At 37.3% G+C, this 107,476-nt stretch overlaps 16 protein-coding genes, 3 long non-coding RNA genes and 1 other non-coding gene across 24 annotated transcripts; 7 read left to right on the top strand and 13 right to left on the bottom strand.

Moving 5' to 3' along the window:
* Window positions 1-7,754: 7,754 nt before the first annotated feature.
* TRNAS-AGA (transfer RNA serine (anticodon AGA)) lies at window positions 7,755-7,836 on the bottom strand. The gene has a single exon. It is a non-coding gene; the product is annotated as a tRNA-Ser (tRNA).
* Window positions 7,837-9,076: 1,240 nt separating this feature from the next.
* Window positions 9,077-10,117, bottom strand: LOC137729112 (fasciclin-like arabinogalactan protein 9). Its single transcript, XM_068467946.2, has one exon. It carries the CDS (start codon window positions 10,112-10,114, stop codon window positions 9,278-9,280), a length of 837 nt encoding a protein of 278 aa, XP_068324047.2. The 5' UTR covers window positions 10,115-10,117; the 3' UTR covers window positions 9,077-9,277.
* A 4,077-nt stretch (window positions 10,118-14,194) lies between these two features.
* On the top strand, window positions 14,195-16,753 carry LOC137718776 (Pentatricopeptide repeat (PPR) superfamily protein). The gene has a single exon (XM_068458313.2). The coding sequence runs from the start codon at window positions 14,330-14,332 to the stop codon at window positions 16,679-16,681; it is 2,352 nt and encodes a 783-aa protein (XP_068314414.1). The 5' UTR covers window positions 14,195-14,329; the 3' UTR covers window positions 16,682-16,753.
* Window positions 16,754-17,638: 885 nt separating this feature from the next.
* LOC137735793 (uncharacterized) lies at window positions 17,639-19,526 on the bottom strand. Its single transcript, XM_068475216.2, has 5 exons — window positions 19,387-19,526; window positions 19,165-19,285; window positions 18,960-19,063; window positions 18,025-18,156; window positions 17,639-17,947 (listed from the first exon to the last, which is right to left on the bottom strand). The coding sequence occupies exons 1-5, from the start codon at window positions 19,387-19,389 to the stop codon at window positions 17,921-17,923; spliced, it is 387 nt and encodes a 128-aa protein (XP_068331317.1). The 5' UTR covers window positions 19,390-19,526; the 3' UTR covers window positions 17,639-17,920.
* Window positions 19,527-22,003: 2,477 nt separating this feature from the next.
* Window positions 22,004-24,167, top strand: LOC137743059 (uncharacterized). The gene is made up of 6 exons (XM_068483003.2): window positions 22,004-22,069; window positions 22,707-22,778; window positions 23,204-23,239; window positions 23,379-23,424; window positions 23,687-23,774; window positions 24,007-24,167. The coding sequence occupies exons 1-6, from the start codon at window positions 22,004-22,006 to the stop codon at window positions 24,122-24,124; spliced, it is 426 nt and encodes a 141-aa protein (XP_068339104.2). The 3' UTR covers window positions 24,125-24,167.
* Window positions 24,168-24,579: 412 nt separating this feature from the next.
* On the bottom strand, window positions 24,580-27,269 carry LOC137735125 (chaperone protein dnaJ 49). 2 transcript variants are annotated; one of them, XM_068474517.2, is made up of 3 exons: window positions 27,064-27,269; window positions 25,781-26,901; window positions 24,580-24,929 (listed from the first exon to the last, which is right to left on the bottom strand). In XM_068474517.2, the coding sequence occupies exon 2, from the start codon at window positions 26,891-26,893 to the stop codon at window positions 25,796-25,798; it is 1,098 nt and encodes a 365-aa protein (XP_068330618.1). In that variant the 5' UTR covers window positions 26,894-26,901; window positions 27,064-27,269; the 3' UTR covers window positions 24,580-24,929; window positions 25,781-25,795. The 2 variants fall into 2 exon arrangements, with proteins under 2 accessions (XP_068330618.1, XP_068330610.1); XM_068474509.2 differs by having other exon boundaries at window positions 25,781-27,269.
* Window positions 27,270-27,992: 723 nt separating this feature from the next.
* LOC137743557 (ribosome biogenesis regulatory protein homolog) lies at window positions 27,993-30,487 on the top strand. Its single transcript, XM_068483476.2, has 8 exons — window positions 27,993-28,154; window positions 28,390-28,540; window positions 28,897-28,948; window positions 29,156-29,284; window positions 29,409-29,526; window positions 29,740-29,923; window positions 30,019-30,132; window positions 30,219-30,487. The coding sequence occupies exons 1-8, from the start codon at window positions 28,063-28,065 to the stop codon at window positions 30,357-30,359; spliced, it is 981 nt and encodes a 326-aa protein (XP_068339577.1). The 5' UTR covers window positions 27,993-28,062; the 3' UTR covers window positions 30,360-30,487.
* Window positions 30,488-31,642: 1,155 nt separating this feature from the next.
* Window positions 31,643-33,737, top strand: LOC137729320 (adenine nucleotide transporter BT1, chloroplastic/mitochondrial). Its single transcript, XM_068468599.2, has 3 exons — window positions 31,643-32,446; window positions 32,683-32,841; window positions 32,938-33,737. The coding sequence occupies exons 1-3, from the start codon at window positions 31,847-31,849 to the stop codon at window positions 33,406-33,408; spliced, it is 1,230 nt and encodes a 409-aa protein (XP_068324700.1). The 5' UTR covers window positions 31,643-31,846; the 3' UTR covers window positions 33,409-33,737.
* A 323-nt stretch (window positions 33,738-34,060) lies between these two features.
* LOC137720111 (DEAD-box ATP-dependent RNA helicase 37-like) lies at window positions 34,061-37,631 on the bottom strand. Its single transcript, XM_068459126.2, has 6 exons — window positions 36,654-37,631; window positions 36,446-36,529; window positions 35,842-36,084; window positions 35,489-35,656; window positions 35,184-35,297; window positions 34,061-34,889 (listed from the first exon to the last, which is right to left on the bottom strand). Exons 1-6 carry the CDS (start codon window positions 37,341-37,343, stop codon window positions 34,359-34,361), a joined length of 1,830 nt encoding a protein of 609 aa, XP_068315227.2. The 5' UTR covers window positions 37,344-37,631; the 3' UTR covers window positions 34,061-34,358.
* Window positions 37,632-39,906: 2,275 nt separating this feature from the next.
* LOC137707992 (uncharacterized) lies at window positions 39,907-42,859 on the bottom strand. 3 transcript variants are annotated; one of them, XR_011064755.2, is made up of 9 exons: window positions 42,593-42,809; window positions 42,360-42,488; window positions 42,022-42,137; window positions 41,735-41,816; window positions 41,490-41,549; window positions 41,301-41,408; window positions 40,814-40,859; window positions 40,147-40,475; window positions 39,907-40,016 (listed from the first exon to the last, which is right to left on the bottom strand). XR_011064755.2 is itself a non-coding variant. In XM_068446955.2 (8 exons), the coding sequence occupies exons 1-8, from the start codon at window positions 42,659-42,661 to the stop codon at window positions 40,264-40,266; spliced, it is 822 nt and encodes a 273-aa protein (XP_068303056.1). In that variant the 5' UTR covers window positions 42,662-42,859; the 3' UTR covers window positions 40,059-40,263. The 3 variants fall into 3 exon arrangements, 1 of the variants encoding a protein (XP_068303056.1); XR_015956682.1 differs by having other exon boundaries at window positions 42,589-42,762; XM_068446955.2 differs by lacking the exon at window positions 39,907-40,016 and having other exon boundaries at window positions 40,059-40,475; window positions 42,593-42,859.
* LOC137714851 (putative ethanolamine kinase) lies at window positions 42,766-48,428 on the top strand. Its single transcript, XM_068453983.2, has 11 exons — window positions 42,766-44,966; window positions 45,239-45,330; window positions 45,509-45,615; window positions 45,939-46,044; window positions 46,412-46,534; window positions 46,712-46,803; window positions 47,052-47,136; window positions 47,511-47,616; window positions 47,716-47,782; window positions 47,892-47,984; window positions 48,066-48,428. The coding sequence occupies exons 1-11, from the start codon at window positions 44,830-44,832 to the stop codon at window positions 48,210-48,212; spliced, it is 1,155 nt and encodes a 384-aa protein (XP_068310084.1). The 5' UTR covers window positions 42,766-44,829; the 3' UTR covers window positions 48,213-48,428.
* A 118-nt stretch (window positions 48,429-48,546) lies between these two features.
* LOC137736169 (F-box/kelch-repeat protein At1g55270-like) lies at window positions 48,547-51,708 on the bottom strand. Of its 2 annotated transcripts, XM_088685714.1 has the most exons (3): window positions 51,276-51,679; window positions 50,967-51,172; window positions 48,547-50,044 (listed from the first exon to the last, which is right to left on the bottom strand). In XM_088685714.1, exons 2-3 carry the CDS (start codon window positions 50,991-50,993, stop codon window positions 48,785-48,787), a joined length of 1,287 nt encoding a protein of 428 aa, XP_088541840.1. In that variant the 5' UTR covers window positions 50,994-51,172; window positions 51,276-51,679; the 3' UTR covers window positions 48,547-48,784. The 2 variants fall into 2 exon arrangements, with proteins under 2 accessions (XP_088541840.1, XP_068331598.1); XM_068475497.2 differs by having other exon boundaries at window positions 50,967-51,708.
* Window positions 51,709-59,330: 7,622 nt separating this feature from the next.
* LOC137744601 (uncharacterized) lies at window positions 59,331-60,333 on the bottom strand. Its single transcript, XR_015957300.1, has 3 exons — window positions 60,234-60,333; window positions 60,068-60,148; window positions 59,331-59,963 (listed from the first exon to the last, which is right to left on the bottom strand). It is a non-coding gene; the product is annotated as an uncharacterized LOC137744601 (long non-coding RNA).
* Window positions 60,334-60,389: 56 nt separating this feature from the next.
* On the bottom strand, window positions 60,390-63,679 carry LOC137730728 (uncharacterized). The gene is made up of 6 exons (XR_011068208.2): window positions 63,462-63,679; window positions 63,152-63,198; window positions 62,541-62,600; window positions 61,258-61,538; window positions 60,811-61,031; window positions 60,390-60,665 (listed from the first exon to the last, which is right to left on the bottom strand). It is a non-coding gene; the product is annotated as an uncharacterized LOC137730728 (long non-coding RNA).
* Window positions 63,680-67,365: 3,686 nt separating this feature from the next.
* On the bottom strand, window positions 67,366-67,741 carry LOC148690866 (uncharacterized). Its single transcript, XR_015956644.1, has 3 exons — window positions 67,704-67,741; window positions 67,510-67,584; window positions 67,366-67,431 (listed from the first exon to the last, which is right to left on the bottom strand). It is a non-coding gene; the product is annotated as an uncharacterized LOC148690866 (long non-coding RNA).
* Window positions 67,742-71,469: 3,728 nt separating this feature from the next.
* LOC137743217 (uncharacterized) lies at window positions 71,470-73,787 on the bottom strand. The gene is made up of 3 exons (XM_068483120.1): window positions 73,438-73,787; window positions 71,857-73,185; window positions 71,470-71,698 (listed from the first exon to the last, which is right to left on the bottom strand). Exons 1-3 carry the CDS (start codon window positions 73,785-73,787, stop codon window positions 71,470-71,472), a joined length of 1,908 nt encoding a protein of 635 aa, XP_068339221.1.
* Window positions 73,788-82,144: 8,357 nt separating this feature from the next.
* Window positions 82,145-84,760, bottom strand: LOC137715526 (uncharacterized). The gene is made up of 4 exons (XM_068454880.2): window positions 83,664-84,760; window positions 82,900-83,064; window positions 82,755-82,806; window positions 82,145-82,661 (listed from the first exon to the last, which is right to left on the bottom strand). Exons 1-4 carry the CDS (start codon window positions 83,918-83,920, stop codon window positions 82,542-82,544), a joined length of 594 nt encoding a protein of 197 aa, XP_068310981.1. The 5' UTR covers window positions 83,921-84,760; the 3' UTR covers window positions 82,145-82,541.
* A 675-nt stretch (window positions 84,761-85,435) lies between these two features.
* On the bottom strand, window positions 85,436-88,633 carry LOC137743172 (RNA polymerase II transcription mediator). The gene is made up of 8 exons (XM_068483066.2): window positions 88,426-88,633; window positions 88,114-88,312; window positions 87,900-88,013; window positions 87,726-87,811; window positions 87,060-87,432; window positions 86,508-86,972; window positions 86,105-86,422; window positions 85,436-85,920 (listed from the first exon to the last, which is right to left on the bottom strand). The coding sequence occupies exons 1-8, from the start codon at window positions 88,512-88,514 to the stop codon at window positions 85,597-85,599; spliced, it is 1,968 nt and encodes a 655-aa protein (XP_068339167.1). The 5' UTR covers window positions 88,515-88,633; the 3' UTR covers window positions 85,436-85,596.
* Window positions 88,634-94,133: 5,500 nt separating this feature from the next.
* Window positions 94,134-95,650, top strand: LOC137718442 (glyoxylase I 4-like). The gene is made up of 3 exons (XM_068457997.2): window positions 94,134-94,446; window positions 94,758-94,863; window positions 95,155-95,650. Exons 1-3 carry the CDS (start codon window positions 94,292-94,294, stop codon window positions 95,407-95,409), a joined length of 516 nt encoding a protein of 171 aa, XP_068314098.1. The 5' UTR covers window positions 94,134-94,291; the 3' UTR covers window positions 95,410-95,650.
* A 9,150-nt stretch (window positions 95,651-104,800) lies between these two features.
* LOC148690865 (uncharacterized) lies at window positions 104,801-106,681 on the top strand. The gene is made up of 2 exons (XM_088686680.1): window positions 104,801-105,436; window positions 106,409-106,681. The coding sequence occupies exons 1-2, from the start codon at window positions 104,939-104,941 to the stop codon at window positions 106,562-106,564; spliced, it is 654 nt and encodes a 217-aa protein (XP_088542806.1). The 5' UTR covers window positions 104,801-104,938; the 3' UTR covers window positions 106,565-106,681.
* The last annotated feature ends 795 nt before the right edge of the window (window positions 106,682-107,476 follow it).

Genomic DNA, 107,476 nt, shown 5'->3' with positions numbered 1-107,476 from the left:
CGCCTAAAGATGAATACCTTATGCCCATGGCTGATCTATCCACAGATGCAGTTGCAAAACATAAAGTTTCATCTTTCATGGATGGAAATGCTGGTTATATTCAGATAAAAATGCCCAAAACATGTTGGAGCATATGAGTACTTAGTACTGTCAATCGAGCTCAAGAATGCTGGTGTAACCTATCAAAGAGCAATGAATGCCATTTTTCATTACTTGATTGGCCATAGCATGGAAGTATACATTGATGACATCGTGCTGAAGTCTAAAACTGAAGAACAACACCTAGTAGACCTCAGGCAAGCCCTAACAAGAATGAGGATCCATAAGCTAAAAATAAATCCTAAGGAATGTGTTTTTGGGGGTGAGGTCAGGCAACTTTTTGGGATTCCTTGTTCATTGAAGAAGGCTGGAAGTCAACAAAAATAAAACTCAGTCAATAATGGAATCACTTCCTTCCACCAACAAAGTGCAATTGCAAAGGTTGCTGGGAAAAATTAACTTCTTAAGAAGATTAATTGCTGACTTCGCGGATAAGATTCAGCCGTTAATTCCTCTGCTAAGATTGAAAGACAAAGAAGAGTTTGAGTAGGGGCCACCACACCAAGAAACCTTTGACAGAATAAAGGCTTACTTAACTTCTCCACCAATGCTCATGCCACCTTAGAGAGGGAAGCCTTTAAAGCTTTATATTTTTGCCTCTGAAAAATCAATGGGAAGCTTGCGGGCTCAAAACAATGAAGGTGGGAAGGAACAAGCAATTTGCTACCTCAGTAGAATCCTTACTGAGGTAGAAACAAGGTATACTCCAATAGAAAGGTTGTGTTTGACTTTATACTTCATTGCCTGCAAGTTAAGGCATTACATGTTACCTTGCCACATCCACATTATTGTTAAGATTGATATGATCAAGTATATACTATCAAAACCAATATTAACTTGGAGGATTGGAAAATGGATTCTAGCATTATCAAAGTTTAGCTTTCAATATATGCCTCAAAAAGCGATCAAGGGACAAGCAATTGCAGACTTCTTGGTTAAGCACCAAGAGTCTCAAGATAAGATTATCAACTTCCCAGGAACTTTGGAAGTGGCCAGTGTGTGGATCTCATCAAGCAAAGCCTTCTCGGGTATAGAAGAATAGATCCAGCAAGAGATAAAAAGAATAGCTAGTTTCTGGATCATTTCTTGGATACTGTATTTTGATGGTTCTTGCACTCAAAATGATGCTGGAGCTGAGACTGTTATCATTGATCCCAAGGGTGTTCACCATTATTATTCATTCCTCCTATACTATCAAGAGACTACCAACAATCAGGCAAAGTATAAGGCGCTGATAATTGGCCTAGAAATCTTGATAAAGTTGGGGGCAACTAAAGTTGAAATGTTTGGTGATTCAGAGTTGGTGATCAATCAAGTAAATGGGGAGTACAAGTGCAGACACATCACAATGGTTGGTTATTACTTGGCAGCCACTCAATTGTTGGTTTATTGGGGTACTGAAATATCAGTCAGCCATATCCCCAGAGAATCAAATTCAATTGCCAATGAAATGGCACAAATGGCCTCTGGAGCACAGATCTAAGAAAGGAAGTTTGAGGTAAATATAGAAGTACAAAAAAGGAATCTCCTATCCATCTTTGATAGAGGATTCAACATAGATGTGATGACTAAAGAGCCAGAAATAGAAGATTAGAGATCACCTATTACTCAGTACTTGAAAGATCATTTTTTCCCCCATAAGTAAGAGAAATAGACAGCAAGTAACTAAGTATATCATGTGGGAAGAGAACCTACTAAGAAAGTCTCCAGATAGATTGTTGTTAAAATGCTTAGGCCAAGAATAATTTGTGAGAGTCATGGCTGAAGTACATGAAGGAATCTGTGGAGCACATCAAGTTGAAACCAAGATGAGGTGGTTACTTAAAAGATATGGTTACTTTTGGCCTGACATGGAGAAAGACTGTAAGGCCTATGCCTGAGGATGTGAAAAATGTCAAAGGCATGGGCTTCTCCAACATGTACCCTCAGTACCCTTGAACCCTGTGGTCAAACCTTGGCCCCTCAGAGGATGGGCAATGGACTCGGGCATATCTACCCAACTTCTAGCAAAGGACATACACTCCTAATCGTGGCAACAAATTACTTCACTAAGTAGGTGTAAGCTTCAGCTGTTAAAACTATCACCTTAACTGCAGTTAAGAAGTTCATTGAAACCAAGATCCTACATAGATTTAGAGTGCCCGAGACAATTATCACAGACCAAGGGCCATCTTTTATTTCAAAGGAAGTAGAAAAATTTGCAAGTTCAAGATAAAGATGGTTCAATCTAGTCCTTACTACCTTCAGTCAAATGGTCAAGCAGAAGCTAGCAACAAGATCTTGGTAAATATTACTAAAAGAATGGTGGCAGATAATTCAAAGAAGTGGCACGAGAAGTTGGGAGACACTTTATGGGCTTAAAGAACCTCCAAGATGGCAAGAACTAGAACTACTCCTTACGCCCTAACCTTCAGGGAAGACCTTATGCTCTTCATAGAGATAAATGTGAGTTCTGTTAGGATTCAAAACCAATTTAGGCTACACAGTGAAGAATATCTTCAGGCTATGTGTCAAGGAGTTGAAGATCTGGATATAGCCCGAATTGAAGCTTTAAATAAAATTCAAGAAAGGAATAGAGCCGTTGGCCAAGCATACAATAAGAAGGTAAGGTTGAAAAACTTCAAGGAATGAGAATTAGTTTGGAAAGCAGTTTTGGAGCTCAAGTAAGAGGCTTTGGGAAATAAAGTTCTACTTGGGAAAGTCCTTTTATTATTCATTAAGCACTGGATAAGGGAGGATATTACTTCACAGATCTTGAGGGAAACTTGCAAAAACATCCAATTAATGCTAAGTTTTTAAAGAAATACCATCCAACTTTAAGGGACGTAAGATATTGTTATATTGAGGAAGCCTAAGCAAGTTGAGAGGGGTTAGTTAGATTACTATTGGTAAAACTTCAATGTAAAGCAAGAATTCAGATAAGTGAAGATGAAGAAGAAGTACATTTCATTTCATGTAAAAAGAATTACAAGAGATCCTAGCCTAACAACTTTGCATCCTCATCCAAGGCAACTATTCTAGAATAATAAGTTTGCATAATGGTGAAAATTTGGCTTGGTTCTTCTAGATACATCTTGCTATTGGTAAGTTGGGCCTTTAAATCCTCCACTTCTCGAGAAATCTTTTCCATTTCTTCTACTTTCTGTAAGAGGTAAGTAGCAAGGGTTATCTTCTCAGCCTTCAAAGAAAAAAGTTGCTCTTCCAGTTTTGAATCTTGGCGTCAGCCACTGTAATCTTATCTTCCATAACTGATTATTCATCCACCAGCTGCTGGAAAGTGGTTGAGGTCTTCACATGTTTCTCTTGAAAGCACTTCACTATGTTGGATGCCCACTCCACTTTTTGATACTGGTCCCTTAGTGCCCACAGATTCTCAAAGAAACTAACAAATGACTCGTATTGAGCCTTTAACAGTAACTGGGCTTTGTATAGCTCGATAAGGGCCTTCTTAGCATCATGAAGAACCTTAAGGTTGAAGGAAACTGTGAAATCCCTCTTCATCCAATCCTTGAAAATTTGACGAGCATTTTAGAGAAGGGGAGACTTGGCTGAAGGTGGAAGAGATTACAGCTTGGTCTTGATTTGCCCGAACTTCTTGACAAGTTCGGGTAATGATACTGCTGATGGGGTTAGGGGCATCTCTTCAGTAGTAGAAGAATAGACAGTTCCAATTGACGGAGGAAGAAAAATCCCAAGAGTAAGAGCAAAAAAGGAAGTAGTGGCAGCAACTTTGATAACTTGTCTAAACCCCAACTGCCTAGCGTCGAAGTTAGGTTGGTAGGCCTTTAGCCCGCGCTCATAGTGGTTGCTCCTTACTCCCCAAGCCAGATCCATTGGCTGGATGCAGATGATGAATCTCTCTCTGCAGAAAGGGCTGGCATCCTCTATAAAGGCATATTGGAAGGCGTAGCCAGAAAACCAGGGGTATATCCTCAACACTGAAGTTCCCCACTTCATATATGCCCGAGTCCTGCAAACTCTGAAGAAGTAAAGACAAGAGAAGGTGGAGTGGTAGGTAGGTGAGGCCTCGGCTAAGATTCGGGTAGGAGTAATGCCTTCAGGAAATTCGAGATTAGATGTTCAAAGCTTAAGGAAATACCATTGCAACCATAATTAAACCATCTAGGTTGGCCCATTGAGGTTGGTTTCAAATGGTTCTTCCCGAGTCATCTCGAAGAGAAGATGGTAGAGATGATAGAGAAGGAATGGGCTCGTGGCCACATCATTGAAGTTGTGTAGCGCTTCCACTAAAGGGATCCATTCAACTTTCACTCCCTTGGACTTGTTTGGGAAAACGTGTTTATTAAGCCAGTACAGTAGGAAATACATATGTTATTGGTCTTTGTTAGCATTGGAGAATTATAATCTAGTTGGATCATAGGACCAGGGCTGCCTGAGCTCTCAACGGTCTGGCAAGAAAAAAGTGCCCAGTTATGGGTAACGTCTACGACCTTGCCCGAGGGCATTAGCCTGAAGACTTGCGCCACATCTAAGATAGTCGGAGACATTAGACCCATCTTGAAGTCAGATACACAAAGGAATGAATGGTATTAATGCCCGAGTTCCAGAAGAGAATGGTCGTGGTGAGTAGCTCGGGCTTAACGATCACAGTGGTTTTAGTGAGCATTATCAGCTTATAGATGTCATTGTTCATCCACTTTTGCTTAAAGGTAGCCTCGAGCTCGTTGATCCATTGCATACATCCCTCGTCCTTCATCAAAGGGAAGCCACGACGGTGGTCTGACCATTTGGAGGAGGAGATGCCTGGGCTAAGAATAGGTTCAGGGTAAACCAATTCTCATTGGGCATATTGTTCTCTACAGTTACAGGGACTGGAGAGGTCCATGCAGGCCCTAAGGAGTGCACTTCTCCCTCCTCAAAGAAAAGTTCAGTGTGCAGGCTTGCCCCAGGGCGATGTAGACTATTGAGTAAACGGCGCATGGTAGTAATCCCTTCACCAGTCTTGCAGTAAATTTGAGTGCTAACGACTTTGGGTGCCATTGAGTAGAGTTGAAGAAAAATGAAGAGAATATTGAAGATTAAGGAGTAAGAACTGAGAAAGCAAAAGCGTACTGGGAAGGTTCTGAGAATAATGAGAGTTCTGGAAATTCGAAGGTTTGAAATTGCTAAGGTATTTGGCTGAAGAGTTTATGTAGGGATTATATAGTAAGTGGTTCGTTAACATTGGAATTCGTGGGTTAGTGCAAAGGTTTTGTTAAACAATTGTTATTTTAAATGGCACAAGTCCCGAGTGAAGGTGTGTGGCGACTGTTTAATCATTATTAACGCCTCGATTTGCAGACTCAACAATGATTAAAGGGGGCACTATTTGGGTTAATATTTGAACATTGGACTTAGATGGAGGAAAGCCTAAGGGTGCCAAATCAAAAGGGGACTTATTCGAAGCACAGCATCAAGCCCAAAGGTAAATTGAGGTCTTCTGCCAAATCAAAAGGGGACTTATTCGAAGCACAGCATCAAGCCCAAAGGTAAATTAAGGTCTTCTCAGCCAAGATACAAACCACGTGCTTACCATTGAAGTGACAAGTGATGGAGACTAACCTATTACCAGCTAAATAACACTTTCTAGTGGCATTCCAAGTAAAAAGTTGACGACTCACTACCCTCTAAATGCTTTTGGGTAAGAACAAAGTCACAGCAATCGCGCTAATTTGTCTATAAAATGAGGAAGAGGCCCCAGAGACAAGGACACTCAACTAATCAAACAAACAAACATACAAACTCTGCTCTTAAGCCAGATTTGCATCTAGAAGTTGTAATCAGCCCAAATCTCAAATCTTTTACCAATAGTTTTCCTTAGAAAGCCTATCTTTCTCTAGTTTAAAGCTCTGCTACCTTCTAACATCGTAGTATCCATTCCCTCGTGTAAACTTATTTACCACCCATCCCTTTTTAGTATATAACCCCTGTAAACTCAAAGCGAAGTGACTGCAAGAAGTTTAACCTTGCCAGACAAGGTGAAATCTTGCCCGAAGCTCTTTGTTTGTGTTCTAAATTAGTAGATCTATTGCTTAAATGTATTCTCCAGCATGTATTCAAGTTATTTCCATCTGTTTTCCTATTTTAAGAGTCCCATTTACATCTGGATCCCTTTAGTTTAATGGATACGTTTTCATTAAAAGCAATTTAGGACCAAACAAATGATTTAAGGGGATCTAGACTCCCTTCATTCGAACATACAAGATAATGAATTAAAAGTCCTTATTTACAAGGCAAGAAAAAGAACTTGATGTGGACTTAACCCATCCACGACAATCCTTTGATAACAAGAAGTCCAAGTAACTTAGGGCGCAAGTAATCGACTTAAAACACACTTGTTCTACATCTGCTATACTGAGATAGCAGTGGCACGCCTAGCAATTAGTTAGTTTTGATTACGAGCCTCAAGGTCTGCACCTCAGGCTCCATAAATGCACCTTTCAGAACTAACTTTGTCCTCTTCTTGTAACACATCAACAAGCAAGAGCCAAATTACACATCCAAAATGCCAATCCCTTAGGGAGCTGTGCTAAGGTCCGAGGAGTCTTCCCCAGAAAAATCTTTGCCTGAACAAAATGAATAACTTTTGTCCAGCTTAAAAGTAGATGATGAATTACTTATGAAAGAGATTTATCTCGTCAACACGGATCAATATCTAACCATTAAATTGTAGAATTAAAAGGAATAAGCATTCTTCATGTATAATTTGAAGATTTTATAACTTGAACATCTGAAAGGAGATTTTCTCAAATTCTTTATGGTGTAGAAATGTACATTTGGATGGTTTTGGTACCTGAAGCCTTTCTAGACATAGTTGCAAGCTTTTCCTCCAATTCTTGCTTTACAGATGTAAGGGTGGATGCCCGGGCTTGCTCCTCTACTAATTGTTGTCTCTCTTGCTGCCCCAAGTGTGACTCTCGCTACAAGAAATTTACCACTGTTTAAACGAAGAGGCGTGGGAGACTGTAAGTGCTCTGGAAGTCGGTGAAGAAAAGATGGGGATGAGAGGATGGTAGGGGGAAAAGATAAAGTTTGTAAAGATAAATTTAATTTTATATAGATAAACTTAATTTTCAATAATTATAGTATAAAAATAAATTATTTTCAACAAGGACATTTTAGTAATCAACCTACTTTTAATTCCGATTCCAGTGAACTAGTAAACAATATATACGGAACCAATATCATTTGTATTTCGATTCCAGTTTAGTTTAGTAAACAACTTTAACAGTAATCTATTTCTGTTTCCTCCTCAATTCAATTTCCTTCAATCTAATTACGGATTAGTAAACGAGCCCTTTGGTTCCCTTAAACGAGTCATTAATTAACCTAACCAGTTAAAATAATAATTTTCATTTAGAAACGAGAGTTAAGAAACCCATGTCCTAAAAACTCATCATTCTTTTAAGAGGTCAGCATTAATCGTCCAAATGGTAAAAAAAACAATCTGATTACGGATTAATAAACGAACCATTTGGTTCCCTTAAACGAAAAGAGTCATTAATTAACCTAAACAGTCAAAATAATAATTTTCATTTAGAAACGAGAGTTAAGAAACCCATGTCCTAAAAACTCATCATTCTTTTAAGAGGTCAGCATTAATCGTCCAAATGGAAAAAAAAATTAAAAAATTAAAAAAATAAGATTAACAAAAACGTGGTCGGCAGGATTCGAACCTGCGCGGGCAAAGCCCACATGATTTCTAGTCATGCCCGATAACCACTCCGGCACGACCACAGGATGGAAGTTAGGTTACGAGTTAATTAAATAAAGAAATATGAGCTCTTAATTAATTCTATATATATTTTCAATTAATGGTGCCATTAAGAAAAGAGATCTGGTGATGATCAATATTTTAACAGTTATATTTATTTAACCAATTATTTTTTTTAACAGTTCTATTTGGAAAACAGCACAACAAGAAATAAATTTCTACTTGTTTGTTCATTTGTATGAAATTTATAGGCTTTCATGAGTTCATCTATGAATTTTCAGTGACTCTTCACATATTTAGTTTAAGTTGATTAATATTTTCATATCAAATTAAGTTGATTAATGTTAATTTCGTCTCTTTTTCAGTGAATTCGGTATAGTTTATCAATTGTTTTAAGGATGGTCCTTCCCCAGTTCTACCTAATTAAAGAATTTAGCACTAATTTCATCAAGTAGCTATGGAATTAGGAAGTTCAAATCTTCTGTACTCATTTATGTGCGGTCTCTATTACTAATTGACACGTGTTAATAAGCTTAACGATCCCCAACTTTATTTTTATAAACTTAGCACATGTCAATAATGATATCGGCCGCAGAAAAGCCATTGTACCTGATCCAGTTTCATGATTGCGAAGTTCAATTTTTTACATGTCACGGTATTGAATGCATTCATGCAACTTATATTTTTGTGTTCATTCCAGCTGTATTAAGTCTGAAGGACATAATTAGCCAAAGTTGATATAGAATTCAGTTGCTTCTATTGGAAGCCAACACCACCACAATCACGTTTTGTTTTCGAGATTTATAATTTTTATATAAATTTGAATATGACAATGATTTTTAAGTTATAAAATTTTGTTATATAATAATGGCAACTAGATCATTGTTCAAACTAATTATTTAGCCATGCATGTGACTACTAGTGCAATCTTTCTTAAATCATCCAAAGTCCAAACCAAATGCTATGCACTTCATCTTCTTCTTTTTTAGTACAACTGGCTAAACACATCTTTATTAATTGCATTGAAGATTTGCATACGTAAATTAGATCAGTTCATTATCATAGCGTGTTTATATTATTATTTTTTTAGACCAATCATATTACTCAGTATGTTAGAGTAACTTAACATATCTTTGTGTTAAAAAAAACCTACATTTTAGATCTTAATATTAATTTTGCAAATGCATCTTACGAACATGAATACATAATGTATGGAATTCTCTTTCTTTAGGGGACCCCAATCAAACAATCCGATTCAAAGAATTTCAAAACAAAGAACCAAAAACAGAGACGGATATATATAGAATTAATACAAATTACATGAATGTTGGTAGGTCTAGATCGTAACACAAACCACACAAAGCACTGCACAAATTGTGTTTCTCACAGAGCTCCCAAAATCTCAAAGACAAACTTAACAAACACTAGGATCAATCCCCATCATCAAACTCAAACTCTTCTTAGTTACAAGAAAGCTCCCATGAAAAGATACCCAAGAGCCAAACCCATGAATCCCACATTGCTCACAACTGAACCGGCACCCGAATTATCCGGTGAAGAGGCAGGCTTTATTGTCGTCTCGTTAGCGCTGCCGCTGCCCGAATGGGCCTTTGATGGTGGAGGAGCGGAAGCAGGTGCCTTGGCACCAAACAAGTCATAAGGCAAAAGCACTTTGTCCACTTGGTACACAGCAAGGGGAAACTGCTGTCTGAGTGCATTGTTGATCTGAGTCTCCACGATCCCGGTCGAAACGTTGACTTGGTTTCCGGACCCGGTGAAGTTAAGTCCGTAGGCTCCTCCGTCTTGTCCGGTGGCTTGAGTCCTAACGGGGTTTGACACCGTTAAGAGGCTGGCCAACGTGTAGTATTTGGGGAGGACATGGTAGAGGACGAGGGAGACTTGCTGTTGCGTGTCGAGGTTGTTCACGGTGCCGGCTTTGAGGTTGTCGAAGGCGTTGTCGGTGGGGGCGAAGACGGTGAGGCCCTCGGTGGAGCTGTTGAGCTGGTTGGTGATTTGGTTGGCTACTTGGGTTGAGATGAGGAGGCGGATGAAGGTGGAGTACTGGCCGTTTTTGTCGAGGAGGCCGGTTAAGTTGAGGGGGCCGGCGGGGCTTGGGGCAGGGGCGGTTTGGGCTTGGGTGTGGGAAATGAGGAGGAGGAGGACGGTGGCTGCCGTGAGGAGGAGGGAGGAGGAAGGTGTGGAAGCCATGATAGGTGTGAGGATATGGGGTGCTGCGTAGTGTAGTGGGATAAGCTTATAAGGTATGGGATCGGGTGTGAGTGAGAGAGCCTTCGTTGGCATGAGCTGGCGTGGCTCTGGTAGGAGACTAAATAAATCAAAACAAGCAACGGCTCCTAACTCAGCTAGTTAGAAAATCAGATAATTTTATTCCAATCTTTGAAAAAAAATTACTTTTAGCATAAAACCGGGCACAAGATTAAAAATTAACTCTAATCTTTGACATTTATTATTTGAATACTAATTAGGTTGTATTAATCATTGAGCTTTTTGTGTTTAGGTTATATATTGATTTTTATAAACAACAAAAATGTTATTTATCATTGATAATTATTATTAGTTTTCTCATAAAAAGAAAAGTCATATATTATCATTTATTTTTTATTGTGCGTGAATTTCTTCATATATATGTATATATGCATATTACGTACCTATGTATGTACTATAGTTACGTACCAAGACACTTGTATCAAAATTTATGTATTCGTACCGATATTTCCATACCTATGAGTTTTTTAAATAATTTTTATCTATTAATATGATTGGAGAAAACGAAATAAATTAATTTAATTATATGTATTGTTGTTGACTTTTATTTAATTATAAGAATTTCAATTTTGAATAATTTTTATCTATTAATATGATTGGAGAAAATAATTTCTTTCTTTTTTGTCAAAGATGAGGAGAGAATTTCTGATTGTGAGTTTACAAATAATAAATGTGCTATAAATACTTAAATGTGGTGAGTTTCAATAATAGGGACTTGAATTAGATTTAGAAACCATTCAGATTAAAATATAAAAAGAATATTAGTTAAACCTTAAAATCTAAAAGCCCTTATTAATATGATTGTAAATGAGAGGTCTTAGGTTCAATTCTCGCCAAATACGAATTTGAACCACATTATTGTTAGCCCCATCATAAGGCTAAGCTCAACCCCCCCCCCCCTTAGGCCATCTCCAACCGAGGGCTGGCCAGAAAGCTCGTTTTAACTCTCTGGCCCTCTAAGAAATTAATATTTTAATGAACAGTATATAGCCATATTTGCCTCCGTCTCCAACGGAGGGCCATAGAGTCAAACATAATTTATTATTTAAATCTGAAAACTACAACAACTTAAATTTAAAAACTACAACGGTAACTGGTCCAAAAAACCAAAAAAACTAGAACTTAAATTTAATGAATGGTTTAGGTATTTATAGGGAAAAAAAATTAGAATTTTCAAGAATTTAAAAAAAAAAATTGGCCCAAAAAACCAAAAAACAAAAAAAAAATTTGAATACAACGGCTAGCTGACTAGCCGTCGTATTCAAATTTTTTTTTTAAGCAATCATGTCGGTTATAACCGATAGGATTGCTCTATATTCTGGCCAGCCCTTTCCAATTCCGTGGGCTCTCTCGAATTTCACAGCCCTCTGGCCTAACCCTCAGTTGGAGACAGTTTTCGGGCTATTTCGGCCCTCTGGACCCTTCGGTTGGAGATGGTCTTAGTCCTTCTTAGTGTAGATAATATCGTTTATTAAATTATGAGTTCGATTTCTCTTTGTCACGTTATTTGTATAAAAGAAAAATTAAGACAAACATAAACGAAATTATGTTTGGACTCTTTGGAGATGAGCAAGTAATTTTCACTCTTTTTTTTTCATCGCCTTTGTTTATATTTGCTTATTAATTCTCGTTTGACTTGTATCATCTAGATGATAGGAATAAACATAACAATGGGAATGAGACAAAATAGGTGTGTAGAAATTACTTCACGGGAAAACGAGATAAATCTTTCTCTTAAAAAATCAAATTGAAGTCACTTAGTACTACAGTCTAGTGATATTCCTCTTTATTTGTAAGTGAGAGGTTTTAGGTTCGATTCTCGTCAAATGAGAATCTGAACCACATTATTGCTAGCCTATTGTGAGACTAAGTTCATCCCTCTCTCTTAGTATATATAATATCGTTTGCTAAAAAAAAAATCAAATTGAAGATATAAATTAAGCAAATAGATTAGCGTATTGCCATATTGAATTCACCGAACAGCCCAACTAACACTTATTTGCTGAGTCTGATTTGGTGCCTTCGGATGGAGAGAGTTGACTAATTGAAATCCTGAAATCCTACTCAGCCAGAATAAGTTGAGGGAGGCACATCAGTATGTGTGATATGACCAAAGTCTCTCTTGTGTTTGAACAATTTGCACTCAATTTTCAAAAAGATGGACTGATACGGTGTCAATAATTTGTCGTTAAAATTAAAAGAAAACTCACGAAAAGTTAAAAAAATTTAGTTTTAATGAAAAAAATGATAAATAAAGGTGTAGTAAATAGTACCAAAAAAAATTAAAAATATGATTTTTCGTTAAAAATGAATAGTACTAGAAGTATTTCGTTAAAATTCTCTAAAATTAATAGATAACATAAAAGTATTCAAATATGTTGACGTGTATTGATACATTATCAATATTATTAGGGTATTACAAATATCAATCTTACCTATTGAAAACCCGACATTTAATAAATATTTACTACACCCAGTGTATACCAGATTTGAATAAAAAAACAAAATGAAGTCCTTTTTTAACAGTAACAGGTGCTGGTCGATGATCACTAAATACTACAATCTAGTAATATTATTTTTTATTTATAAATAAGAGATTTTAGGTTTGATTCTCGTCAAATAAGAGTTTAAATCATATTATTGTTAGTCTATTATGAGGCTAAACACATTTTCTCTTCATTACAGTACATAATATTATTTGTTCAAAAAAAAAAAAAAAAACCCGAATTAAGAAAAAATAAAACTCGATTGAGTCAACAAAGTACTGTAATTGAGTTTGTCTGCATTCTTTCATATATTAGTCAAAACTAAAGAGACGAAAAGGTATAATCATACATGTGATCGGTTTGTCAGCCTGGCGTTGAACATGGCATGTGGCAATGTGGGATTCCACTAATTAATAACAACTGTTTGAATCTGGTTTCACCATACAGCCCACCTAACAATTTGGAGAGGAAGAGGAAATATAATGCATGATTTGTATGATTTTACGAGGATGATTTTTAAATTTGTAATTAAAAAAAAAAGTGACTGGTTAGCATCTTATTAAGCTACTGATTGGTTAGCGCTTAAACACACTTATATACATATATTCAATATGATGGTTGTACTTTGGCATCAAGATGATCCCAGGACCACCTAGAGGCCAGGAAACAAGCATGTGAAGATCATCCAATGGCTCTCCGAATGTTTGGTACATATATCTTTTTGTGCTCACTAAGCGTTTGATGTAATATCTGCTAAGCATATATTGGCAAGTTGCATCAACAAACGCTCTCTATAACACTCATCGTATTGTTTCAGCAAATGTCAATATTTGTTGACATATAGACAATAGATATCGACATTTGTACACTTTTTACTAAGTTTCTATCTAAAAACTTGAACCTTTAACATTAGGACCCCAAAAAATTCAAATCCTAAATCTGCCGGTGTGTATATATGTATACTATGTACAACTTTCAAGTAGTCCCATCAATTATGCATTCATTCATATAAATATTTTTGTAGCATTGTACCAACTCTGCCTTCATATTCTAGAATTGTGTAGCTGCTGCCCTTTCATGTTCTATACAGGTAGAGAGGATCATACTCAATCATAACAGACATATAATAACAAACATATTTCTGTCTCAATCCATAAAATCAATGGTCAAATTACATTTCACCTCCTACATGCTGACTCAAAATTAGATTTATTGCAATGTTAACTTCCGTCACGTAATGTGTTACTTAGATTTTCGCTGATCTAGAAGCCAAGAGTACGTCACGTGGATGAAAAGCCAATATAAAAGAAATAGTGTTATTTAGACATAAAAAAGAATAATCACATTACTATCGGAATGAGTCCCATATATGCGAGACATTTGTATTAGAGCGGGAGCCAGCAATGTTGCCAGTTTTACATCTTGAAAAATTCATACAAATATATTGGAAAATGATTTCCGCATACACCGTATTTATTTATGTCCATAGATTGTTGGATCATTATTCATCTTGGATTAGGGCTTGAATGGTTATGGGCGTGGGCAAGCTAAAACCCAATGGGCTACCAAATCATTTATAAAAGCCCGTTTTATTACATCTTACCAAAAACAAAAGGCCCATTTCATATTATAAGACAAGAAAGTGAAACACAGGGTTTTAGGCTTGGACAAGGTTTAAGGATCTGCCCTCTGTTCTCTGCCAAATGCTAGTTTCCGATTACAATCGGCGGTTTGTCAGTTTCCCATGATTACCCGCCAACTGAATTTCAAAGCCCTCCATCGAATACCTAACCAACGGTTTCCGACATGCTCTAACTTCCACTCATTCAAACATGAGCACCAACTGTTCGACCAAAATCGCCAACCAAACGCAGCAGCATCGGTTAACCACGCTATGCTCAACAACTTACACAGAAACCTTCCACGTCGAGCCCTCGGCGTCTTCAGAGAGCAGTTTCAGTTATGTTCGTCACAGAATATCGATGAAGTTACCCTTACCCTTGCTGTCAAGGCTTGTCAAGGGGACCTCAAACCCGGGTGCCAAATTCACGGGTTTGCGGTTTCTTCTGGGTTTGCTTCTTATGTTACGGTTTTGAATTCCTTGATGAGTATGTACACTAAAGCTGGAGAGTTTGATAGTGCGTTATTTATCTTTGAGAGGATGTGTTTTAAGGATATAGTTTCTTGGAATACAATTCTTTCGGGGTTCAGGTCGAGTGAGGGTGCATTGAGTTTTGCTCTTAGGATGAACTTGAATGGAGTTGTTTTTGATCCGGTGACTTATACAACCGTACTTTCCTTTTGTGCGGAGCATGAGGACTTTCTGTTTGGATGGCAGCTTCATTCTCTCATATTTAAGTCTGGTTTGGATTGTGAAGTTTTTGTTGGGAATGCACTCATAAGTATGTATTCAAGGCAGAGACATCTAATAGAAGCTAGGAGCGTGTTTGATGAAATGCGGAATAAGGATCTGGTTTCATGGAATGCAATACTATCAGGTTATTCGCAAGAAGGAAATCACGGGCTTGAAGCGGTTTTGGCCTTTATTGAGATGATGAGAGAAGGGGTGGAGTTAGATCATGTCTCATTTACTAGTGCTGTTTCAGCTTGCGGTCATGAACAGAGTTTAGGACTCGGGAAACAGATACATGGCGTGACTATAAAATCAGGATACGGAAAGCATGTTTCAGTTTGTAATGTATTGATCTCGACATATTCAAAGTGTGAGGATACTGAAGATGCAAAATTGGTGTTTCAGTACACAAACGATCGCAATGTAGTTTCTTGGACGACTATGATTTCTATAGACGAAGAAGATGCCATCTCTCTGTTTAATGAAATGAGACTGGATGGAGTATATCCAAATGATGTTACATATGTTGGGCTAATCCATGCTGTAACGATTGGGAAGCAGGTGGAAGAAGGCCGAATGATTCACGGATTTTGCATAAAGACTGGATTTTTGTCTAAGGATAATGTTTGCAACAGCTTTATCACAATGTATGCTAAGTTTGAGTCCATGCAGGACTCCATCAAAGTTTTCGAGGAGTTGGAATGCAGAGAAATCATATCGTGGAACGCTTTGATTTCAGGGTATGCTCAGAACCGGCTGTGCCAGGATGCTCTCAAAACATTCTTGGTAGCAACTATGGAGGCGACGCCAAACAATTACACATTTGGCAGTGTCTTGAGCGCAATCGGCGATGCTCACGATATATCTCTGAAGTATGGCCAACGATGCCACTCATTTTTAATCAAACTTGGATCAGTCACTGACCCGATCATCGCAGGTGCTCTTCTTGACATGTATGCAAAGCGAGGAAGTATTAGTGAGTCCGAAAGAGTTTTCAGCGAAACGCCTCACAAAAGTCAGTTTGCTTGGACTGCAATAATATCTGCATATGCTGCGCATGGAGACTGTGACTCAGTAATAGAATTGTTCGAGGAGATGGTAAGAGAAGGGGTGAAACCCGATTCAATCACGTTTCTTTCTGTACTAGCTGCCTGCAGCAGAAAGGGAATGGTTGAGACCGGGCGTCATCTCTTTCACTCAATGATCAAAGAGTATCAGATTGAGCCATCTCCTCAGCATTATTCAAGCATGGTGGACATGTTGGGGCGGGCAGGGAAACTGGAGGAAGCGGAGGAGTTGATCAGTCAGATGCCAGGACAGCCAGGGTTTTCACTGCTGCAAAGCCTGCTCGGGGCATGCAGGATACACGGGAATGTGGAGATGGGTGAGAGAGTATCCAGCGCGCTGATGGGATTGGAACCGACGGAGTCAGGTGCTTACGTGCAGATGTCAAACTTGTATGCTGAGAAAGGGGACTGGGAAATGGTGGCGAAAGTACGGAAAGGGATGAGAGATAGGGGAGTGAGAAAGGAAGTTGGGTTTAGCTGGGTGGACACTGGTGGTGGTGATGCTGCTGATGGTTCCTTGTCTTTGCATCCGTTTTCATCGGGCGATACGTCTCACCCGCTTTCCGAAGAGATTTGGAGAATGGCGAAATGCTTAGGATTGGAGATGAAAGTTTTGAGGGAGAATGTGTGGGAGATGAACTCACTGACTGTGAGGGCTTTGAATATGTACATGTGAAACATTTGAGGCCAAAGCAACTCATGATTGTGTACTCTAATTATTCTTTTGTAGCAAAAGTTTAAAGAAAAAGGAGAGGGAAATTCATCTTTAAGATAACATATATCTTGGACAGTCTTTGAAGCATTTTAGCGGTGCCAATTGCTCGTGTTCACTTTTATTTATTTATATCTAGGTCGTGTTCGTATCAATGCATAGATAAATCAATACGAAAGACAATATAATTAATATTAAAATATATAATAATTCATAGTACTAATCTGATTAAGATTTTTTTTTCTTTTTTTTTGTGTGAATGATTATGCAATCTACTCTTTCCGAGTATATCACCAACTGCGCCTGCGAAGGCCACATGATTTCCACATGTAGGTGTTTTCTCTCGAATTGTAGCAAGGATTCTTGAAATTTTCAACTTTGATTACTTGAAATTACTAATTTAACACCTACATTTTTTACAATGATTGTGTACAAGATCGCGAAAAACTTTGATAGGACTACCTAGCTAAAACAGCAAGAGAGACCAGCGTGTGGTCACATAAGAACATTAAGGAAGCACCCTACTTTTATGATAAGTGGCCTACTAGATGACGCTGTTTGATACCGCTACCCGAAGTTTTCACAGAAGTTTTTTTTTTTTTTTTTTTTTTTTTTTTGGGTAAAATTGCTAGTTTTCACAGAAGTTTTAGTGCTTCTTTGAACCAAATTACAGCACTGACTCTGATAAGCGACCTTCAACAAGTTGTAATTGTGTTCACGAGTCCACAAGCATTAGGTAAAATTTTGGGAAATTCAATTGCCCTAAACCCAAGACCTTTGATAGGGAGTGTTCTTACTTGAGCTCTATTTGAACCCAGAAATGTTCGGCAACAACGGTTTTTAACTAAAAATAGCCTCTAGCGAGGGAGCTCATTCAGCCGAAAGAGCCCGACAATCAACTACCAAATAAACACAGAAGAGTAAAGCATTACTAATGATCTCTCTGAAATAGCAACCGAAGAACAAGGCAATCACTCAACGCAAGTTGTTACATAAGCTTGTACTTAACAGCAACACTCATCTCGAATTCATCCAAGTATATTTCAGATTCAAGCTTGCCTAGCAGTTCATTAAAAACAAAACTTTTAGTACAAAGTCAACATTAAAGGATTTCCTAGTACACAACAACTCCAGTCAAAGCCTCTGAAGGCTCTCGCTACAGTCCGAGAGGCCCATCACACCGAGTATGCACTCCGAAATGGTTTAGATAAGGAGCTTCTCGATGGCATCCTGAATTTTTACATATACGATGTTCAGAATACAGAACCAAATCCAAAATTGTAGATTAAAACTAGACTGAAGAGTACCTTGAGTTGTTGTATTTGTGACTTCAATTGACTTCCCTCGTTTGTTGTCACAGAGGCGGCAATGACAGGTCTTGTGACACCGCATGCTCGTCCAAGTGCTTGCTTCGAAGGAACAAACACATAGGGCACATTCTGCACAAATTCAAGTAGACTGTTTATAACATGTTGTGTACTAGTTCATCATACCTGAGTCTCTAGGGGAGAAGCAGCAAATAAAAGGGTTTTAAATTTCCAGTACAAAATGAAACAGACACAATATTTAGAGTGCGCTACTGTCTCGAGGCATGGTGTTACGTTTCTATAACCACGTGATGCTTATTAATAACAGTGTTGCATATGAAATGTGTACAATCTAAAACAAAACAGACATAAGATTTTAGTGCATCAATTCAAAGCCGTAGAACACAGCCACAAGCACCAACCAAACGTATATAGTAAATGTGTCTGGTTTGGGTACAAATATCAACGCCTACTACAAAAATGGAACATCAAATAATTTGGAAACTACACGAACCACCTCAACTGACGAAAAGCCAACTATCAAGTCTTAAAAGGTTGTCGTACATGGGATGTGTACATTCTAAAACGAAACAGTCATATGATCTTTGGTGCCTCGATGTAAAGCCGTTGAACACAGCCCAACCAACAGATGTAAATAAAATCAGTGATGCCTACTAGAAAACTGGAAAATCAAACACTTCGGAAACTACACAAACCAACTCAACTGACAAATAATACGCCAACTATCGAACCAAAATAGAAACATTTTATCCAAAAAGTGTAGAAAAACAAACAACAAAGGCACTTGAATATGTCACTGAACTACCCCCATATGAGAATCAACACTATCCCAATCAACCAACCAAAAATTCCAACTCACAAACAAATAATAAAGCATTCAGAATACGAAAAACTCAGCCCCAGAGAAAGAGTACCTTATCCTCAGCCAACAGGGGAAGGTGAAGAAGAATCTCCAGAGGCTCAGTATCCGCCGCCATCACTATAAACTCCGAAATACCCCTGTTCAAGGTTTTAGTTGCTGAAAAGAATCACAACCCAAATATCAAATTCCAAGTCCCAAATTTGACACGAAAACAATAAAAAAAATGGATTAAAAAGAAGCAGCATTCGGGTGAGTACCTTCATTCGCGCCCTTTTTGAGCTGCTTGTAGTTAGCAGCTTGCTGAACCAGGTCGAGTATGGTGATCGTCAGCTGCGCGTCGGCCAACGGGTACGCCTTCGGGTTCACTGCCTCTCCGGTCTGCATTTACAGTCAAACACAAACAAATTAGCAATTCATAAACCCTAATCGATCGATCGAAAACCCTAAGAGAAGAACAGAGATGAAGAACGAGAGGGTACCATTGTGTGTCGTCGTCGATTCCGAGGTGCAGAGAGGCTAGGGTTTTTGTTGCGCACCAAATTAGGGTTTAAGGAGGAGAGCGTTTACGCCTACTGCGGGGATATTTATAGAGGAGATTTCTGGGCCGCCGTCGTTTATACCGAGCAAAATGCACTTGGGTTTGACGGCCCGTTATGAAACATTGGGCTAATCCCTTGTTGATTTTGGACCGGTCCATATTTTTAGGTCCATTTTAATTGTATTTTATAATAAATTAAGCGAATGAACACTTCGAGAACTGTAAGACTTGTTTGTAAATGTTTTTAAAATGACCAAAAGTACTAAGCTTTTTCCTGGAAGTACTTTAAGTGCTTTTCAGGATTCACTTGCGTTTTTACTAGGGATTGATTCTAAAAACATTTTCACCAAAACCGTTTCCAATATTTTTTACACTAAATGATGGGGGAGTCGGCTAAATTTTATAATGGATTAATAATAATGTGGTTTAAATTTATCTTTTACAAGAAACAATAATCAAATTAATCCATATAGAAAGAGCAATTGGTCGAGTATTTTTAAGGAAAAATGTTTCGACAAACTTACAAAGTAAGACAACTCTCACATAAAATAGATTAACGTGTGGTTGTGACTCCTATCAAACTCGAGAGAGGATTCTTGCTAGGTTCTCTTTGTGAGGATTCCAAAGATCCTCCAATCATATATGTTCACTGTACATCGTGCGGCCAATTTTCGTTAGGTATTGTTTATATTTAATTTTAAATAAAAAAATTTTACAATAATTTCTGATCACACAATGTACGATAACGGATGTGATTTGAGAATTCTGATATCCTCACAAAGAGAATCCAACGAGAATTCTCACTCATAAATCTCATGATGTTTCATGATTTTGTGAAATGTGTAATAAGGATAGAGAATGGGTTGAGTTATTGAATTTTTTTTTTTTTTTTCATTTTTCTTGGGAAAATTTTATTTAATCTTATCTAACCTATTTTTACACCCAACTTACTTTTTGCACCCATTTAATTTTTAACTAAACTATTAATATCTTTTTAAATCCAAATTTAATACATAATATACCTCTATAAACCCAATTCAATATGTGGATTTATTTTTACTTCCATTGGACATCAGTGATTGTCGGTCTTTGTCCCTGTTATGCTCTGCTCTGCAAAGCTAATAACTTTCCTCTGCATACAGCTAGCCAGCCTTGGTTTTTGGGGCAATGGCTGGGTAAAGTATCAATGTGTCGTCATGATTTGTTTCTACTAGGCTTGTTTGTGAGTTGCAAAACCTTAAGGGTTGAGGGTGTAATTTCCGTAATGCTTGCGTTATTAAAAGAACAAAAATTAAGCTTTCATAAGATCTATAATGCAGATTCATTTTGTTGCATTGCACAAGGAAATTAGATATGTACTGATTGGAACTGGAGCTGATCCTCGAGCATTGATGCCATCAGCTGGACGTTTTGTTCCTCATCTGCCAATTTGCTAGTAATGTTTTTTAACATTTACTTGCTCCAGAACATAGAATGTTTAACACAAACCCAGATAGGGAACAAGAATTTCTGAGTGAGTTACTACTGTGATATTTGGTAGCAATGAATAATGCCGTGGGGTGTGTTTGTAATGGTAATTCCCCAAGTAAAAGGGTAGTTATGCCCTGTTAGGCAAACTATTGTGATATTTGGTAGCAATGAAAATCAAATGAGATGTTATTTGTAAGAAAATTTGAATTGATACTTGTATTAACGAATGAGATTACAAAAATGAAGAACACAGATGCCAATTCATAAATTGCAGTCAAACGAACAAAAAATTCATAAATTGAGTCATACCTAGGTTGGACGATTCAAAACTTCAAAATCATCATCCATCATTAGAAAAAACTTATTTTTCTCTATGAGAACTATTAGGGTTTTAGCTAGAATGAACGTAGGATAAACAAAAAGTGATCGTAGAGTTTAATTATAGTATTTGGATTTATTGATAAATTTGAGTTTTATTATTAATTTCATTTTGTACTTAATAATAATTATGCAATAGAGTAAAATAGACAATTAATATTTAAAATTTATATTAAGTGTAAAAAAATGTTAAATGAGTTTACATAAAATTTCCCTTTTTCTTATTTCCTCTTTTTTTTTTTACCCAAAAAGAAAAATGTGATTTGGCTGTACGTGTCCAGGTGGCGAAAGATGATTTGATAGGTGGCAAACACCACAGTCATTGTCTGAATCCAACTACGAAATTCTAGTTCCTCTGCGAGCAGGCAACGGCATTGAATTTACAATTTACACCCCGTAATCTCTCTGTTTTCGTAGTTGTTCAGAAATCAGAAGCAATGGGGGTGGTTCGGGGAGACCCTGGACTCCATCAAGTCCATTCAGATCAGACAAGCTCTCTCCCAAGCCCTCACTATCGGTCCGTATATGTATACCACACATTTAAATATCTATGTGTGTGTCCATGCATATATGTTTCAGTGGTTTTTTTGGGGGTTTCAAGTGGCTTTTTTTGGGTGTCATTGAAAGATTGCAGCAGCTAAAGTGTTTGACGTAATGTTTCAGGCTTGATTGTGACGTCGGCATTGATTATTTGGAAGGGGTTGATATGTATGACTGGGAGTGAATCGCCTGTGGTGGTTGTACTATCTGAAAGCATGGAGCCTGGCTTTGCAAGGGTGAGTTGAGCTCACTTGCTTTGTAAAAGTTCTGTTTTTTTTTTTTCAATACCCATGATTTTTATGTGTTTTAAGCCTTTTATTTTAGTCCAGAAGTGTCAATCAATCATGTTTCAATAAAAAAGTTCAGGGATTTAAGTTAAATTTGGCATGTAGATTGTGCATTTTACTTGGTTTGAACAATTACTCACTGTGTTTTATAACTGAAAGTTTACAAGTGATACCACAGTAACATGGTTCTAGAAGGAAGAGTTGCATCAACTGGGGCAACAAGGACCATTCCTAAACCCTTCTTGATCTAGTAATGGTGCTTCATTAAACATGTCAATACTGAAACTTGAAACGACCCGAAATCAAGAAACATTCTCCCATTGAATGAATCAACATATCCGCTAGGCCTCGTAGCACCTCAATCTCAAGGGAAATACCACTATACTAGTACATTCGTATATATACTGTTTGATAGAATATTGTATACAGTTGCGCCTTTTAATTTAGTATGTGGCGTGCTTAACTGTTACACTGACCCATCTTGCTTTTCATTTAAGTTTTGGTGTATCTCATAGTACCATTGAATATGCACAAAAATTTCATTTGCTCTTTTTCACTTGTTTGCTGACATGATGATGTCTTTCAGGGTGACATTTTGTTCTTGCGTATGAGCAAGGATCCCATTCGGGCAGGAGAAATCGTGGTGTTTAATGTGGATGTATGTCCTCTTTTATGTTATTCCTCTTGTGGTTCATTCATTTTAAATTTTCTTACATGTCCAGTCCATGAATACGAGCATCATTTAGTATCACATGTTTGTTATTATTTTCATTTTTTTCTGAAATTTTTTGGACCAAGCTTTGGATGATTAGCGTTCACTGCTGGAAGTGGTGCGGCATCAATGGTAATTCTAAAAGTGTCAAGAAATTCTTTGGTTCATTGGTATAGAGCATCTGTTTTGACAGAGAAGAATGGCACTGGGCAGTATCGCAGCTCTGAAATTCAGTTTCTAATTATTGGGCTGCTTTTCAATTTAACAATGATTCCAAATGTACTTTTTTGGCCAGGCCACTGGCTTATGTATGTCTTTGGTTGTGTTTGTAGTTTGTACTGCTGCTTACATATCTTTTGCTTGTTCTCCAGGGACGTGATATTCGAATTGTTCATCGAGTAATTAAGGTAAGAAATAAGGATCATGGGTGAATATTAATATCTGGATGAAACTAACCGTCTGAGCAAAAGGGGTGCCCTGGGACATCATAGCATATCCTTTCATCTTGGTTGAATCTGTTTAATGCTAATGACCATTTTCTGTTAGGTTCATGAGCAGAAAGATACCGGAGAAGTATATGTCCTCACAAAAGGTACTATTTTGTTTATAAACAGATTGATTAGACCATTTTAATCTTTGTGTTGCTGTCGCTTGTTCCCAGTAAATTATTTAAAGTTCAGCTGTTCATATAACTTATAAAGAAGGGAAGTGAAGCAAAACCTTGAAGTCATTAGATGACGGCATAATTGCGCTTGCATGTGATAAAGTTAGAGGATTCAAATATGTTTTGATCACTTGTGATGCGTGCTTAAGATGTATGATTAGTAACAGTGGCTTCGTTTGCTATTTTGCAGGAGACAATAACGATGACGATGACAGAAGCCTGTATGCTCGGGGCCGGCGATGGTTGCACAGACGCCATAGCATGGGGAGAGCTGTTGGGTATTCTTCTTTCATATTTTCAAATTCTGTGATTGCTCGGTGATTGCCTCTTTGCCTCTTTGCCTTTACCATATTATCAAACCTTCTGTGATTGCTCGGTGTTGTCCTTGAAAAGAAAAGGTTTCACCATAAGCAGAATGTGGTCATTTTCTGCCATGTATACATATAAAAAATACGTACTCGTCAATATACATGCATTGCGTATTTACGCACATTTTTTGTTTCCCTGCAGGTTTTTGCCTGATGTTGGCTGGGTGACAATTATCATGACAGAAAAACCAATAATCAAGGTTTGCTTTTGTTATAATTCAGAACATGTGTCTCCTTGTGTGTATCTTACACATCCTTAACTTAAGTTGCAGACATTCTTCAGATATGCTTCTAATCGTGCATTGTTACTCACTCAGAAACGTAATTTTATATAACGCGTTGGCGGAATCTCTTGTTATTCGATTAGAACGTAAGCGTTGTTTTGCAGTAATATCGTGTGTTTCTTTCTTGCAGTACATTCTCATAGGGGCGCTGGGATTGCTGGTCATAACCTCCAAGGATTAGGGATAGCCAGATACTAGAGAGAGAGAGAGAGAGAGAGAGAGTATCGTAGTAAGGCATCACACCAATAATAAAACAATGTTGCAATCAATGGCTCAATGAACACCTTCTTCATTTTTTGAAATTAAACGAGAGGGAATGCGGAGTCAAATTCTTGTCACGAGTGAGGGGCGTTTGGGACCGCTTTGGTAAGAAGCACTTCCGCTCATAAGCACTTTTAGGTTTTGCATAAGTAAATCCCAAACCGGCTCCATTTCTACAACTGGGAAACCAAAAGTCCCCATTACTTGTTTTATTTCTTAAACTAGTAATGTAGTACAATAAAAATTGCAAGGATTTCTACGAAGCGTACGTATTTTTGTTGAGAAGAAACGAAGCGTATGTATTGAACATGATATGTAACACCGTGGTTACGCATGCGTAACAAGCACTAGTTAAATCACCGACAATTTTACACAAACTCATCGTGCATCATATATAGGACTAACGAATATAAAACGTGCGCAGGCCGCAGAAACTGTCAATTTCCATTGCGTAGAACTCCAAAATTTGCAGCTATGGTCCGCAACAAGTATACCGAAAGACTGGCGCCAAACAGGCAGCCTGCACCAGAAAACAAGAATCCAAAACACGTTATGATTTCGAAAACAAGGGGACATTTTTAGATTCTATCATGCAAAAGCCAAAGTCATACAGTACAAAAATGAACAATGAATCAACACAAACACCAGAGATTAGACCGGACTAGCCCCAAACTTCACACCAGCACGGAACAAAAGTAAAATTAAGCAAAAACTTTCCTTCGATTATGTGTATACGTCATACTATATTCAGTGTCACAAAGGTAACATGGAAATAAATATATTAAGAAAAGAAAGATAAACCATGAAGAGAACTATTATTTTTGTTTCAAAGTTCTACAATTGAAACCAAAGATTCAACCACGTAGTGTCTTCAACTAGCAAACAAAACTTTGTCGTCACCGGAGCAGTATATCACTGAAACAAGAATAGGTAAAAGGGTACTGAAATGAGGCATAAACTAAAACTCACGAAAACACCATGCATACGAGATGGCTTTTTTTGGTGATTCAACCTTTCAGAAACTTAGTTATCATATCACTCTAAAGTTCAAAGTCGGAGTTGTTTTAGAAAGAGAAAGTATCAACAATAACACATAGCTAGAGACAGGAGATCAACAGATACAGATCCATGACCTGATCACACATCGAATGTTAGCTTGCGCAATTATCAACGTAAACCGTAAAAACGTAACATCTGGTCAAGTATTACAGGGAGAAGCACGATGTTATATCATGTGTTTTAATGCTTATAATTTGTATCCAAAGAGAACAAAGGCATAGAATAACTTATTGCACAATTCCTCACTAGTTTTCCCTAGAAAGACAGAATTTTACATCATCTAAAATAAAAATATGGCAAGATAAAATGGACCTTTGGTTCAAGATTTTAAGCTGCATTCTGAAACTGCTGCAGCATGTCACAATGTGGTGTTTCGCGAATGAATCCCCACTGGCGGCGCTGCATCTCAAGCCGACAATTCTGGGAAAGAATGTTGAAGTATTCTCTCTCAACCTGGTGTTCTAGATTGACACGCTCCGAGGTACCTGGTGGGAACTCTTGCTCAAACTTGGTCGACTTGACATAAAAATTCACACCCTTCTCCGTAGTAAAGCGGTATTCGTAGGGATAGGACCTCGAAAGGGCATGTATAGGCTCAGAGGACGGCATGAAGTTGAGAAGCAGAATAAGCAACACAGGCAGCAACTGAATTAGAGTCCGAATATGGGAACCACCAGAGCCATGATCACCGCCCCTCTGCCCCATTCCATTGTGCCCAAAACTGAATCCCCGGAACTGGGTTGCCGGAGCCATTCCTCCAAAGAAATTTCTAAAGATCTCCTCAGCATCGACATCCGCATCATAGAAGCCATTAAATCCATTAAATCCATGCGCTCCATGGTTGGTAGCACGTCTCTCATACACCGGCTCATCCGAGCCCATAACATCATATTTTTTTCTGCTCTCTTGATTGCTGAGACACTGAAACGCCTTTGAAACGGACTTAAACGCTTCCTCAGCTCCCGGTGCCTTGTTCTTATCGGGATGAACCTTCAATGACAGTTTTCGATAAGCCTTTCGAACATCTTCAACAGTGCAACTCCTTTCCACCCCCAAAATCTCATAGTAATCCTTCTTCTTCTTCAGTTGTCTCACCATCGCAATCTGCTCCTCCGTGTACGACACACCAGCCGACGGTTTCGATGACGACGACCCAGTTGCCGTAGCCCTCTGGCGAAGCGATGGTTGGTCGAACGGCTTAGCTGAACCCAACCCAGATGGCCCATTGGCGGACCCACCAGCATCCGAACCCGATTGAGGATTGGAATTGCCGTCAATCGACGATAAGAGATCGTCGATGGGCAGCGCCGGATCGAGACGGCGAGCTTTCGTGAGGAATTTTACGGCACGGCTTCGATCCCCAGATTCTAAAGCATCTTTCCCAATCCTGAAGCATTTCAACGCGTCGTCTTTGTTTCCGTCCATCTCGAAATCTTCTCAGAAGACAAAAACAAAGAATTCTCAGCAAATATTTTCCGAGAAAACTAGTACCCCATAGAAAATTGAATTCGATCGATTTACAAAGAACCAAATTCCAGCAATTTGATTTGACTAATGAACAAAAGTTGAAATAATTTTGGGAAATTTTGACTTACAAGTGAGATGGATCTGAAGGAGATGTGTGCTGGTATAAATCAATTACTGGATATTGAAAATTTTGATCGAATTAGGGTTTCATGGTGCGGGGGATTTGGGGCAGAGTCCGACACAGTGGAGGATTTTGGGGAAAATTGATTTATTAGTGGGGGAGTGGAAGTTATTGTATTTTTATAGTTTGGTACTTTCATGTGGCTTTGAGGACGGTTGAAAAGTCGTTACTACTTCCCACGTATATTAAGCCCAAAAACGGTAGCAACAAAAGGCCCAGTTGTAGTTTATCCACAAAAACAAAAACAAAAAAGGCCCAGTTGTCTCAGTTGGCCCAGCTTCCCGCAGGAAGAGTTATATGAAACGCAGAAGTCAAGGTGACGGTAGTTTAAATTAATCATGCGACTCTTTGTGAAAAATGTAGAATATGAGGCGTCATTTCTTGTTCCGACATGACAAGGTCATGTTTAGTTTATGTAAAACCTTTTAATTATAGGTTCATATGACATACATTGTTGAATTCAATAAATGAATGTGCGTTAAAAATTTCTAAAGAACTTAATGAGTGGATTGAACTATTAAAAGTAGTATATGTTATACATCGATTTATGGTAGAAGGACTCCTAACATGAAATCGGGACATCAAGCTAATGATGTTCTAAATGAATCATGTAACGATATGGAAAAGTCCCAAGCCATGTGGCACCTTGTTATTGGTTGGATATGCCCAATCTAGTGTGTATTTGGAGTATACGGCAAACAGAGAAACGCCTAATGATGTTCTAAATGAATCATGTAACGATATGGAAAAGTCCCAAGCCATGTGGCACCTTGTTATTGGTTGGATATGCCCAATCTAGTGTGTATTTGGAGTATACGGCAAACAGAGAAACGCCGCGTTTTGTGTCGTTTCGTTTTTATACAAAAACCCTAAACCTGAAGTGATTAGCTTTTTTCTTTCTTCAGCTTTCAGGTCGCGAGCTGCAAAACCAAAAGAGGTCGCAGCAATGGAGACCCCGCAGCAGCAGATTCAAGTCGATCTGGGTAATCTCATGGCCTTCGACCCTCATCACAGCTTCCCCTCCATCCCCTCCTCCAGGTGATTTTTTTCTTTAATTATTCAATTTATCTCTATTTTGTGTTAATATTATACTTTTGGGCTTTTGTATTATTGCTGTCCAGAAACTAATTGAAAATTTAATTTTGGAAATTGGGACTTTTATTCGGAGAATTCCCAGCGGTAAAGTTGCAGTCTTGTGGAATAGTGAATTTTCTACCTGATAGGTTTTTGTTCCGTGGGTGAAAATCTGATTTGTTTTTTTCATTGTATTTAGGGAGGAATTAGTGAAGGAATGTATAACGAAAGGGACCGAGTTGGTTCAAGCTATTGCGAATAGCCTTTTCAACTTACCTTCAACTGAGGACATAGACGGTCCCATTGTGCAGTTGCCGCGTCCCGAAACTAAACTGCCTAGACAGAAGCATGTAAGTCATTCGTCTTAGTTTACGATCCTCCAACAACGTTCTTTAATACGTTTGATCATGTATATAAGCATTCGATAGTGAATACATGTATAGTGCTTCACAATCTATTGTTTTAAAAGAAGGTTTAAGGCGGTTTAGGTAATTGTCGAGATTTTTGTTGATCCCCCTTGTCGTGCTGCCAATTTACAGTTCCTCTCATGTAAATTGGTTGACTAGAATGTTAGCGTATGCAAACGGGCTGTTGACGCTGCTGGTTTTTTTTTTTTTTTTTTTTTCTGTAACCGAATTAAGAGTTGCTATTGTATTCTTAGCATAAACATCTGACTGCCGATGGCATATTCTTTTGTTTTCTACAGCTGCCAGTGCCTAAACCTCCAACAAAATGGGAAACTTTTGCCAAAACAAAAGGTTAGTCATTACTGTATGAGTCGAACAGTACCTTTCTTCTGTTTCTTTTTTTCTTTCTTCTTCCCCCCTTTAAGACTTTGTCTAGGTTTCTCATATGTAGGCATTTGGGCCTTGAGAAAGGTAGTTGGATTTAAGATTTTGAGAAAGTGGAATATCCTTAAGCTGAACTTATACGTGGTGGTTACATTCTTTTGATATGTATTGTAGGTATCAAGAACCGTAAAAGAGACAAGATTGCATATGATGAGCCAACTGAAACTTGGAAACGTCGCTTTGGATATGATCGTGCAAATGATGAGAATAGTGTACCTATCATTGAGGCGAAGGAGAATGATGGTAATTTTATTCAAAGCCTTAATGCTTTCAGAAGAGTTATTTTCTTTCGTAAGCACTGAAATGCATGCTTTGCTTTGCCAAGGTAACTCGAAATAATCTTGCTCATGCTTGTTACTTTTTTCAGTGCCAGGGGAGGATCCTTTTGCTAAAAGGCGAGAGGATAAGAAGAAAAGAGTTGAAAAGCAAGATAAGAATAGGTTGCAGAACTTGAAGCAAGCTGCGAAAGTCGGTGCTTTACCAAGGTTTGTCCTTATACTCCATGTTATTCAAAGCCTAGCTGCTTAGACATCCAATGGGGCAATCGATAACTACAAATCAATATAAGCTGAGCCTTAACCAGAATAATGAGATAAGCTAGCCTTTATGTTGGAAATCACTCTTTGGGAAAGTATTAGTGATCATTGAATGTATCTTTTGCATTGCACCGCAGAATCTAACTAAACTTTTTTCTACAGCCATGTTCAGCTAGCTGCCACACGGTTGCCCATAACGGGAACCCAGTCTGCAGCCAAGAAGTTTTCTAAAGATGAACTGGGTAATGTAGCTGGAATAGCAGCAACCGCAACGGCCAGCGGTGGTAAGTTTGACAAGAAATTGCCTGGTGAAAAGCCTCCTAAACATAAAGGAAAGTTCCGCAAGGTATGTAAATCTCATCCTAGCCATGCTCAACTAACTGCACATCACAATAAGCTGATAAAGTACCTGCCCCTTATTCTTTCGGCTTTTGCTTTCAGTTTTTGCCGGTTGTAGAAGGAAAAGGAAAACAATCACAAGAGAAGGAGCAAACAGATAAAGTACTGAACAAGCTAATCTCTAAGAATTCCCATGAGATATTTAACGTCGACAAGGTTCATCTCTTTCGCTGTCAAATGTTTTCTCCTGCCGTATTCATATGGTTTGAGTCCCACTTATTAATTGAATTTTTGTGACACAGGCTGTTAACATGTACAATGTCAAGAAGGACAAGAAGCGAAAGAACAAGCCGGGGATGTCCTCAAGCACGTTAAAACCGAAGAAGAACATCCAGAAGAAGCCATTAAAGAAGGGATCTTCATCGAAAGGAAAGGGAAAGTGACTTTGTTATTAGTCATGACATTTACAAGCTGTGGGAGTTTTGATGTAGGTTTTACAAGTTTAATCATTTGGAATCGAAGATTATTATGTAAGACTCCTTTATTTTTCAGGAGAAATATTTTCAATCTCTCTCTCTCTCTCTCTCTCTCTCTCTCTCTCTCTCTCTCTCTCTCAAGTGGGTCAATTTCTATTGTGCGTGCATGTTGCGTTCCTCGCAACCGGATATCTGTGTCCGGTCAACAGACTCGGAAATTTGGACCGTTCAAGAGAGAGATCAGGGCCGTTCGAGGGCTTGGTTTTGTATAAAGTGATCCAGTAGAATAGGCTAATGGGAGTTGCAAGATTTAAATTTAGTAGTCTGAATTTTTAGGTACGTTGGCTCTGGACAGAGAGAATCAGATAATCTCAATTACATACCTTTGCGATGAAATTTGTGGACGTGTGGTTTTTGGTATTAAACATAGCCACGTAGTTGATTAGGGTCTTCCAATCAAAATATAACTTTATTCTACTTAAGGCATATTTGAAACATCAACAACCAAATTCTATCTGAATCTCGTGGCCTCAAACTGCTAAGAAATCATCTTACAAAATTAAAAAAAAAAAAAAACAAATGTACCACGAAGATACACATTGACAGAAAGTGGATACGTTGTCCGAAATATGAAAATCTAACTCATTAAAATCAATGGTGTGCTCTGCTTATTTGATATGAGATAAGCCGTAATTCAAAAATTATTTTAAATGATAGAAATTATGAATGGAAATGACCTTAGTTGTTCGTATATAAAATAAATAATGTTCTCGTGAATTTCATACATGGTTGTTCAGGTATAACACGTGAATGACATCCATGCCTTGCATACCCTAATTGAAATGAGATACTGTAATTTTTTTCTTTTCATGTATTGGATTAAGAACTGTAATGTGTGTTTATGAAATAATTCATATCATGTGTAAGTAAAAGATAATGGTATGGAAATCAAAATTTTAAATTAAATTTGTAAGTCAAATGTTGTGTCATCAATATAAAAAAATAAAAATAAAAAAACGCGTTAATCAGTATTTAGTTAATAATTCAATTATCTATAATCATATCATTTGATTTGCAAATTTGGTTTAAAAAAATTTAGTCTTCCTAACATTACTAGTTAGTAAATGCAAACAAAGTTATAAATCTAAAAAAATTGAATATTTATATTTTAATAAGCGCAAAGTATAATTCCAAAGGAGTGTTGTACCCCAAAAGAATCAAATATACTTGGCTGTCCTTAGTTTTGGACTGTTGGTCGACAAAAAAAAAGTTGGGAGTGTTGGCAAACAAAACCCTACTCTTCTCACACCCACAAAGAAAACAGAGAGACAACAAATGCAGAAGTAGAAAGTGTTTCTCTCCTCTTCCTCCAAAAATATCAAATTTTATATCCACCCCAGCTCTTTTTTCTGCTGAAAGATTTGATCTTTATATAGTTTCAAGCTTTTGGATTAATGGGTGGAAGAAGATTGCAGGGTACTGGAAATACAAACGACGATGTAGTATTCTCTTGTTCTTCCGGGATTAGAATCCGACGCAGTCCTCTAAATAATCCTTCGCAGTCCGGTGGACTATTTGCCAGCGTTCAAGTTGCAAGAGGATTTGGTATCACACCGAGTCCTCAGAACTCCATAGACCAAACCACAAAGCTTCTAAGCTCCACGTACATGACATACATGTCGACGCCGGGTTCCGGGTTTCGGATTGGCAGGGTTGATGAGTTGGTGGAGGCAGAGGCATTGCTCGAGGTTGCAGAAGCAGAAGAGCTGTTGAAGATTCAGAAAATTAATGGTAATGGTGGGGGTTTGAGATTGAAAATAAAGGTTGGGAATGCTTCGCTGAGGCGGCTGCTGAGCGGAGCAGTGGCGGGAGTGGTGTCGCGGACGGCGGTTGCTCCGTTGGAGACGATACGGACGCATTTGATGGTGGGGGGCAGTCGCCACTCCAGTACTTCTCAAGTGTTTCATTCTATCATGGAAGCTGATGGATGGCAGGGCTTGTTTAGGGGTACTTTGGTCAATGTCATCAGGGTTGCTCCATGCAAGGCTATTGAGGTACGATCGCCAAGAATTGATACTAGTGAATTTTATGTGTAAATTTTGATACTCGACACGAAGAATTCATCTTGGTCTTGAAATTCTTTATGCAGAATGTTCGCTAATGTTTGTTCATTGATAACATCTCGATGGGTTTTGTCAACGATAATGATATTCTAACTTTATAAAGAACAAACATCCGTTCCATAACCCGACTAGTATAACTTCATGTTTCTGACTCTGGTCTTGGGTAGTTATTTGCTTATGACACGGTGAAGAAGCACTTAACTCGACCTGGTGAAGAGCTGAAAATCCCTATCCCCGCTTCATCAATCGCAGGCGCTGTTGCCGGATTCAGCTCAACCTTGTGTACATACCCTCTAGAGTTGTTAAAAACACGATTAACCATCCAGGTAAATCAGACCCCGAAATTCAGAAAGGACTATTGAATTCATTGGTTTGTTTTCTTGGTATCAGTACTCAAAGTCACATATTTTACTTGATTGCAGAGAGGAGTGTACAATAACTTTTTCGACGCAGTATCAAAAATTGTCCAACGGGAGGGACCTGCAGGGCTATACAGGGGCCTCACCCCGAGTTTAATTGGCGTAATTCCATACGCTGCCGCCAACTATTTTGCTTATGACGCCCTCTCAAAAGCTTACAAGAAAGCTTTCGAAAAGGAGGAAATCGGAAACATAACGACTCTCCTGATCGGATCAGCAGCTGCTGCAATTTCGAGCGGTGCAACTTTCCCGCTTGAGGTGGCTCGGAAGAGAATGCAGGTTGGGGCTCTCAGTGGGAGGCAGTACAAGCACATACTTGACGCTCTTTCGAGCATACTTGCAAGTGAAGGAATCAGTGGCCTGTACAAAGGGTTAGGGCCGAGCTACATGAAATTGGTCCCAGCTGCTGGGATTTCCTTCATGTGCTACGAAGCATGCAAACGAATACTGACTGAGAACGAGGAAGAAATCTAATACGCGCCCTTATGGACTCCGAATTTGCAATTTTGGATCATCCATCAAAAAGTAGCTAGGTGGTTTCTTTTTAGTCCATAAACTGAACCATATATACACAGGGCTTGGCTGGACAATCATCAAACTGAAAGTAATCTTTACTTCATCACGCTCTCAAACTCGTTTCTTGGGGGTCAAGAAAAGTTCAAGTTGTCTTCAGGGGAGGAAAATGAGTTTGATTGCTAGTTGTACATGGTGTGGACTACCAAGGGCACCTTGCTGACAAATACAAAACCGGCGGTTGGCTAGCCGTGGTCACACTTACAAATTTATAAAAACTGTGTTTCTTATATGTTCTTACTATGTACAATCTGAGTAGATGCGTCTTGGGGTTTTAACAGATTTTTCAAAGGGACGAGATACCAAGTTCGAATCTCCAATCTCCATTGACCAAAATAGAACCAGGACTAAACACCATTATCCCGCCATCCCTCACCACCTGGGCTACTTTGTCTAAAGTGCTCAATATTCATCAGTCATAACACAAAAACAAACAGCCTGAAGAAAAAAAAACGTCCTGCCCTAATCCAATCGATGAATTTTAAAACACGAACAGTATAACATATCAGCAAAAAAATCAACACCAAAATTTGAGATTTGTAGAGGGCGATACTAAAAAGCAAAAGACCACATTCATATAAAACTAGGGCATACTGATCCATTAAACTGGGATTCTGGATCACATACTTTTACAAAATGTGGTTGCTCTGTAAATCTGGGAGAGAATATTCCTAACTCAAAAGAAAAAAAGAAAACAAAAGAAAGAGCCATAATCCTCCAAAAGCAACCATTTGGTTAATCACTTAATATCCAACATGTAACCGAAGTCTTCAGCAACTATTTCTGCACCTTTTATCTATTAACATTACTACCCTCTATGTAAATATTACCCAAGGTGTTCCTGCAGATCTCTAATCCCACCCATCCGCAACAATAATTTCATAGCTTCCGTAGCCGTTTGGAACAGCAGCATCATTGTAGGTAGCAGCAGACGTGCCAGCGGAATAATCTCCATAGCCATATCTGCTTGGACCATAATAACTGTCATGCGCATATTGGGAGTCCCCACGAAAGTCATAGCCACCAAACTTACTGCCACCAGACCTATTGTTCCGACTGCCACCAATGCTATAAGTCTGTGATTCGCCCTCAGCATATTCGCTCAGCCAGCTTGGAACCTCCTGGTTTGATTCCTGCATCAGCTCCATGAGTCCCTTTGCAAGTGGCTGGTTCTTGGCATTGAAGAAAGCAGTTGCAAGACCAGAATTTCCAGCACGCCCTGTTCGTCCAATCCTGTGAACGTAGTCATCTATGCTTTTTGGCAGGTCAAAGTTGATGACATGGGAAACATGGGGGATGTCTAGCCCTCGCGAAGCGACATCAGTTGCAACCAATACTGGAGTTTTGCCACACTTGAACGATCTCAATGCTTGCTCCCTCTCCTTCAAAATTGGCAAGTCAAATAATACTTTAGATAGCATCAAGGGCAGACAATAAATTTTTTTTACCAGTCCAGAATAACATGTTTAACCTAAGTTTTGAAGACATTGAAACAAACCCCAAATGTCGACAATTGCAAGACAGCAAAAGAATCCATACAACTACAAAACCTCATTGTACTTGAAACAAATGCAGAAAACATTCGATAACTATACAGAATAAATGGTGCACACAACCACAAGAATTTCATATAAACAATAAGATATCTGGAATAAAGAACAAAATGTTAATCTAACCTTTTGCACTTTGTCACCATGTATTGCTATAGCTGGAAAACAATTCACGCGTAACCAGTTTTCTAAAGAATCTGCGCTTCTCTTGGTCTCCACAAACACCAAGGTTAAAGCAACCTGAAGCACGAACAATATTAACCTCAGCATCAGATCTTGAAAAGTATCAATTTCCAAAAACCATAAGATGGTTAAGAACATTCTTCGATAAAAAATATAAAATTAAAAAAAAAAAAAAAAAAAAAAAAACGATATCATTGCCAAATCAATGCTACAGTCACAGCTCGAGAATTCTCAAATTGTCATCATACCCTTCCATGAGCTCCATGAGCCTGGTGGCTATGAAGAAGCTTCATCAAATGGCTTCTTTTGTCCACATCCTCAATGAGTTCAACTTTTTGTGTGATGAGACCTGTGCTTGATCCAACTCTTCCAACAGCGAGAAATATGTAGTTTAACAGAAAATCTGCAGCAAGCCTCTGCAGAAGATGGTAATTATAAACACAAACAAATTAATGAATGCTTAGTAAATGCTTATCGCTAGCCACAAGATTTTGATTGATTATCGAACCTAAAAGAGAACAAGCATGCAATAGCAGCTAGAATAAACCAACACACCAAGCATAACATCTAATCACACGAAAGAGCAGTTTAATTGGTGCACCTGTATTTCATCTGGAAATGTAGCACTGAAAAGCAACGTTTGTCTTGCACCAGAGCAAGGCATGTCCATTTGTTCAACAATCCTCCTTATCTGAGGCTCAAAACCCATGTCCAACATCCTATCAGCCTCATCTAATGCCAAATATTTGACATTTCTCAGCGAAACTCGCGACCTCTCAATCATGTCCACTAAGCGCCCAGGAGTTGCAACAAGAATATCACAGCCTCTCTCCAGCATACGCAACTGCAGAGTCAAGGATTACCAAGCCATCATTACCAATGAACACAACACAAAAAACGATACCATAAGTCTTCCGAATCAACACATCTAAATACATTACAACAAAATAGAGCAGTACAATCGTAAAAACACAAAAAGAGAAAAGGCAATGACAAAACACCCTCACTACCCTACACTTCACTAATCTTAAACACAAAAATGTTTATATGATTCACGATATTTCTTTCAAGTGCACGGAAGCCCGAATGGAGTAAGCTAGCTTTATATCAGTAGCCAAGAAATGAATAAACACATCATACTTCTTGCAATGATAGCAAATCGACACAAACTTCAGAGCAGAAAATAACTTGAAATCGACACAGACCTGCTGAGAAATTGGAGCTCCACCATAAGCAACAACAATCTTCACCCCACTCTGATAACCAAACTTCTTAGCTTCATCATGAATCTGCCCAAAAATTTAAAAAACCAACCCAAAAAAGAGCAAACGCCAAACAAAATTAAGCTAAAATCACAAACCCATTAGCACATGAACTTCAAACATGGCCACAATGTAGCAAATATTTACATACCTGACCAGCCAGCTCTCTCGTCGGAGACAAAATGAGGGCGGTAGGGCACACAGCACGATCCCCGGCGCGAGCCGGCGACCACTCGACGCCATTCTTTAAGACCCCATTGATGATGGGGAAGCAAAACGCAGCCGTCTTGCCGGACCCGGTCTGAGCACAGGCCATCAAGTCGCGGCCAGCCATGGCTATCGGAATAGCGTGGCGCTGAACCGGCGTGGGCTTCACGTACTTGCACCGCTTGATGTTTTCGTTCAAACACTCGCCCAAATCGATCTCGAGAAACGTGTCCACGGGCGGCGGAATGTCCTCGCCGCTCGCCTCCACTGGGATGTCTTCGTAGGCTTCGGAATTGATACCGCCATTGCCACCGCTTTCTTCCTCAGTGACTTTGAGCTGATCAAATTTCTCAGAGACATTATCAAACGGGTTTGGGGGCGGTTGTGCCCAAAAGTGACCGCCACCTCGTCCTCCGCCGCCGCGACCCCGACCGTTCCGGTCGGCTTGCTTTCCGGGACGGCCAGTGTAGCTTTGCCTAAAGCCGTACTGGGTGGACTCGATTGGGGGCACGTAACCGTAACCATACGAGCCGCCGCCAGTGTTTCGGAGGTGCGGAGCTACGTAGCAGTTAAAGGGCTTGCGAGTCGGGTTCCGTTTTGACTCGGTTAAGGAATCGGAACAAGGCATTGTCATCTGTGATGGTTTTTTTCTGTAAAACAAATTCTCAGATGAAAAATGGAGATAAAACGAAAGATCTTATACAAATGTAGAGAGAGAGAGAGAGATTAAGGTTTCGGGGAGCCGTACGGACGGAGGTTTGGCTCGAATATCGAAAATGGTGTAGGTATTTTAGAGAGATAAAGCACGATGGAGACGATGAGAGAAAAGGATGCAGTGACAGTGTGTAGTAAAATCACTCTCTTTCTCTCTCTTGTTTCTCTTTCTCTCTCTGAAATACGTACACCATTTTCGCACGATGGCGCGATGGAGAGATGGATGGTTTTTTCGCACGTTCATTTAATGCGCGCATGCTGAGCCCGCGAATTTTTGTTCGCCGATTTTTATTCTTTTTTGTTTTTCTCAACGGCCCTGGTTTCGTGTGACGTGGAGGCCTTTTTAGGATCCCTTTTAATTGGGTATTACGTATTCAGAGAGGATCCTCCCGCACTTGGATTCTGTCATGAGTTAATAGAGAAGATTCTTCTTATCAATTATCCTAGATCGTTGAATTTTTATCCAACGGTTACAAATAGGGTATCTCTTTAAAGTTATAATAATTGTAGTCGTTGGATAAAAATTCAACGGTCCAGAATGATTGATGAAGAGGATCCTCTCCATTAGCTCAGGAGAGGATCCAAATCCGATCCTCCCGAATCATCTTTACATGATTTCAGAGATTCGTCAATCACATTCCTTCATTGTATATCATGCGATCAATTTTTTTCAGATACTGTTTATATTTAATTTTAAATAAAAAAATTTACAATGATTTATGACTGCACGATATACAATAAACGAATGTTATTTGAGGATCCTCTCTTTTTCGTATTGGAGAGAAATTTTTCAGTGTGATTGAAATACAAGATAGTACACCACCTGTCATTATACAAATGATGAGATATGTGTATTAAAAAGTTAATAATTTAAAAAATAAAAATTTTCCACTATTTACATAAAAACATGTAATGTACCACCGTGTTCCCAATAAAACAGTAACAAGGCCGATCGTTTCTCAAAAAAATATCTTTCAGGTGGTGATGTGGCTAGTTGCTATGCTGGGAATTGTAGGACGTTTTCGTGCTCTAACGCGCACTAAGAATGCGAAGTGAACTTCTGTATTGAGAAAACCAACCGCCATGAGCACTTCCAGCATGCTGGGTAGCCCCGTGGACAGGGAGCAAATCCAATCCAATTGCCTCCCAAACTAGCTCCAGCCCATTCGAGCAATTGGGTTAAGGGGGAGCCCATAGGAGAGGGTAGGCATGAGTTCAAGGCCCAAGTGCCTAAGGGCTTTGTGATGCAATGTTGATGTCAACATGGCGTCAGCCACGTTATAAAAAATTTTGCATCAGGTGAGTGCACCACACGCGTGCATGGGGGCGCATTACAGACAATATTTTAGGTGGTGGGGCATGCGCGTTATAGTCTGAAAGTGGTTGTTACTAGGTGCAACATGGCACCCTCTTAGCCGTTGGATTTCAATGGCTTTTTTTTCTGGACCGTTCAATTTCCAATGATAAAAAAAAAAAAAAAAAAAAAAAAAAAACAATAAAAATTTCAAAACTCCCCCAATAGCTAGATGACATGGCACAATCTGAGCTATTCGATTCCAGATCAAGAATCCACGTTTTTGAACTTAAATTTTTTTTATTTTAAAAATGATATGTTACCGTTATGCCACGTGGCACAATCTGAAGGGTTGGATTTCAAATTTTCTGTAATCTAATGGTAGAAATCCTAGTATAATAACACGTGGCATAACGAGACCGGTTAAAAATCCTATCCGAAATTACAAATAAAATTATTTTTTATTAATAAAAAATACTAATATTTTATTACCTATTGTCATGGTTATTCAGTTTAGGAGTGGAGATGTAAAAGACAATTATTGTTCATTAAAGCCAATTACTATTCAATAGAGGAGATTCAATTAACAATCGCCATAGAAGGCCTTCCTATAAGTGCTCTTACGTGCATGTTGTGACTTTTGGCTAAGTAGCTGTCCTAAACCCTATGTGGCCCCAATAATACTCTCTGAAGTTTCGTATTCCCTAAATGTTTTAACTGAATTCGAAATTTGACGATTAAAAAGTTTTGAGTATTTTATACTTTTAAAACATCTATAGACCTTTTTATAGAACAACTACATCATCACAAAATACGAATACAAATTACAAAGTCATATGGAGATAGAGTTTACAAGTTTGTTTGAAGTGCTTTTAAAATAGCTGAAAAAGTATTTAATAAAAATGTTTTTGAAACTAATACTTAGTAAAAATTCAAGTAAATCTTGAAAAAACACTTAAAAGTACTTCATGGAAGAAGCAAGTGTTTTTGAAATCCAAAAACATTTTCTAAAAGCGCTTTTGGTCATATTAAAAACACTTTCAAACGAGTCATACATATATCATTCCACCAGTTGTATGAAATACCACCAAATTCTGTATTCCGTTGCAAAAAGTTTGATGCTCGCTTTTGTGTACTCAAGTTCATCGATGTCACGAGCACTGTAGTTTGTATTCCTATCCACGGATGGTGACTCCATGAACGACGAGGTCAATACCTGTGATTGACTCATTGTGTGAATAAGCTAGATAGCCAGAGCAGTGTTCCACCCGCTTGCATGATAGTTCGAACTTAATCCCGCTGTATAATAGTTATGAATAGTTATTGACTCCCGGGAAAAGGTAGAAAAATGGAACCTACTATGGGGCATACATTAAATATGAAGAATGAATACAAAAGATTCAATCTTCATGCAGGGTAGAGATTTTACAGGATCGGATTGTGGCGTGGCATACTTTGATATGGACGCATATCAATTCCGTCTCGAGAAATCTTCGAAGAGTTCTATCCCGTCAGTAGAATGTCCGATTACCAGACATTTTCCTCATTAAGTTTGTTCGGCCATTTCAGATCCAGTCAATAGATGCTTCTCTTCCTCCTCAAGTCTTTCCAACCATTTCAGTCCTAGATCACACCCGGCTTTCGCAGCAATCTGGAATCGTTCTCTTGCCATCTCTATGGGATCTGTTATGCTTTCCTTTCTGGCCAAAGGACCCCTCTTTGAAGCAAACTTCGTCACAGATTCTGGGATTTCAGCACCTAAGACGTGCAATTTTATCATTAAGGGTAGAAAAATCATTACAAAATTGGCAAATGAAATGTAAATTCTTGGTGCTGCCGCACTGTCATCTCCTATGAGGGAATGCAGAAAAATAAAATATAGCCATGCCAATTGTTCGACAGTTAGTGATAATATCACTATCCAGAACCCCCTTTTTTTTTTATTTATAGAAAGATCGCAAAAAACTACCAGTAAAACTGTGAAACTCCCAAATCATCCTTCATAGTTACACATCCTTCATAGTTACACCAGCTATGAATATGAGTGGACACCAAGTTTCACGTAAAACAAAAGAAGCGTGGTTGGAAGAACAGACCTCTAAGAAGAAGAGATCCAAATGCTATAGCTGCAGCAGCATGTCCCTGCATATATTAAAAGGAATAAAAGCAAAATGGTGCACTAGTCCAACGCGAGAGAGAGAGAGAGAGAGAGTTGCTACAACTAATAAATTATTTGGAGAAACAAGGGTTTGGTATTACAAAGGCAAAATGCAACCATGTTTTGGATCATGAAACTTAAAACTCATTTTGGAAGTGGAAGAAAGTGTCTACTCAAGCCAAGAAATACGAAAGTGTTAATTTACTCGTCTATGTAAATGTCATAATAGCTCATCAAGTATTTCTAAGCCCGTTTCAAAGATCACCATTTTTACAAAACAAAAATCTACAACTACTAAAGCAATTTAAGTTTGTTTAAACAATGTCCATTTTTCCATCACCAGTACTTAGTTTCCACCCACATGCATATCCCTTGTCGATGATCCATTGTTGAAACTGAGTAGGGAGTAGTAGGAGCTCGTTTACCTTATCTGATGCCCTATAGAAACACCATAACGCGGAAGCCATATCTTTTTTCACGCAGTCTCCCGTCAGATACACAGAACCCAGAAGGTAAAGAGCACCTGGATGCAACTAGAACATAGCGAGCTCAAGTAAGGCTTTGAACCACATTTCAGAATCATTATAATTTGTATCTGCATTGTGAAAATATACCTGGTCAACAGCCTTCTCTATATAATGGAAAGCTTGCTGATCTGACTGGACGTATTCATTCTAACGGAAAACCAAAACAGTTGGAAAATCAGTAATAGGGGTGAACTCAAGAACGGAAATCACTAAACTTCATAGATTTTGAAAACATAAACTATCGTTAAGAAAGCTAAACTGATCCATACCAAAAATAAATAAATAAATACAAAACTTCTATACTTCAAGTACAAACTTCTTAGAATTCTTACATCAACTCTAAGACGACAACCGAGTTCGTACTGTGCATCCGGATCACCCATATCCGCTGCTTCAACTAACAAGGCAGCTCCTCTGTTATGACAAAAAAGACGAAAATATAACTTACATGACCTACTTTTCCTGTTCGTTTATTTTTTTTTTCTTATCAAATGCTTATCCAGGTGCTCTAAAATACAATACAGTGTAGTAATGTAGGGAATGCAGACCATCACCATCAGTGAAGCAACACGAAAAACACCTAAACGAATCGATTAAAACTCCGAGAAATCACACTTACATAGCTTTGCAGGCTCCCGGGACATGGTATTTCAAATGCAATTTGGACAACCAATACCTGGCATGGGTATTCGAATTGTCAGCCTCCAAAGCCAACTCAAAATTCTCCTTTGCTGCCTGATACAAATTCAAACAATAAAAACTTTAAAATAAAATTTAAAAAAAATAAATTCATAAACAAAAAAAAAAAAAAAAAAATTCACAAATGGGGTTTGAGAAAAATACATAATTTACGTCAAAAATTAAAAATTAAATCCAAATCCATAAACAAAAATACAAATTCACAGATGGGGTTAGAGCAAATACACAATTAACATCAGAAAATAAATTAAAAATTACCCGTAAGAGAGGGATGAGGCGGCGATCGTTGAGCTCGCAGTAATCGATGACTCGGTCGACTTCCTTAAGGGCACTCCAGCCTTTGGCTATCAACTCCATCGCCTTCTTGTTCCTGCTGTGCATCTCTCTCTGCAAAACAACCAAACCCATAAATGGTGATATAAGCAGATGGAACTATAAGTGAGAGATTCGGCCGGAATGTAAGCTTGGGAGAGTGAGAAATGTGTACGGACTCGTTGGTTGAATTGGGTGAGTCCATTGGGAGGTTTCAGTCTGAGCTTCTTCAGCAGTTGCCTCTGCATCGTCTGTGTACCGTGTGAGTTCTAGAGTGAGAGCGAGTGAGAGAGAGAGAGAGAGAGAGGAAGAAAAAATTAGAGTGAGAGAGGGTTGGTGGAGGCGATGGGACGGAGTAGCGGCGAAGGTTTTGGCGGAGGAGAAAGACGGTTGAGAGGGGAGAACAGGAGTGATTGATTCAAAGTAGTAATTTTCCTACCGAGTACGAAATCCGGGTCTTTCTGACCCGGATGTAATTAAAACTCAAGATTTATCTCATCCTTTCAGCCTAAAAGTAATTGGGCTTCGGTCCTTTTTGGCCTGTTACAAATCGAGGCCCGTGACCCATAAAGTCCCGCAGCGCAAACACGGCGATCAAAAGTTTTTTGGTTGAGAGGTGTTATCACACTCATTTTTACTTTTCTTATAGTCTATGTTAATTTTTATTTTTTGATATTCTTCAAATCATTTGATCCGACATCGAAAATTGAGAGAATTGTATGGGAGATAAAAAACGAGTATGTGGATAGTACCACTCTTTTAGTTATGTATGTGTTGGAGCAAGATTTCTCACAAGAAGAAATGCCTCTACAAATTCGTTGACCACAATCCTCACGTTCGCCGAATCCTTCGCTAGAGATGCCACCGAATAGTCTTCTTCAGTAGCTTGCCCGGGTGGTACCTGGAAGAGATACTCCGACGCTCAAGTCAATCGATTGATTTTCTATTCTCTGGATCTTCTCGGGTTCTGATTACGTACCTTGTTCTTTGGCTCCTCTCCCTATTTATAGGATTGCATGCTTGAGGATCAAGCACCACAACCAATCCTCCTTTCCCACTTCTTTAGTGGTCATCTGTCATATGACTGCATACTTTGGGAACAAGTACCACGACCTATCGCCCTCTCCCACTTCTCCTCCATAGTGGGGTAGTTATCTAAGCACGTTCCCTTATGTCCGTATATTTCTTGTGGGCTTTTTACCTTGCACAACACTTTCCCCTTTGATGATTGGTAGTGGCCCATGAGTCGAAACTAGATTTTATCCTCCCACAGTATGACACAAAAATATAAAAGCATTAAAGCGCCTAGGAGAAAACCACTTCAAAGTGTTTTTTCATAAATAACTTGAGTTTTTGATAAAACTTTTAACATGTTAATATTTCAAGTAAAAAAACGCTTATGAGGATAATATTTCATAGACAGTAAATCTATTAGCAAACTTTATTTTAACCGAGATAACTAAAATAGTATGTTTACAATTATACACTTGAATTCGAATATTTCACAACACTAAAATTATTTAAAATATTTTCGCATTACCAAATGTGATGAAACTTCTAAACACGAACTCTCTCGTTCACACTACCAATACTATGACATTTCTAAAATCATTTGCTTTCACATTACCTATTTGATGAAATTTCTCGTCGTCCACACCGCATACTTCCAAATTGCCAGTTCAACACCTATCGCTGACACATGTCATATTGAATAAACACTAGGCCAAATCGCAAACCGGAATTCAACACTTGGCAAACTATAAGTGGCTCACCTCACTTATAATTAATTATTCATATCAATAAATTTATATATTTCTGTTATTTATTTGGTTTCCTCTTTGTTGGGAACATCACATAAAGTCTAGGATGTGTTTACGAATTCCATATGTTCATACATATACATATTCCTAACTTTACAATATAATCTCTATAAATTTATTTTTTTAATTCGACTAATTCCTCATAAACGTAAGTATAGCGAACTTTCTCATCTTGTAATTAAGTTAAATCTCTATATTAAATTTAAATACGAGTTGTATAACCAATACGCGATTGATTCCTTCTAATACAAGTCATGGGTTCCCAATTTATACAAGTAATTTGAATATTAATTTTTTTATCGTTTGAACAAAATTATACAAGTCATCGACTAATTCCTCATAAAATATTGTTTTTCGGAGTCGACCACATAGGATCTTGCTTTTTCTTGATAGGACCACGTGTCGGTCTTCTAACATAACAGGACACACGTGGCAAAAGATAAATTGTCGGAAGCCCAAGTCGGTCATTCCACAATCCACATCACCCGGTTAAACAGGAGCTTTGGAAATTTCGGTTGTACATTCGGAAAGAGTAGTTGCGTTTGAAAATTAAAGCAAAAAATTCAGCCAAAAGAAAAAAAAAAAATCAGAGAGAAATGGGAGCGGTGAAGAACATCTGGAACGCCATGGAGGTAGCTGAGCAAGCTTCAGATTGCTCCACCTCTCAGATCCATTCTTCTTCCTTCTCCGTCGACCCCTCCCTCCCTCTCTCTCACATCTCACCCCTCATCATGTCAGTCTCCCTCTATCTCTTTCTCTATATATGTATATATGCTCAATTTCTACGGCCTTCAGTTTCGTTTTGTGCAACTTGTTTTAGCTCAGATAAATAATTGATATTTATATATACATTTTTTTGAAAATCCAGTTTGGTGGATGAGAAATTGCAGGAAACGAGAGGAAAATATGAAAAATGGATTCAATTTCGTTTTTTTTTTAATTAATTTGTCTACTTTATAAGGAGTAAATTTAATATTTTAATGTGTTATGTGATTGAATTTGCAGAGAATTGTGCAAGGATCTGTTTAAGAAATGGTCAAATTTGGAGAACTCTCTCTTCTCCGTGGAGACAGTTTCCGGCGGCATCACAAATCAATGTGAGTGCTGTTCTTCTTCTTGTTTGTTGTTTTTGGATTCTATGAGCTAAGAGAAGTTATCGTTTGTGAAAATTTGTTATCGAAAAACAAAACTTTGAGTTCGTTATTGTTCATTCGATTTTTCTGAGTGTTTTATGGTGTAGAGCTGAACTGAGTTAGTGATCGTTGATATATGCAGTGCTGAAGGTGACTGTGAAGGAAGAGAATGGAAATACCGTGTCTGTGACAGTGCGGTTGTACGGGCCTAATACCGATTATGTTATCAATAGGGAACGCGAACTGCAGGTAGTTTTGAGAAGTTTTGTAATGTTGTTTTGTAAGTCTCCGTTGTGGTCCGGTTGGCTGCTCATTTACTCAACTCTCACATTTCCTTTCTTTTAAAGTTGTGGTTAGTTTATTTTATAGGTAAAGCTGATCTGAGTACTTCTTCGTCTACTTGGATTATGCCCCATTTGCAATTTTTTTTAATGTAACTGCCATAAATTCGTGTTTCTGTTGATGTTTATATGAGATGTCTTTCTGACTATACTGATTGTTTATCTTTACTTATTGGTGATGTTTTAATTGTATGCTTTGCTTTGTAAATTCTCACTGCATATTGTCTTCAGGCAATCAAATACCTCTCCGCTGCCGGATTTGGTGCAAATTTGCTTGGAGTTTTTGCCAATGGGATGGTGCAATCTTTTATCAATGCACGTACACTAGTCCCATCAGGTAGCTTCGGTTATATGTTATTTTTAAAGTAAGGTTTTTTGTTAAAGAAGCTCGAAGGGAAAGCAGAAAATCAAGTAAACAATATAAAGAGTTCTCAGGTTTTATACAACGCTTAAAAAACAGATGGACTAATTCACCCCTTTACTCCACCACTTCCACCCTTCAAAATCTTTTCTCATTCGGTCAGTGGATAATCTCTTGGTCAACTCTCATTTTGAAATAAATGTCCTTTGAGGCAATTGAAACTGGCATACAAGTTCAGGGACAGGAGGTCACTTTCGTTGAAGTAAATCATATGCATTTTCAGGGTTCTTGCTGAACTGAATCTGTCCATTGACATGATTTTAACTTATTCCCTTCTTGGCAGACATGAGAAATCCAAAGCTGGCTGCCGATATTGCCAAGGAACTGCGCAGATTCCATCAAGTGGAAATTCCAGGTTCCAAGGAACCTCAGTTGTGGATTGACCTGTTCAAGTTCTTTGAGAAAGGTTATCTCTTAGTCTTACCTGCCTCATATATGTTATGTTCTAAGTCTTGTTAGCTAAATTGATATTAGGCGGCTGGAAGTGGCCTGATTTTCATGGGCGGGTTTACAGCTCATATAATTTTTAACATAAGTTCATACATGTAAGTTTTCTCATGATTGAGTCACCTTCTCATTGCAGCATCTGCTCTTGAATTTGACGACAATGAGAAGCAGAAAGTTTATAAGACCATTTCATTTAGTGAAGTTCACAATGAAATGATTGAGCTCAAGGTATCACCACCATCATTGTTTACTCGGCTATCCTTCTAATCAACTTAGAAAGTATGTAGAAATTGGCATAATAATGATGTGTGGAAGGCAAATGCAGAAGTGATTTAACAATGATATGTTGATGAAACGATAAAGGAATATATTTATTTGTATCAAAAAGTTTGTTTCCAACTGTCATTTTCTGTTTCTGTGTTGTTTAATGTACTTTGTGCATATTTACCTAGATGTTTCTCCTGATAATGGAACAGGAATTGACAGACCGTTTTAACGCTCCAGTCGTTTTCGCTCACAATGACTTGCTTTCTGGAAATATAATGGTTAATGACGAAGAAGGTATTCCACACTTATTTTCACCGTCTCTTATCATTGACTGCTAAAAAGAACTTTATCTTCCTATGATGTTAAAAGAATAGTCAGAATTCAATCCTGCTAAATATCTGTTCGTGATAGTTGCCTAGGGGCTAGGGTTATGATGTCTTCCTGTGCCCACCATCGTTATTGGATGTCCAAGGTGTTCAGAAATGAAACAGAATGAGATTTTCGTGATGGTAGTTTTGGTTCCTGGTGCTTGAAATAGAATTTGGACATGCATTGGGGGGAAAGCTAGAATAGATTCAATTTTTCGTTTCATAACTTTATAAAATGAAAGTAATATTGTTTTCACTTTTTTCCTTCCACTTACATTGATTTTTCTGATGAGTTTCCAGACAAACTCTACTTCATCGATTTTGAGTACGGATCATACAATTATAGAGGCTTCGACATTGGGAATCACTTCAATGAATATGCAGGCTATGAATGCGACTACAGTTCGTATGTTTTCTGTTTCTTGTTCTATCTTCTTTTCTTTTATTTCATACCATCACGATCTTATGGGATTACCTTTGATTGTTGAACACGGTGTCCATGCAGATGCCCGAATAAGGATGAACAATACTTCTTCTTGAGGCATTATTTACAACCTGAAAATCCACTTGAGGTAAACTGGTTTCAAATTAATAATTCTGGCGTTAATTGAAAGGCGGAGTTAATGTTAACGGATGATAATCTACTCCTTAAGTTTTCATTCATATTTTCCATACCAACAGGTATCAGACAAGGAACTTGAAGCTCTCTATGTTGAGACAAATACATATATGTTAGCTTCACACTTATATTGGGCTGTATGGGGAATAATCCAGGTATACCTCTTACTTATTTGTGCTTCTCCTCCCAAACCATCAAATTTATCGCCGACTATAATTCCGTTCAATCGTATACAGGCAAAGTTTTCTCCGATCAATTTCGACTATCTTGGTTATTTCTTCCTGCGATACAATGAATACAAAAAGCAGAAGGAAAGATGCTTCTCCATGGCAAGATCACATCTCGCGCAATGTGAGACCGGGTTAAACATGAAGGCGCAATAAGTAGGTGTTGGTATGTGATGAAATTGTAGGGAGATTATTATTTTTTTTTATACCAATTTTGGAAATGTTGTATTCTTTTGTAGCCAATTGTTAGATGAAAAATGAAAACAAACATGAACAAATAATTGGCATTCAGGAGCTTCCCGAAGCAGTGTAATGCAGAAACTTATGTATCTGATATGTGTAATGTTTTTCTGTCCTCGGATTCATGTACAACAGTTTTGAGTTTTCGTGATTAAATTTCTCGAATTTTAGATCACCGAGAGAGGTGGCAGATCTCATAATTGTTGTTCGTTTAAGCGCAGCGATATGAAAGAAAAGGAACAGTTGCACATAGCAACGAGCATGTGTATCGTATATGTGAGTAAGTAAGTTCACCAAAACAAACATTGTCGAACACCTAGCACATGGTACACAAGTATATATACCGATGGACTTTAGAATCCCTGTCGTCAGACAGGGCGAAGCCTCTAGGCTTCAACATTACATATGCAGTCCATCGAATCATGAAATTTTCAGAAACATACGAACCAGAAGAGTGAACCTTTGAATTTGATACAAATTTACAGTTTCTAAACTTGAAGAACCTGGCAGTGAACTATGTGACTTTTAAGGCGGTTCCTGCCGGCGAGGTTTGACCACAGATTCGTGACCAAGGTCCTGAACTGCCCTTTACCTGCTATAGTTTCCCACAGATATTCAGCACTTGCCTGGCCAACATCGCTGGATTTCGAAACATCAACCAGCGAGATGCTCATGTTATTCCGAATGATGCAAAGTTTACCATTGAGGGGAACAAGGGAAGCTGCCTCCAAAGCCTTAGAATTACCCAAATGCATCTTGCTGTCAATATGCTTGCTCCAAGAATCCGTCGCTTTGTCATAAACTCTAAGTTTGCAGCCATCTTTGCATTCCGAAGCATAGAGATGCCCGTTTAAAGCAACACTTGGATTCCTCCAGCCTGCAACCATTCCGTCATACACAGAGTACCAGCTGTCGTTTTCTGGTTGGTAGACCTCGCTCAAAACTTGTCGATGAGACCCTAACCCCTTCAAGAACCATTTGCCTTCGTAAATAACCCCAATGTAGGGAGCCATTGCGGTGCTCATCTCTGAAATGAAGGACCATCTATTCTTGTTGGGATCATAGACTTCAGCTGATTTCAGGGACCGATGCATTCCCTCATTCTCCCCACCGGCAACATACAAGCAGTTATTTATAACGCACGAGCCAAAGAAATGGCGCCGCCGAAGCATATCTGGGGCACGGTGCCATTTATTGGTCCTGGCATCATAAAAAATGACTCGCTTCATTGATCCCTTTAGCGGGTCTTTTCCTCCAAATAAATACAGGTGACAGCCACCGAGTACAGCACAACCAAACCCTAGGGCTGCAGAATATTCTTTAGGGACAGGAGGGAGGGGTTGCCAGAGCTGGTATACGGGATCAAAAGCATGCCAAGAGACTTTCCCTTCTCGATCTCTCTTAATTAAATATATCCATTCTTCTGCAATGCCAAGGTTCCTACGGAGGGAGTAAAAGAAGTTAGCAGCCAAAAGACGGTACCATCTTTTGCAAACCAGGCGGAGCTTACGATGCTCAACTCTTGGGACCCGAACTAGGCAAGCAACAGCAAGATCATCGGGGAGTCCAGGAAGCAGAGGGGATTGAATGCGGCTACTCTCACCACGCGAAGGCTTACTCCTAGTTGGATGAATGGATGATTTAATGTCGGGTTGAAGACAGAGCTTTGCCCCAGGGACATACTTTTTAGCTCCAGCAACAGTTTTAAGGCCAGCATCTACTCTACATAAGCAAGCTGTTGAATCAACCTGCAAAGCGAAATGTATATTACTTAAACAATCAACCAGGCCATTTTACTTTGGAAATACGGCAACTCCACAAATGCATTATGCAAACACAGTTTCCCAGATCTCGTGGTAAGTCGTTACCACGAGGGAGCAGGTGGCATGGATAATCTTCCATCATTTCTAATAATTTTCATGAACAACTAGCATGACGAACTCCTTTCAATATCACAAACGGGGGTACAACAGGTTTGCAGCCAATTAAACACATATGAAACTCATGCAAATGTAAATTATATATTTGAGCTATGACAAACTTAAAATCAGCACTCGGCAACAAGACAATCCTGGAAACAGAAACCAAAAGGATAAAAACAGAGTTGACAGGAGTATAGGTTTTGAATTAGCGAGAAGCCAAAATTTTCTTCTACAGGTACCAACAAGTAGGAAGATTGTCTGTGTTGCAACCTTGTTGTTCACATGTTTGTCCTCCCTTAGTGTTTTTCGTTGCCTCTTACACCTTAGAACAGGCATGAAGGATGTTTGCATTACTAGAGAAATTCCAAATTGGTTGGAAATGGAACCAATCCAACTGATATACGATTTCCGTTGAAGTTATTGGACAAAACATGCACTTTATGATACACAATTTCCAAGCTCACAAAATATAAACTTTTCATCAACAATTAACCATACAACCAGCATTCTCCCTGGATTCAATGAAAGCTGACACAGCTGAACTTCATCCACCATCCATTCACCTTCTTAATGTTTTTATTTTCCATAGTTACAACACTTATAACACACACACACACACACACATCAAAAGAAAAACCGGAGAATCGGACAATTCGAAATGTAAGAGTCAGAAAACGAAAGATCAGTAGGGCACAGTATAGGAAGCAAAACATGAAAAATGGTAGAATAAATGACAAGAGAAACTTACCAACGGAGGCTGTATCCTTCTGTCCATCTTTTCTTCCTTTGAGGAACTTCCCAATACCAGCTTTTGTAGCAAAATAACGACACCTCAGAAATCAAATTACCAATCTCTCAATCATAATGTCCTACTTTTGAACCTAACCAAAACTTCAACTTCAAAAACTCCACCTCAAAATTCAAATCTTCAACTTTCAGCAGAAGAATCACAATCTGAAAACATCACAGGAAGAGGAACCCCAATTGGAAAACAACACAAACCCAACATTGTTCACTTCATCTCTCATCAAAACCAATAAAAAATAAAAAAACTCACTTGGAAAAAGCCTCCAAATTTTCAAAAATCACAACCCAAAACCTCCAAAGATCTCATATTTTCAACAAAAAGACGAAAAGGAAGAGAACCCAAAACCTCCAAATGCGAGGCAGCACAAAGAGTAGGAGGCAAATAGAGCAGTGGAGGAATAGATTGAGACCCCTCTCGCAAAAATGTCTCAGTGGAGTTTAGGGCCCATTTTTCACCTCAGCCGCACAACCCACCAAGCACAAGTGTTGAAAAAGAGAGAGAGAGAGGAAAAGGAAGGGGCAAACCAAAACCATTATCAAACCAAGGATTGGAGGATTATGGAAAGAAAGAAAGAAAGAAAGAAAGAGAGAAAGAGAGGGTTTTGATTGAGAGTGATGACGATTTGGTGGTTGTTTTGTGAAAGAAATTGAAGTAATAATTAACAAACCAAAGATTGGAAGTTAGCTTTTGCTTTGAGACTTTGTGGAAAAGAGACTGGGAAATTTGAGGGTCAATTTTTTTTTTTTTTAATTATACATTTAAAACTTTTTGTTAATAATAATACACAATTCCATATAATTTAATTTCTTCAAAGAAAAAAAAAGCACGAATCTCAACTGTTAACATATAAATTTGATCTCTACTAATTAATGAAATCTTCTTTGTCAATCAAAAGAGGGTGAAAAGATAAATTAATCTTCTATCACACAAAAAAAATAATGGGCAATAATGTAATTTCACATATCTAAATTTTACTGTTTTTTATTGAAGTCTCACCTACATGTGATGTTAAAATACCTCTAATATAAAAAACTAAAAAATTAAAAAAAAAACCTCCCACTCTCCCATGTTCTCTCTCTCTCTCTCTCCCTCTCTCCTTCTCATTTTCTAAAAAAATATGTTCATACATACAAAGCGTGTAGGCAAATGCTAGTAAATTTTAAGAAACAAACAAAATTTATAAAACTACACAAATAACTAGGTAATAATTTTTTTTTTTTTTAACAAATGATATTATCTACCCTAAAGGAAAGAGAGTGGACTTAGCCTCACAATAGGCTAGCAATAATATGGTTCAAATTTGTGTTTGGCGAGAATTGAACCTAAGACCTCTCATTTACAAGTGATGAAAAATACTACTAAACTGTAGTACTAAGTGACAACTAGGTAACAATTAAGAGAGAAAATTAAAGCAGACGAAACTCATATAATATAAACTCATACCAAACTAGTGTCTTACCGTTTTTCATTGTTCACTTACAAACAATTGAGATTGTTTCTCAATTAAGTACTCAAGTAATGTTAAGGAGATTAAGTTTGTAAACAAAATTTACAAAACTAAATGATGTGTAACCAATAAAAAACAAGCATGTTTATCAATGCTTAGGTAATAGTCAAATCATCAATTTTCATGTTATATAGCTTACTAAATTTTGTCTATAAATTTAGTCTCTTTAGCATTACTCGGAGTATTCTTCTCATAAGCCTTTATTAAAAGTGTTCTCATTAAATATATGTTAAGTAAAAATACTTGAAAGTGTTATATGAAAAAGCATCGAATATGTATACCTTTAAAAATAACACATATGATACAAAAATACTTTTGATTTTTCGCCAATTAAAACTATAAACACGTTTAATTGTCAAAGAACATTTTCAACACAAAACAATCCAAATAGACCCTATAAAGTAGAAACCGAACTTCAACAAAATGTAGCTAGTGTTATTTATTTTCTATTATATTTTTGGTCATAAGCTAGTGTTATTTATTAGATGAAGAATAATAGGATATAGACAAAGATTCAAAAATAAAATAAGAGGTGCCCCACGAGCCCACCACAGCCTCACAAATCATAAAAGATTTTTGAGTGTAATCGGAATATGAAGTGGTACACCACGTGTTATTATACAAATGGTGAAATATGTGTGTTAAAAAGTTAATAAATTAAAAAATACAATTTCCCACCACTTGTGAAAAAACACGTGATGTACCACTCATGTTCAGGTCACAAGGAAAAATTTCTCCACAAATTAGAAAAAAAAATTTCAATGTATCGAGAATACGGTCTGGTACACCAAGTGTTATCTTACAAGTGGCTAAATTTTTTTATGCAATTACTTAATAACTTATATTATGACACTTAATATATCAAACCGTCTTTCCAACATAATAAATCTCTCCATAAATCACAAAACGCGGTTCCACCAAAAATCCGAAATGGTAACAACGACACAAGATTAATCCAAGCTACGTGTTTGCGTTGACCCACCGCACCACACTATCATGAGACTCGTACTCCACCAAGGGTATTTTAGTCACTACAAACAAATCCTAATATTAGTCATTGCTTGGTGTTGGTGATGATCAAATTAGTCCAGATGTTTATGAATCTGTGATTACCAACTTAATTAATTTGTGCTGCCGTATTTTATTGTTTCTATATATTTTCAATAATCTTTTATAAGTAGTGGAGAAAAGAAACAGAAACTTTTAAGCATAATAGTAACATTGTCACGTGATATTAATAATTTATGCATTACAAAAATGATAGCGAGGTCAAAGGATAAACTTTTGGGCGTGGCAATCACACTGTCGGATAATGTTGGTAATTAATATATTGTATTAGTGAAATTAAGTGATAGGATCAATGCCCGTGTGAATTTTATTGGATCTTTGAAATCAAATATACTTAAGGGATATCTAGTTGACCTACAAATGTGACCACATTTCTATAACTTCTTATGTTCTTTTTACCCGTGAAAATGGTGGTTTATTATCCTAAACTACTTTGTATACATAAGACTTGTTAACAATGACTCAACCATGATAACAGGGTTAATTAGATTCATATAAAATAATAAAAAATCGATACTCTCGAAATAACTAAATACACTTTTTACATGCGAGAAGAGATTCTAAATTACAACTAAAGTATTACTTCTAGTAACACACAAGAATGTCCCACGCAGGAGAGTAGAGGAATGTAAAAAACTAGAAGAGATTTTTGAAGTGCCAAAATATTTACAGAAGAAAGCTTTCAAAGTGAATTTTGGAGTGCTAAAATTATCAGCCCATAAAAATTGCAAAACATGTCATGGTGGTAGAATACTCAACATTGAACGTTAAGGTACCAAAATAGTTGGTATAATTTCCAATTCACACAACTTTTCAATCTTCAAACATTTCGAGAAGGAATTATGTGCCTAACACCGCACTTTGAAAAAAGAAAAGAAGACTGTTTTTACTTGAAAATCTATGCATAACATCCATTTGATGTCTATCATGCAATTATTCATTTTATAGTTTTAGTAGCATCATTCAATCATATGTGTTTAAAAATGAATAACTCACCCAATAAAAATTTGCTACGTGATAAAATAAGGGTTGAGTTTGGATAACTACTAATCTTTAGAACTGATTTCAAATTGGTCATAACATTTTAAAATATTCCAAATAACTACCCAAAGTTTTGAAAAATTAACATCTGTTATGTTCACTAGAGTTCAATGATGACATGGACAAATATTAAACATGTTTTTAACTCTCAAGTCATCTATATAGATTCAATTGACGCCATTTAGCTAAGAAAATTTATGGTTTAACTTGGCTAAAATAGGTCATTTGAAGAATTAGAACTCCAAAGACGTCGATTAGTGAAAACCAACTTTAGTATTTGTCCATCTTGTCATTTAATACTATTAATGTCATAAAAACATATTGTTAAAGTCCCCGGTAACATACCAAATATCTTATTTTTAAAATGTTAAGTAATTATTTAGAACATTTTATAAGATTGAGACTAATTTGAAATTACCAAAAAAAAAAAAAAAAAAAAAAAAAAAAAAAAAAAAAATCTCAGCTAGTCCTAATTCCTAACCATTTGTCTCCTAAGACCATCTCCAATGGTTGGGTCAAAAGTCAAACCCAAAAAATTTAGCTTTTAGCCCAAAAACAGCTTTTCTACTCCAACCGTTCTACTCTAAAATTTTAGTCAGGGATTATTAAAGAATGAACTTAGGCTATTTTTTTTTTGTTAAATTAAATTAAAAAAAAAATGTAGACTATCGTAAATTAATTTTATGAACATTTTAATCTAAAAAAATTTAAATTTCGATAAATATTGGATAGAGTCCACCCCGATTTCTGGGCTAAATTTCAGGGGGAATTTGGCATTGGTTTAACATTTAACATTTAGCTCAAAATTTCCCCTTGGGTTGGAGTGAGTTTGGGGGGAAATTTTGGGAGGTAATTTGGCTTTTAGCCCACCATTGGAGTTGGTCTAAAGATCATTTGGCTGATTTTTGACTTGATATTATAATTCAAGTGAATAAAAATAAAGCAAGATCATTAGCTCCTACTTCTTTTTGTTTTTTGCTTTATTAAACCCATGATTGGGAATAATCCAAATCATCCAAACAGGAAATCAATTAGTAAAATTCCCACTAACCAATACTTTTTTCACTGGTTTATTAAAGGTAATGTTAGGGAGACGAAATGTTGTAAACTAAATGACATGAAATTATGGAAGTTAGTTATTAGATTACGACTTAAGTGTTAATAAACGTGTTTATTCCTATTGATGACACATCATTTAGTTTGATAAAATTTTTCTAGCATTACCCGTTTATTAAAGTTTTAGGAAGATGGCAAAAGTGTGTATATATTTAGCTAATCTTTTTTTTTTTTTTTTTTTTTTTGTTAGTCTCTCAAAATATTCTGATGGGGAAACTTAGAAAGAATAAGAGTTTTCAATTGATTTTTTATACTTTACAACAAGAACTTAACAAGCGTTTAATCCAACTACTCCAATCGCATGACCTCAGACCCGAGACCTCAAACCCAAGAGAATCCGAACTCAAGAATTTGGAACACCAGTGCATTTTTCATTAATCCAATTCCTCATTCTTGTGTAGCACCAAACATCACACTAGAATAATGTTATCCTTTCCAATCCCACGTAAACTACTGCACTAATCCAATCCCAGTCACTTAATTAACATGGCCATGAGGAAAAGCTTTGTGTTGGAATTTGAGTGTGGTGTTTATTCATCATATGATGCAAACTCAAACCAGTTAATTATTCCGAGCACTAAGTAGAGAATGATCAGAGTCAGAGTGAGAGATTACTTTTCCTTTTAGAGGGGGATGGACGTTGAAACATGTCTTTCCCAACATGGGGGACAAGGTTCGGTGACTTGACTTCTTTCATTCTTTGTGGGGTTAATGACTTAATGGGATTTGAACCAACTCAGTTTCTGTTGCGAAAATTAGATTAATTAAAATTAACTTTAATAATTCTCGAATTTTAGGGTTTGTAAGTATATAAATCAGATGATGGTATAACAAATAAGTATAAATATTGTCCCACATAGTCACACATATCGAATTGATTCTAAAAGTTTTACTAAGCAAATTGAAACAATCATAGTTGATAAGCTTTAACATAAAAGTGAGAAGATTTGAATTAATTAAACTGAAAATTTAAATTAAGCTTGAAAATAAACACATTGAAATAATAATTTAAAAACAAAACCAGACCTAGGGCATACGAATTCACCGTAACTAATTCTACTTAATCCCCTTAATATGTTATGAACAAGTAATTACCCAATATATTGATAATCAATTTTCTCCAAGTTTATTTAATGGTCATGGCATCTGGTTGTATCAAAATTATCCTTACAAGCGTTATGGAAATAGTTGGAAAATCATATAAACCCTAAATGCATGACATCTCCAAATAAGAATTCATGGTATCGATTGCAAGAAGGTAAACACACACCCTTCCCTTTTAGTGTAGATAATATGGTGTTTTAAAAAAAAAAAATCAACTTAATTTAAACCTAGATGATGATCAAGCATCTAAATAAAAATCAAGTGCATTACAAATAGCAAAAGATACTCAATATGGATAAAAAAATTTTTTTTTTAAAAACAACTCTAATCTAGGTCTTCCAACTTTGCCTTTTGCCTCAAACCCCCTGTGAAATATGATGATATTTTGTTTTGGTGACGGATTAATCTCATAAATGCTAGAGATATTAAAATTTTAAATCATTTTTATAAAATATATGATGTGATAATTGATGGTTAAACTCATTTTTTAAATTATTAAAAAAGAGTTCAACTAATAACGGTCACCTTATGTGGTATATAAATCCTTAATTAAGAAGGAAAAATAAAATAATAGACTAATAATGAATTCCCTTAAAGCCTTTTTGTATTGCCAAAAACTGGTCCATGGAGGAATCATTGCACTGCTGCCGCATAAGCACTAGTTCATCATGGGATCAAACTCTATTTCGCGCCCATCCATTACTGCTTCTAGTAAATATGCACGTAAAACATTATTATAGGCACCCAAGTCTTCGTTTTATATTCTTCTTTTTTATGTAGCTCCACTATCGTATGCCTAAATATCAAAACAATATAATTCAGTGCATCTAATCCATTCAAATATACAAAATTCAAAATAATAAATGATAGAAATATATGAAAATATGAAAATATGAAGACATCAGTCCCCACATGAGCTTAGGTGGAGTATGAGAGTAGTATTCTCTTGAAATTCCTTTCCTACCATCTAAGTCCTAACCATAATGTTGGTTTTACTGCGTCCTTAATATAGGAACCAAGTCCTAACTCTAGAAAATTAATATTTGGTTCCCCAATCTATGTACCTTGAGAAAGCTTCTGTCATCCTCGGGATCGATCTTGTAAACAAAAAAAAAAATATTAGTCCTTGTTTGGGGACCTCTACGTTCTTTATGTGATCTATAAACTGATGGATCAACAAGATTTCAGTGTTGGTCGTATAACTTGAAATCATTTACACAGCACACGTAATGCCTAGAACCATTAAAACTATCAGGGCCAGTGGAAGGGAATAATTTTTCCTTGATCCTTCTTGTGTGTCATGAACCAACTCCAATTCCAACTCCTCACCATCTCCAAACCGTAACGTTCGAGTTATAACCCTTCCACTCGTAATCTCCTTGTTTTTAGGCTTATAACATTCTACATGACGAAAACAAGAGGCATAACGGGACTTTTTTTATCATCCAACACCCAAGAGATGCTCCAAACTTTTTTCCCCGGCCTGCACCCATCGATTTTCACAGAAGAAAAATCGCTGCCACCGTACATTCTGCAATATTTGAACTGGAAAGTACAACTCTTTTATAAAGTCACCGGTTTTTCGACCTCAAAATTTTTCGAACGGTGGGATATTTTGAAAGGAAGGAAGTTTGTGTTTGGCTCCGGAAATAGGGTTTAGTAAAAATACTAGAGAGGTTTTTTCCATTGACCATAACCAACCAACCTTTGCAGGAACTATGAACCGCCTTTGATTTTGCTTCGACAACCCTAACTTGATAACGTTGCATACCATAGGTTGGGCCTTGGTTTAGTGCCACCAAGAAACAAGGTTACAAATTAAAGATAATAGTACATAACTTAATTTAAGAATTGCAAAGCATAACACCGCACTAGTACAAAAAATACTTTGCGCGACGTAGGTCCTTCGTCGCGCAAAATCAAGAAAATGTCACGCAAATATTTGCCCGACGAACCTTCGTCGCGCGCCAATCGTTGCGCCAAGGCTGTGAAAGCAGGGTTTGCGGGACGAAGAAATGTCCTACGTCACGCAAACTAGTTTGCGTGACGTAGGTATGTGCGTCACGCAAACTAGTTTTGCGCGACGCATGTCTTAGGTCACGCAAACCCACTTTGCGTGATGTAGGGACCTACGTCACTCAAACCCACTTTGCGCCACGCATGTCTTAGGTCACGCAAACCCGCTTTGCGCGACGTATGTACCTACGTCACGCAAAGTGGCTAAGTGGGTTTGCGCGACGTAGGTCCCTACGTCACGCAAACCCACTTTGCGCCACGCATGTCTTAGGTCACGCAAACCCGCTTTGTGCGACGTATGTACCTACGTCACGCAAAGTGGGTAAGTGGGTTTGCGCGACGTCGTATGGTTCTTCGTCACGCAAACCATTATTATTTTTTTTTCATTTTTTTTGACAAAAATATTTTTATTTAATTTTTAATAAATATTGTAATTAAATTCTAAACAATAATTAATAAACAAAGAAAAAAGTATTTAATTTTAAAATATATGAAAATGTACGTACAAGATGTCCAAACAAAAGAAAAAACTACAAGTAATCTTCTAAGTTTGACACATCAGGCTACTGGGTATCGAGTGGGCAAAATGGCTGGGAGGTCGAAGGTGGAGCAAGATCAAGTGCTGGCATAAGGATTTGAAGACCGGACATCGCTAAGGCCTGTAGAATCATACCCATCTGCGTGCCTTGGGTCCTCATCTGCTCACCCTGGGCCCTTATTAGCTCGTCCTGGGACCTCATCTGCTCATCTCGGGCCTCGTCTCGGGCCCTCATCTCCTCGTCCCGGGCCCTTATTTGCTCGTCTTGGGCCGCAAGCTTACCTTTCAAGGTTGTCACTTCCTCCTTAAGGGCAAATACCTCTCCTATGGTCAATCTGGAAGAGGAGGTACCTATCTCACGAACTCCCGCCTTCCCCATACATCGAACAACCTTGCCATGACGACGACCGAACTTCTGATCCAGGACCTCAGTCAGGATCTGAAAACCTACATCCTCAGGTATAGTGACGTCCTCGATTGGGGTCTCCGGGGGAAGTTGTGATGTTGCTTCTTGAAGAATAGCATTTCCCTTTTCCACCATAGCAGCCTACAATAATAAAGAAGAAAAAACTTATAATGTTTAATAACAAAATATAAATAATATTTGAACGATTCATAAATATAAGAAAATTAACAATTACATATACTTACATGAAGTTGCTCAGTGTTCTCATCATCGGGTCAAACGTAAACATCCTTGAACAAGTCGATATTCGAGAACTTGGAACCCTCCTGAAGAAAAAAAACATTAAGAAAATTTTATTAATCAATAATAAAAAAAAAATTGTATGAAATTTCAAAATTAATATACTTTTACCTGACGTCGTTCATCAAGCCTATATGAAAAAGGCTTCGAACCGGAATGGTGGAGAAGTGTCTTTTACTCCCGAGCTATCTTGCCAACAACAGATCTCTTATGTTAAACACACACTGTACATGTTAGTGCGACTATTTGAAAGAAATTATTTAAAAAAGCTTAAAAAAATAAGTAAAATAGTAATGAATTATTATTAAAATATTATGTACATACAACAAATTTTGGGTCCATAAAATGCTTGCAAAGCCAGTCCCAATCATCCTGCCGGTCCACCAACTCGGATGGGCAACCATGTAGGCGAGCAGTCTCCGGATCACCCTATTTCTTAAAATGCACATGAAGATCGCTCTTCCAATTTCTGTACCGATTTGCGAAGATCTCCTCTAAGTAGGCGAAGACCTCGGGGGATATGTCCTTAAGATGAAAATTGACCTACAAATATTAAAAACAACAAAATAATAGTAAAAAAATTTAATAATATTAAGATAATATACTTTGGTTTATAATATTTGTAAACATAATTAAAAAATGATAAAAGGCTAAAAATTAATATACTAACCGACAACTTGTCTCGCACCAGTTTTTTCGTCTCCTCGGGAATATCTGCCCAAGACTCCCAATGCATAGGACAACAATGCTTAATAACATAACCACAGCTAGTAGCGACGATGTTATGTTGCTGTGAGGTAGCCGCTCCATGATGTCGCGAGTCATACGCAATCTTGATCAAGGAGGCGGTGAGACGTATGTTCTGTGCCGCCTTCAGCATTCGATTAGGCCCCCTGGTGTTTTTTTTAGCTGCCCAAAAAAACTTAAATGATGAAAACCCTAAGCTTAAATTTGTACAGAAAATTCTGCAAATCCTCCCCTAATAGTACATCATTTCCCAAAACCTTAAAAAGTCAAATAACAGTAATTCACAACCCGTAACACATTTTCACAATCTAGCAAATTTTCACAATCATAAAAATAATAGTTCTAAAATGAAAAAAAATACAATGTAGTGAGAATTAGAAAAAACTACCTAGCTAGGAGGCCTCACCCTGGACTATAGAGGACGAGGAAGCGTGATCAGAAGGCTCCGGCTCGCGGCGACGTCGATGAGGCCGCTGTGCACTGAGCGGGTGAACTGACACTGATGATGTCGATGATACGGGCACCTGAGACGACGTAAGAGTAGCCTCAGTAAGAGGTGTAGGCTCCCCAATCAATGGAGCACTCACGCTTGGAGTAGTAGATGTTGATAATGCGGGAGGCGCATTGGTTACACTCCGACAACGAGTGATCAACTGCGACATCTATACACTTTTGAACCGTAAAAATATAACATTAGAAACTAATCCTTTCTTGCATTTGAAACTAATCAATTAGCAGCCAAAGTAATATAAGTAGGTAGGAACATTCTTAATTTGAAAACAAGAGGAACTACCTATCCATTTTCATAACCAACAAAACAAATTGCATCAAGTGAAACAAAAAAGAATGGGTAATCCAACACTAGGAATATGTGATAAATTGTAAAGATTATCTAAATCAGGATGCCTAGTAAACACTCTAGTAAGCAGACATTGTAATCAATCAATGGTACGAAAACTTCATTATATCAGTATCAACTATAACATGGTGAACACTAGTAAACGCACTAGTAAGCATACATTGTAAAGATTATCTGATATTATGAAATGTGAAAATAAAAAAGATTAATCCTCTCCGAAAGTAATTTCAGGGATCAGGAGCCTGGGGAAAACAAAATAAAGAATTACATGTTCACTATCAAGATTATCATATTAAATTGGGATGACACAACAGCCCATTTCTAATCTTGCCCAGTAAACAATAGTTAGCAAATTAGCAAAAAAATTTAATGTTCCACAGAATCAATTAGGAACGAAGAATCCGCAATCTTTAAGATAGCCTTTAAATAAAAGTCTTCATTTTGCAAAACCTTTATGTGAAAAAAATCATTATAGTATGGAATTCTAGGATTCCTCCTTGAGGCAAATACTTTTATGCATACCTCTTCCGGTTAATCTATACCATACTCTATTCTTGTAAGATGATAGACACTAGCTAACAATCCGCCTGGTGCTACATCATAAGCACATTGGGAACGTAGATAATTGTAACCATATACATATAAAATGACAGCAATCGAATGCCAATCCTCGGGTTTTATTTGTAAAGTTTCTATTCCTTGGTAATCGAAGCCCAAAGATCTATGAACTAACCCATAATCTGCCTAACCATATAAATTTTCTTCCTAAACAACATGTATGTGAGGTGGGTAGGATACAAAAGACAAGTTACCTTCTGAAGACCCAGGAAATTGCCGAATGAAACTTTTCAAATCTGGACCTCCGACTTTATCTATACGCATAGCTTATAATAATGAATAATTGTATGAGCACAAGGGTACATATATCACAAAGATTCCAGTAAGAAGCTAGCCGGTGTTGATGATTTTGTGCGTACTGATTTCAATCAACTTATCAAAATTAAATGGTGGATCCCAATTTGGATATGCGCAACCATTTCAAAGATATGGATAACAGTGCATTAATAGTAATATGTTGACTGAGATTAAAATAAAATAGTTACCAGCTAACAGGTTTAAAATTGACACATAAGCAATGAAAGTAAGATAACTTCTTTTTTGCCACTGTTGCCAGAATTCAAGTATTTACCACTAAGAAGATAATCCAATGATGAATATGCATTGGCTGAGGCATGCCCAATAAACACTCTAGTAAGAAACACAAGAACAAGAACAGTAGCAACAACAAAAACCCAAACGACAACAAGCGTATAAAAACTCAAACTTAAGCATATGAAAACACAAAAAGAATTCAGATGTAAGAGGGACTACAGGCAGCGTATTGCTTAACGCAGATGAGGGAATTGAAAATCTGGGTCAATACCTGCTGGTTGGCTAGGAATTGAAAATGTATACCAAAATATCTTCAAACTGCAAACAAGAAACAACAAAAATGAAATTCTTAAACCCTAAAATTCAGCCCATTTCGTAATAATTTATCCCAAATAAAAACCCTGATTCAATCCCCATTTCAAAATTAAAACCCTAAATCCCATTCAAAAATTTTTAAACCCTAAAATCCATCACATGCCTTAGTAATTTATCCCAAATTAAAACCCTAAATTCTAAAATTCATCTCAATTCACAATCAAAATCCTTAATTTCACAATTTCATAATTTGTAATTAGACTTACCTTCAATGAGAGAGACAAGCATGACGAAGGGGTGGTGGATGCCCGTCGTTTAGAACGAGAGGGAGAAAGATCTGGATTCAAAACAGAGGTCTGAGTTCAAAATATAAAAGATGATGAGGAAGGCTACGGTACAGAGACGGAGAAAGAGGGCGAGATGATGAGGAAGGGATAAAGACCCAGTGATGTAGATTTCAAAAAAAAAAGGCTACGGGAGTCCAGGTATAAGAAAGGGTGAGATGATGAGGAAGGCTACGGGAGTTTGGGTATAAGAAAGGGCGCATGTCCAAACTTGGAAATTTCAAAAAAACCGCCTTATTTTTACAATTGCACGTCAAAATTGTAACAAATTGCGTGACGTAGGTATTCAAGTTGACGTCACGCTAATTGTTTTTGCGTGACGACTACATTAAGGTGTCATGCAAGGTTTTTTTTTTTTTTTTTTTTAAAATTATTTTAAATACTGATAAAATGACTTTATTCCTTTCAAAATCAAATTTTTTTTACATAAAATCCACAATAATATATTTTTCTAACAAAAACTCGACCCGAACTACAATAATAAATTTAAAGCTACTTAATAAATATATATATCGTTCAATTTCTTAAGTGTTATACATACAAAATAAATAAATTTAAATATACTTAATAAATATATATACCGTTGAACTTGATGGGATATGGATTGTACGAAACTAATTTGAACAATCGAACCGTCAAACTTGTTTGTATATGCGTCGAGATTGTATACGTAAAAAGTTACAAAAAATAAACGTTCGGAGATCAAGTAACGGGACAAAACATTTGGACGGTTATAAACGAAAAATCATGATTCAACGGTAGTTATAACTCCAATTTTGGTGATTTTTTACAGCTACACTCCTTGATCCTATATGAATACAATGAACTAATTCGATCGTCAATTTAAAATATTTACGCTAGTGGATACCACAAAATCTTATGTTATACTTAATGAAAGTATAAATAAATTCCAAAAGTGTTAGTGAATCTATCGTTTTGATGGGATACGGATTGTAGGAAACTAATTTGAATGATCAAACCGTCAAACTTGTTTGTATATGCGTCAAGATCGTATACGTAAAAAATCACAAAAAATAAATGTTCGGGGATCAAGTAACGGGACAAAACATTTGGACGGTTAAAAACGAAAAATCATGATTCAACGGTAGTTTAACTCCGATTTTGGTGATTTTTTACAGCTACACTCCTTGATCCTATATGAATACAATGAACTAATTTGATCGTCAATTTAAAATATTTACGCTAGTGGATACCACAAAATCTTATGTTATACTTAATGAAAGTATAAATAAATTCCAAAAGTGTTAGTGAATCCATCGTTTTGATGGGATAGGGATTGTAGGAAACTAATTTGAATGATCGAACCGTCAAACTTGTTTGTATATGCGTCAAGATCGTATACGTAAAAAATCACAAAAAATAAATGTTCGGTGATCAAGTAACGGGAAAAACCATTTGGACGGTTAAAAATGAAAAATCATGATTCAACGGTAATTTTAATTCCAATTTTGGTGATTTTTTACAGCTACACTCCTTGATCCTATATGAATACAATGAACTAATTCGATCGTCAATTTAAAATATTTACGCTAGTGGATACCACAAAATCTTATGTTATACTTAATGAAAGTATAAATAAATTCCAAAAGTGTTAGTGAATCTATTGTTTTGATGAGATATGGATTGTTGGAAACTAATTTGAACGATCGAACCGTCAAACTTGTTTGTATATGCGTCGATATCGTATACATAAAAAATCACAAAAAACAAACGTTCGGAGATCAAGTAACGGGACAAAATATTTGGACGGTTATAAACGAAAAATCATGATTCAACGGTAGTTTTAACTCCGATTTTGGTGATTTTTTACAGCTACACTCCTTGATCCTATATGAATACAATGAACTAATTCGATCGTCAATTTAAAATATTTATGCTAGTTGATAGCACAAAATCTTGCGTGACGAAAGTAACAAAAACACTTTGCGTGACGCATTCACTGGTACGTCGCGCAAAAGTTCTTTGCGTGACGTATTGACTTTTACGTCGCGCAAAACAATATTTGCGTGACGCATTCATTGGACGTCGCGCAAACAGCCTTTGCGTGACGCATTAGCTGGTACATCGCGCAAAGTTGTATTTTAAAAAACCAAATAACATCCAAAATCCAAACCTAACCCCTTTGATTTTCTTTTCAATTCTTCCAAAATCCAAAAAGGAACTTGTGGTTGTTGATTGAAACGGGAATCAAAATTTATCTTTGTTTTGTGACTCTCTGCTTTTTCAGCTCCGCTTTTGGTTTCTCTAATATATTTATAGAGAGAGGGAGTATAGACTTCAAACTTTTAAATTAAGGAAAAAAATATACATTGCAATTTGCAAGGTTTGTTTTTGTGCAACACAACATTTAAGGAAACAAACAATCCGAGTCTCAAATGCTGATCATTGCTTGCAGTTTCAAATGCAGCAGCACAACATTGCTGATTAAATGTCCCAAATGTTGATCATTGCTTGCAGTTTCCTCCACCAGCTTCTCAACCACAGTACCTTTCTACATTACCAGGTCCCTCACATTCTCGTTGTGTATGACTTAATACTCCACATGTTTTCTGGCTTAAGATTGCAAAGAACACACTCTCCAATTCTGCCACGGAACAATTAATATGAATAAACATTGACAAAAATTGATAGTAACTTAATACCCCCAAAAAAGTAATGAGCAAGTATGAAATTGTGAGTCACAGTCGGAGTAAGAGTAAGACCAAGAGAAATATTATATTGTGAGATTGTGAGCAAGAGTGAAAATAAGAGTGAGAGTAACACACATAAATTCTACAAAGAAAACAAAAAAACAACAAAATCACACACACTGAGTGAGAAAAAGATTATATTGTGAGATTGGGAGTGTGAAATAAGGAAAAAAAAAATTTTAATAAAATTGTTGCACTCTCACCGTTTTAAATTTGGCAGGAATGGACAATTTAATAAAAGAGCAAAAAATTGCACCACCAATGATTGTACAACAGGATTCTTTGGCTGCTTTCCTATGTACCAATCCTTAACTGCAAGCCATGAAAACCAACGTTATCAAACAAAGTATAAAATTGTTTTGTAAAACAGAAAGTAAATGTAAATTGATAGAAACAAAGGGAAAACCTACAATGCAGAAATTTTATTCATGAAAATTATCCCATTTTTTAACCTCTATATAGCAGAACACAAAATCTATAACCAGCACATATTTCAACTTTATAATACAATTAAAAATAACAAAAGACTGAACTAAACTGCCAACACAGATCATTTATAAAAATTTAAACCAAAGATGTCCAAAATTGTTTTAATTTCATAAATACAATTACAAAAACGCAAAGATGTTTATAGATAGGTTGAATTACAAAAATAAGTTAATTGATAATAGTTCTCAAACAATATACATTTCAGAGAAGAAGAGCCAATTCTACATTATAGGTTTCCTCTGTCTGTGTCCATTTACATTAGCCCTTTATTTTACAACAGAAGTTTAGATTTGAATTTATGTGGTGGCAGTTGAGTGCAACATTTCATTATTTTGAATCATATTATATAGTTGTCTTGTATTCAGGTTATCCTTAATCCAACACAACACCATGTTATACTTGCAATCTCTGTCAAAGCAACAATCTTCACTATAACTTTCATAATTGTTATTAGTTTGTGATGATTAAACTTACATTGATTATATGATTGTAGATATCAATGACAGCTTTCTCTGTTATCCCTCTCATTGTGTATGTCTTCCCACTGCTCGTTTGTCCTTGTCCAGCCAGAAAACAGAAACAATAAGCATTGTTCTAATCCGACGAAACTATAGAATCACCATATTACATTATAATACCTGGGATAAGGCGAGGGATGTTTTTGCAAATAATTGGTTCTCTGAAAATAGTACCTGTAGAAAAAGCAATCATTGTAATTTGAAAAGAATATTGTTCAAAAGCTGAAAATGTATAGTTGACAGTTCACTAACCATTCAAAATATTCCTAATAGTCCCATTGGGACTCCTCCACATACTCTTCAAGTTAAACTCCATACGAGCTTCATCTGTCAATTATAACAACAATATCATGAATTTTGTCAATCTCTCGGTGATGATTGAAAATATTAATACAGGATCTAGAGTTAGAAAACAAATGCATGTATAATTGTTCAGTAGTGTATACCTGGAGTAATAGTTGCACACTTGATTGCTACATTGTACCTAAAATTCCAAATGTTAGAGATGCGGAATGAAATAGCAAAAAAATAAAAATTCCAAGCAAAAAGATACTCTAATCACTCCTTCATACCTGGAGTAATAGTTGTTGCAGTGCCAAAGAAAATAAATCAATTGTTGAAAAGCGAGATGAGGATCGAAAAAGAAGGGACATGAGTCTAAGGATAAGCCACAACCATTGATGCCCATCAAAGAAGACAAGGCGTCATTTTTCACTCATTCCTCGTATCCTGCTTCCGTTAAGGAAGTAGGAAATTAGAAAAATTATCATATTAAATTGGGATGACACATCAGCCCATTTCTAGTCATGCCTAGTAAACAATAGTTAGCAAATTAGCAAAAAAAATTAATGCTCCACAGAATCAATTAGGAACGAATTGAAGATTCGCAATCTTAAAGATAGCCTTTAAATAAAAGTCCTCATTCTGCAAAACCTTTCTGTGAAAAAAATCAATATAATCTGCCTAACTATATAAATTTTCTTCCTAAACAACATGTATGTGAAGGAAGATTTGTGAAAAACAAGTTCATTTGAGCAACATCAACAACATGCAATTAACAATTAAAAGGCGGAATCATGTTTATATGCACTCAAAAACAAAACTTAACCCATGAACTTCAAAGCCTAGTAGATAGGTGAACCAAGACTCAACTCAAAACAAAGTGAGTTGAGAAATCAATACCTTTGTAGATTCCTCTTTGCATAAGCAAAGGCTAATCACCCAAAGAGAGGGCCTTCATTCCTTGCATCTTAGATTCATGGATTTGGATGGATGAAAAGGTTTCTCCAAGTTCCCAAAATTGAGAACCTCTAAGTCTCCACACCAAGGCATATTGTAGAAGAAATGAGTGACCTTGGAGGAGTTTGATTGCTAGATGATCCCTCCAAGGTGGCCGGCCTCTTTGAGAGCAAAGGGAGGTTTGTGTTCTCATCTTTACTCCTAAGAAAACCCCTTTGGATGAAATGGCTATAAAGATGTCTTTATACAATCTCACAATGGAGTGGCAAACTTGCAATTAAGCCAAGTTCACTACCCTCCTCTAAATGGCCGGCCTAAGGGGATTTATTGGGCTATTTGGGCCTTTGTGAATCATTATTCATTAAGTGGTCATGCAACTTAAGTCAATGGACTTGACGTTCGAAGCCCATTGGGCCTTAAGGTCCAAAACTATCCCGAGGTCTTTAACGAACTTATTCATTTGATTAATTAACATATTAATTAATCCTTGCCATAAATAATTAAACCATTTAATTATTCTTACTCATCTTCGTTGAATCTTCAATCTCTACCTTACACGGTGTACGATCCATTAGGTTCCTTTTAGCGAGGCAGTGGGCGATTCAAACTCTTTCAAATCGATTGTGAATTGAAACTTACTTTCAATTCTCCCGTTAGTGATAATACACTTTTAGGGCTTCCACAAACCATGGTTGACGCCTAGTAGCATGTCATGGTTACCCAAGCTAATCAGAAGAGGTGGAGAACCTATTCAGTTTTAGGATTACAAATGCAATACGGTCTTTCTCTAATACAATACTCTTGACCACATTGTTTGGTTTGATAGTTTATTCATGTCTACTATCCAATGTGAGTTTTGTGCTTATATGATTACCTTGAATGTGATTTGGAACACATTCCTAAATCTCATTCATACTTTGGCCAAAGATTCTTAATCATATCATAGAGTATTCTCCCTCAAACAGTTTGAAGGTTAGAGATCCCTTGTTGCGCATTCACTTGCCTCCATGGCTAAGTGGTTTAACCCCAACGATGTCGTGGACACCCTCCTGATGGAGTGACTTTGACATAATCAAAGATTAAGGACCTAACCACAAGACAACTGTGATGCCTCAGGTCAAAAGACTAATTTGCATTATCCCAACCATGAGTTCTCATGTGACATGAATATGAGAACTCTTCGTTGATCGTGTTCAGTGAACTCATTCTCTATTGAGCACCTACGTACTTGTCTTGATGTCACACACACCAATGACTCGAGACTAGTCACTCTCCCTGAGAGAAGACATAGCACGTACTGATCTTAACGGACTGTCAATGCTCAATTGACAATCCTATGATCAGGAACGTTTAGGATGTGTCAACGAAAGAATGGTCTCATAAATCTAACTTCTTTAGATCGCATTCTTCCAATCACATATTCCTTGGACTTGTCGTTTAAGCATATAACATTTATATGAGACGGCTCAAACAATAATGTTTGCCCTTAATATTAAACTAGATTAGTTTAACATGTGAAATGTCCATAAAGTATCATCATATGATTGGTTTTAGGGCACATTTCCAACAGTATGTGAGGTGGGTAGGATACAAAAGACAAGTTACCTTCTGAAGACCCAGGAAATTGCCGAATGAAACTTTTCAAATATGGACCTCCGACTTTATCTATAAGCATAACTCATAAATATATGTTTCTTACAATCTCTGTATCAAACAGAAAATCGAAGAAGACAAGGTGACATCTTTCACTCCTTGCTCGTATACTGCTTCTGTTAAGGAAGTAGAAGCGAAAACTTTATCTGCAAACAGAAGAAACCAATGAACCAATTACTTAATGTGAACCATCACAGCTAAGAAAACTACAAAGCATATAATTTCTATATAAAGAAGAAGAATTTGAGGGGAGCAGATTCTTCCTGTGCCTTTTTTAGTTTGACTTTGCCTCTCCTTAACCTCCTGGTTTTTCCTTTACAATTAGATATTAATCGTCATCCGAACTACAATAATAACTCTCGTTATCCTCACTACTATCATTTTCGGATTTCCATTCGTCCTCATCTTCGTTTGCCTCTTCCAGTGCATTGTATCGTGGCAGATCACCAAGGTCAATTGATATTTCAAATTCGGGAATTCCAACTACAACAAATGGTTCTTGGACAACATTAGTATCCCGGAGTGTTTCTTCACCAAATTCTATCAAAGATGAAAACTGTTGGTCAGCAACATTGTCGTCGTTGTCATTATGATCTAGTTCCGGAATATCATATAGCCTTCTTCGATCAATCTTCTGAACAACTTTCCAACCATTGCCGGCTTTAGGGTCGTCTAGATAGAATATTTGTTTCGCCATAGTTGCTAAAATGTATGGGTCTTCATCGTACCAACATCTGGTAGTGTTTACTGATAGTAAACCATGATCTCGCTTAACACTCGTTCAGTTATGTGGGTTTGTATCAAACCAAACACACTTAAACAGTATCACTTGACACCTGCCTTTGTAAAGCAATTGTACTACATTAGTTAGTTTGCCATAAAAATCAATGTCTTCACTATCGCCAGCACCCGGGACGTGGACACCACTATTTTGAGTAGACAACTTGTCATCACGTGTTGCCCCTAAGAACTTGATCCCATTGACATGACAACCTGAGAACAATTCAATGTGAAGCGGTCCTCTCGCCAAATTATATAATTCTTCATCATAAGAGGGTGAATTCAATTCCTTCAATTTGTTCATCTAATATAACATATACAAAAAGTTAACCTATTAGTGTAACCAAATTTAAAGACGTGCATGAACAATTTAGAAAATATGCTCAATTCAAAACACATACAACTTACATGTTCGTGAAACCACGAAGGAAATAATTCACGGTGCTTCTTGGCATATAAATGCGAAGGATGTTCTCGCTTCATCAACTGTTCATGCTATTCAAGGTATGGCAAAACCTCGTCACAATTGTTGAGTATGAACTAATGTGCTACCTCCATGTCATTTTTAGTAAACGATTTGCCTTTTACAGAATTGTCGAATGGTCGCGCAATTTTGGCAAAAACAGACAGTTTCTCTTTTCTGACACCACCGTCATTATTGCATTGAGGACGATTGAAAGCTGTCTCAACATCTTGAAGATACATTGCACAAAAAGTAAGTGACTCATATGCAACCCATGCTTCCACAAGTGATCCTTCGGGCTTTGCCCTATTTCGGACACACTTTTTCAACTCACCAAGATATATGCACAAATAAAAGGGTAGATACAAATTATTCAAAGTGTTCATTGATCATGAATTTGTTATATATATATACATATATTTATATATATATATATATATACACACACACGCTTAATTAAGTACCTTTCTATTGGATACATCCATCGACAATTGATTGGTCCGGCAAGCAATGCCTCATCTGGCAAGCGAATCATACTTGTAAAGAAAGCTGGAGGAAATATCTGTTCGAAATTGCATAAGACGTTCACAATGTCGTCCTGCAATTGTTTAAAATCCAACTTCCGTAAACACCTTGCAGTTAACTGTGAAAAAAATCTCGACAACAACACTATTGGTTTCACCGCATCAAGAGGCAATAAGTGTCGAATACCAACCGGTAGAAGGCGTTGGAGTATCACATGACAGTCATGACTCTTCATGTTTGAAAATTTACACCCACTTACGTTCACGCAACGTGAGATATTGGAAGCATACCCATCTGGAAACTTTACAGAAGAAATAAAGTTGAAAAACTCTTTCTTCCCATTCGGCTTAACTGTAAAAAAAGGATGGCCCTTCTTCAATGTACCACCAACTTTCTTCATCCACAAGGATGACCTAATGCCCATTCGTTCCAAATCAAGGCGAGCTTGGACCGTGTCCTTTGTTTTTCCTTCAATGTCTAGAACTGTCCCGACCAAAGTATCAAACACATTTTTCTCAATATGCATAACATCGAGGTTGTGTCTCAATTTTAACTTTGACCAGTACGGGAGCTCAAATAACATACTTTTGTGCGTCCAGTTTAGATGTGTAGTTGGTCTGGGCTTATTGACCCCTTTGCCAAAATGACCAAATTCCAAATGGTTTAACTGATCCAAAATCTCATCTCCGGACCATTCTCTTGGTCTTGACTGAGTCTCTTTTGTGCTGTGGAAGGCTTTATCATTATGACGCCACTCGTTGTCCCAAGAGAGCCATCTACGATGACCAAGATAACAAACTTTTCTCGCATGCCAAGACGATGTTACATTCTCCTTGCATATTGGATATGCCAAATAACCCTTAGTCATCCACCATGAAACCATTGCATACGCGGGAAAATCGTTTACTGTCCACATCACTGCTACTCGCATGGTGAACATTTGCCCAGTAGACTTATCGTATGTACGAACACCGTTTTCCCATAAATCTTTTAGCTCATCAACCAATGGTCGCAAATAAACATCAATGGAATTTCTTGGATCTTCGGTAATTAATAGAGTCAACATCATGTATTCTTTTTTCATGCACTTCCAAGGTGGCAGATTATAAGGAAACACGACGACCGGCCAAGTGCTGTGGATTTGGTTTAGAACCCCGAATGGATTAAATTCGTCGGTGACAAGTCCCAATCTTATGTTTCGCGGGTCAGCTGCAAAATCAGGGTACATCCGATCGAATTCTTTCCATGCCTCTCCATCTGCAGGATGCCTTATCACATCGTCATTTACCCGTCTTTCTTTATGTCATCTCATATCGATTGCAGTATGCATCGACATGTACAATCGCTGCAACCTAGGCTTTAATGGAAGATAACGCATTACTTTTTGTGGAATCTTGGTCTTTCTATTCTATGATGTCATTTTAAACCTCGGCTCATTGCATACAGGGCATTTATCCAACTGTATGTTCTCCTTATAGAACAATATACAATTATTTACACATGCATGAATTTTTTCATACCCCAATCCAAGACCCTTCAACACTTTTTGGGCACTTTTATGATCTTCAGGTAAACAATTGTCCTTTGGAAGCATCCTCTTGATAACTCCCAAAAAGTAATCAAAACACTTGTTTGACAAACGAAACTTGATCTTGCCATGCATCAACTCCACAATTGCCGTGAGCATCGAAAAGTTCTCGCAACCCGGATATAATTCTTGCTTGGCATTTTTCAATAGTTTTTCATAGTTTTTGAATGCCTCACTGTCCATGGTTGGATGGCCGTCATCTCCCCCTTCCTCATTGGTGGTGGTCGAGGCGTATGGATAAACGTCATTTAGAATATCCATAACTTGTTCATTAGGATCCATATTAGATTCAACAGTCCCCACTCGTGTCATGTATGAAGATGAAGCTTGGTCTAATCGTTCTCCATGATGATACCAAGTAGTATAGGTCTCCATCATCCCATTTCTTATTAAATGAAATCGAACATTTTCGAATGTCTCCCTCATTGAGTTGTTACACCTCCTACACGGACATCGGATATGAGTTGAACCTACGTTGTGTCTAGTTGCGAAATCAACGAACTCTTCTATTCCATCCAAGTACTCAACAACACATCTATTATGATTTTGTATCCACTGTTTGTCCATTTTGTTTGCAATCCTAATAAAAGAACAAGAATTACAACAACTTCAACTATTGTCTTGTCACCTTATTCCTTCGGTAAGGGCCCTATCCCATTCAGGAATGCACAATTATGTGCCGTAATTTATGATTCCAATGGATGAAATTTCGACGCGTGCAAATTTCGGCAGCATTTCCTTACAGTTCTTCAAGTGAACGTCATAGATACATAATATCTACCGTGTACTCGAAGAACATCAGAAAATGTTACCAAAATTTCCACTATCGAAACCTAATCCATGAACCGCAAACTACAACACATAACTATGCATTCCCAAACTGTCCAAAAAATGGGACAATTCAAGAATTAATTGGACCACAGTCATGCTTTCGCATCCATGCACGAAATCCAACTAATTCTCAAACGGGAAACTAAGTTTGTCTTGAAAAAAATATACAAAGTTAAGTAGTATTAACTTCGTACAACACAAAACAATTTTGTACGTGATGTACAAAAATTAATAAAGTTTATTTTAACAAAGAAAATACCTTCAATTTCGTTCTTCAATGATATTCGTATACAAAAATCCTGTACAAAACAAATTTAGTTATTTTAGTTTGAATTCTCAATTCAAAGTTACATATACAAAATCAAATCGCTTATTGAATAGGGATAGATCGAGGAAGGGAGAGGAAATGGAGAAGAAGAGAGATGAAAATTTATTGTGTGTGTGTGGTGGGGGAGCTAGATTTCAGCTGGGTAGACTACATAATCGTTACTAATTTCAGATGGCCAAGAAAAGGGGTAAATATTGTATATGATCAGTGCGTCATTCTGCTTTCTTTGTCATGGAAATTGTTTGCTTCTGATTGATTAACGAAGTTGGACAATGCAAAATTACAATTATTAGATGCTAATTGAAGTATTTGTATGCGGGTGCGCGCGCACGTGTGGGGTTCAGCTGAAGGGGGTATGGACTGTGTTGTATGTTCATGGTGAGTAGGCTAGATAGCAAAGCATATAACTCCTACTTTTCGACTGCCAAGAAGATAAGCTGAATATTGTGTAAGATAAAATGGTTATTTGGTTCATTTATAGTGGAATTTGTATACTTAAATTACAGTTCTCGTATGTCAATTGAAATGTTTCTACAAATGTTATCTAATTTTTTAGACGGTATAGTTGTTTTGACCAGATAGAACTCAAGTAAAAAATCAGGGACTGGTTAATACAAGCTGAAATCATAAGTATATCGACCAAAAGTTGGTCTATTTCTTGAGTGATGGTTATACATATTTTGCGAAATTTCATGTGTTAATATATGCTTTATGTATCATTTTCCCGTGTTAATATATGCTTTATGTATCATTTTCCCATGTTGATTTTCGCGTTATCAGTGCTTCCCAAAATTGCTTCATATGACAATTTACTTGTACTTGTTTTCTTAGGCCAGAGACAAGATATGCAGGGCAATTCATTATGGTTCTAAATTCTTGAGTAATGGAGAACCTGGAACAACCCAAAATGTGGACAAATCCACTAGAATGCAGGGCAATACATTATACCCTTTAAAATTGAAATTGCCCACTTCAATGAATTGACATCCTTTAAACTTGGTAAGCAAACATTTGATGAACATGAAATCAAATTAAACACGTAAAAATTATAAACACAACATCAAAATTCAAAATTTGGTGGAGGAATAAAACAACTCTTCAGATGAACATGCTAAGGTGATGCTTTTTCATCGATTAGTTATCTGACAGTACAAGATTTTTCATCCTCTCACTTGAAAATTTCAGTACCTGATTGAAGATCCAACATTTGTGCCAAGACAAAGGAAATTTTGATGCCAGCTACAGCAAAGGGATATTCCCACTCAGCTCTAGTTCCATCTTGCTTGTGCAACAATCTCTGGAATGATTCCTGCAAGAGGATGAAATCAGAAACTTATTAACCCCTTCTTGACTCCTACAGAAACATAGAACAAAGTAAATACTTAATTACAATAATACTTTGAGAAGAAAATAATACTTTCACACCCATACCTATTAAAGCAGTGAAAGGAAATGTTTGTATGCATTCGCACATGGATGAAATCCAAACAAAATTAACACCAGTGCCTCTGTAATGTATGCAATAAGCTAGCTACAAGGTTTGAAACAGGTCTAAAAGTTGTCCACTTTACGCGACGAATGTGACGTCACGCAAAATAGTTTTGCGCGACGAATAAGACATTTGTCACGCAAAGGTAGTTTGAGCAATGCAATTGTGCGTCCCGCAAGATTTTGGCACGAAACCAAGGATGATTACCGCTTTTTTCCCAACATTACGTGACGAAGGTCTATGTACGTCGCGCAAAGTTCCATCACGCAAAGAAATTTTGCGTGACGCTTTGTTGCCTCTGTCGCGCAAACAAACTTTGCGTGACAAAATTTGCTTCGTCGAGCAAGTTTCCGTCATGCAAAACAGATTTTGTACTAGTGCTGGTAAAATAACATAAGGGATTTTTGAACATTAATCTTCCAAGAAGATTAAAATTTAATAAAAACCTGGTGTTAGATTGATTATTGATTTTAGTCCCTTAATGTGTACTTAATTCAAATTCATATTATATTTTTGTTTTTATATTTAATAGATAACTTATTTAATGTTATTACATTAAATTTTAAATTTATTATTATACAATTTTATTTAACTTTCTCTAATAAGTGTACCTAAACGTCCATATCATAATATATTTTACTAAATTAGTGTACCAAAATGACCGTACCTAAATATATTATAGTGAATTAGTGACAGATAAGAAAATATGTAAAAACATAAATGTACCGAAAATTCCGCACCTAATTATATGATACTACTAGTGTACCGAAATATCAGTACCTAAATATATTATATTAAACTAGTGTACTAAAATGTCCGTACCTAAACATATTAACTCATTGTACCGAAATGTTCGTACCTAAATATATTGTAATGAATTAGTGGCAGATAAGAAAATATGCAAAAATATAAGTGTACCGAAAAATCTCTATGAAAATATTTTTCTTATATAAGATGCCTACCATAATGAGAATTAAAAGCTATAATATTTTCATAAAATTAAATTCATAAAATTTATATAAAAAAATATATATATATTGAATACATATGCTGGCATTAAATATAGTCTAGGGACTAAAATTAATTTTTAATCTTGTATAAGATATTTTTCTAAACTTCATCTTATTTAAGGATTAAAATTTAGTTTTCTAATAAAATAATTAGTACTGAAACAAAAGAAACAAAAAATCTCTAGCTAAGCTATCATAAATTTGGAATGAACCAACTCGGTCCCCGCATGAGCTTAGGTGAAGCATGATAGTAGTATTCTCTTGATTGTCCAAATTTCTGACCATCTAAGTAGAAATTGTGGAGCCAAAGATATTCACCACACGTGGATTTTTGGATAAAAGAGGACAAAAATACCCTTGAGGCATAACGGGATTCCTACGAGCGAGCAGCGGGCAATCATCCCTCAACAAAGTCGAAAATGCCCCAAATAGGTAACAATTCAAAACCTATTTCATCAAATCTCATCTACAAGGTAATTCCCAAAACCTATCTCATTCCATATATTTTCTACCTCATTATTTAGCTAATCAATTAGTTAAATAATTTATTCATTCCATAATTCCTAAAACATTCCTTCTAAAAACATAATAATTGACTAATTAATGGGTTAATTGCCTAATTAATCCCTTAAATGTCAATTAAGTCATCCATTTTACCCAAAAAGCACAATAAGGCCGTTTATCCTCCACCCCAAAAGAAATCAACCATGCCTTCTGCCTTTTCTATCACATCTTTCCTTTTTATGATAATAATTAGCTAAGTTAATTAGGGAATTATTTTGATTAATTAGCTAATTATTTCATAACTCCAATTTGAAACAAATCAAGAACCTAGCCCACAAAAAGAGCTAGGTGGCCGGTCCTCTCTCACCCAAAGAGGCCGGCCATTGACCTATAAAAGCTATCCATTCTCTCCCAAAGACTACTTCCAACTCTATTGCTAAAATTCTCTAAAAATTCTCAAACAATTTCTCTCTAAATTTTAACTTTGGCATCGGAGGTTTTTCGGCCAAAGCCCCCCCCCCCCCCCCCACAAAATTCATCTTGGGCGCATGAAGCTCTTGGCCTTGACCAAAGGTGTTAATTGTTTTGTAGGTGCAATTTTGTCCAAGATCAAGGAGGAAGAAATTTGCATCTACAGAAATGATGAGAAAAATCACACATGCTGGTTTTACTACGTACAGCAATATAGGAACTAACTCCTAACTCTGCAAAATAAATGCAGTTGGCTTCCAACCCTGTGAAATTACTCACGGACAAGGAAAAAGAACAACCTCGACTTGTTACAAATAATATTTGGTTCCCCAAACTCTGTACCTCGATAAAGCTTCCGCCCTCATCCAGATCGACCTTGTAAACTAAAAAATCATGAGTCATCATCCGGGTACCAGAATCGTTCTTTTCGTGATCCGTAAACTGATGGATCAACAAGATTTCATTGTTGGTTGATGATCCTATCAAGTATGACTTGTCCTTGACCTTTACATGACTAAAACCATTAGGACGACCACCACCAGTGGAATAACTTTTCCTTGATTCTTCTTTTTTGTCATATTCCAACTTCTCATGATCATCTCCAAAGCGTCACGTTCGACTTGTAACCTTTCCACTCTTAATCTCCTTGTTTTTTTATCAAAACATATAGCATGCCACATGACGACAACAATAGGCATAAAGGGGACTCTTTTCTATCATCCAACATCGGACAGATGCTCCAACCTTTTTTCCCCAGCCTGCACACACCAATTTCCATAGAAGAAAAAATTGCTGCCACCCTACATTCTGAGATATTTGAACTGGACAGTGCAATTTTAAGAAGAAAGCGATCAGCTTTTCGAACTCCAAATCTTTGGAAGGGCGGGATTTTTCTCAAGGAAGGAAGTACGTGTTTCACTACAGAATTAGGGTTTAGTAGAAATACTTTAGAGTTTTCTTCATTGACCATAATCAACCAACCTTTGCAGGAACTATGAAACCGCCCTTGATTCCGCTTTGACAACCCTAACTTGATAACGTTACCATCAGGCGGGATGGTGAACTCTAACCCTAAGTACGTGGGACTTGGTTTAGTACCGCCAAACTTGCGGGTCCAGGCTGGTTTAGTGCCTATTAACCAAGGAAATTGTTGAACACTGCGGATGCCTCTTCGCAATGCAATCGAACTCCAATTCTTGCAGAGGATGCTTAAGCCGCGAATCCGATCAAGTAAGTCGAGGCGCTGTATGATATTCTCCATGGTATCCGAAGGTGCTGTCTGCCAACACCCTTCTACAACTAGCCATGGCCATGCCAATCAACCCCAATCCCAAAACAAGAAAACCAATTTTCCAAAAATGACAGTTTCAAAATTTCAGAAAAACGAGTAAGTTAAAGACGGTTACCTTGAACCTCGTTGCCGTTCTTGGTGTCCTCGACCTTGAGGCGCTTCTTCTTCTTCAGGCCCTGCATGCCGACCTCCTTCCCTTCACCCCCGGGAAGATTCAAGTCCTCGTTCATCTCCTCAGGTGCCGGCATGTCCAAGTCTGCGTCCATTTTGGGTTGGTTGATGTCGACACTTCGTTTTCTCTTCTTCTCAAACATCTTTAGTTACGTAATTAATGGCGGAACCCTAGACGGTAGTCCTGTTTGGCTGCTTCTAATTGTATGTTACGTTGTTTTCTGCTGCCAAGCAATTTATGAGTTTGGCTTGGTTAGGATTCTTATTTTTTTTCCAAAAGTTTGGATTCTCATTCAACTGAACTGCTCCCCTAAGTTCCTAATTTTGAGGACGTATCGGCTTCTTTTTCATATGAGCCCTTAGATTAATTATTTGGTAGATTAAACTATCAACTTAAATAATTCTTCTTAAATCAAAACACAATAATTCTGCGAAGTAATTAAATTTAAAAAATAATAATAATCATGCGCGAATTAAAAAAGTAATCTTTGAAGAGTAGCAATTCATATGCACTAATCCTAAGGCTGGTCCTGAGATTTTGGAGGCCCTGTGCGAGACTCAAACGGAGGCCCTTACAAGGTCTAAATTTTGGTTGCTATATTGTCTTTTATATTTTATATATTTTTTTTCTTGTGTATAAATTGATATAAATGCAAAAGAAAAAAATACAAAAGAAGCATGGTTTGGTGGCTATGTATCTGCATTCTTTATGTTTTTGGGTTCAAAACTCCTTACTTTAAAACACAAAAAGCATGTTGTGCTGCTATGTACATATCATATCACCGCACATATATCATAATCAGAACAACACATGCTCTTTATTATGAACTAGTTAAACAAATCACTGGTTATGATATTTGTAGCATGTTATAATGAACTGTTAGTTTTTTTATTGCATTTTTTCTCACTCCCTAAAGTGAGGATGCTTCTAACCCCCACTCGGTTGATTGTCGTTAGATTACTTAGAATTCAAGATTCGTGTCTTAAATCAATTAAACTAAATTAATTTAACGGTAATCAATAGGAAATGAGCATTACCTATTCACCTCCACTTTAGTATTGTGAGCAAAGTTGTATTATATGATATATATATATATATATATATATATATATGACTAAATGGTCTTCAAATAGAATGAAAACTAGATGATCCTTAAAAGCTTACCAAAAGAATAAACGAATGACATGTATTCGATTAAATGATGTCATATATGGAAAGGGGGGTTTTAAAGATTATATGTTCAAACTTTTAAGGATTTTAATTAATTATGATATTCCTAATCATAGATTTATCATCAAAAGTTATCTTTTATAATGATAGAAATTAAACTACAAATACTAAAGAGAAAAGAAAAAATTAATGTAGTTCAAAAAAGGCCCAAAAGGGTTCTACTGGGAGTTGAACCCGTGCAAAAGCAAATGTAGTACATTATAAAGGTTAATAAAATTCAAGGGCCCTTAAAACTCGAGGCCTTGTACAGTCGCACACCTGACACCCCCTTAGGGTTGGCCCTGACTAATCCAATGTAATATTTGGAAAGTTACTGTGGGCTTAGTGAAATCTTGGCATTCCAAGGTTGCTCAAATCCAAAAGTAGTGCTGGCAAATTGAGCTGAGGAGACGGATTTTCTCAACCCATGATTAGGAGAGATTATTTATTTATTTCCTCTTATTTATATTATAATTGGTCAAGTGGTAAACAAGTGATGACATGCACCCCATTAAAAATCTTTATGAAGCACTTCAATAACTCAAATATATATATATATATATATATATATGTATATATATATTTTGTCATAGGCTCTTTTGGTTGGTAAAGAACATACTTATCCTTCTCAGTTCCCGATATGCAAACCCAAGACAAATGGAACCTAGACTTTTGAACACAAGTACATTTTTCAGAGAATCCAACTCCTCATTCTTGTGTAGCACCAAACATCACATTAGAATATTGTTAACCTCTCTAATACAATGTGATCTAATCTAATGCACTAATCCAATCCTAGTCAACAAACGTGGCCATCAGATTGGGAGTTTCCCTATGTTGCACGGTATAATTGTACAAGCTTTTGTGTTGGAATTTGAGTGTGACATTTATTCACCATGCGATGCAAACTCAAATCAATTATTCTGAGCACTAAGTAGAGAATGATCAGAGTAGTGACAGACCACTTTTCCTTTTTGATGGGGGACAAGGCATAGTGACTTGACTTCTTTCATTCTTTGTGGGGTTCACATGCACTTTCCAACTCAACACTCCCACACATTCTATTGGTCATGAAAGAAACTTCGGTAGGGCTTTTTGACCAAAGCGACTCTCACACGGAGTAGGACTAGCGCTTGGGTCGGGTGGACCAAAATATACGAGATTTTATATTTTTGTAAGAAGTGTCTTATAAATGACATGGTTGGACACTCCTACCTAAAGTTTTCTTTAGTTTAGGAAAATTAATTGCCATGCCAGTTCTAGCCAAGGCAAGCAAACGAGATCGAGAGGGGTATACAAAATCGAATAGTGAAGTTTCTCTCAAAGCTACAGAATTTATGGTGCAAACATTGCTCATTTACAATGAGAAAAGATTAAAAAAGGACATAAGAGGTGATTTCACAACCTCCTCCCCAAGCGAAGATGGCTCATACCAGCAACAAAGAGCATCATTTCTATTCGAAAGATTCAACGTGCTTATATGGTTAATCGCTAACCGGTATCAGATCACAAAAACTACATCCCAACCAATCCACTTCACGTTAATACAGAACTCTATGGATGTACCACCAGTCTTATCGACCGAATAAGGTTCGGGTAAAAGTAGAAGCCGACTGATTTGGAAGACTATGACAGAACGGCCAATCTCGCAAAATATGGCAAGGAAGCATCTGATAAAACTTCAATCTTCTTCTTACGCGACTAACCATCCCTGGTTTGAGTTGATCTAGATCAGTATTGTTTATCACCTAACTCCGAGGCATAATCTGTACGCAGCACATCATGCTGTTGCCTAAATATCCCAATTATAATGTATGGGCATATAACCATGCCCGACATAAACAGCGTGAACTGCAGTAATGCAAACAGTACTTAGACAGTTTGCCACAGCAAAAATAATACGTAAATCTACAAGGTATGACAAGATGAAAAAACAGGATTTACCAGAAGAGGAAGCGTCAAGAGACTCCATATTGGCCACAAAGCGAAGCAGAAGCTGCCAAAAAATAAAGAGCAGCAAGTCAGAAGCAGTAATTGTAAACGTACCACCTGATGAATGTAAATGGAATTGCAGTATGGTTCCTCTTACAAGCAAAAGGAGATGCCGCCAAGTAGTGTCACAAATGGCAAAGCAGATATACTTGCTAATTCCCATTTCTCGTCAAATCTCCTTACGCTCCATGCCGACATACTCGTATAAAAGAAGATGATAATGTTTAAAACTATGCCCGCCATCCCAAGGTATAAAGGCAATCTGCAAGTTATATAAAATAGATAAGAATGAAAGCTTTAAAATGTATATGTATCCCGATCAGTTAAAAGTTAATACACCATATAATTCGTGACAACTACTGAATATACGCAGGCAAACCTTGCTTCTCCAGTCGCTAAAAGAATAAGAATTTTCTAAACAGCATGATTATGCTTGTCTTACACATAACCCAAATCTTAAGCAAATATACGCACAAATCACTTGACCATAAATCAAAATCACATAATCCAAATTCTCATTTAATAAATTAATATTACAATTGCGTGAACAGAAATGAAGAGGTATAGGCTCTGTCAAAAAATAGCAAGCAATACATCAAACATAAGTTTAAGCTCGGTCAAAGCTTGCAAACGCAATCAATTCAATGGGAAACTACCAAATTTCCACGAGTATGTCTTGTATCGTTTCCCAACAACACAAGACTGAAAAACCAAGTCATACAGTATACTTGTCCAATAACACTAGCAATAAAACAGTAACACATATCACTTATCACAACCCTGAGGCACAACCCTTCTAACAAATGAACAAACAAAATAACTAGAGGTGCAAACTGAGAACAATTCAAGCAAAACCGATACCTTCTAATTCGCTCATCATGGCAGAAGAGATATATCAAGTTGGATTTCCTGTCACCATAGTACACAATGAATGCTGCTGAGGCAAGCCAAAGGACATTCTCAAAAATCTCAATCCGTGACCAAACTTTCGGACTTTGTGGGGATGAAGTGCGCATAACCGAGCATGCATCATCCTCAAGATCATCGCCGCTAGATGCATAGCCCTGGCTATGTCTCTGCCTCATGTATCCGGCCCCAGTTGGCGTACCACTGGACATCGATACAAACAATATGAACTACACAAACTATAAGAATCTCAAGCCGCAGAATCTGACCAAACCACGCTAATCAATCACTAATTAAACCCCCACCGGGCAAAATTCAATTCTACAAGGAATGTAGTAAACTGTTCTACTCTCTCTGCTGCTCCTAAACCTCTAATCAAATTTGGAGCAGCAATGTGTTTCTGTATCTATGAAAATTGAATGCAATAATCTAGTAATCCAATCACCAATATCACCTAAAATTACACAGGTCCACCACATGCTCATCAAAGAACCAATAAATCTTGATAAACCAAAGAACCCTTATCAGAAATCCAAATTCCCGCAAAACCATCTCGAATTCCAATACAAAAAACAAGAATTTCAGAAGAACAAACCCATCTGGTCCTGGAGTCCAATACCTTCCTCCAACGAATGCTTCAAAGTCTTCAAACACAGTTCCCGAACTCAACCTCCCGTCGGAACCCAGACGCCAATTTCATCGGTTTCTCCGATTTCCAGACACCAATCCGAAGCACGCAGCAGTCCTAGTAGAGGAGAGCAGAGAGAAAGAGACAGAGAGAGAGCGAGCTGTGTGTAAAGGCTGTGTAACTAACGGAACTCTAGAGGGGTATTTTGGTCTTTTGGGTCTGTGCGAGCGGGTGCAGGTGTTTGGAGAGGGAAGACAGAATTGGATCAACGGAAGAAAGAAAGTGTCTGGATTGGATTGGAAGTTTGCAGGGACTGGGGAAGAAGTAATTAAGGATATTATTCCTTTCGTGGACGTTTGAGAACAAGAATGTCAGGAAAGAAAAAGAAGCTTCCAATTTTGATTTTAAATTTTTTAAATTTCCCTCTTTAATGTTTTTGGTTAGGTAATATATCTTGATTTATTAATTTTTTAATAAAAAACAATATGGGTGAATAGAATAAATTGAATGTAGAAATAGGTTAAATGAGTTCAAATAAAATTTCTTATAAAAGAATTCGAGTTTAGATGAAGAAAAAAAAATGAGAACACTCGCATAACAAATCTGACTAGTTATCATGAAATTTTTTTTTTTTTTTTTTGTATTATGTAGGTAAAAAAATTCAAACTCAGCTGCAACCATTAAAAGAATTGTGTCACTAATTGATTTAATTACCACAAATTTATTATTTTTTCCGCGTGATAGAGAAAGCTGAATTTATTGACTACACAACGGAAAGATTGAGATGGTTTAAAAGTCACGCCAATTAAAAGTTGGCGAGGGGTGATTGGCCCAAACGCGAAACGTCTAGGTTCATCCTCCCCAGTTGACTTTTGCTTTTCTTGTTGATTGCCTGCTTCAAAGGCAAGCAAGCAAATTGCTGGCTTCAATTTGGCATTGTTTCGCATGCTTGCAAAAGGAAGAATGTTGCATTCAGATGTTGTTAGCGGCCGAGGGTTGTGTTCTGGATTATGAGCCACAATAATATTTTGCCTCTCGGATCCGGCAGTGCCGATCTCGAGCCAGCCAGTCCGGGATGCTAGAGCTATTGCCATCTCACTCAAAAACAAGGTTACATTTTATTACAGTAGTTAATGGGGGCAAAAAGTAGGGTGCAAAGGACATGCCACAATGGGTTATGGGATTGTATATCGATTACATGACGACGACATTTGTACATAACATAGAAAAAAGAAAAAACAACCAGCAGCTACTTCACCGTCAGTTACCGCCTCCGTTGCACAGGCTAACCAAGTCCATCAGTGTTGAATATAACACTTCCAGGGATAGATGACCTAAAAACTTCCTAGTTTCTGATGCAGCATCGGAAGCGTCTATACTGAGTTTTTGTTCCTCTATAAACCCTCCGTCTATGACCAACCACCATGAGATACATCCTTCACTGTCTTCTGGGTCCACATGTGCCACCAAACTGAGTGTTTCGCCCTGATCCAGCTCAAATGACAAACAAAGAAAGTCTCGTTTTGCCTTTATTCCAACCGTAAGAGCTTCTTCATGAAGCCAGCGAATAACTTGACCTGCAACCTGTCGCCAAATTCCACAATCATGTTAAGCACGCATGAGTTGTAGCGTACCACATGCAACCATATGCAAACAGACATCACAAGACACCAATGGTGTGTTTGCCAATAATCTGTTTTTCACAACACTACCCTTTTTTTTAAATAAATTAAAACCGGTTAAACCACCTCAGAAATATAAGAAATACCTGCTGCAAAATTATCACGGGAAGATCTGCCAAGTCGCAATCGTATCTGTTCATTGAACAAATTTCCTCAGAATTCTCGTTGAACAGGCCAACCACATTAGGAGCACCTTCCCCTTCTACATTGATGCAATCATCTGTTACAACCACCTTAGTATGAAACTGAGACTTGGCAACGTTCCTCATGTGACGCATGTCAGATGCTCGGGTTTGGCATGCATGTAGAATAGATTGAGGAATCTTCACAGAGAGCATCCATGATGATGTCCGTGAATGCCAAGTGGGGTGAGATAACAGCTGCAGATATGGTACCCCTTTAACCTACAGAATCATGAACACAAGTGAGAAAAAGTTCAACCAAATTTAAATTCAAGCATTGATGTCTTCACAAGAATTTGAGCTTTACCACATTTTCCAGCTCCTTAAGAACTTTGTTTGAAAAGATCCGATGAGCCAAAGACAAACAGAAATGACCAAGAAGTCCAGAACCTTCTTTGGCTGGTTGACCAGATACTCGAGCACCTGTTGAAGTTGGTATATCCTTTGCTTTGACAAATACATGCTGGTGAAAAATCTGTTGCAGATATATTTCACAACTAATTTGATCAGGAATTACTGACTTTATCTTTGGGGTTTCCGGTTTATCATCCTCTGGGAACTGCAGGCCATCCAATGTGTCCAAAGGTAAAATTGCATTCTCTATGTTTTGGGTGCTTGGACTGTCAGCCGTTTGTTCATCTTTAGATGGGATAAGTGATATGAACACAGAGGTTCCTTCACCAATATTCAGTTGCAAATAATTTTCTTGTATTCCAGTTACATTGACTCCTAGAGTTTGATTGAAGGCTTCACGATTTACCAAATTAAACACCTGGACCATAAGACCAGGAGTTAAAATCCATTAAAAAGAAGTGTGAAAGAGGGATAAATAAGGAAAAAAAGAATGTGAAAAATATACCTGCTCATCGAAGATTGCTTGATGAACTTCACGAAGAAGTGAATGCGTTTCTTTAACACACTCATCATCACTTACAGATTCTTTCTCAGCTTCCCTTGATGAATAGGCTTTGGTTTTACTGGATTCAATTGGAGTATCACCTGGATCAGCACCAAGAAACCCAAATTGAAGAGATCGAAATGAATTTGGAGGTAGATTAATCGCCAGCATGCCAGCCGAGTCATGTTCAACACGAACTGTAGACAGAGCAGATGGACGAAATATAGCAGCTCGATCATATAATGAATTGTCAAACAGATCAATGGTAAAGCCTTCATTTCCAGAAGCTGAAGCTGCCATACGCTGCCGCTTAACTTTCCAGTTCTGCTGCAATCTATCCGCTTGTCAATATACAAGATGGAGAATATTGTTCAAGAATATATGAATACTATCGTACCAAGTTCCTTTCACTCATGCACAAACAGAATATCACAACTTCTAAGTTACCCAAATTCCTCTGTGCAAGAAGAAACCAACGGGCTTATTGAAGTTGTTTATAGGTGATACAAACAATGGACGCAGAAATATACACAATTAAAGCAAATGGCTTTGCTGGGTGATAAGAAAAAATAAATGGCAAACAAACTAACATCACTGCCAGAGCATCACTAAACATTGCAGATTCACCTGATTAGAGCACCGTAAAATCTCGCTTCTCGAGCAACCTGTCGGTCCAAAGCTTTGGCAGACTGCTTAAAATACTTTCCAAGATGCTGAAATGGTAATCAATAACACATAAACAGATATCCACGAACAATCAAAACAAAAAGTTACCGAATTTAAAAAATTTACGAAATTTACCCTGAAGCATTGAAGCTTGGTTGCGGCAGACACAGCAAGATCAGACATAGCTTCATTAGGAAGCAGCTTAGGACGCGTCATGCTAGCCACTGTTACAGCATCGTTTGTTTCTACCTGCACACATTCACATTCCATTAGAATCACTCAATCACAGCAAGCATTGCTCCTTCAAATGAATGTCTCCCCGAAATCGAACGAAAATCGAAATACTTACAGTGTTGATGAGATCTATTATAACGGAGAGCTCCTGGTGCGCCAGCTGCAAGTTCTCCACCATGCTCTGCCATTGCCACTGCGTCGCCGCGCTCTCTTTCGAGCTCTTCTTCTGCTTCTTGTTCTCGTCCTTCTCCACAGCCCAGGCGAAATCGATTCTCCGAATCAAATTCTGCCGCTTCTCGTCGTAGCCTACATCACTTTAATTGAAGAAACAGACAATTAGGGTTTCCGAGAAAATAAAAAGTTGATGCCTGTTTGGTTGCCGAGAAAATAAAATCAGACATAAAGACGGTAAATAACGACGACGTACGGAGGAAATCGTTCAAGGCCGTTTTCTTCAATGACTTCCAAGCGCTTGATGGGAAGCTTGTCGAGCGAGATTTCCATTTTTCCGTCCATTTTCTCTCGATTTTTTCCGGGAAAGTGAAAATTTTCAGAGAAAATTCGGGCAGAACCCTAGGAGGAGCGGGAAGTGGGGAGCTGGGTACTGAAAGGGAAAAGTCACGGATTGCTTTGTGTAAAAAGATGTATTTGCCTATTCCGGGCCTTTTTCTCACGCCCATTTTTACTTATCATACATCCTCTTTAATTTTTGATCATCCGATTAAATGAATAGAGAAAATCAATAGCCAAACTTAATAATAATATGTGAAATGAACTGTTATTAGCATTCCAAAAATCTCATTCTACACTCCTTACAAGTGTATTTTTCTTTCTAATTATAGAAAGTTTGGAGTATCAAATGAGATTTTTGGAGTGCTATAACAATTCCTTATGTGAAAAGTAAAAAGATGTATGTGAATGGCACAACCTTTTTCTAATAGGGTTATTCTTGTTGACCTTTTAAGTTTTAACTGGATTTTTAGTTTTCGTATGGAAAATGATGCTCGTCGGATTCTTTTCCTGAGGATCTCGGGAATCCCGTGATCATGATCGTTCATCGTACATCGTGCGATCAGTTTTTGTTATGTACTATTTATATTTAATTTTAAATTTTAAATTTAAAATGATTTCTAATCGCACGATGTATGAAGAACAGTTATGATTACAGGATTTCCAATAAAATGATCTGACAAGGGTCATTTTCCTTTCTTTAAAACCCAAATTGTTTCACTTAACTTCTTGAAACTCAATGAACGATGAATGTCTCATATTGGTAGGATTTTGTTAAACTTTGCTACAGTGACACTAATGGGCCTAAAGAGTCGATTGAAGACGAAACTAAGCATAGAAGAGAGGCAAAGGCAGAATAAGCAATGTTGGAGGCAAGGCTCCTAAAAGCTCATATCAGAAAGAGTAATGCTAGATAAACTAACTTTTAAAATTAAATTTGTAAATGATATGATGTGTCACTAATAGTAAATAAGCACGTTAATAAACATTTAAGTAATAATTCAATCATCAACAACTACGTCATACTATTTACAAATTTTAGTATAAAAAGTTAGTCTCCCTAGCATTGCCCTACCAGAAAATAATCTTTAAGTATGGAAGCCCCCTCACTTCACTAAGCTAAGTACTGGTTCGGTACAAAGGTGCTTTAATAAAAAGTAGGTATAAAAAAAACTGAGCTAAAAAATGTGTTTGATAAACACTTAAAAACAGCTTATTTTCACAATTTTGGGTGAAAAAAAAAACCGAAAACGTGAAACAACAAAAATGAGCTTATTCTTATAGCACAACAGAAGCAATTTTTTTTCAAAGCGAATACCAAACCAGCCCTAAAGGCATAAGAGAGAGAAAGTTATGTGAAAAGAAGTATGTTCGTATGAGAAATTTTATTTGAACTCATCTAACATCTTTCTATATCCAACTTACTCTCTACACACATATTACTTTTAATTAAATTATTGATATCTCTTTAAACCCAAATTTATTACCTAAATTACCCTCACAAACCCAATTCAATTTATAAATTTATCTTTACACCCATTTAGAAAAAAAAACTCAAAAACCAGTGTTCTGCATCTCATTCAAGAATTATTTGATGAGATGAGTGAAAAGGATGAGGTCACTTATGGCTCATTAGTTTCGGGGTACATGTTTCATGGGTTTGTTAGTTGTTTTCGAGATAGTAAGAAGCCAAAGTTAACTAATTAGAATGCTGTGATTTCTGATTTAGTTCAGAACAACTGGCACGAAGAGGCATTAAATTTGATTCGCATAATGCAGGCATGTGGTTGCAAACCAAATACCGTGACATTGTCAAGTATTTTTCCCATGGTATGGTATTTATCAAATCTGAAAGTCAGGGAGGAAGTACATACTTATGTTGTTAGAAACAATTTAATTTGTCTGCACACAAAGGGATTTTGATCAAGCAAAAATCAATGTGCTGCAAGTGCTATTATACATCAATATACATGCAAAGTCGAGTTTTCTTTACCAAGCACAAAGGGATTTTAATCAAGCAAAATGTAAGAGCTTAATCATTTGGACATCAATAATCTCAGCTAATGCATCCCACAAAGATGTTGATACATCTCTTGGCCTCTTTTATGAGATGCTGAATAGCATGGTTCAATCAGAACAAGTGACATTTACATCATTATTAACAGCTTGTGCAAATCAGTATTCTTCAAAATCATCATCCATCGGGTTGGTTTAAAGCGACATTTAGCTAAAATGAATATAGGATAAAGATTGCATAGTGGCAGGGTTTGATTATTGAATGTGGGTTTATTGATAAATTTTAATTTTATTGTTAGTTTTAGCTTGTGTAAGATCCCACATGGACCAACAGAGAGGGAGTGATGTGCCTTATATGTACGTGTCCACCTCCATATAGCACAAGGCCTTTTGAAGACTCATCGGCTTCGGATTCCATTGGAACTCCGAAGTCAAGCGAGTTCGGGTGAGAGCATTCCCAGGATGGGTGACCCACTAGGAAGTTCTCGTGTGAGTTCCCAAAAACAAAACCGTGAGGGCGTGGTCGGGGCCCAAATCCGACAATATCGTGCTACGGTGGAGCCGGTCTGGGATGTGATAGAATGGTATCAGAGCCACTCTGTCGTTCGGTGCGGATGTGCCAGCGAGGACACTCCTTGCCGGGTTCCCCTTAAGTGGGGTGGATTGTAAGATCTCACATCGACCAACGGAGAGGGGGTGATGTGCCTTAAATGTAGATGCCCCCCTCCATATAGCACGAGGCCTTTTGGGGACTCACTGGCTTCGGATTCCATTAGAACTTCGAAGTTAAGCGAGTTCGGGCGAGAGCATTCCCACGATGGGTGACCCACTGGGAAATTCTCATGTGAGTTTCCAGAAACAAAACCGTGAGGGCATGGTCGAGACTCAAAACGGACAATATCGTGCTACGGTGGAGCCGATCTAGGATGTGACATCTTGTGCTTGATAGTAATTATGAAATAAAGTAAAAAAAATAATTCACATTTAAAATTTAAGTTGTGTGTAGAAAGAAGTTACATGAGTTTAAATAAAATTTTCCTATTCATATACTAGAAACTCGCTGATAAGTACTAGATCTTAAAAATTGTAACCTTCAAGCTACTAATACATTTTTTTTTCCCAAAGTGAGGGCATCGCCATAATTTGGTCTTCCTCCACTGCCACGTTAATAAAGTTAACGTCGTTTGACCGAATCAAAGGCGTCGAAGTGAGAGTAACCAAGTTGACGACACTCGTTATGGAGCCGTTCCTATTTTGGATTTTAGTTAAATTGCATCAATCAACGGTTAGAACTCCTGCCATTTTAATTGTCCAATCACACCCATTTGCACATAATTTTGGGTTTTCAACTGCCAAATTCATACATATTGTATACCGGATTAAAATTATGAGATGAAACTTGCACATTTCTTTGGTCACAACCTTTGGTATATAACCATCTGTCTCGTATACGTATTGTATACCGGATTAAAATTATGCTTTTGCTCAAGTTTTCTGAATCTTGATTTATTTTTGTGGTAGAATTTGATAGTGAATGATATAATGGATGAACCAGATGACGACTAGAAGGTACTTTGAAATTGAAATCTACAAAATATATAGAGTTTGATATCGAAAAAGAAGCATATGATTTCTACGAGTATTAGTATTCAAAGAGAAAGTAGTGGCAATAAAAAAAAGACAAGTGAACTCACTTCAAGAATCTTTTCTTGTGCTAAAAAAGGGTTTCAATCCATAGATAAGCGAAATGATATGATTAAAAGATCAAGAGTAGAGACGAGGACTGGATGTGGTGCTCATGTGGGAGTTATGTTGGATAAGCGTAGTGGGAAATTTATATTTATACTTGTGCTAAACAACATAATCATCCCTAACAAACAAAGAATATGTTCATATATTACAATCCCATCGAAATCCACAGCCTCACAAGCCACTCAAGTAGACTTGGTTGAAGAAATGGGGATTCCACTTAGGTTGACTTATGAGTTAATAAGCAAACAAGTAGGTGGAGGAGAATCTTTGGAATGTATTAAGGTGGACCAAAAATATTATCATGGAACCGTACTTGGAAATAAAAAAATGGCATATGGAGAAGTTGGAGCTGTGCTACACTACTTTTCCAAACAAACTTCTATGAACCATACTTGGAAAAGGAATTGGATCGACCATTTGTGTTTGTTGGCTGTAATCATCACAAGAAGATCGTTGAATTTGGAGCAGCTTAAACCGATCTACACAACTTGCAACTTAAACCAATTCATGCCAAGGTAGAGAAAATCAAGTAGAAGGTCCAAAGTTTATGTTCTCAAGGCAAAAGGGAACGACATCTTCCAAATATCCACCTGTGGGCTGTGGCCTCTCATATTGTTGAAGCCGTCCAAGTTAAAGAGAAGGCTGGAAATTGGCCAGGCGGTGCTGGGAGGAGGGTTGTGGGTAAGGTGATGGTTGGTCGATGTGGATAACCGCCGGTAAGGTTGCGTGGTGAGGGGAGAAGGATCCAATGAAATCTTTTGGGAGGGTGGAATTATTTATGGCCATTGACATGTATATCTTCTATCATAGAATCTACTAAAATCCACTAAAAAATGAAATCCGATCAAATTCCTAATTTTTTTACTACACCTAAATTTGTATACACTTATTTAAATTAAATTTATTAAAATCGTAATTGACTACATATGAATTTAAATTAACTTTTAAAATGTCTTTTAAAATTTAAATTGACTACAATAAAATTTATAAGTGATTTAAAATCTTAATTTGACTAAACCATATCTCAATATGTATTTTTAACTGTCATTCGAAATTCTAAATTGTTTGAATGTACTATATTCCTACTAATTTCCTAAAAAAAAATTCACCCTAACAGATATTATGTTGTGACATTTCTTTTCCTTTCTTTATCGGTGTGAGTTTCCTTTCCCTCCTAAATGACCGTCGTTGATTCATTTTTTAAGCATCTAGGACATATTCAAGTTATTAAAGCAACAAATCTGCATGACCTTGGTGTATTCAAGTTAGTTAGAGCAACATATTCTCTCTTTATACTTTAATTTAAATTTTCTTTCCACACGTGAGCAACTATCTAATTATTAATTACTGCGACTCACATTTGATCAGTGTCAAAAATCATCCAAACTCGATAGCATAAGAGTGTAGGTAATACAAAATATTTTGGTGGAGGGATTGCATGTAATTTTACACAAATCCGGACCTGTGATCAAAGGCATGCAACTTGTCCCTTCCACCTGAGTCACAAATTCAGACCTTTGAAATTTGATCTAACGGCTAAAGTTATTATAACTTTTAAAATGAGCTCCTGTTTGTAGCCGTTTAATCAAATTTCAACGGTCCAAATAAGTTGATGAGAACAACTTGGTGAAAGGAATATGAGAAAACAGAGAGAAATAAAAGTTCACCAATTAATTAGCTAGTTTAGCTAGGTTGTCAGAAAAGCCCTTACGTGTTGAAAAAGAAATGAGTAATACCAATCTTGATATGAGTCATCAACGTGGAACCTACGTGTAATGGCCGGTCATCACCTATCTGGAAAAATCATCAGAAACCTAAAAACAAAAGCCATTACGAAATGCAGCAGCAGCACACCTTCCATTTCTCTCCTCCCAACTCTATTTATTTAAACCCTAATTTCTAGCCTTCAATCCAGTTTTCTATATATTTGCTTATTCCATGCCTCTCGTCCCTATCCTTTTTATTAAATATAGTTCTACCCAAATATTTTTCAAATATCATATCATTTGGATCATATGAAAGAGAGCATGGGAAATCCGCTGCATTTGAAGTCCTTGAATCACATCTCGATAGCTTGCAGATCAGTTGAGAAATCCCTTGATTTCTACCAGAATGATCTAGGGTTCTTCCCAATCAGGAGGCCTGGCTCGTTAGATTTCACTGGTGCATGGTATATGTATTACCACTGTTATTAATTTCCATTATTCAAGATCATATATAATCTGTATATACTTGTAAAACCAACAAGAACCCTTCAATTTGTTGATTTCGTTGTAGTTAGGATTCCGCTTTTGTTTCCTGGTAGTCACGTTTGGGTTGTGAATGCATGGACTGTCGTTTATAAATCTTATGCTACCTACTTTTCGAATAAAGTGTCCATTTCAACCAAAAATAATATATTGTGAGCTCTCTACTATGATTTTGAGACTATAGTGGATATATTATTTTGTGTTAATTTTGGTTAATTTTAATCATATATAGGCTATTCAATTATGGCATTGGCATCCATCTTCTCCAATCTGAAGACACTGATAAAATGCCCAAGATTAGCCAGATTAATCCCAAGGATAACCACATTTCTTTCCAGGTCTCTCTCTAGCTCCTTTTTGTACATATGTTCTCATCTTTCGTTTTCCTTTTCTCTTTAAGACCGATATCGCGGATGATATTATGTTGAAAATCACATGATCAATCTCTAATTACTGTAGTTAGACGGTTGATCATGTGATTATCAATATATCCAAACGTAGAACATACTTTTTAAACCACTTAACTACAAGTCTTCTTATGTTTTTCCATATGTGCATGTGTATTGAACCATTGATCATGTGGCATGACTAGAAAACAAAAAACATTTGTTTGTTTCTTTGCTTTGCAGTGTGAGAGCATGGCCTTAGTGGAGACAAAGTTGAAGGAGATGCGGATCGAGTACGTGAAGCGCAGGGTGAAGGAGGGTGGGATCAACGTTGATCAGCTTTTCTTCCATGACCCAGATGGCACAATGATTGAGATCTGTAACTGTGACAACGTTCCCGTTATACCCCTAGAAAGCCAACCTATATCAGATCCTGCAGCACGTATCAGCTGCAGTGCTCATAAGAACAAGTGCCACACCAGATCATCAGACAAGTAGTCCAAATGAAACATCAACAGCATCAGCAGCAGATGGCATATATGCCTCCCTCCTATGCACATCAAGAAAGATTACCTGCCTTCTGCATGAATGGGGAGTTTTTAGGAAGAGATATTACGTTTAATTTGGTCAACCAACTTGAAAATGTTCCTGAAATCAGAATGTGTATGTATTTGTTCCGATTCAAGTTTCATCAGTAAGCAGATAAAGTTATAAAAATAAAAATAAAAGCTTACCCACACACACGAGTACTTTTTTTCTACAATTTCAAGCTGTCGATGTGTTCAGGGCTTCTGTCTTTGGACATTTGGTGTTTTTGTACACTGTAAGTTCAGTGTGCTGTTGCGCGTGGAGCTCTTTTTTTGGAGGACAAAGAAGGTTCGGACGAAGAACAGAAGAAGGCTCGGCCAAAGAAGGCTCTGCCTCTGCCTTATTTTGCTTCTTCTTCCCCTTTCCCATATTGTTCTTCCCGTTTCCCATATTGAATATTAACTTTTGTATATGTGTATGAGTATTGAACTATTGGTCATGTGAAATGACTAGAAAAGTAAAAAAAAAAAACATTTGTTTGTTTTCTTTGCAATGTGAGAGCATGGCATTGGTGGAGAAAAATTTGAAGGAGATCGATGGGGATCGAGTACGTGAAGCGCAGGGTGGAGGAAGGTGGGATCAACTGTAATTAGCTTTTCTTCCATGCCCCAGATGGCACAGTGATTGAGATCTGTAATTGTGCCCCTAGAAAGCTAACCTATCAGATCCTGCACACGTGTCAGTTGTAGTGCTCTGAAACAACAGCAGATCGCATGAGCAGATAAAAGTTGAAAATAACCAGTGCTTTTTTTTTTTTTTTTAACTTTTGTTTTTGTTTTTGTTGTACATATGTGCCGATTCAAGTTTCATCAGTGAGCAGATAAAAGTTAAAAAATAATAACTTACCTACAACACATGACCGCTACTTTTTTTTTTTTTTTTTTTTTTTGATACAAGCAAAAGAATATGTGCTAGGAGAACACATGACTTTGGTTGCAGGGTTAGATATTTTAAGCTGTTTTAGTTGTAAGTCCCTTGTCGAGGAAAGAAAATAGAAGAATTGGCAGCTCCCTGTTAGAGGTATTAAGATTCAATGGCTACAAAAGAAATATGTGGCCAGAGATTAAGAGGGCAGTTAGTTTGTTAAAGATTGTAGCTTAGTGAGCAAGCTATGCTTGCTGATATATACTGTTGGTGTAAACAGTTGTAACTAACGAATATATTCAGATATGGAAATATAACCTTTCTTCATCTCTCTCATTGTATTTCTGTTTTCTGTGTTCTTGAGAACCTTCTACTGGTTTACATGGTATCATCGCCGGAACAAGGTAACAGCTTGACGGTTCTTCGATCGTGATCTGCTTCCGCTCCATCTCAATATTCTTCTATGAAATTGTGCTTTTGTCTGATAAATTTGGGGTTCTTCTTCTATACCCGTTCTACCGGTTCTGCGATCTACACAGTGTGCACACCAAGTGTTTGTGGTAATTCCTCAGTCAAATTACTTCAAGATTTCTTTGATTTCGGCAACAATGGTCACAGCTGCTCAGTTACAGATTCTGCAGTCCCCGATTACTTCATTGATTTCGTCCGTTTCAAATTCAGTTCATATGAAATTGGATGATACGAATTACTTGGCTTGGCATTTTCAAATGCAATTACTTCTTGAAGGTCATAGTATTATTGGGTTTGTGGATGGATCAACATCGTGTCCTGTGCAATTTGCTCAAGAATCATCTGCGGATTCTGCAGTCCTCTGTGCTGATTCTTCTATTCGAACAATAACAGTTGAGTACAAGATTTGGAAAATGCATGACAAAGCATTGATGCAGTTGATTACTGCCACTTTATCTCCTGCTGCCATTTCCTGTGCTATTGGCAGTACCAGCTCTAAAGATTTATGGTTCAGACTTAAAGAACAGTTTTCTACAATTACAAAAGCAAGTATCTTTCAACTCAAGTATGAGCTTCAGACTATAAAGAAAGGGAATGATTCTATCACATTATATCTGCAGAAGATCAAAGAAGCAAGGGATTTATTAACTATTGCCGGTGTGATGTTTGAAGATGATGATGTTGTGATTCTTACACTTAATGGGTTGCCTGCTGAATATAATACCATTCGGTCTGTAATTAGGGGTCGTGAAACTGTTATATCTTTGAAAGATCTTCGTTCTCAATTACTTGCTGAAGAAGGTTTACTTGAAAGTGTATCTGCATTACCTGGGTTAACTGCACTTGTGGCACAGAACAATAGTTTCTCTTCCAAACACCAATCTGTTTTCAGTCCTGGTCCTACTCATAACAGTCCTCATTCCACTGTTTATAAGTCCTTCACCAGCAATAATAAGGGTCGAAATCGGTATCATTCAAACTTTAATCCAAAGTTTGGCCCTAACAAGATTTTTCATTCAAGCCCTGCTCCTGGCATTCTTGGTTCATCTCCACCAAGGGTTCAAAACTATGGTTTTCAGGCTCAACCTTGTCAAATTTGTGGAAAGACTAATCATTTGGCTTCTACTTGCCGGTTCAGGCATACAAATACTTCTCAAAGGTGTCAAATTTGTGGGAAGCAAAATCACCTTGCTGATACCTGCAGGTATAGGAATACAGTGGATTCTCCAGCCTGTCAGATTTGTGGAAACCCTTATCATAGTGCTGAAACTTGTTTTCAGAAGGCTTATTCTACACAAATGAATGCAATGCATGCTGCTACTCGCACTGGTTCATTCTCTTCTTCTTCAGTGCCTTCTGCACCAATGCAGCAGCAAGTTTGGCTCACTGATTCTGGGGCTAATAACCATATGACCTCTGAGTTGAGTAATCTCTCATTGGCCACCCCATACCCTGCCAATGAAGTAATCCAGACTGCTAATGATGAAGGTTTACCTATCTCCCATATTGGTTCCTCTCTTTTACCAACTCCAATGCATCATGTCAAGCTCAATTCTATTCTTTATGTTCCAAAATTGTCTCACAATTTACTGTCTGTGCATCGAATCTGTTTGGACAATAATTGCTGGTTAATTTTTGATGCATTTTCATTTTGGATTCAGGACAAAGCCACAAGGAAGATTCTTTACAAATGATTGTGTAACAATGGATTGTACCCTATCATCTCACCAGGCTCTCTTCCAGGCCCTAAGACAGACCAACCTGTAGCTCTTCTTGGCAAACACGTGACAATCAGTCTTTGGCATCAAAGATTAGGTCATCCTTCAAATCCCATTGTTTCTCAAATCTTAAAGAAGTCCAATATATCTTGTATTGCAGATAGCATTCCTTCCCTGTGTCAAACATGTTTAGAGGGTAAATTTAGTAAACTCCCATTCTCTCCTTCGATCTCTAAATCTGTCAAACCATTTGATATTGTCCATAGTGATGTGTGGGGCCCTGCTCCTTGTGTTTCTTTAGAGGGATTCAAATACTATGTGACTTTTATTGATCAATGTACCAAGTATTGTTGGATTTTTCCAATTTGCTATAAAAGTGATGTTTTTGCCACATTTGTATCATTCTCCAATTTTATTTTAACTCAGTTTCATACATCCATAAAAGTTCTTCACAGTGATGGTGGTGGGGAATATATAAGTAAGGTATTTCAAAAGTTTCTTCTTGATAAAGGAATTAGTCACCAGATGTCCTGTCCCCATACACCTGAGCAAAATGGCACAGCAGAGAGGAAACACATACACATCATTGAAACATCTATTACCTTGTTACAAATTGCCTCATTACCATCTTTGTTTTGGTCATTTGCTTGTCAAACCTCAGTTTACTTGATTAACAGAATGTCATCTCCAACATTAGGACATAAGTCCCCATTTGAATTGCTGCATAATGTTTTACCTGTGATCCAACACCTGAGGGTTTTTGGATGTTCCTGTTATCCTTGGTTAAGATCATACACTAGCACCAAACTTGAACCTCGAACAACCAAATGTGTCTTTTTGGGATATACATCCAAATATAAAGGATATTTGTGCTATGTTGTGTCTAGAAAGAAAGTTTATGTGTCAAGACATGTGATTTTTGATGAAACTGAGTTTCCTTACAAGTCTTTGGTTCTTCAAAGCCACTCTATTTGTTCTGCACCATTACCATCATTCATATCACCCCAGATTCCAATCCCGGATAACAATAATGTTCTTGTTTTACCAACTACTCAGAGTTCTTCTACTCCTAGTTTATCTTTTGGGTCTCCACATCTAGGTTCTGTTGCTCCACTGAGCCCTATGCCCAATCTTAATGTCAACCACTCCTCTGTTGAGCTCAATGACATAGCAGGTGCAGTTTCAAGTTCCCCCTCAGGATCCTCCAGTTCTGATCAGTCCAGTGGTCCACCAGTTACACAGTCCTTATCCCCTACACTCCCTGTGGTACCTGAATTCCAACCTGAACATCTCCAAGTGGTTTTACCTATACCACCCCTCAATCTTCATCCTATGCAAACAAGATCAAAGAGTGGTATTTCAAAGAAAATTGCACTTTTAGCTGCTGTTCATGAACATGGGGGAGTTGACTTGAGTCAAGTAGAGCCTGCCACATATAAATCTGCCTTAAAGTCATCAATGTGGTATGAAGATATGCAAGATGAGATTTCAGCTTTGCATAAACAAGGTACATGGTCTTTGGTACCTTTCCCACAGCATAAGAACTTAGTAGGCTGCAAATGGGTCTTCAAGATCAAAAGGAATGCTGATGGATCTATTGGGAGATATAAGGCTAGACTTGTTGCTAAAGGGTTCAATAAAAAAGAAGGTATTGACTATGGGGAGACTTTTAGTCCAGTTGTGAAACCTACCACTGTGAGATTGGTTATAGCTCTGTCTGCACATTTTGGGTGGTCCTTGAGGCAACTAGATGTGAAGAATGCCTTTCTTCATGGCATCTTACAAGAGGAAGTCTACATGACTCAACCCCCTGGCTTTCAGGATTCAAAACATGAGGCTTATGTGTGTAGATTACACAAATCTTTATATGGCTTAAAACAGGCCCCAAGGGCATGGAATGAGAGATTCACTAGCTTTCTACCATCCTTGGGGTTCCTCTCCACATATGCAGATTCCTCCTTGTTTGTCAAGACTGTGGGTACCTCTGTGGTGATTTTACTTTTATATGTGGATGATATCATCATCACAGGGAGTGCAACACAAGCTATTAATGCAGTTATTCACTCTTTAACTCAGGAGTTTGATATCAAAGACTTGGGGCCTCTTCATTATTTTCTGGGCATCCAAATTGTGCAGAAAGAGGATGGTGTGTTCTTATCTCAGGATAAATATGTCACAGATTTGTTACTTAAATCTGAAATGTTGCTCTCCAAACCATGTGCTACACCATGTTTGCCATATAATCGTTTACTCAAAGATGATGGCAAGCCCTATAATAATCCTTCTTTATACAGAAGCTTAGTTGGTGCTCTCCAGTATTTGACATTTACTCGACCTGATATATCCTTTGCAGTGCATCAGGTTTGTCAGTTTATGCAGTGTCCAATGGAGTCACATTTTTTGGCTGTTAAGCGCATCCTCCGTTACTTAAAGGCTACACAAGGTTGTGGTCTTCACTATATCAAAGGTTCATTAGAGATTACTGCCTATAGTGATGCAGACTGGGCCGGGGATCCTAATGATCGCAGGTCTACTACTGGATTGGTTGTTTTTCTGGGTTCTAATCCAATTTCATGGTCGTCTAAGAAGCAAAACACAGTCTCTCGGTCGTCCACGGAAGCTGAGTATCGGGCTTTATCTACAACTGCAGCTGAACTTGATTGGATCAAACAACTGTTGCTGTTTCTTCACGTTCCACTATCTGTGCAACCTGTTTTGCTTTGTGACAATTTATCTGCTATAGCTCTTACTTGTAATTCAGTTCAGCATCAAAGAACTAAGCACATTGAGATTGATGTGCACTTTGTTCGAGAAAGGGTTGCTAAACAACAGCTACAAGTCCATTTTGTGTCTTCGCATGAACAATATGCTGATATTCTTACAAAGGGGCTATCTGCACCACTTTTTCAGACACATTGTGCCAATCTCAGGCTCAACTTCACTGCTCCTGAGCTTGTGAGGGGATGTTAGAGGTATTAAGATCCAATGGCTACAAAAGAAACATGTGGCCAGAGATTAAGAGGGCAGTTAGTTTGTTAAAGATTGTAGCTTAGTGAGCAAGCTATGCTTGCTGATATATACTATTGGTGTAAACAGTTGTAACTAACGAATATATTCAGATATGGAAATATAACCTTTCTTTCTCTAATCTCTCTCTCATTTTCTTCATCTCTCTCATTGTATTTCTGTTTTCTGTTTTCTGTGTTCTTGAGAACCTTCTACTGGTTTACACTCCCTTCAGTCCAAGCTACTATTTCATTCATAGTCGCTGTTTTGGGTTGCATGGAACTCCCATTTCTGCAATTTTCGCATGAATATAGTTGAGAAAAGAGAAAGGGAAAGCTGAGAAAGATTAGAAGGAATGAAAATGGTGTGTGAATTTATAGCTAACCATGGCTTGAAGATGAATGCCAAAGCGTTGATTGTAGAACTGTGACATCTAACTGACCTAGAGAATAATCTTTATTTGATAGCATACAAATGCAAAAGTGATATCAAGTTTTTTAATTGCTTCCCAAAAAGGGAAAAATAATTGCAATTTTTTTTTAACAAATGATATTATCTACACTAAGAGAGAGTGCGTGGGCTTCGCCTCATAATAAGCTAGCAATAATGTAGTTTAAATTTTTCTTTGGCGAGAATCGAACCTAAGACCTCTCACTTGCAAGTGAAGAAGAATATCATTAGACCATATTACGAAGCAGCAGAAAAATAATTGTAATTGTAAGTGGTTTTGCTAACTACACCTCAAATTAAGTTCCAAAACTATTGAAGTTTTAATATACGATAGCCAAATAACATTGTCCTTGCATCCAACATTAATTCCTTTTTTTTTTTTTCTTAACTGTTTCATTGACTTTCTTCCCACACTCTTGACTCTCACTACAATTTAGCTACTAGATTTAACTAAACTTACTATCCTATTAAATCTACTCGCCTACCCTCACAAAAATTGGAAGCTTTCTTCTATCCCAAAACCTAACCAATTTTTTGTCTACTTAAATACTCATTTTGCCTGCAAGGGTAAGGTAACTCAAGTAGTTGAGAATAGTTACTCCTACATATGAGGTCCTATGTTCGATTTCTCCATTATTCAATATCGCTTGTATAAAGAAAACTAGGTCATTTTGCTTTGCCATACACTTACATGTTTATGTAGCAATTACAAATTGGCATCAAGATTTTCCTGAAAGGGGCATGCAACTTAAGTAGTTAAGAATGACTCGCTCTTTCACCTAAGATCTTGTATTCGACTCCCAGATCGCTTTCAAAGAAAACTATATCATTTTGCGTTACACTGTTTATGAATGCATGAAGAAGGAGACTGAGGGCTCCTCTTCCTTTAATTATCAGCAAAGACCCTCCTGAATGAAAGGTATGTTGCTGAGCTTTTAACCCACAAGTATTTTGTTGGGGGGCGGGTGGGGGGGGGCGGGGGGGGGGGGGGGGGGGGGGGGGGGGGGGGGGGGCGGTGGGGTGGGGGTGTGGAGGGGGGCGGGGGCCCGAGGGGAAGGGAGAGGTCACTCAGGAGCTTCCAAGTCCGAAGCCCCACATGCACAGTTATACCCTTATATTTTACATGGTGCCAACGATAAGGAACTAAAATACAACTTCACCAATCAAAATCCATTAATGTCTTCTAACAAATATGCTCCCTACAATTTACGTAAACATTTAATTTGGAAAGAGAATAATATGGTGATTGGTGAACTCTACTGTTTAGATGGGGTTCTAAGTACTTTTGGCTATGTGGTTCAAAATTGGCCTAAATTTTGAGTCTATGAGAACTATAGACGCTATATATCTTAAAATTATAAAAAATGTGTTTTTTATTGAAGGATATTATTGGGTGAAATTTTATTATATATTGTCTTTTAATGATTCGAACTGTTCGTTTATTCTCAAGTAATCGTTGATCAAATCAAACACAACGTATAAAATCAAAAGTGAACTGCACCATTATGAGGAAGTAAAATCTGACCTTCTAATCTTTTTTAAAAGAGAATTTTATTTCGGAACTTTTTTACCTCTAAGCATATTGGAAGAAGTATAGGACATGTGATCGTGTTGACCCGATGGTGATGCTTAATAGATAATTATATGCCCATGCAGTAATTTTTCACTGATTGAAAATCTCTTAAACGAATGCCAAGAGTAGTTTATGTAATCTCTTTTCTTCCTCCCTGATTTTTCCTATATAATTCTTATATATTTTTTTATTAAAGTAAAAATAGAAAACATGATCAAACTAACAGATTCTGTTTCTGCCCAACTATTTTAATTTACATTATTAAAATTTTGAATTAAAGAGTGAGAAATAATCATAATATCGTGACTAACTGACCGAAACAATAATCGATTCTGTTCAATATTACAAATGAAAAATTGAATAGTCTAAGACAGAATTTTCATTGTTGCCCTTAATAATTCTTTTTTAGATCATAATCTTTTAATAATTTGTGATCCTGTTAATTTCTAGGAAGGGTGCTTTGAAGAAAACAAAGGTTGTTATAAAATATACACTAGCATATACAATATCATAGTCAATTGTAAGTTAGGAGCTGTCAAATCTTGTAATTTAATTTTTTTTTATATATGTATATATGTGGATAAAGAATAACAGCATACAGCAAAGACAGCGACCATTTTGTTGTGTACCACCAACAAAATGAGCGCTGGAAGGTAGGGAGGTCGGGGGTCCTCTGCTGCTTTGTCTCCAAAACAAAACCACATAAACCGCCCATCGATCGGCGACCATTATGCCCCAACGAGTAATTACCAATATCCAACCATCACCAATTTCAAGCTACAAAAAACTCGTAAAATGATATGATATATTAACACGAATTCTAATCACTACTTAATCATGCAAATACATGACTGATTGATCATGCAAATACAATTAATATTAGGTCACATGCATGATTGAGTGTATTATTCATGTTTGAAATGAATTAAGATTTGACTAATATCTATATAAATCGAAATCAATAAACAACTCAGTACATGCATGGCTAACGATAGCACAAATTTAAAAATAAAAGACATTATTACGAAGTTTTTCATCGAAATGAATTAGATCGACTAGTATATATATTCAACGTAAATATAAAAAATGACAAACGACATGAAACATTATTACTCCTAATCAAAATTAAGAAATGTTAGTCACAAAAATAGCAATTTCAACATCATTTTAATATCCAAGATTACAGGCAGAAACACATGGTTTGCTACTATAGACTATGTTGCCATCCTAATCAACCATTAATTAATACCCCATTGATTGTCCTGGTGATTCGAAACAGTCCCCCTACCCTGATTATAAATTTTTTGTACCTCCATAACACATGAAATAGTAAGAGAGAGAGTCTGAGAACTGAGAAATGGCGAGTAGCACTCCCAGCCATGAGAAGCAGAAGAGAGGAGGAGCCATGTCCACGTACAAATACAATCCGAGCAGCGGCCGTCACTTAAAGCCGGAATCCAAGCCTGTTACTACAATGGTGGATAAAACACATGCTTTACGAAACTGGTTCAATTTATCCATGAGAAAACCAAAACCTCGTCCAGAAACTGATGTACTCCATTGTGACGAGAAGAGGCAGCAGGGCGGGAATGAAACTTATAGTTTAGATGGTACTTTTGGAAATGGAAGACGAGGAGGGGGAGGCAGAGGAGGTGGAGGAGAAGTGGTGGGGGCGAGGAAGTCTGTGTCTCATGTGGAAACTAATTTGGCATCAGTGGCTTCATTTCTTCAAGTGAAGGTGTTGGTCTCGGACATGCCTGGGTTCATGCAAGTTCATGCCTTTCGTAGCGCTAGACGAACTTATGACAGCTTGGAGAAGTTTAGCTCAAGACACATGGCTTATAACTTAAAAAAGGTAAGTTCCAAATTCAAACCCTAGATCTACATATGTTATGTTGTAATTACTTTATTTCACCACTATTATTTGTTCTTAAAACTAATTAAGGTTAATCCTTCAAAAGAAAAAAGTTTTATATTATGAGGTTTGAAGCAGAAATTTTGCCCCATCACCGGTACAATCAGTAACACCCGAAAATCTCCCGAGGGGAAACAAGCCCAAGACAAATGTTTAGGATAAATTATTTTCTTTTTTTGGTCTTGGATTCTAAGTGGTGTTTCTTTTTGGAGTTTCCTTCCCTTCATATCTCTTATTTTGGATGATTGGGATCATGTGTGATCATATTCATACGGTCTTGTTTTTGATGATTGGGTTCATGTGTGATCATATTCATACGGTGACACATACAAACCCCACAGACCACATGGGATGAATTAATGAAAATATTTAGATAGACATTGAGTCACCGATCACCAGATCTGATATATTTCTTGGTTCTCCTACGCTTGAAGATTTTTAAGTGTTTTTGGTTTTATATAGTCATGTGTTTATTTTTCTTACCGCACTACGATCATATAGACGCATGAAATGCATTGCATAAGATAGACACATACACGAACTCGGTGATAAAGACAGATCTTCTTCTTGGTCTTTGAATTAATATGAGGTTGCTTAACAAACAATTATGTACGAAATAAACACGTAGTTGTATATCATTTACAAGGCAGCCTTTCTCTTTTGACTCTCTATCAATGGGCCCATTGATCAGATGATTTCATGAGCGAGTTAATTAGATCTTGAATCAATGGATCTGAATTGGCAGCACTTGTGTTTCTGCTATAGTTGTCCACCTGTCTGCAAATCTGGACTGGGTTCATGTTCCAGCTGCTTCCAACAGCCCATGTTCTTGGTCACACAATTAAACAACTTATAATCACGATTAGTCACTTAATATTCATTGATTAATCATGGGCTCTCTGATTTATGCAGGAGTTCGATAAGTTGTACGGGCCGGCATGGCATTGCATAGTGGGCTCGGGTTTCGGGTCGTTTGTGACCCATTCAACAGGTTGCTTCCTATATTTTTCAATGGAGAAACTGTGCATTCTCTTGTTTAGAACTAAAATCCAGAAAGCAGTAGACTGATTGATGTCTGCATTTACCTATTTATTCCTTTTTTGTGGGTTGAGGTAATCATTATTGTATTAAACAAGAACACTGGATTAGAGTGTGCTTATATAAATCTCAAATATTCGACCTTAATTATTTAGAGAACATAATCATATTTCCAAGTTTGGTCCATAGCCATATTGAAGTCATGGAAGTACTTGTAGTAGTAGGAGCAAATATGGGCACATAATCACATTGGTTAGAGCAGATTTACTTTGCTTTATGCACTTGAGTTTAAATCACCGCTTTCGTAATTTAAATTAGTTTAACATAGAATACCCGTTTGCATAAAAAGATTTCACGAAAGTAATTAGAAAGGCATCAATGAAAACACAAATTGAGCTTGTGGGCCATGGTATCCAGAGATGACCTGCAATTTGGCGTGCAGCTTCTGGATTAGGGTTTAGGGTTATATTTTAATTACCACATGCAGCTTTTCGATTAGGATTTCGGAATTTTACCGCATGTAGCTTTTTATAAATCATTGGAGAGACTTGTTTTTCAGGTTAAAGATCAATTTCATTCGCAAGATTTTTATGGTTTTGACAGAACGAGGACTGTTCGATTAAAAGAGATTTCAAGTTGGTCGTGAAAGATGTGACTGGTAGCCGAGTTTATTCTTTTTGACGTCGTTGGGCTCTAATTAATTAATTAGGGTTTTATTGGTTGTCTGTTCTTGCATGTGAAGCTGGTGGAGCTGCAAATTAACATAACATAGGATACTAAAAATTAGGGTTTTATTGTTTTGTCTCGACGAAACAAATCAACAAAAATGAGGCAAAATAATGAATAAATTAATATTAATTAATTAAACACATAGAAACAACGCAGATTTGCTAGAACAATGTGTTTTTTCTCTGCACTTGAGATTGAATTATTTAAAGCAAA

The sequence above is a fragment of the Pyrus communis genome, chromosome 15 (genome assembly GCF_041283825.1).
Source record: "Pyrus communis isolate YQ-2024b chromosome 15, ASM4128382v1, whole genome shotgun sequence".
Taxonomy (NCBI): domain Eukaryota; kingdom Viridiplantae; phylum Streptophyta; class Magnoliopsida; order Rosales; family Rosaceae; genus Pyrus; species Pyrus communis.
The sequence above is the reverse complement of the archived record's forward strand: the minus strand, read 5'-3'. Positions and strand labels throughout refer to the sequence as shown.

What these genes read in the sequence shown, in the direction of transcription:
- LOC137729112 (XM_068467946.2), bottom strand. Translation starts at nt 10,114, where the DNA reads ATGCCAACGAAGGCTCTCTCACTCACACCCGATCCCATACCTTATAAG.
- LOC137718776 (XM_068458313.2), top strand. Translation starts at nt 14,330, where the DNA reads ATGATTACCCGCCAACTGAATTTCAAAGCCCTCCATCGAATACCTAAC.
- LOC137735793 (XM_068475216.2), bottom strand. An exon ending in CAAAAAGGGCGCGAATGAAG is followed by an intron (nt 19,064 to 19,164) that starts GTACTCACCCGA and finishes GATTCTTTTCAG; the next exon opens with CAACTAAAACCTTGAACAGG. An exon ending in CACAAATACAACAACTCAAG is followed by an intron (nt 17,948 to 18,024) that starts GTACTCTTCAGT and finishes GTAAAAATTCAG; the next exon opens with GATGCCATCGAGAAGCTCCT.
- LOC137743059 (XM_068483003.2), top strand. Translation starts at nt 22,004, where the DNA reads ATGACTGGGAGTGAATCGCCTGTGGTGGTTGTACTATCTGAAAGCATG. An exon ending in AGTATATGTCCTCACAAAAG is followed by an intron (nt 23,425 to 23,686) that starts GTACTATTTTGT and finishes GCTATTTTGCAG; the next exon opens with GAGACAATAACGATGACGAT. An exon ending in AGCATGGGGAGAGCTGTTGG is followed by an intron (nt 23,775 to 24,006) that starts GTATTCTTCTTT and finishes GTTTCCCTGCAG; the next exon opens with GTTTTTGCCTGATGTTGGCT.
- LOC137735125 (XM_068474509.2), bottom strand. Translation starts at nt 26,893, where the DNA reads ATGGACGGAAACAAAGACGACGCGTTGAAATGCTTCAGGATTGGGAAA.
- LOC137743557 (XM_068483476.2), top strand. Translation starts at nt 28,063, where the DNA reads ATGGAGACCCCGCAGCAGCAGATTCAAGTCGATCTGGGTAATCTCATG. An exon ending in ATAAAGGAAAGTTCCGCAAG is followed by an intron (nt 29,924 to 30,018) that starts GTATGTAAATCT and finishes TTTTGCTTTCAG; the next exon opens with TTTTTGCCGGTTGTAGAAGG. An exon ending in AGATATTTAACGTCGACAAG is followed by an intron (nt 30,133 to 30,218) that starts GTTCATCTCTTT and finishes TTTGTGACACAG; the next exon opens with GCTGTTAACATGTACAATGT.
- LOC137729320 (XM_068468599.2), top strand. Translation starts at nt 31,847, where the DNA reads ATGGGTGGAAGAAGATTGCAGGGTACTGGAAATACAAACGACGATGTA. An exon ending in CTCCATGCAAGGCTATTGAG is followed by an intron (nt 32,447 to 32,682) that starts GTACGATCGCCA and finishes GGTCTTGGGTAG; the next exon opens with TTATTTGCTTATGACACGGT. An exon ending in AAACACGATTAACCATCCAG is followed by an intron (nt 32,842 to 32,937) that starts GTAAATCAGACC and finishes ACTTGATTGCAG; the next exon opens with AGAGGAGTGTACAATAACTT.
- LOC137720111 (XM_068459126.2), bottom strand. Translation starts at nt 37,343, where the DNA reads ATGACAATGCCTTGTTCCGATTCCTTAACCGAGTCAAAACGGAACCCG. An exon ending in GAGCTCCAATTTCTCAGCAG is followed by an intron (nt 36,085 to 36,445) that starts GTCTGTGTCGAT and finishes TTGACTCTGCAG; the next exon opens with TTGCGTATGCTGGAGAGAGG. An exon ending in ATGGTGACAAAGTGCAAAAG is followed by an intron (nt 34,890 to 35,183) that starts GTTAGATTAACA and finishes CCAATTTTGAAG; the next exon opens with GAGAGGGAGCAAGCATTGAG.
- LOC137707992 (XM_068446955.2), bottom strand. Translation starts at nt 42,661, where the DNA reads ATGCAGAGGCAACTGCTGAAGAAGCTCAGACTGAAACCTCCCAATGGA. An exon ending in TCACCCAATTCAACCAACGA is followed by an intron (nt 42,489 to 42,592) that starts GTCCGTACACAT and finishes GTTGTTTTGCAG; the next exon opens with AGAGAGATGCACAGCAGGAA. An exon ending in TAGAGAAGGCTGTTGACCAG is followed by an intron (nt 41,409 to 41,489) that starts GTATATTTTCAC and finishes GCTATGTTCTAG; the next exon opens with TTGCATCCAGGTGCTCTTTA.
- LOC137714851 (XM_068453983.2), top strand. Translation starts at nt 44,830, where the DNA reads ATGGGAGCGGTGAAGAACATCTGGAACGCCATGGAGGTAGCTGAGCAA. An exon ending in ATAGGGAACGCGAACTGCAG is followed by an intron (nt 45,616 to 45,938) that starts GTAGTTTTGAGA and finishes TATTGTCTTCAG; the next exon opens with GCAATCAAATACCTCTCCGC. An exon ending in CTGTATGGGGAATAATCCAG is followed by an intron (nt 47,985 to 48,065) that starts GTATACCTCTTA and finishes AATCGTATACAG; the next exon opens with GCAAAGTTTTCTCCGATCAA.
- LOC137736169 (XM_068475497.2), bottom strand. Translation starts at nt 50,993, where the DNA reads ATGGACAGAAGGATACAGCCTCCGTTG. An exon ending in GAAGGATACAGCCTCCGTTG is followed by an intron (nt 50,045 to 50,966) that starts GTAAGTTTCTCT and finishes TTCGCTTTGCAG; the next exon opens with GTTGATTCAACAGCTTGCTT.
- LOC137743217 (XM_068483120.1), bottom strand. Translation starts at nt 73,787, where the DNA reads ATGGATCCTAATGAACAAGTTATGGATATTCTAAATGACGTTTATCCA. An exon ending in TTGAAGGGTCTTGGATTGGG is followed by an intron (nt 73,186 to 73,437) that starts GTATGAAAAAAT and finishes CGATGTGATAAG; the next exon opens with GCATCCTGCAGATGGAGAGG. An exon ending in TGGATGTATCCAATAGAAAG is followed by an intron (nt 71,699 to 71,856) that starts GTACTTAATTAA and finishes TGTCCGAAATAG; the next exon opens with GGCAAAGCCCGAAGGATCAC.
- LOC137715526 (XM_068454880.2), bottom strand. Translation starts at nt 83,920, where the DNA reads ATGTCCAGTGGTACGCCAACTGGGGCCGGATACATGAGGCAGAGACAT. An exon ending in GGCGGCATCTCCTTTTGCTT is followed by an intron (nt 82,807 to 82,899) that starts GTAAGAGGAACC and finishes ATTTTTTGGCAG; the next exon opens with CTTCTGCTTCGCTTTGTGGC. An exon ending in TCTTGACGCTTCCTCTTCTG is followed by an intron (nt 82,662 to 82,754) that starts GTAAATCCTGTT and finishes GCATTACTGCAG; the next exon opens with TTCACGCTGTTTATGTCGGG.
- LOC137743172 (XM_068483066.2), bottom strand. Translation starts at nt 88,514, where the DNA reads ATGGACGGAAAAATGGAAATCTCGCTCGACAAGCTTCCCATCAAGCGC. An exon ending in GGCCTTGAACGATTTCCTCC is followed by an intron (nt 88,313 to 88,425) that starts GTACGTCGTCGT and finishes CTTCAATTAAAG; the next exon opens with TGATGTAGGCTACGACGAGA. An exon ending in CCGTGATAATTTTGCAGCAG is followed by an intron (nt 85,921 to 86,104) that starts GTATTTCTTATA and finishes ATTTGGCGACAG; the next exon opens with GTTGCAGGTCAAGTTATTCG.
- LOC137718442 (XM_068457997.2), top strand. Translation starts at nt 94,292, where the DNA reads ATGAAAGAGAGCATGGGAAATCCGCTGCATTTGAAGTCCTTGAATCAC. An exon ending in TTAGATTTCACTGGTGCATG is followed by an intron (nt 94,447 to 94,757) that starts GTATATGTATTA and finishes AATCATATATAG; the next exon opens with GCTATTCAATTATGGCATTG. An exon ending in ATAACCACATTTCTTTCCAG is followed by an intron (nt 94,864 to 95,154) that starts GTCTCTCTCTAG and finishes TTTGCTTTGCAG; the next exon opens with TGTGAGAGCATGGCCTTAGT.
- LOC148690865 (XM_088686680.1), top strand. Translation starts at nt 104,939, where the DNA reads ATGGCGAGTAGCACTCCCAGCCATGAGAAGCAGAAGAGAGGAGGAGCC. An exon ending in TGGCTTATAACTTAAAAAAG is followed by an intron (nt 105,437 to 106,408) that starts GTAAGTTCCAAA and finishes TGATTTATGCAG; the next exon opens with GAGTTCGATAAGTTGTACGG.